The following is a 131611-nucleotide window of genomic DNA, read 5'->3' on the forward strand; positions in this document are numbered from 1 at the left end:
CGAACCCCCGGCCCAAGACTATGCTCGGGGGCAGTCTGCCTGGGATGAAAGGTCATGGAGAGTGGATTCCGGCTGGGCCTCTTTATTGGCTACCGGTACAGACAATGGACTCTCCTTCAAAATCACTTCCACCAGAGAGGTGGGAAGAGACACTTTCACTATTATACATTCTGCTATAATTATATTAGTGTTCTTACTGATTGTGCAAGCCAACCCGAGCTGTGGTACTGTAAAACCAGAAACATTTGCTGTATGACATTTTCGCGAATTGGAGTAGCTGATTGCCTTTTTCTGCATCAGAACTTACGTGACTTGCCACTGGCAATCATGTATTATTTATGCCTTAGGAAAAAACAACAACTTTGGCGTTCAATTTCTCGAATCTTGGCTTCTCGCGAAATTCGTGAAAGTTCCATACACTCAAAAAAAAAAAAAAAAAAAAGATGCACATAATTATTTCGTGTAACAAATTTCAAGCACTAATATGGGAATTGATGGTGATGGAGTAATCGAGCACTTTGGTTACACAATGTATAGTTATAGGTCCCGAACTTTGGAAAGATATCTCCAAGTCTCTTCATCAGATTTCTGCAACCATCGCAAACAAAGTTAAAATCCAAACTTAAAGCTTTACAGACATTTCTAATCTTTGTTCATCTAGTGTTCCACTGTTCTTTGGTATTAGGCCTATAGTCAATAATCATTGTAGGCCTAAATATACATCCGTATAAGTTAAATTATCTTGTGAAGCGCCATGACCGTCGAAAGCTCACTGTGTGGCTTGAATGCTTTTTTGCATCTCTAAAGCTTCCGCTTCCTCAGCACCAGGGAGCCGCCCCGATTTTTGGCATGGAGACCTAACGTGGTTGACAATAAGTTCAAATTGTAGGCCTATATTTCGAGGAATTGTTGAAATCCATCCATACGGAATTTTCTGGTACTGTTACGGAATATAGACCTATCAGCTTTTCTTCCCAATCCTCTTGTCATCACTATAGCCCTGGACTGAAAAAAAAGAGAGAGAAAGCATATAAGTATCATACAAAAAAAGTTAACAATTAACCATCTTGCGCACTATTGTGCATAATTATTGTTCGCCAGGTTATGTACCTGAATGTGAAATATTTCAGATTATGTGATTGGCTAATGCGCGTTTTTGCCTGTTTAGCATTTTCATATCTAAAAATACAATTTTTCGATGATTCTTTTTTAGCTTGTCCTGTTCTCTACACACTAATTCATTACTGCCAAAAATGCAAGGACAGCGAACTTCTGCACTCTCAGTTTAATGTTCTATCAAAGCCCTATTCTATAGAGCGCATATTTCGCGGCATACACGGAACAAGGGTACAAAACAAAGAGACTTGTTCGTCTCCGACGAGATTTCGGCAAAGATATCTTTCTCCTTTGGATTTCGTTCAACTTATTTCGCTGCTTCTCATGAAATCGATACTCACTCATCGGAGTGTACAGCGTCAAGACAGTGTGTGTATTCGACCACCGCCTCTGTTTCAGGACAAAACCGCCTAAACCTAATCCAGTTTTCGACGTTGAGGGCGTCCATATCCTGTGTAGCAAATTACGAGTAGAGGGTCTGGAAGCCAGACTAGTTCGATTGGTAAACAGAATGGTACGGTCGCGGTGCGGAAGCTCAGTGCATACGCGCGGGAGTTACAAATGGCGGCTAAGACTGAAGAGGAGATTCGGCACGAAAAGAGAACTGACGATGGAGAAGGACCAGACTCCAAGTCCCAATTACCTCAAACTGAAGTGAACGAAAACGTGAGCAATGATAAGGATGGAAAGCGTATGATACACCTCAGGGATGCCCTGAGGAAGACCATAAAGAAGTGCATGGATTCTGCCAAGTAAGTTCACGAGTACGAGTAAAAATTTAACCGCACGCACCAGCGACCCTAACTATACACAGCCCAGTCGCTGTACATGGTACGTCGGAGTTTCGCATAGCGTAACAGTGTCTGGTCGGGCTACAGCGACCCCAACCCGTACCTTACATGGCCTGGCAGCGCCCCGCACCGGGGTTAGCGTAGGGTTGGGGGTACCACCTATCGCCTATCGTCACCCTAAGGATCTGTAGCTTGTTTATTCTAAAAATGTAACACAAATTCGCCTAATTCTTACCTCAAATATGCCATAAATACTGCAGTTTTGAATGTCGTGACCGTCTCGTTGATTATAAATCTCCGTTTTAAAATAGCGCAATTTTAGTGCGTGCGTTCCGTTTTCTTCGCGCAGCTGTGAAGGTTACCTTGCGATCGGCACCCCCTCCCCTCCATAGGTATACACGTGAATTTCACAGCATAGGTAATACACGTGAATTTCACCGCATATATTATATAGGTAGGCCTAATACACGTGAATTTCACCGCATATATTATATAGGTAGGCCTAATACACGTGAATTTCACAGCCATGCGTTGTTACTGAGCGGATGTGTAATTTTTAGCTTGGTTTGTTTGAGTTTGATTTTCGTTTCTTCGTTTTTATTGTCTTTATAGCTAATGACACTTAATCCCGCGCGTACCTTTTCGTTCTATACGCAAACAGCCATGATACGCTGGGTGCCGATGGGGCGATGGGAAGGTGCCCTGCCGATAGGTGGTGCCCCAAATGCGAGAAGGCGAGTAAATTTAACGTTAGATCCCTGTAACGTTTGGTCAAGTCACTGTCATTGTAGTGTTTATACTACATGTTAGCTCTGACGTGAGTTTAGCCTTAGGCAAAAAAAAAAAAAAAAAAAATTGTTTGTTTGCCCTTAATTGTTTTGGTTTTTTTTTTGGTTTTTTTTAATAGTTACGATGTAATTATACCCTTTTTACCCATGTAATTTTGTAACTTTGGCAATGCATCTCGTAATAAATTTACACTCATCCCTCTGCTAGTTTCTGGCAGTAAAGTTTACTTCGAGTTCTAGAGGTCTAAAAAGATCTAGTTCAACTTTGTACAGGATGTGGTGCAACTTTAATGCACTCAAAACTCCAAGGGATTCATTCAAATTTACGTCTTGCCAGGGCCCATATAGGCGAGGCAGAAACACTCACTGACAAACACTTAGCGTTCATCTTTGGGTGCATTTATCAACTCTTTTTCTCGGCAGAAACGGGTTTTCCAAACGGCTTTCAAGGAATTTTTTCAAAAGCCGCAAATTTGTGCTTTCAGAAACAGGTTTCTGGTTCTAGAAGTCCTTTGAAGCAAGATAAACACAAAGCTGTTCTGAAACGGCTTTGTACTGCGGTTACAGTATAGGCCTATGACCCCTTTTGTTAAATTTTGCAAACAGCTCCAAAAAAGTACCTTCCTGTGAAAGTCCAATGAAAGTACCTTCCATTTTTTTTTTTTTCGGCCTTATGCCCTTACCTTAGTGAGACCCCGTTTTAACTATTCATGCCATCCATGGCCCATGGTGGAATAACTTCCTGTGGGCCACCATCATTCCGAGACACAAACGTAGCTAGAAAAATAGTCATGCTTTTGAAATCTATGTAGAACTAGAAACCATCTAACTCCTATAGTATAGCCATGATAGCTATCAATAGTATCATGGCTAAAATTTATATTGATTTCTATTAAGCTGGACAAATAAATAGTGAAGTAAAGTTGTAGAGAAAATGCCAATTGCAGATTGTATGAAAAATTTATGATTGTTTTTCTTTGAAATGACCAGTTTAAGTGTAAAAGTACGTCTTTTGTACACGAAACAGTGACAAAAATGTAGAATTTATGCGCAAATCCAGCAAGGAACACCGCTTGATAATCACCACTTATAGAACCTCTAGAATGATGCAAGCTCTATGCGAGAGGAACGAAAGCGTGAGTAATTAGGCCTAAATGCTTTCATTGTACTGCAGCATTTGGTGATTTATCGATTGGTTTGGGCAAGTTTGTGCGTTTGAGCAGAATGCGAAGCTGGCGCACGGCGCCCGTTACGGACTGTAGTCTGTAGAGTGTAGTGACTGTAGTGTTATGTTGCAATGCCTTAATGTTTGTGACAAGACCCCCCCCCCCAAAAAAAAAACATGGAGAAAAAAAGAGAATGAATTGTAAACCATTTAAAGAAAATTAAGCTGTCTATAATTTCAAGAAAAATAGGTTATTTTCAGAGCGCCACTTGCTTGTTAGCAGCCGAAGACCCAGCCAATGAACTACTGCACTGTCTACTAAACACTTATTACTAATTTACATACCATGTAATGATGTATTCTATGTAGTACCCTGATCTGTCAAAGCAATTTTAATCCGAAGTCCCCCAATCAATTGCAACTTTGCTCTTGATCTTCACTCCATCATATCAAACAAATGCGATATTACTATGGAGTGAAAAAATAAATATTGTACTTGCAAGAAAATAACATTGCCTAGAAGTATGAATAAATGAGGTTATTTTCATCGCTTTGCGAGCGAGGTGGTCATAGTGTATTCAATTGGATGGTTACAGTGTATGTGGCTAACAGCACAGTGCTGCGTGTTCCCCAAACAAAGATACGTGACTTGTTTGTATCTCCGTATGTACAAGAGTGTGGCTGTATCCACGAATATGGCTGTATCCAGCGTCTCGGGCTGTGGCTACAAGCACACAAGTGTGGCTGGATGGTAAAGACACACGCATGAGGTAGTAATGTATACACAACAAATTACAAATTACAAATTACAGTGCAGGTTAAAGTTACTACATTTGTAGTTTAGATGGGTACGGTACATTTTCTCGTGCAGCTAAAAAATAACCCATTCCCATCTAGCAGAGTTGAATATCCTGCACCACTTGCTTAAACTGAACTAAAGGCAGTTCAAGGCCTCTTGGGGCAGAGCATTACACATTCTGCGTGGTTGTGTCTGGCACTCGGGGAAGAATGTCCTTTGCCCCAATTGCAAAAATCGCCCACAAATGCAGAAATTTATTGGACAACGCCCACTAGATCTATAATCATATTTGCTAATGTAGAAATCATTTCAAAGTGTCGCCCACAAATGTACGTACAAACTGCAAATTGGTTATTGGCTTTTGTTGATACAGACATATCCAGCGTAACTAAACTAAAGTAATGCTGTGTACAAGTGTATGTGGGGGGGGGGGGGGACGATGGGAATGTGTGTGAGTGATGTGTAATGACCAATGTGTTTAACGTGTTGGTGTGCTGCTAACCGCACCATCGACCCTTGACCGAAAGATGGGTCTGTATCTACATAGTCAGGGATATGTTCCGCGGAGACTGCGTTTGGCTTCATGGAATACGGAGGAGAACCGATAAAGTAAAAAAATGATAAAAAACTAAAAGACTCCTCCGGACAGATGGATTTTTCTGCGTACATCAACCCCAACATGTACATGTGGTCACAGCACCCCAGAGTGGTGTGCTGCCCTACAGCCCTGTCGGTTGTCACTGTACAGCAAGTCTGTTTGTACTGCTAAATACTAGATCTATACTGATTTTTTTTTTCTTTTTTTTTTTCATTTTTCTTCTTCTTTTTTTTTTTTTTTTAACAAAACTCACCGAGGCATTAATACCCTTACAGTGTACAACTGGTGTACAACCCTTACACAACTATTTGCATTTCATGATAAAATATGAACATTTTGTACTGTTGTGATAGCCCTCATTTGTTTTTGCATATTAATACAAAAATATTTTGCAAGTATAATTTTAATTTGCCATGTTGTATGAATATTATTTATTTTATCCTTTTTAATTTGTACAACGTGTGCTCAGTCCATGCAAAGAAGTTGCCTGCAAAACTGGTTACAGGAACAGTGTGATTTATGTACTCTAAGTAGTTACCCTGAGGATGTTACTAATGCTGCTCTGTTATAGGGGAGTAAACAAACCCAAGCTTTACACTGTCAAGAAGTTCTACATATTTTGTACTACTCCAGTACTTGTCTGTCAGCTGTGTACAATCATGTCTTAATCTCACTTTGATGTTCACTTTTTAGATTCAGCATCTTCAGCAAACAGTATGGTAACCACATGCTGGACAGAAAACCTGAAGTCCTAAAGAGGGTCTATCAGCAATTCAAGAAAGAGCTTGAGACATCCATCAAGGTACGTCAATGAGGAAAATCCTTTTCACAGAAACAAAATGTTTGTTGACATCTTGTATGTCATATTTTGGCGTGTGCACAAAAGTGATTGAATGGCAAAACTACCAGAAACTCCTCCAGCTGTATAGGTTCTATCAGATTTAATTCTGCAATGCATTGATCTGCGTTGACCTTTGTACATTTGCAAAAATATGTGATATAATTTCTGTGGTCAGCAGTCAGACCTCTCTCTAGCTCATACTGTAAAAGTGGTTTCTTTCGCGGAGGTTTTATTTTTCGCGCTTTGAGGTTGAACCGCGAATTTAACATCACGCGAAAATGTTTTGTAAAGTCGCGCGAAATTAACCACGCAAGGAGATGTTTTGAACTCGCCGCTTGTTACAACGCTATTGCGCACATGCACACACAAAGATTCCGCGCAATGTAGGTACAAGCATGTTATAAAGTACTCGAGAGATGGGATTTCAAATAAGCTTGCATTTAATTTTAATTTCTATTTGATAGATAAAAGAATAATTGGACTATAGTTTGGGTTTGTATGTGCAAAATAAAACAGTTTTTGCCGACTGAATTCACAGATTTTGCTGACGGCGAATTTAAAGACACACAAAAAAGTCGGCACCGTTGAACCCGCGAAAGTATCTGTACGTGAAAGAAACCACTTTTACAGTACACTGATTTGTTGAAAAAAAAAAAAATCATGTTAGTGTTTTGTGCCCAAGAACATACTTCAAGATGACTTCACTGTAAGAATGAGTACAATTGTAAGTTAATGAAGTGGGAAAAATCAAACAAATTAATAGTACTTAGGTAACTTCAGCTGACCTACAGACGTAAAGTATAAGAATTGTGTATAATAATTGATGTATGTGTCATCTGAAACTGTTGTTTAGTGACCTTGATTATAAGATGTGAAGTTGTAGGGATATCTCCAAAGTATAACCTATGATTTCTGTATGGTTACCCATGATAGACTGAATTGGAGCTTGTGATCAAAGAAGAGAATCTTGTTCCTCTCTCCAATGAGCTGGATAGACTTGCTGAAGTTGCTACTGATGATACAGCTCATGTTGCCTGGTAAGTAACACTTCATTTGATTGCCTCTCAACCAATAAGAGTCAAGAATTTATGTTTTGCTTCCCAGCATTCACGAAGTTATGAATTTCCATCTAAATTTAGTTTGATATTTCATTTGGGGTAATGAAAGATGATTTCACTGTTCATTATCACACTTTGAACAAAGGAACACAGTGATACAGGAATTCTTGAATCAGATTATTTGAAATATTTGTTATGTACCCATATTATGGAGGGAAGGATTCCAAAATTTGACTGTTCATTTAATAACTCCTAATGCATACCCACATACTAGAATGTTTGAAGTCATGAACTTTGTACTTTAGTACACCATACATGCATATGTATTCCAATTGGCTTTATTTTTGCAAATCTTGCAGGTTAACTAATACTCCCATCTCCCATAAGTAACAACACGCTAAAATATTGAACTAATGTGGTCTTAATCTCTAAATAACTAATTAGATGCAGTTCATTGTCTTGAAGTAACTATTTTGTTGCCTCACAAGATTTGCGCAAAAATTTCATTGTCAAAAACTATATCTTAACCTATTCTTCTCGCAATACTAAGAGAGCCTTCATTACCACCAAACAAGATTCTTTTTTGCAAGTCGACAGAGAACACACAGGTTGGTAATCCACCTGTGCGAAAGCAGTCAAGCCGTACATGCATCCCCTTTCCACGGTCAATGTGCCATTGAACAATGAAAATATCGATCGGGCGAAAGGTATGACCAGAGCGTGTGCTGATGTGCTCACAAAGTCTTGTTATACACAAAAGAGACACCTGCATGGGGTGAGCGAAAGCTAAAATCTACTGAGCTCAGCCTTGATTGCTATCTACATTTTCATAAGAGTTTTATTGTGAAACAAGCACAAACCATACAATGGAAAAAAGGCAAATAATCTGCGTATACCAGGTTCCTGTAAAGAATGGGTTGATTAAAAAAAAAAAAAACAGTATTTATACAGTTTCAATGTACATATCTATCATGGGTATCATGTCAGAATGATATTGCTGTGACTTACTGTTGCAAGGAGCAGTAGCGTACTGGAAAAGACTCTAGTTTTAATCCTGTCCTGTGCGTTTTCCGTAGGACATAACGTTTTGACCCTTGTGTATAAGGGGGTTCTAGGGCAATTCTCCCTGGACAATTAGCCCAGACCCTTCCCCTGTCACTAACCCTAATCCTAATCCTAATCCTGAACCTGAACCTAATCCTAACCCTAACCCAAACTCTAACCCTAAACCTAACCCTAACACTAATCTTTACTCTGACCTTATCACTAACCAAGTATTTATATTTACGGGGTAATTGTTGGGGGGGGGGGGAGGGGGTAATTGCCCTGATACGGTTTAAATGGGTACCTGGCAATACTAGGGTAATGATAATTGCAAAGCCCTCTGGTAGAGCGGTTACAGAACTGAAGAGGCCACTTTGGAAATAAAGACCATATTAATTTTTAATACCATGTGCAATGGAACTTGGCACAGGGCTTCTTTAACTACACCGTATTGTTATTTTCCTCACAATATTTTTACACCAAGTCATTAATCAAACTTTTTCATTTGTGCGCAGGCGGCCATCAGGGGAGCCAGAGAAAGACTGCCTCAGCCAGAGAATGAATGCCAAGTTGAAAGAAAAGGAGAGACTCAAACAAATTTTGCGCCAAACAGAGGAGGAAGGACAGCAACTTCTCCTGAACATCAGGAGTCACAAGATGAACCTTGTAAGAACCCAGGACAAGATCAAAGATCATCTTGAAGCATTCAGCCAGGTAAACTCTCATATTGTTAAAGGCAAGAGTCCATGAGAATCTTGTGTTCAGGCGGGATAGATAGAAACTCGGGATGTCATGTTTGCGTGGTACAGTACCCTCCACTTGGTGTTGGGCAGAGCAGTTGTTCTGTGATTGAACGGTGTACCCAATTAACTGAGAGCACGTTTCATTTGCGTCAGAGCTACCGCACACTATTAGATTATACATCTATCTGTATCAAATACACAGCATGGTACAGTGTATGTCACACAACAGCCACAGCTCATCTAAAGTCATGCAACAACCTTTGCAGAACCCCAATTTCTCCCATAATGCCTTTTAAGGAAAACAACTTTCAAACCCAATGAAATTATTCTGTTTGAATACTGTACCCTGTTGATGCCATACTGCAATTTTAATGATAATTGGTAATCCATACCGAGGCCCTATTTGCATGAGGGCAGACTGGTTGTTCACAAATGTACAATGTCCTTCGACATGTCACATCAACATGACATTTTAAGTCACAAGAAATGCAATCAGTTCTGTATGCCACTTGTGTGGAAGCATTATTTTTCAACGAACAGCCTGAAAGTGGAGTTAGCTTATTCATTTTTCTCCAGAGCTGTCTAAGACACATACCATACATTGTATACTGATGATTGTGTGTCACTATGCATGTAGTTTTAAGTAGCGTGTGTGGTGCTGGCACAAGAGTTTGAACGATGTACATGGCATGCATAAATGCGTCTACCTGTAGTGATATGACGAATTGATTGCTCACTGAACAATTAAAGATAATATAAAGTTTTGGTACCTCAAAAGTTTCCCTGAATTTCCTTGTCTTAGTTTGTGTTTCAGGTTAAAGTACCTTTCATATAACTAACACTGTGAGACTTACTCGCCCCAAAGTGCTCTCATGTCTTAGTAATCATGCAATAATGGTTTCGTACCAGAGCCGCCGCCGTATACGGCGGCGAGGTAGTACATGTATTGTACGAAACCATTATTGCATGACAACTGCGACCAGCAGCGTGCAGCCCCATACGCATAGCTAACTGTGACCAGCAGCCCCATACGCATAGCTAAATGGGGCTTCGCATTGTAGCATTCAGCATCATGACAGATTTAGTATCGCGGGTAAATATCAACTTAAAATCCAAACATTTCTTCAATTTGAAGACTTACCAGTTAAGTTGAAGTATTGAAAACAGGCTTCGGGCAACGTTTGGTTTTGCCAACAGTCCCTTTCTGTTCGAATTGATGACTGAATGTGACTCGGTCGAGAGGACCTTGGGAGAGCTACACTGAATTGACGGCCAGCGCATGCGCACACAAACATCTAATCCGTTCATGGATTTGAAATTTGTGCGCATGTGATGTGTGCCAATGCGCCGGCCGTAGTATTCAGTGTATGTAGCTCTCCCAAGGTCCTCTCGACCGAGTCAAATTCAGTCATCAATTCGAACAGAAAGGGACTATTGGCAGAACCAAATGTTGCCCGAAGCCTGTTTTCAATACTTCAACTTAATTGGTAAGTCTTCAAATTGAAGAAATTTTTGGATTTTAAGTTGATATTTACCCGCGATACTAAATCTTTCATGATTCTGAATACTACAATGCGAAGCCCCATTACGCTATGCGTATGGGGCTGCTGGTCGCAGTTAATTGCACGATTGCTAAGACATGAGAGCACTTTGGGGTGAGTAAGTCTCACAGTGTTAGTTATATGAAAGGTACTTTAACCTGAAACACAAACTAAGACAAGGAAATTCAGGGAAACTTTTGAGGTACCAAAACTTTATATTATCTTTAACATGTTAAAATGTAAATCTAAACACTATTTTTCCCTCAGCACCTCAATTTCTTCAGAATTTATGCCACTGTACAGCCACTTTAAAGACTTTCTGCAGAAAATTATAAGAATAGATGATGTTTGTTTGAAAAACTCGTACCTGTTTAACCAATATGGCTAACAATTATACAGTAGATATAAACGCATCAGAAGTGTTTGTCCTGCTTGTATGTCAATAGGCAGAGTATCTGATTAAGTGGTACAGTGCACTCAGGCAGAAAATTCAGGCCAAAAGATTATCTGTTGATACATTTATGTACTTTACTGTTTGGCTGTTACGAAACTTTGATATACCCAAAGAAAACCACCGGTCCCAAAGACTTTATTAATATTTTTGTACACTGTCACAAGAGTGCACTGTACCTGACTTTACAGAGACTAGTGTACAGTATGTCCCCAAAAGAATTACAAACAGATTTTCGAATTGATAACTTTCAATGTGATTAAACTGTCTGAATGCTATTTCAGGGTTGAAAAGTGTAACATCTTACCTATGTTTTGCAGAAAACTTCATTCTATTTTGTTAAATGATCACAGAGAAATGTGGATATTTGTAAAGCATGCCATGGGTCTGTTTCTTCCAAGTTTAGCACTTGGATGCTCTTTGAACTCCACAATGTGGGAATACAATAGACAGAACTTGGAGAGAAGGGATTCCTGACATGTTCTACAAAGATCCTCATTTCTCTTTGACCACTGAAGCAAATCGGATGGGGTTTTCTGTAAGATGTGGGTAATACCTTATAGTTTCATGTTTACAGTTATCATTGCAGAGGGTCCCGTTGTAATTTTTATTGGGACATAGGGTATAGAAATTGTGTGTGATTAATGCATTAAAGCATTTGAAAAAAAAAAAAAAAAAACATGCATAAAAACAATTAATTGTTTGAAAGATGGTTCTTACATTATAGTAAAATGTGTACATGAAACCTAATAATAATTCATTATTTTGCTAAATCATTTTCTTCATGTGTAGGCTTCTGCAGCAGCTGACCAGGTTCCAGTAGCTGAAATTCACAGAGCCCTGAAAGAGCTCAACCCACCAGTCAGTCAGCAGTGATTAAGCACTTTGGTGGACATGTTCATTTCACAGCTTGAAATGTGGCACACCTAGAGAATTTTTAGTTCTCATGAGGAAAAGGTGTGGAAATAAAACACATTCTTCTGTTCACTCTTGTCATCTACAGCACAATACAAAATTTGTTTGTTTAAATATCAAGGGCTGATATGGCACAATCTATTTTTGCTGTAGGGACCGTGTCCAAACATACAGAGTTCATGAGAGGAATAGGAGACAATAGCTGAAAGTGACAAGGCATGTATCACAGTGTTGAAACTGATAGGTCACTACAATTGTAGTTCCATACCATCCCTCTTCCTCTTAAAGTAATAAATAAGCATGCACATTGTAAACATCGACTTCAGAGAGAAACATGTTTGAAATTTCACATTCAGATTCCAGAATACTTCTAGTATAAATGTAATGGGAATTGATTTTGTACCACTGAATACTGCAAATGAAAAACAATAAGTCAGGGCTCAACATTAGCAGTGACCCAATGGGCCACTAAAAGTTGATGTTGGGCTACCAAATTTCCCAAAAGGCTATCATTTAGTGGCCCGATCAGGCACTTAAGATTCAAAATGGAGTGGTGTGTTTCTGTTTATTTGGGGCCACTACATTCTCTTTTGGGCCACCAAAATTTAAACTTAAAAGATTTTAGAAGCCCAAATGGGCCACCAGAGAAAAAAGTTAGTGTCAAGCCCTGAATTAAAGTTAACCTGTTGAAGACGAGTCCCCGAGTATACTCGGGCAAGTGTCTATGGGAAAATGCATGTTGTAGCAAAATCAGCCTGTCCTCAATGGGTTAATGCTACCACCTCATGAATGACTATTCATCCTTTGATTGGGATTTTTACTTATCTATCATTTCATTACAAGTCAGCGTGCTTGGAGGATTCATGTGATGACTTAAGTGTACACATATAAAACGAATTACCAGCATTGTGTGACACTTGATATCTGACTTTGATGAATGAAGTTGCTTTCAGTAATAAATGTAGTCATGAAGTGAGAGTGAGGAAAATACAAATTCAATTGTACACCTGTTGATTTATCTGTCAATATTATGTGACCGTGCATCACAAAAGCAACAAAAAGTAATGCTCCTTGATTTTATATGAGAACTGAAAAATAGGTGAAATGGGTCAATCTAGTCAATATGCAGTTTTTTTATATCTTCTGAAAGAGCAGGAGGTCTACATGAGTCAAAGTTTGGGATGATAAAGTGAATAGGAAATCATGTTTTTGCGGGGTTTCTTAGCCTAGACACCTCTTTACAATTTTGTATGTAGAACATTGTGATTAGATATTGGTTAGAGGCCCCTTTTCATTTCTTGAACACTCTTTGCACACTGCTCACTTTCAACTCTGATAACTTGTAAGGATTGTATGTATAACTGCCTCTAAAGTTGGTAGCAGTCATGAATAAAATGAACTTAGTAGTGTGGGAATTTTCAGCTTAATCAGATAATCCCTTCATTGTGGTTGCTATACAGAATTTTACATCCTGTTTTTGTCCCATTATTGCACAGAGCATGGCAGGGAGTGAGATTAAGCACTTGAATAGACCCGTAACTCCAAAGCCTCTTTTCTCAGTAAATGCTTTTCAAGACTCTTCTTTCTTTCCATTATAATGATAGGTTAGGAAAGTCTACTTGTAATGAGTTAGACATCATTTTAATGCATAGAGTCTGCTCTTTCAGAATCTGTCCTTAGCTAAAAAAATCATGTCTAGCAACTTTTTGGTGGTTTTGTGGTGCAGATTTACATACAGTACAAGTCCTCTATTAAAATTTGATAGTAGGGTTTAGGAGTCTTTTTTTTTCTCCCATTTAAGCAGGTCTTTTTTTTTCCATTAAAAAAATGGAAAGTTTGAGGATTTGTATGCAAGTCTGTGATAATCCTTTAAATTGAAGCAATTTAAACATGGGGTAAATTTGCACTTCAACTGGTGGCCCATACAGTGCACTCCCATTAGAACGAACACAGCTATAACGAAATTCCAGTTACAACGAAATAAAAATTCAGGCTGCGTCACTATCCACTCTGTATTTTCATTGTTTATTTGTACGGTTATAACAAAATTTCGATATAACGAAAGAAATCTGCTGGTCCCGAGGACTTTGTTATAATGGGAGTCCACTGTACATTATTGACCCATGCAAATCTCTCCATTGTCACTGGTCATGGTCATGTGAGTAGAGAAAGACAAGAAATTGCCTAATGATAGACACCCAGGACTATGATGCCATATTATTTTGTAGTTCCATGTTCCACTGCTGAGTGGCATGTTTAGACTGCAAAATTAAATAGTGCTCTTCCACTTGCCATATGTTGTAAATGGCCATTATGGTTATGAAAATCTGAGATGACATTGGTCTGGATCTAGTCATCATCTTGAGACATGAAAAGGGGACAGCAAGTCCCAAATAATGTACATGTATTGTATTATGACCTGATGAAGCACGTTGAAGCCTCGATTATGCATTGATTAATGGAAGTTCTGGCGAAGTGGTTCCATTTTCATTTATGGTCACACCTGTATCTGTGTATATTATATATATTTTTTTTTTTTCCTTCTTCTTCTTCTTCTTCTTTTTTTCCCTCAGTGAAGTTTGTTGGTTTTCCTATCTTGTTTCAAGTACACTGTATGTACCTCCTCTTTGCCTCCTACCCTCTCTGGGCCCATCTCTTCCCTACTCTCTTCTGAACAATACACATGCACATAAGAATATAAATCGAGGTAAAATCATATGGAAAGGCCAATCCAGAAAAAAACATGTAGGCAGCTGTTTCAGAACAGTGACTATTCTGTACACAGTCATGGCAATCGTGTTGAGTGGACTCATTCACACCATGATATCATCATGCCATTGTACACATGCATGTGTGTATTCAGATACAGGTGGTACTGTATAAAATATTTTGTACATAAGGTAGTTTTATAGATATTGTTTCTGATACGTGTATAATAAATGGTAATGTCCAATTACTTATAAAGTGAACTGTTACAGGGTATTTGTTTTTATTACTGTATGACATTTCAGTGTACAATGTACATTTCTGCCACATAATGTACGCTTTAATATTCATTATAGCTGTTCAGATTTAGCCAGGCTAGTCCCAGCCAAGACTAACATGTTACCGCGACCCGATAATTAGGTGTGGTGGGAAAGTCATCAAAGAACTGCAGTCTTCTGGTGGACACTGGCTCTGGTAGACATGGCCTTTATGTACCATAGTAAATGGGTTTGTGCATCAGGTTGAACTTTAAGGACAAGTTGACCTTTTAAATAAATGTGTGGATTGAGTGAATGCAGCAATATTTGCAGAACACAATAGTGAAAGTTCAAGGAAAATCGGACAATCCGTTCAGTAGTTGTGAATTTTTGAAGTTTCAGTGCTGCCATCGCTGGATGAGATTACTACAGAATGAGAATACAATGTATAACATGTACCAGCATGCTAGTACAAGGGTTCTTTCTACAGACTGATCCCAACATGCAAGAGAATAATTTGAGTACAAAGAGGGGTATATGTATATACACGTGTATTTAGAAGTCTTTTTATTTTTCACAAATTTTGTGAGTGACCTGATACATGTATTCACAAAGGTAAGTCGCAACAGCATCATCTCCACTAACACATACTTCCTGTAGGCCTATGTTTTATGTAAGGTGGGACAGCACCAAGCTTTTTTTCTTTTTGGAAAGGGATGTTTATTTCTCATTCTGTCATGGAATCTCGATTCAACTACTGTATTTATGAATTTGTCCTATTCAACTACAGTGGACTCCCATTATAACGAAGTCCTCGGGACCGGCAGTTTTCTTTCGTTATAACGAAATTTCGTTATAACGGAATGAATAAACAATAAAAATACATAGAGTTGATAATGTTGCGGCCCTAAATTTTATTTCGTTGTAACCGGAATTTCGTTATAACCGTGTTCGTTATAACGGGAGTGCACTGTACTTATGAATATGTCTAACAAGTCCAGATCCCCAAAATATCATACTCATTATGGCTTACAACTTATTGTATACACATTACGGGTGTTTTATATAACAGTATTTCTTATGAGAGATCTATCTGTTTGCCTCACTACTCCGCATTTTTTGACACATACATGTTCACCAATATGATAAAACTGAAAAATTCCAGAATTTCATAAAATCGGAGGGATTTTTAAGCTGCAGAGATGGCTGTACTTTAAAATGTTTTCATGGACAAGTGTTTAAATACCTGGCAATAATGACACTTTTATGCCAGAAGTGTCGGTAGTGATATGAAAAGGGGACTGGCAAATCCAATTAGGGTGAGGTTGTCTGAACCACCATATTTTCCTTATAGCTGATTCTTGTGCCTGTACTGTTGAAACATAGTGCAGTACATGTTTCAGAATAAAGGGGAAAAGGGTAGGGAAGTACACTGTACATAAACCTTTACTAAAATAGATTATGATAGCAGGTATCGTTCATAGAGATTGCACAAAAGCTGCATCCCAATGCAAAAAACATGTCAATTCTGTAAGATAAAACCCCATGACTACAGTGTCAGGTTCACCATATACCGGTACTGTATACGCCAAATATTTCAAAAGGTTTTTATTTTTGCGAATTTCGCAAGTCGGGTGGTATTCGCGAAATTAAAGACACGAAAATATCGACTCTGACCACGTTATGAATGTGACATATGCGTGTACATTTCACCATTCAGTACAGGACTCCACGATTGCGAATTTAACCACTATCATGAAATTGTCGGGAAGTTCCAATTCGCGAAAATTTAGACCCGCTAAATATGTGGCGTATACAGTACCTGGAAAATTTGTACATCATTATGTGATAGCCAAGTGCAACACTAGTGAGACTTTCTCACATTGATCACCAATCACCCTATTCCACATAGAGAACAATTCCTGACTGCTGAATTTGATACAGTAGGCAAAGCAGCAAACCTTACATTGTGGGTACTTATTTGACATTGCCCCTCCAACACCACTACCAAACACATACATATGAACTTCATGCAGTATCCAAAATTTGGCAATCAATAACTTGATGTAAGGCAAGCAGCCTTTCACTTTAATGGAAATATGTGCAGGCATAAATGGACATGTACAATGTACAGGGCACTCCCGTCATAACGAACATGGTTAAAACGAAATTCCAGTTACAACAAAGTAAAAGTTCAGGCTGCAACATCATCCACTCTGTTTTTCATTGTTTATATGTTCGGTTATAATGAAATTTTGATATAACAAAAGAAAACTGCCAGTCCCGAGGACTTTGTTATAACGCGAGTCCACTGTACCACTATTAACAGAGTTGCCAATTTCTCAACTAAGTGGGAGTGAGAAATTGCAATTTAACGAAGCAAAAGAAGTTCCCCCCCCCCCCCATTGGTGCACACTTGTCATACAATTTTACTTGCATAATTCTCATCTATTCCTCAGAAGATGATCCTGCGAGACATCATTTGGAGTATTTTCTACCCAAATTTTGCTCAAGGGTGAATGAGTTTATACAGAATGCCTGTATAACTGATATGGCTTAGTATTAGCAGATGGCAGAATTCTATTTTAGAGACCTCTTTAGATCATTTATCTAGAAAGGAAAATGGCTGTCAAATACAGCCTCGTAGGTATCCTCTAACCAACAAAAAGAATAAGGAGGAGGTTTAACTTTTACTCAGTTCAGCATAAAGAGGCTTCTCATCCAACATTTATCATTGATCTAGATGTCTACTTGTAGCATTATTTTCTTTCTGGGAGGCGTGAGAAAATGATAGTTGGGCGGGTGAGTGTTAAATAGGTTGCCAAGAGTGAGACTTGTGCCGTAAGCGGGAGATTTACAGGTCTGCATTAAGAAGAGTGCATTTTACAATGTACATTGTAGGACCACAGGTCTTTTCAGTATACACAAATGCCTACTTTGAGAAACTGACTATTGCGATAAGGGTCTTCTGGTACATCAGGGGCAACACTGAAAATGCTACCATGGGTAAATAAAAGGTTATTGTTGCTGTTGTTTCTGCTGCTGCTGCTGCTGTTGTTGTTACTATTATTACAACCTGCATTAAAAATCAGAAGTCCGTTGCTCTGCTGCTTGCTGTAGCCTTGTTACGTGATTGATCCTATGTTATCAATTACAGTAATATGGCAAGCTTCTCTGATGCATTTACACCAAATCTCCTTCTTTTTGTTTTATTATTTTCTGCACCTTAACTTGTAACAGCAATTTCCTGTATTGCATGCATGGCAAGTAGTGCGACATAATTAGTCACATGTTGCTTTTTTTTTTCTTCTTCTTTTTTTTTAACTGTGCCTGGCCTTTTAATGTTCTACAATCTGAAAGAAAAGATCAGCAGGTCAGTATAAGGCTTCTGCAAGATACATAGCAGACATTTGATACTACACATAAAATAATGACTTTTCTCACACAGTATTTTAGCATCTTGTATTTGTCCCTAAATATGACATGATAAGGGGCTATACTCCAGCAGTCAATTGTCATCTGTTAGTGGCATCACTTTGTAAAGAAGCATTTTGTGATTCTGCAGACTCTTTTGTAACAGGTTCTGTAGCTTTGACCCCGCTTTGTGTGCCCAAGGAGTGAGAATGATGAGATGGTAAGGAGCCGACAGAAGGACCTTGGGGTGGATTCTCCTTCCACTGATGTGTAGGCAAGCGTTGGTGATGCCCCTTAAAATCAGCATCTTCTTCTTCTTCATCAAGATCTGGTGGAACTATATCCTCCAGAGCAGCTGTATGATAATTAGAGAAAAAAAAGCAATGACAATTATTGATCTATATATTGTGGGAGTCACACATTAAAGGCTGCCTAGCTGAGCTACTGCACCCACTATCTTCGACTTCATTGAAAATGCTCACTGGCAAAAATACACTGTGATGCTGAATGGTTCCAGATCTGATGTGTTGTTGGCTCTCTGCCTGACAATCTCTTTTTTTTTTCTGTTATATGAACACAGATAAAATATTTCTAAAAATGATTGGCTGGCTAAGAAAACAATGTAATACATCATGACTCGGGCACATGGGACTAGATTACACATACATTCTTGTATACTGGGAGTCATAAACTACCCACTCCGCATGCTAGAGGCAGGGAGGTGTTACAGAGATGGAGTGGCAACTCTTCGTAATTCATGCAAACACATGTCTGGGTTCAAGGCGTTACAATGGGATGTCTAGCATTCCATTACGCTTTGAAGTCATGCTCGGCACCGCTCTAGTTGCAAGACGAAGTTCGGAGACAAAGAACGCATTTCACCTTTTGTTGAATTACAAGCTTTATTTCACCGCAAAATTTTAAATGAAATACTCGAATTGATTTAGAATAGTTAAGGAAAGAATTCAATATTATTAACATGTATTTCTAGTTTCTTCGTAATTCGCAAATCGAAAGGAAATGAAAATTAGGCCCTCTTAAAAACCTAATTTTTTTTCTATAATGCGCACATTTCCGTATGTTAATTTTCTATCTGTTAATAAGGGGATATTTTGATCTTTCAAATAAAGTACTCCGTTAAAGCGTGTTCCAGCGTGTTTTTAAACTATTTGCTGTTAAAATTGTGAGTTTTACACTGCATTTTGATTCGCTGTTCCAATTCAAGGTACACAAATTCATTGTTGCCATCACATTGAAAGAGAGAGCGAATTGCAGTAGGAGCAAATATTTCTAGATGTGAGAGCGCTAGTCCCGATTATTGATGCTCTCTTTTGTCAAAGCACATGGGTAACACCTGTAGTTGAATGCATAACTTCTCGGCGGTGCCGCGCATAACTTCAAAGGAGAGCTTTAGTTGCATCTCCTTCTCTAGCACCTCCCTGCTAGAGGCTACATTTTTCTATACAGTCTACCTCACCTGAATTGAAGCCCTACAACTTTACAAGTCAAAAATCTACCCGGGTCAAATGATTCACAGAGGTCCAAATACTTCTTTAAACACAAAAGATTGAAAAAGGGAAATAAAACTCAATGTATACAAAAACTCAAATATCTAATAAAAAAAAAATTCATACTTTCCCTTGGCACAAACTGATAGACAGAAAGTACAGTATTGTTTGTACATTTTCATCATCAGAGCTTGACATTAGCAGTGGCCCAGGGCCACTAAAAGTTGATATGGGGCCTCCAAAATTCCAAAAAGGCTATCTTTTGGTGGCCTAATACGGCATCTAAAGTTGAAATTGAATTTTCATACTCCTTTTATTTTGAACCACTACATTCCAGTTTTGGGGCCACTGAAATTTCAAACGCAAAGATCTTGGTGGCCTAAACAGGCCATCAGAGAAAAATGTTAGTGTCGAGCCCTGATCATGCAACAAAATATGAATAAATAAATAAATAAAATACCTACCAACAAATGCTTGAGGGTAATCAGTGGCCAGTTTTCTCTTCAATCCCCTGCAATGGAAAGAAACTGTGGTTCATTGCATTTTATGATACTGACGGTGAGAAATCACCCTATCAAACTACACTGAACTACACTCAAATGAACACAGCGATAGAATTCAAACAGATAGGTTATGTCAAGTGTTCACTAACTTGTTCCTGGTCAACTTCCCATCACATCCAAGTGATTCTCACAATAGTATTCAGTTTACGTCTGTCAAAGTGTTTCTTCAAACATTTTATAGTATGTGTTTTTATCATACACAAGGAACTCTGTTTCAAATGGCTTAGTAAAAATAAGTCTTATATAAATGTAGACAGTCTGCAACACTCAGCTAGATATTACACATACAACATATATGCAGTAAGAGACACTGTATGATTAACAAGTTTTAAAGGTGCATGGTCCCGGCGTTTTAGTCAAATGCGTACGCGGGCGCACGGCGCAAGTTTCCTATAGAGACCTACGCCATCGACTCCTCTTTAGCGCTTACGCTGTGGCCTACTTCCCCGAGTCCGAAGAAGTCTGATTCACTGTAGTCAGTGGTCGGATCACAGTTCGGCTCATGATTCGGCTGAGGGGGATGACAGCTTTAGCAAACTTCTTTTGTGATGTCATAATAACAAGCACATATGCACGCACCCTGGCATTACAACAGACTGCACGATGCGCAGAGAAGACAAGGAAGGCAACGTTACTTAGCAACACCTACGCACTTTATTCCTGATGACAGCTCAACTTCCGTAATCTTCGTATCAATGCTAACAGTGATCGGCAGTATCATCAATAGTGCCCTCTACACTACCGGGACTATGCACCTTTAACAGCTTCCTTGACCCTTCAGCTCAGTTGACCTGTAAAGGTAGGATGACACTACATATAGCACAATTAGTATCTGAAATAAATCCTTCACCTAAAGTGTATGAAATAATGTAAATTATGATTAAAACACACAGTGAAGTTAGCAAATGCTAACACTTTTCTCTACCCACCTTATCCTACGAAAAACTGAGTCCAAGTCTTTCTTCATTTTTAGTAAAGTATCAGTGTGCTCCTTGAACTGCTCCACAGTCTTTTCGTAGCGCTTGGCACTCAAGCGGTTGAAGTTGGAGAGCATTTCATTTGTCTTTTCAAAGCGTACCAGCATCTGGGACTGTGCACTCAGGATTGCCAAAAGATCCTCATGATTGACCATCGACAGCAAGGAGTCAACAAATGCATCGGAGCCAGGAGTGGTTGTAGTTGTGGAAGACATTGTGTGGGATGATGTTGTTCCTACTTACAATGCAGCAGTCTCTACTTTGTTACCTGTTCAAGGAAAATGAATAACAATGAGTAACGAGTAACAAAATGAGTAAATTTACATGAGTAACAATTCATGATTGATTTCTTCATAGCGATCCCAGCATATTGGCTTATTGCATAATAAAGTTTAAAATTTAATTCACAGCAGGCAGCTAGCTGTGACCATCTGAATGAATGTCAACCAGCACGGCCAGCCCATGGCCATCTATGGCATCTGTGATCTACAAAGCATCAAGTTGAAGAGAGTTTATTGTTTCATTGTTTTTAATTCATAAACAGTGTAAATTTACCGAGCCGAGTTAGGTGGCTACAGTAGCTACCCACAATCTATCTGTACGTACCCGTACTTTACTGACCAGATTCTATACTACATAGGCCCTACTCGTAACCCCGGCACGGGGCGCTGTAACCAGTAACGTAACAGCTCGGTACGGGTTGGGGTCGCTGGTGCGGTTAAAGCTTACACAGCCCTGTCGCTGCGCTGTAGACAAAACGGCGTCTGGTCGGGCTAGTAATTTACGTGTGGCCCACACGTACACATAGGCCTACATGGTTTATTGCGTTACCACCTGCAGTATACAGTACAAAACACTCAAACAGGCATACAGCTACAGCCAACACTACACTACAGCCATGCTAAACAAACAAACAAAAACATACTGGCTCAGGTCTAGACATACAATTGTGTATTACCTGAAGCTTCAACTAATTAACGAGGTATATACCAACGGCTTGCATGTCAAATGTCTCTATCAGCTTACACTTGAGCTTGTCAGCTGTCCGCGCAATAACAATCAACGTACAGGTAGGTACGTTACACGCACTGAGAGCGGAGTCGAGAGAGCTGAAGCCATCCAGTGCAGTGATTACTAGTACAGGTTGTACTTCCGGGTGCAATTGGGGGGGGGGGGGGCAGCACAGCAGCAACCCCTCAATGGGGGCGGGTAGCATTGAAGAAGTAATGATCGAGAGATGAACCCATATTCAATTCAATCCAATTCAATTCAGTTTATTGAAAACCAAACCAAACATAGTCCCTAAGAAGCACAGCTTGTGAGTGGGGCCTACTGTAACATGTAACATATATAAACAGTTATAGCATATATAAACAGTTATAACATATAAAAACATTTATAACATTCACAACATTTATAACAGTTATAACATTCAAAACATTCATAACATAATAGAATATACATTTACATACAGATGTACAAGAAAAAGAAAACGCCACTCAAAAATATTTGAAATAATGTGCAAAACTGGATCTGTCTCGCCCGGATGTCCCATTGCATAATGACAAGCTACTATTTTGATGATTGATTTACTTTCGGCGCCATCCCTATACTATAGGAAAAGATGAGGGATCATACAAAATGCAGGGCTCAACACTAACTTTTTCTCCAGTGGCCCAGATTTGAAATTTAGGCGGCCTGAAATAAGCGGAGACATATAACACTCCATTTTGGCCACAAAGTGAAAGAAAAAGAAATATGGTGACCCGAGATCAGAACACAAATCTGACAAAATGATATATCATATAAAGACCTGTATAGGCCTACTTGTACTTGATAAGGGATTATTATCATAACAGTTTAATTTGTTGGAATTAGCCGATATATAATTATAATATAATAACTACATAATTACCCCGCATTTTGTTCATTTGGCTTTATTGTATGAAAAGGAATGCAGAAATAAAATAAAATAAAATGTATGTCGGTTTTCAAGAAGGGTCACTTGCAAACACTTTCATATCATAGGCCCTTAGTTCTAATTTGTACTTTTGCACATTTCTCTTCACGGGATTGATTTTCGTTTTAATGTTGTATCATTAAGTGGTATTCATGTCGTTAAATGTAAAGGCAAACAAAATGTATATAGGCCCACCCGACATTGTTAGAGGTCCAAATGAATCTTCAGATTGCTCAGAAAGATGGCGACATCATCCTCAAGCCGCAGTCATCAAAGGGTATTATCCGTGGAATTCTGTAGTGCATCCCGAGAAAATTGACAGCTGTTTTGAATATAAACTGCCTGTTGGAACTCCAGCTTTTGAACCTAGCTGTATATATTCATTATGGTTACTTGGTTTATTGTAACAACGACGCTTTCCGTCTGATTTTCTTCTACCTGTAATCATATATCTGTATCACCGCATTATAAAGGTGAATAAGAGTGCATGCACGGAACGCGGACATCACGAGTGTTGTAGCCTTCTTTTCATGCGATGTTTGCACATCTTTGTATATGCGATATTCAACCTAGTAAAAAAAAAAAAAACAAAACAAAAAAAAACAAAACAAAACAAAAAAAAAACACCATAGCATTTGCTTGTTATGTAGGCCTGATATTAATAGTATTTTTTGCATTCGTCGCGAATTCAAATATAGCTGTTATTATGATAACTATGTATGTGGGATAAATCCCCCTTTAACCAATAATTATAAATGAAAATCTCAAGGATGGATCATGAAGGAATACATTATATCAAAGGAAAGAAAAAAATCCTTATCATGCGTGAAAGCGAAATATCACACAAAGCGAGAAAAACAAGCAAGATACATGCGGTAATTTCATCACCCCGAATTTTATCGGATTGTTCTTTTATTCCTCAAACTCAGTTGATACCATTCTACTGATATTTTTACATATAAATCCATTATTTTAGGTAAATTCCCCGTTAAAGGAAAGTATGTATACTCTCTCTCACACACACACACATACACATATTAATTGACTCTGATACCAATTTAGATGCAATTTCCACTGATCAGAAGTGATAAGAGGTGTATTTGATTATGAGGATGTAAATTCCATCTTGAATTACACCCGACATGTTTTATGTATAGATACAAGGACATGTTATTAGAAATTTAACTTCGGATCGTGGGTCGTATGGTCTTGATCCGTATAATAACTATACCTCTTCTAGATTTGACACTTGAATCAAAGTGACCCTTATAGCTTCCCATAACACAAAAAGAAACAAATAAATCATGCGACAGCTATAAGAACACAACCTTCAGCATTATTATGGTCACAGTCTATATACTACAAATAGGCCTTACATGAATGTGTTAAAGTGTACCTCTAATTAAAAAAAAATGAAATTGATTTCGAGGGAACTGCGAAGTTGGCATGGCTTGTGCTTGGGCATGGCTTGTGACAATGTGAGCCCTCTACAGACAAGATTAGGGACCGTCTGGCAGGTGTGAAAGGTTGGCTGCTAATCTTATTCCTAAACACATTAAAACTATGATTTTTTTTTAATGATCTTCTCCTGTTAGGTATGCCATCTGTCCTGCACTGATAGTACGCATGCACGAAATTTAAGGCCTCGAGCCACTTCGTCCGAGCTATTGCAAGCACGTGGATCATAACATCAAACAAGCATAATATCGTTGTCTTTGTTAATGATTTTTTCAATGCTATTATGTACATTGGCTACGAAACGTATCGATAGTATAGATACTGTACTATATCATAATTATACTCACATTATGTACGTGTGTTTATTCGATTCCAGTCTTTCAGACGGCTCGACTTCATCGCGCGGCAAACGGTTCCAAACAATGATGGTTTTTTGTTTTTTGTTTTTTTGTTTTGTTTTTTGTTCTTGTTGTTGTTTCGTTCTTTTTTCAGCACGGTTTACTCTGTCAAAGCACTGCAGCCATCAATAATGAAGATGAAAGTGAGATTGGTAAGGCATACATGGCAATTCACATGCCATATAATGTCAAGTAGAAAACTTCAGCGTCGAGGAAACTGAACGAGTCTTTTCCATACACAGAAGATGAACAAACTATACATTGTATAGAAGTTAAATGGCCATTGTTATCTGCACCTCAAGAACCGAAATGAAGATGGAGATTCTTCAATCGAAAGTTTATAATTGCTCCCGAGTGATCGTATGACTGAATTATCGATATGATGATCAATGAACCGAGTACTTTAGCTCCACTCTTCTCTTCGCCTAAGATGTAAGAATTCACTCCATGTTCAACTTGAATACAATTTATGAATGGAGTGAGATCAAACAGTTTGTCCCCCGTCCCTCGTTGACGAGGATGACGTCTTCAATCAATTTCAGTTTGTATAGTCGGGGTCGATAAGTCAAACATGATTGTGCATCATCATGTGTCTTTCTATGGCTGCCGGGAAGCCAATGCGAGATTTGCAAGGATGATCGCAGATGCTGCAGGTCCAGATATCAACATCAGGATCGAGGCATGTGCATCAATAACCTGATCTCCCCCATATAGCTCTAACACAGAGGGTCGGCTTCTTTTAAATGCCTCTGACCCTTTTCAAATCTCTGCTGTTGCCTTCTATTCATGCAAGGCGGTTTATTGTAACATTCTCAAAAGTGTCAAACGATATGGGATTTTTTTTTTTCAGGTTGCTTTAACGGGGATCCTGGTATTGCATTATCTAATCGGTGCACCTCGATCTTGCGATCTCCCTCTCCAAGAGTTCGCAGTAGAGAGCTTGCTTGTTAATTGGTTCATGTATTTTCGAAGAATCCATTACATGCGGAGAACATACAATGACCGGTCCATCTCGAGTAGCTGCTGATTAGTGATCTTGTGGAACCTTTTCATATAACCTATGAAGCTCATAGCTCCCAAATGTCAAGAGTTGAACGGGAAGATAGCTGGGTTGTTTGTCTGTATCATAGGTGAATAATGTCATGCTGTTTCAATATCCGTTTAATTGCACAATCGCCCGTAAGCATGCAGCACTTGCCTTGCTGACTCTGGCATATATTCTTTGTTCATTATATTATTGTTGCATCAGTCCTGATGGGTGAGCCGAGGTAGGTAAAATTGATGCAAGAGATCAGCCCTCGAGTTCTTTGATCAATTCCTGTACAGGCTGACCTGAAATTGGTTGAAACAAAACCCGATCTTTTAGCTGCAGGTTGCAGATTAGATCTATAGGTTTCCTTCGATGACTACAATTTTCAGATTTAAGGTAGCTCTCCGTTAGCTGTACATAGCACAGCTAACGAGGAGGATAAGCTACGCCAGCCCCGTAGGTGGACCATGCGTATGGGGTTGGTTCTCAAAAGAGGGTAGCTGATGAACTGTCGAGTTGAGTCCTCGTCTCGGGTCGCAAAAGATGTAGGACGGAGCTGGAGCTGCATGGTTGATTCTCTCTCGGGTGCGTCAGGCTCGTGCCAACAGCCAGAGATCCCTTCATGACTCTAGCCAGTGAACAGGTGGTATGGTAGGAAGGAGACGTATATTAGTTTTATGTGAAAGAGCCCCAGTGACGAGTGGCGTGGTGACGTCATAAAAAAAAAAGCTGCATTCTCTGCGCGGATCTTAAGCGCGCCGTCGTTGTTGCGTATAGCGCGTGCTGTTTATTGTCGACAGGGGTATACGCACGAACGCAAGCGATGTTCTAGGCCAGGGTCCACTGACGCGAACGAGATCCGTGATGACGTCATGAGAAGCTGCATTCCTGACGTATGACCCAGATTGAGCGCGTTCTTTTAGCAATAAGGCCACTGTTTCATCACAAACACAAAGCAATTGTGACATCACAAAGCAATCGTGGCATTGCGCGCTGCTTCGTATGGACACACTTTGTTTACTGTGTCGCAAAGCAATTGTGACATCACAAAGGAATTCTGATACAGTATAACGCGCACTGCTTCCTGCGGTCAACGTCAAAAAGCGAAGTGTGACATACAGCTGTACTCGCGCCAATGCTGCTCCGCATGGTAGGATCCCTCCACGACATTGCATCTACCACACGACTTAATTCTCACTTCATTTCCACCTTTCTTTTTATACCAGACAAATTATACTCTGCCTAATTTCTGGTTTCTTCTCAAAACTATGAGCCTTGGTGCCTCCAATAGAACTATTCACTTCAGGACTAGCTGTGCAACCCTCCATCCGGCTCAATATTTTTTTTTTCTTCTAAAAGTGTACTTGACTTTTCATTGGAGATTTCGTTTTAAACTGTCAGTGTTAGTTGATACTCAAATGGGAATCCATGCGTGTGTTTGAGTCAAAGGTATAAAACTGATTTCCTGCAGATCTCCTGTTCCTAAACACTATGGTACAACGGACGCATTCCCCTATATAGATGACACTGCCGACGCCTGATAAGTTGATACGGATTTCAATGAAATGAACTTTACTGGCATGAACGTTTTTGTTTTGTTTTTTTCCAAGTCATCATCATTAAAGTGCATGAAGTTGATATGACTGGCTGAATGAAATAATTTGTTCATGAACCACCCCAACCCCCCCCCCAAAAAAAAAACAACCAAAAAACCAAAAACAAAAACAAAACAAAACCCAAGATTGTTTCTTATAGGAAAAGCGTCATCATATAAAGAATATTAAACAGTTTGAGCGTAATAAACAAACATGTTTGGAAGTACTTAAAATTTGTAAGTGGAAAACTAACAATAGCACAGCTCCTATAATTAAGGTTAGTACCATTATAGGCTTAAATGGCTTCCTACAGTACATAGAGACACCACGGTAGTGATATGCGCTATATAAGCATTGTGTTTTATATATATATATATATCTATATATATATATATATATATATATATATATGTCACCTATTCCAATTCATACAGGCCTAAATGACTTCCTAATTTCTACAGTACTTGTCACTTTCTAGTATTCCAATTGAAGTTGATAATTTGTGATGTAGTTCCTCAATTTTAGCATGTCGGTGTAATCGTACAATTATCATATGTACACATTTGACAACGTTTGTTTTTTATTGACTTTTTGAAGTGGCAAAGATTAAGCACATCAACCTCCAATCTGTTTTCTTTTCAAGATATGATACTTCTGTTATTATCATTCAGTGCGCTTGTCTGTGGTAGAGTTCAGCTTTGAGTTTACACCAAGAGCGGATTTACGAGCAATCACCCCCTCAACCCAATATGCGAGAAAAAGAAATGGTGATGCTGAGGAGATCCCTTGTTCACACTGCATGCACTGCTGTGGTTCTTCCGCGCTTGCATTCCGTGATATATCGCAGCTTCGATAAACGTCTACACTACACTGTCGTTGTTCTGACTCATCTCACATGCTGGCGTTTTCTTCGATAGCTTTGTGTACGGATGATACGCAGACAATGACTGACATGATCTCAGTGTTATTCTCTGAAGCCAGTATATTTCTATGTAGTGTGACTTTGCCCGAGTAAGTGGCCGAAATCATCCATCTGCTAGTGGTAAAGTGGAAATACTAATCTCATTCTGACCCATTTTTGAAGGATTTCCAGGCAGAACGGAATGAGTCGAAAGAAGTGACCCGCTGAAGTCATCATGGCGAAGCTTTTTAAGATTTTCGGTAAGAAAAATCCGCCCGCTCGAGGAGAGTATATGGGTAGGTCGGGCCTACAGTACGAATACAGGTACGGATCCGGCTCCTTAAGCGACCTCACATCGGACAATGCACAAATGCAAGCAGCGAGCGGTCTTAGCAGCTTTTCTAATGCAGGAGGGCTCTCATCACATCAACAGTACCACAGAAACACCTCTGGACCAGGCCAAGGCGAGTGTCAGACCTCAGAAAGATACAGACACCATAGTACAGAGGATGATGGAGCTGGACTCACTGATGATTTTGAGTTTCGAGGAGCAGGTGCATTGAATCTTGTAACCAACGCCAATGGAAACCGAAAGATAAGTGATGGAGGGAATGGGGCTGAAGCTGGTGTAAACATCAGGAGGAATGAGATGGGTGAACCACGCAGCCCTGTCTCTAAAAAGGTATTGAACAACTGAAATAAATTCATCAATTTTTCAATTGATTATTATTTATATAACTTTAAATCTACTGTATTAATTAGCTCTTTTATCAGACCTATGTAAATGTTTCATTTCGGTAATCATGTAGAAATGCACACCATGCACACCTACCATTTCCTTCCTTAATTTGTTAATGAAAACTTCTTGTGGCTATCAGAAATGTAAAGATAGACCATATCTGACGGTTTCATGAAATTTCATAGCCAATTACAGAAGAAAAGTAGCTAATTTTGACTCAAAAGTACACCGATCGACGGCTGTGTAGCATACTGCATAGCATGATGGGTGATCGATTATGTGGATGAGCGATAAACGATGATAATCGATCGTTGTAGTCTGTGATACAGCCGCTTGTTTGGTGTTTAACCACAATAATTACGTCGGCTCAACAGTAAAAAGTGGAAGAAAGAAAGTGATCTTGATGCGTCTGTTTTTTATCGTTTTAATTAATTTTCTCCTGCGTGTGACTGTATAACTATAGCTGTCAACATTTTTTGCTGACTAACTGATGGAAGGATATATGTGTACAAAACAAAAGATTTGTGAAAAAAAATGAAAATTATCCATCATGAATATTACACAATAAAATGGACCTTTACTACAAAACAAAAGCAAATACTGGGGTTGCAGTTCTTGCATACATAATTAGAAAAATGAAATGGAAAATAAATACTATCATAAAAACAATTATTTATACTATAAATCAAACTTATAAATTAAAAACATATTACCATGTCAATTTCAATATTCTGTTTCCACAGCGCCATGAGTATCTTTTTAGGTAGAATGAGCACTTTATAAGAATTTCACTATATTACACTTTTTCTAACACTATTCTCATTAATTTATTATTATTAGGCCTACAATGTATGTATGTACAGTAGATTACTAGAAACAAATCCCCTTTGAATTCAACTTCCTTCTCATCTTCTTTTCTCTCTATTTCTCTCTCTCCCTCTCTCTCTCTCCATCAATAGCCTTACCTTTTTCTTCCACTTTTCCTTCAACCTCATTCTACATAGTGTATTCCCTTCAACACTATTCAAATTAAATTATGAACTTTTGTCATGATAAAATCAATACTTGCCACAATTTTTAAAGAAAGGACGTCCAAATGCTGGTATGAATAATCTGTATCAATAATTTGAATAGTGATAATCAAGATTGTGAAGATATTGTAAATGAAAATAATGAGAAAAAAAATACGAAAAAGAAAATAGGGCCTACACATATTGCACAAGTCGTGTTCGATATTGTTTGTAAGTGGCTAATTAGAGACTACCAGAATCGATTATAATCGTTGACATCATTCTCTGCGAAATAGATGCACTACTTACTACGTTGGAGATTATGTTCGCGACCGACATACTTTTCAGCTCTGATTTCTCATTTTTCTTCCCTTTTTGGCTTTCTAATTCCATGTAAATCTCTTATATGGTTCAATTTAGCATCTCCAATAGCTGCACAAAATTTGATTGACAAACGGCGAAGCGAACGGTAGTTGTGCATTTCTACATGATTACCTATGTTTCTATAGATTCTATGTCACATTGTGAACATTAACATGTCTAACATTGAATACACTGGCACAAGTTGCCTGAATCAACTTTTGATACCCCTTTCAACTTTTTAAGCTGTCAATTTAGATATAGTCATCAGTGTTTTTCACCATTAATTATATTTTCTAGCATGTTTAATATGAATTCTAGTCTCTACGAATGACAGGATTGAGTTTGCATTTTGGCAGTTGCTGCCTTTTCAAGCACATCTTAGCCCATTGAGGACGAGTCCCGAATATACTACGGCATGTATAACATCTATGAGAAATACGTGTTGTAGCAAAATCAGCCCGTCGGCAACGGGTTAAGAAATCTACTGTGTGTACAATTGTACATGTACAGACCCTATTCAAAATGTTGAATAGACAAGTCCTTGAATTGTTTTGCATGATATGGCCAAACAAAGTACATCTAAACCCCCAAACCACACTATACTTGCAATGATAGCAATACAAACAGTCATTAGTGCATGAACACCAAAAATACTTACAAATTGTACTCTACATTGTACTTACTTATACTTGGTATACTTGGATATAGAGACAGGAAACAAAGCTTTTTTGTTCCTCGTTACTGTTCTGTCCTGTCTCAGGTAGGGTTCAATAGTAGGGTTTGGATTGTTTCTTAACTATCTTTCTAGGGAAGACTTGAATTGGTTAATGATGGTAGTGTTGACGACTTCCTTAGGTACGGTAAGGCATTCCAGTTTACATGTCTTTAAAAACTGAAAAAGCAGTCTGCCTCAGACTAGAACAGAGACATTGTTTGACAAATTTGAGATCATGACCTCTTGTTGTTGAACTACTGGCCAATTGGAAGAATTTTGAAGGATTTATTCTGTCTTCTGTTTCAGTTCAGGAAGAAGTCTTGTGGCCCTTAGCTGGACTTTTTCTAGCATGTCTTCATCTCCCTTCAGTGTTGGGAACCATACCGAGTTGCAGTATTCTAATGTTGGTTGTACAATTGTTTTATAGAAAGAGAGGAAACCCTTCTTCTGCAAAGTTGAAAAGGATCTTTTTATCATTCCTACTTTGATGTTGGCTCTCACAGCATTTCACAAGATGAAATCATCTCAATTTTTTATCACTCTCACTCTGAAGAATACAGTACAACTACCTTTCTTGATTCTTCTATTTTCTTGTGTGATCTTAATATTAATTCAGTTCAAAGGCCAGTTTATACAGTGTATAGCCCATTTGCATCGACATTGCAGATTTATCATTTCTTCAAGTTTGTCAGAATGTGTTATGATTAGGTTTTACAGTCCCAAAGGTAGTTTAGATACTGTGATTATTACAGTTGTGTGACATTTTTTACATTGTAAGCCATATTGCTAGCACCAACATTTCACTTGAAATAGGGATTTAGATAATTTCAAAGGGCTTTTGAATAGTGAATAAGAAAACACATTACTAATGCAAATGTGCTGTACAGCACTGTAGCTCATTTTTAGCAGACGGCATGATACACATTACAGTTACTGTAAGTACTGTAGTGGACGTAAGTCATTGTTATTTTAGGCCACCCCGCTCATGCCAACTGATTTCAGGCTGTAAATAGTGACATTAGAACCATTACTGGCAATGGAAATTTTGAAGTCACTCGATGCATTTCTAGTCAGAGTAATATTTAAAAGGCATACAGTAGAATACATACACATTGCCTACACATGTTTGTACATATTGTACATGTACAATGTAGTCTGGAAACCAGATGCTAAATTGTACATGTTTGATATGTTCATGCTTTAAGATGGGCAAGATGTACAGTAATGATCATAGTTTCCTTTTCTATTTCTAATAACACCATTACTGATAAATGGATAATAATTAAGGACTAGAGGCACAGCTCACATACATGGCGTACATTGTGCATGTAAATATATATTTCACCTTATACACACACATTGGCATACAACACAAGATATTTGAATTTATTCCAATTTAAGCAGTCTCTACAGGCAAATCATTGCTAGAGTCATGGCTCAAGTGTCAAGGTTACATTGGCTAAATCTGGAATCAAATCGTGTTGTAAAAATCTATGAGACTACCATGACAGTGTTCAATTTTCTGGCAGCTATAGCTTCTGACAGGGAAGAAATGGACTCATAATGCATTCATGTTGTAGAATTTGAACAGAACATTACTTTTAAGTGTTTTGATTTCCCACAGTGTAATATGAACACAAATTTATGAGGTGTGGAGGGATACCAATGATGCTGTAATGCTAACTGCCTTTTCCAATGAACTTATGTACATACCTGTAATGCGTATTCTAAAAAAATTCTGAACATTTCCAGTTAGTCAGTGTTGCATATGTACTTGTAGGCCTACATTGTGTACAGTTGTGCATGGTAAGGTGTGAATCATTTCTCTTTGGGTATTTGTCATCAATGAGAACTCACTATAACAATGTATAAGTTTCTTTGTCACTGTCAAAATGGCCTTGCTGACCAACCTGTGCGTGTTACTGTAAATACTTCAAGACATCCTGTCATTGTTTACATGAATTTGTATGCTTTATTGTCTTCACCTTCTCAGTATAGCCAAAGAGTAAAGATTCAACATTTGTCACAAGCTTTTTTGCAATTACAAGTAGAACTACACGGCTACTGGATATTAGACAATACACGTATACACTGTAAACATACAACGTACCAAAAGTGTAGATCTATGCAATAACTATCAAAAAACAAGTTTGACCCTTATCCATTTTTGCAGAATGGCATTGCTGAACATTATGATCATTATTGTTCATTGCTACAGTAGCATTAGTCTTGGCTTAGATTTCCTTTTATGTGAGATATTATTTTTTCTTCCAATTTGATTGTACTTTGTGCTGTAAGCTAGCTCACATTGTATGTGCAGTGGAAGCAAATTCTTGAAATGTAGTCAGATATTTTGTATCTGATATACTAACCTAATTTTTTTTTTATGCTGTTTACAATACACTATGGTTATCTATTGATCCTGCTTGACTTTGTACTGTAGTGATAAGGACCTTTGCTTTCCAAGTGGACAGAATTCCTTTCACCAATTTAGTTGGGAGTAAAATGATAAAGACACTGTTTTTTTTAAATTTAATCTACATGTGTAATTAGTATTTTTTTTTCTTTAAATTGTATTTCAAAATGAGAATTGCCACAGATTACATTGTATGTCTGTAAAAGCATATCGGAAAAGGGGCCTCAAAAGTAAAGTAATCGCAATGATGTCATGTAGACAAACACTTATCATAAACTGTACAGTTGTATGGCATAGGCAGCACAATAATGAGTGTTATTATGGAGAGGAGTACTGTATGCTACCAAGTTTTGTATGAGTCATCAGGATTTCAACCGGCAGTCGGTCACCAAGGATCCTTGCCCTGCTGCACTTGCATTAACCTTACATCTGTTACTATTCAGTCTAGACATGTGATGTTAGTTTGGTTACTGTTTTTTACCCACCTTCCAGTTGACTAAGTGTTTGTCATAGTGATAGGATATGGACATTGCGCTACAACAGTGTAGGGTATTTATAAATAAACTCTAAACAGACTGTATAAGATATCTTCTTAAATACAAGTGATGGGATGTTATTGTATATATTTCTTTCTGGTAATATTTTTGAAAAATGTTACATTCCTTTAATGATGCATTTGCTTGATATTCTTCAGGCACCTACAGTACAGTTGTGTGTGCCCATGAATTGTGGAGTGACAGTTGTGCAAGATGCTGCTCTTGGTACAGTTTATGGTCAGTTATTACCAGTTTAAACAATCACTGTCAACATGTTCAACCAATGCATTATGAATTTTCAACAGCTGCAAACCCTGCAGTTTGTAATTATTGAACAGGCTAACTCAATGCCAGCATGTACACGTACAATACAGTATTTCCACAGTGTGCATAGTATTAGTAAGGGCTAGATCATACATTACAGTGTACAACTTAGTAGAATCTCCTCTCCTTGCATTGCTTTCCTGCTTTTATCCATCCAAGTGCAGTAAATACACGTACATTGTAGTGCTACTGACAGTATGGCTACCTGGTAAGGGGGGGGGGGGGTCTACTTAAAAGTTAAGATCAACTTCACATTGTGGTATCATGCTGTGTTTTTTTAACTTTCTAATGAAAATGAAAACTTCAGAGACTTTTTCTTGTAGTCATATGAGTGACAAAGGAAGTTTATTATTGATAACAATGTGATTGTGAAGTGGATTCTTAAAGGCTCATAAAACTATGCAGGGAAACAAGTGGCATGTATAATTTTGTAGATTATATCATAATCTTGATTTGATCTGAAAACTCTTAAGATCAACTTCAATTCTAATCAAAATACCCTGTGGTCTAAAAAGGGGTAGTATGGTGTATGTACTGTACAACTGTACAGTACATACACTTTACAACTGTAGTATGTGTGGTGGGTGATTCAAATCTGTTGATCTGTTACAAGTTGTAGCCTTAGACTCAGAAATAGTCTGTGACCACTAAAACATTTGGGTCATTTAAAGTCACAAACCTGAAGTATATATCCTAAATGTACAATGTACTAACAATGCATCAGGCATACAGTGTACATGAATTATTATGTATTTTGATTTTGAAGTAAAGCATTCAATGTACGTCAAAGGTCAAGGAAAGATCTGGCAGCAAAATGCTTTTTCTTACATTGTACAATTGTACATGTGGTAGTTGTCTTTGATACAATGTACATTTAGGCCTACATTGTAGTTTTTCTCCCTTCCTATTCCATCATAAGTGCAGTGATTACACCTGTGCAACCCTCACATATTAACTGGAAAAGCAGTACTAAGTACCATGCATACGTTGTACATGTAGTACTTTCTCACTGTGCACTTAAAATCCCAAACAATAAAATGAAGCATTATTCATAGCTTGAATACCCCTGTCAGTGGTGCAAACAGAACTCTACTTGAAGATGCCACTTGGTAACAAAATACTAGATTGCTATAGTATTCATGTGGGTTACACTTGGCAGATAGTATTACAGTGAAGGGTGCTACAAATCTACCGGTACTCGCCAACTTGTCTTTGGCATCTGACTTACAAAGTGTAAATGGCTACTTACAAAATGTACAAATGTACCTGTTCAGAGTTTGGTGCCCTTGCTTAATATGCGAATGCTCATCATTCGGGCTAGTTGGGGAGACACATGGTTCTGTAGTTTTGTACCTTCTGCGTATTTTGTAATGCCCTGGAATGCATGATAGCATTACAAAGCTGTATCTTGCTATTGTACTGTTAGTCTGCTCATTTTATGATATGATACATTGTACATTATCGATCAGTCTCTATGGCCTGAATTCACGAAGGTGGTACAATTGAAACCATGGTTTAAACCATGGACAAAGACCGTAGTTTTTAATGGGGCTTCAAGTGTTGCATGGCCTATTTCGTTACGAAATCAGTCATTTCATCAACGAAATAACTGATTTCATAACAAAATAGGCCATCGCTATTAAATGCAATGTACAATATACCTTATTGGGTAGATACAGTATACAGGAAGTACACAATCAGTCCAAGAAAGTGAAACATGCATATTTGTATTCTTTGTAGCTACAATTCTGCCATAATACAGGTTTTTATGTTGTATTAAATTCAGTATTCAGTGCTCTGCATGTGTAGCAGCTTCCAAGTATTGACTACGAAGATTGTATTCATGCTGAATCAAATTGCATTTCAGTCATTGGATGTTAATTATTTTTACAGGACCAATGTATTAAGTACTATAAGTACCTTGTGGAAATCATGAATTTTTTAACTTGTGAAGCCTGGCTGCAAATGAATTGAAAGCTGATACTGTTTAGAACATTATACTGTGCAGAACATTATACTGTGCAAAATGCAGGTGCATGCCACAATACATTTGTTCACTGCACTGGAAAGTACTTTATGTAGAGTATCATTTACTTAAGTACCCTGTATACTGTATCATTGCAGTTTGATTTCTCAGAAATGATAATTTTCTGATGTACAATTGTAATTTGAGGATTGTTTGGGGGTGGGGGAGCATAAAACATTAAAAAGCTACAATGTACACTCTATACATTATGTAGAAGTTTGAGTGGAATCAGACAGATTGAGAAAGTTACAGTGGTTATGAAGCTTCATGTGTTTTCAGGGAAGTAGTGATATTGGTCACAGCCACATGCAAATGAGAAGTGATGATGTCAGTACCTCACTTGGTCTCCTGTGATCCTACACCAATCTGTACACAGAATTTCCTTTATTACATACTGGTTACGCTGTCAGTATGGTCAAGCGATGTGTAGGGTCTTCACCATCTTAGCCACACCAATGAACTGACAACAAACCTCCAGGTCAAGCTGTGCATTACCATAAGTTTTTTATCCATTTCATCATCATTGTACATATTGTAGTGTTGTTATCATCTACATACATGTAGTAATGATGAATTTTCTACATTTTGTGGACAGAGGATAAGAGTTATAAGGTGAAGGCAACATTGTTTTGTGTGTGCGTGTGTGTGTGTGTGTGTGTGTGTTATAAATTTGTTAGAAGAGTTCCGAGTTACTATAATGACACATTTTGTCTTTTTTTTTACGTGCACCCTTGGATGATACACTCCTGCATGTAGGCCTTGCATTTTTTCCTGTTTTGTGAAATTCAAAACATGGAAACTTACAGATCTTACTATTACTAGTATCATACTTGTACCCTGCTGTTTTAAACATGGAGTATATTGAATATCAACTGTATGATCTGATGAATTTGATCATACAGACAAATGTGCCTAAAGTTCTACAAGTTTAAGTGAGATATCAGTACCCATACATGTAGTTGGTTGCAGATTAATGTTTCCCCCAGTATGTGTCCCAGAGGATACGCTACAATGTACCAATATACTTTGCAGTGTTACCCCACCACCTCCGCCATGTAACATTTGTGTTTGCGATAGATGCTGACCAAATTTCTGAACAGAGTTTATTCAGATTTGTTCAGTCTAGGTATATCATCAAAAATCTAGCTGCCTACAACTTTTGGTAGTACTTAGTGCCCTTGCTTGTGCCTTTTCATACACAAAAAGAATTTGATTTTTGAGAGTCTACTTGTGTGCCCTCTTCTAACCACACCTCCAGACAGATTTTGTTCAAGTTTGCTACTGAGGTTTGTGGTTCATAATTTTTGGTGATGCTGCACCCAGTGTTCCACTTTTTAGAGAGTCTAAAGGTGCGATCACACATCGCCGGTTTAGATGGCGGTTCATGGCGGTTCAGCAATTCGCCGTAGTCCGCCAAAGACCGTGTTTACACCGTACACAAACTGTGGTCATCCGTCACTCATCCGCCATGAACCCCGAGAACCGCGGGGAACCGCCAGAAAAATCAAACATGTTTAATTTTTCGTGGCGGTCTTGGCGGTTTGAACTGGACCGTGTTCACATCGCCGTTCACCGTGTAAAGAACGGCATCCTCCGTGTTTGCACCGCAAGATCCGTAATAATACCGTGTTAACACCGCCATAATTTTCAAGCGAAAAGAAACAATGAACTTAAAAGAGAATAATGCCTCCGGCGACACTTCGTGGCGGAGCAATAAAAAATGGAGAAAAAAAGCAAAGATGAACCCATAATACAAGATTGGGTAAATATACTGAATGCTATAGTTTCCTTATTTTTTTTAACACATAATACAGTAAGAAGAAAGTTTAATGTTCAAAAAGTTGTTTGGGGGCCTAGGTATGTTGAATAGTACATCATTTACATTAAAAGGTAAGTTCATAATTTTATTAAAGGTTAACAGCTTTTAAGATGGCCAGCAACGTGAACTTGATAAGTTATACACAGAAGACTTATGTAAATGTGGTGGGTTCTCCTTTTGTGATTATGTATCCCTTTTTGTAAGACTGCATGTTGATGCAGATATGTTGAAACTTAAGAGAGTAGAGGGAAAAGTGATGTTGAAACTTGAAAAAAAAAAAAAAAAACACCATTATTATGTTACGTGAACCTGTAAATAAAGAGGAAACTAAGCTCATGTAATGTATTCTTCTTTGATGATGTATAATGTACGTATGTCTTTTTTATTGACTGTTGTTACAGATACTATTATTACAGTTGTATATACATGTATTATTATCATTACCGTTCTTATAATATAGCGCATAATACCTTTGGCAAGGTCTCTATGCACTTTAGAGGGGGAACAAAAAGATACAGGAAAAGGTAATTCCAAAAACAGTAACATGCTGCTTAAATCATCATCTACACTCACTATGTTACTATTTTAACAGATAAGTTTTTAAAACATTTTGGACTTATTGATGGAACTTGCATGTTTTATATCACTTGGGATGCTGTTACACAGTTCTGGAGCGTCATAAACTACATTTGCCATAGTAGTTTGTTGTAATGGAGGGTATCACATACAGATTCCCCTGACGATATAAGAACTCTCATAGGCTCATATTTCACAAGGAGCTCTGAAAGGTAAGAAGGAGAAATATTGTGAAAACATGGATAAACAATCAATAAGATCATAAATTCAATACGCGAAATATGTGAAAACTTAATTTAGAAAGAGTAAAAAAAAAAGATGTTGAAACAAGCAAGTACTTGTACATCACTTGATAAATAAACCTGCAAATGAACAGGAAACTTTGTAAACTATGTTGGATTCTGCTCTGATATGTATGTCTTTTTAATGGCAGTTAATACAGATATTCTAAAAATTAAAAGAGAGGGAGAAAAAAAAAGCATGTTGAAACTTGAAGATAATTGCTTGTTGCATCACTTATGTCAATCTGTAAATACACAGGGGGTTACAACGTTTCATAATTTCTTTTAAGTTGTGTTTACCTAACAAAGCAAAACGCTCCTTGTTGTAGCCCACTGAAAACAAGTGAAAGGGCTCTGATTGCATCCAAATACATGGGCTTGGTATGGACTGCTCCACCTTCCGGGGAGATCCGTGTTACTACCGCGTCAATCCGCATTTGCTCCGTGTTCAAAATGTGTTGAGAACGTAGTCGCTTTGCGTTTAAAGGACAAGTTCACCTTCATTATACCCCCGCCAAACGAAGTTTGAAGGGGGTATATAGGAATCAGCGGACGGTCGGGCGGTCGGGCGGTCGGTCGGGCGGTCGGGCGGTCGGGCGGTCGGGCGGTCGGTCCGTTGCAAATCTTGCGTCGCGAACTACTTCCTCAGTTTTCAACCGATTCCCATAAAACTTGGCACAGATGTGTGCCTTGGGTTGTAGATGTGCAAGACGTATTTTTTGACAGTACCCAAAAGTACGTTGCCATGGTAACGGCATATTATGGGCAAAAATGGGTACAAATCTTGCGTCGCGAACTCCTCCCGCAGTTTTTGATCAATTTTTATGAAATTAGGTACAGATGTTCATCTGAATATGTTAATGTGCAAGCCTACATATTTCCGCAGTGGCAAAAAGTACATTGCCATGGTAACGGCATGTTATTGGTAAAATATAGGGCAAAATGCTTCATGGCAAAACTGCTTCATCAGTGTACTTCCAATTCTTATGGAATTCATATTGAATGTTTGTCTTAGGATATAGGTCAGCATGACACATTTCTTGACAGTGACAAAAAGTATGTTGCCATGGTAACAGCTCACATATTATGAGCCAAAATGATGGAAAATTTTGTGTTGCAAACTACTTCCTCAGTTTTTGCCCAATTTCCATGAAACTTGGTACAGATGTGTGCCTTTGGTTGTAGATGTGCAAGACGCATTTTTTGACAGTACCCGAAAGTACGTTGCCATGGTAACGGCATATTAATGGTGGAAGATCAAGGAAAGATCTTGCGGATTTAACTACTTCCTCAGTTTTTTGACCAAAGCTTATGAAATGTGGCACACACCTTGATCTTGGTGGGAAGATGTGGAAGACATATTTTTTGGACGTGTCGGAAGCTGCGTTGCCATGGTAACGGCATTTAAATGGCAGAAGATCAAGGAAAGATCTTGCAGATTGAACTACTTCCTCTGTATTCGACTGAAGCTCATGAAATGTGGCACACACATTGGTCTTGGTGGGAAGATGTGCAAGACATATTTTTTGGACGTGTCGGAAGCTGTGTTGCCATGGTAACGGCATATTAATGGTGGAAGATCAAGGAAAGATCTTGTGGATTGAACTACTTCCTCAGTTTTTGACAAAAGCTTATGAAATGTGGCACACACAATAGTCTTGGTGGGAAGATGTGCAAGACGTATTTTTCGGACGTGTCAGAAGCTGCCTTGCCATGGTAACGGCATTTAAATGGCAGAAGATCAAGGAAAGATCATTCCTTGGGTAAGACTGTCGTCACGGGGCGGGGGTATTAATCACCTTAAGTGATATTTCTAGTTAACATAAGGATTGAGAGAATGTAGCAATATTAGTAGAACACAGCATTGAAAGTTTGAGGAAAATCGGACAATCCGTTCAAAAGTTATGAATTTTTGAAGATTTTGTGCAGTCACCGCTGGATGAGAAGACTTCTGCAGTGTATGATGTCACATGCGTACAACAATATAAGGAAAATATAAAGAGAATTTCACAAAATTTCATCTTTTGAAAAAAGTTCACATTCCCTCGACTCGTTAGTGACATATGTTATGGGTAATATTATTCCTATTGCCTTTAGAAAGAGGCACGTCAAGTGCTCCTTTATTATGTGAAAAAAAGTGAAAATATGTTGAATTTTCTTTACGTTTTCTTTATACTGTTGTACTCATATGACATCACGAGCCTTAGTAGTCTCCTCATCCAGCGGTTCCAACACAAAAATTTTAAAAATTCATAACTTTTGCATCGATTGTCCAATTTTCCTCAAACTTTCACTGATGTGTTCTACTAATATTGCTGCATTCTCTCAATCCTTATGTTTATGAAGGTGAACTTGTCCTTTAAGTGCTTTCCACCATCGTTGGGACACGGTTCACGGCGGTTTGAGAACCGCCATGAACCGCCATCTAAACCGGCGATGTGTGATAGCACCTTAAAGGGAAGATAAACCCCAAGAACAATGTGGATTGAGTGAAAGCAGCAACATTAGTAGAACACATCAGTGAAAGTTTGAAGAAAATCGGACAATCAATGCAAAAGTTATGAATTTTTAAAGTTTTGGTGTTGGAACCGCTGGATGAGGAGACTACATGTACTAGAGGTTATGACGTATGAGTGGACTACAATATCAAGAAAATACTACAAAAATCCATTTTTCATGAAAATTACAAATTCCATCAACTTGATATTGACATGTTAAGGGTAGCAATTATTCCCCCTGCTTTCTGAAAGTGGTTGGTCCACTGCTCTTTCATAATTCTAGAAAAGTGAATTTTTGTTGAATATCCTTTATATTTTCTATGTATTGTTGTCCACTCATACGTCATATCCTCTAGTAGTCTCCTCATCCAGCGGTTCCAACACCAAAACTTTAAAAATTCATAACTTTTGCATCGATTGTCCGATTTTTCTCAAACTTTCACTGATGTGTTCTACTAATGTTGCTGCTTTCACTCAATCCACATTGCTCTTTGGGTTTACCTTCCCTTTAAGGCAGCCACCATGTTATATTTCTTGTGTGCGCTCTAGCGTTAAAATTTCTGGATAAATTTTCTTCGAAGCTCGCATGGAGGTACCTCAATATGAAACTTGGACCCCTTATTGTTTTTAGGGATGCCTCTCCCTTTCTGATGTTCTTTATTTAACCAAAGACCATATTTTGCTTTGTGCCTTGTGTGCAGCCCTCTTGATGGATATTTTCCACATTTGATATAAAAGTGTATTATTTACAAATCTAGCTGTCTGTACATGTAACTCTTGGAATTAGTGTCCTTGCTTGTTCCATCTTTACACACAAAATGGTTGATTTTTGAGGGTCTTCTTGTCTGCACTTTACTGGCCACAGTTCTTAACTGATTTCATTCAAGTTTTGTACAAAGGTAGATTTATAGATATTTATATATCATTGTCAAATCTTGACCTGTACACTTGTACTAGTTTTGGTCATGCTACCCCAATATTCAGCCTTTTATTACATATGAGGTCAAATGTCGCCACCATGTTTTCTAAGGTGTGCTCTGCAGGTATGAGAAGACTATATGAGAAAGAAATAATGGAACTATGTGGAATATTATGATATGATCAAATTGAAGCTCTACAGTCAATCGTCACATGAAACAAAAATTGCAATCTACTGTATTATGTGATAACCATTTGAAGTGAACAATCAAGCTTTTATCACTTAAAGGTAGTTATTAAGAGCAGCATACAAGTTTATTTATTTCAGAGTAAAATGCTTCACTGAAATGAAATTGTTTTGCTGTATTGCTGTATGATTTGATAACTTTGTGTGCACTTCAATATGCATTGGGGCATTTCCATCCAGTAAAAGGGTATATTTCAGGGATGCTACTTTATTTTCTGTTTCCAGTGGCATTACCCCCAATACAATATGATATTTTAGAACAGTTTAATGAGATACAACTTGGCCCCAAAATTGCTTCAAAGAAGCAATCTGTTAGAATTTTTGCCAGAATGAAAAATTTTGGGGTAACATCTGTAAAACTAGAGAGACATCTAGTTTGTACAATGTACATGTAGGCTTACACGTACACCTGTACTGTTAAACATAGTAAGGTCAAGTAATGAATGCTCCTTGAAAATTTGGTTTTCGACTGAGTGACCTAATATTGATTAGAAAAGATATTAACGGCTCTAAAATTCTATTTAACATGGTGTTTTTATGCCATTTCTAAACTTAGTGGTGAACATAGTACCATGTACAGTGTAAATAACATGGACAGACAAAACTATTACATTTTTGTCTGTCCATGTGAGGTACGTTCACCACTTTTAAATTCTAGAAATGGTATAAATACAGTGTTCAACAGAATTTTAGGGCTGTTACTATCATTCCTAATCAATATTATATCATTCAGTTAGAAAAAATCAATGAGTATTCATTATTTGACCTTCATATGATACTTAAGTCCCAGTGAGTGTTCACATTATTGTTTTTGAGTCCTCATAATGCGGGGACCAATGTGAATGCAGGGTATAGCAGCCTCGAAGAGACCTGGCTGCAGTATAAATGCTTTACACTTTGAGAAGCAGCTTTTCACTGACCTTGAATGTCATCATCCACTAAAGTATGCGACTGACCATGACTGAACCATGGACCTACAGTGAAGAAAAGTCACATTTCTGCATAAATGTGGTATTCAAAAGTGCATGCCGTTTATTGGAGGGAAACTTGGTTACATGTACATTACCTAAATACCACATGAGAACATTAGCCAGTCAGGATCTGCTTCACTGAAATATTAAAAGCAAGACATAGTTCTGGTACGCCTGCAAAATTGTCAAATTTTGCTTCAAAATGAACATGTATTTGCCTAAGAAATGTGTGGAATAATGCTGTAAGGTATTCGTTGGGTAACGACGAAAAATGTGAAATATTAAGCAAAAATGTTTGCATGATCTCAGAACTTATCCGATCGGGGTCAGGCTAACTTGGACTCGGGACAACTCAGCCTCACTTTGATGGTGGGGCCGAGTTGTCCCTCTGGATTGTTCAGTGTTATTCTATGGGAACGCTTTGCGTTCTGGCTGGTCGCAGTTATGGGCTGAGTTGATACAATGTGTGCATCACAGAACCTCTTTGGCGCGCCTACAAAATGAACGTGCGCCTATGTATAGAATAATGGCGTTCACTAACTGCGTATAAAGTGTCTGAAATAGGGCCGAGTTGTCCCTGAGACCGAGTTAACCTGGCTCCTTCTGGAATAAAAGTCGGTATACTGACTTTTAATTTTGATCTCAAAATACTCCGAAACAACTCATCATCCCGGCGAATCATGTCAGCCAGGTAAGTTTCTTGGTAGACTCTTCCGATATATTGCAAGCAAATATGAAATGGTGCAAGACGGGTTCTCAAACCCTTACCAAACTATGTTTTCACTTTGACAGGCATCCCAAGTAGTATGTAAGCAGACGAGTGATCAGTTCCTCAAAAAACATTTTCAAAATGGTTCGAAGAGGCTCCAGAAATTGGCTGCCATATAAAAGGGGTATAAGTTTGATTAATTCAAGTTGCTTATTGGCACATTGCATACATGATTACATGTAGGCCTACATACAGTGTACATTGAAGCATAGTCCTCATACAGGTGGGTTGGAAAGACCATGTTTTGGTTGTGATGGCGTACTTGTGGAGGCCACATCTTATGTTTCTGCTGTATTTCTGTTAAAAATAGTGGGGCCTTATTGCTGGTGAGCACTTACTGTACACTGTAGGCAGTAGTCAGTTTAGCATGACCTATTAGACTCTTACTGTGTATCATGTTTAGGAGGGTGGGTACAACCTCAAAAGTGGGATGGGAAAACCATGCTTTGTTGTGCTCAAGTCCAGCATGGACCTGATGAAAACATGTCACATCTGTGATCCATCACTTCAGTGTGAATATATTAGTGCCATTTCAAGCTTGGGAGCCCAAGCAATATGGAGCAAGGTTCTCAAGTTAACTGCAATTCCAGACCTTTGAAGGTATATATTTTAGGATGCAAAGTTTTTTTTTTTTTTTCTCTCTCTCTCTCTCTCTCTCGGTCATACAATTGGCCTTTTTAGCAGAAATTGTAATTTTTATACAAGTAATATGTCTGCCCAATTTTCCTACTCTACAAAAAGGAAAGAGGGAGGGGAAAAAAAAGCCCAAAGATGTATATGACCCCCATATGTAGTTGTTTGCACTTGAGAGACAAAATGCGTATCTACTTTTGTGCGATATTTTTTGTTAGGTTTTTTTTTTTTTTAGGATTATAGGATTAGGATTAGGATTGTAGGATTATAATTTCACATTTAAGCAGTGTACTGTAAAATCACATGAGAAAGAACAATGTCTCTCTAAGAATGGCAATGCAGTACTTACACCTATAGCGTGCCCTAATAGCCATGATTAACATGCCATCCCAGTGAAGAAATAAAGATGATAATAATGGCCATGCAGGAAATGACCCTCAACTGTATTTCTTTTCACAATAAAGCTACCGAGTACATGCTTGGATGATTTTATGCTGACAAGCTATTTCTGAAGGCTTGAGTTTCCTTGTTTTCCTGGAAAAAAAAAATGTATCTCTGATTATGAATGTATACATCTAAGTTGCCGTCTCTGGGCCTATGTCAGAAGGCTATAAATTGTTTCGCACACACTTTGTAAATGCAGTGTACATCTACCTGCCAAAGGCCATCATATGAACCATGTGAATACATTTTATAGAATCCTGTGAAAATGTGAACACTCTCTTCCCTGAAGGAGATATCACACTCAGTTTTGCCATCGAATGCTCTTATTTGTCCATAAAAGATCACCTTTGACATATATTCAGATCTGTTGAATGTTGCATGCCATGCATGTACCTGTACATGAAATGGCTTGTGTGCTTGAATTTCAATAGGAACTTTTGGGGGATCATGAGTCAAAGGTCCTGGGTCAGAGGTCAAGGTGGATCCTCAAAATTTCACTCCCTTATGCAATGCCTTAAGGTATTTTCTTGAAACTTAGTGTACCCATGTATATGTATTTCTAGATCTCTGAGAAAGTTTTTGGCCATAGGGTTAAGGTCAAAAGGTCAGAGATCAAGTGAGAATGCTAGATTTCCCTTTTTCCTCCATTTCTCAGAAATGGCTTAAGGTATCATGAAACTTGATACATTTGCATGAACTGCTTGACAGGGATTCTCTTGGCAATTTCAGGGTCATGGGTCAAAGGTCGAGGGTCAAAGTTCATTATATGAGTTCCTTATGAATATTCAAATCAGCAAGTTGATGATGTCATGCTCTCACATTTTCTTATTCATTTCATATTCAGAAATTTAAAAAAAATCTCATAGTCCAGCTGTATGAATATAAAACTTGTCTGAAAACCACCCCAAATAAAAAAGAACAAAGTCTGTTAACTGTGATATCCTTACCGTACCAAGATATGTTACCATATCTTGGTATGGTAACATGCTTTAACTTGTAATAGCTAAAGGTAACAATTTTTCAGAATTTCATAGGTGATATACTGTACATGAAAAATTGAGAGGGTATAATGTCATCAACTCACTCATTTGAATATTCATAAGGACTTGTCAAGAATTGTTTTTTTTAACAAAGGTTCCATTTCAAAATGTCATATCTTATTTTTATCAAATTTTTGCCATTTTTGTATCATTCTGTAGAGAATATTTTTCTTTTTCTTTTGAAGTTCATTTTGTTTTTAGGGTGGATTTCTTCGTAAGCTGGGTCTGATCCTGAGACACCAGTGCAGACTACTGTCTCACCTCAGTTGTGGCCTAAATCCAAGGACCAGCATGAATACTGGATTGAAAACTAAAACTAAGGGCAGAACTATTCCCCATTAATTATGCAAAATGACACAATCCCACAGAATTGAACGAATGTGTAATAATCAACTTATCACAGTGTGGCATAAATGCCACTCAATGACTGATGATACAGACAAGTTGGATTGCTCTCTGGGCTATGATTAGAACAGTGCATTATAGTTTATTGGCATCCAAGGCCAGCTAGGGAGTGCATTATAAATTAACCAAATTTATGTACAAATGTATTGATACTGTCCTTTTACTACACCGTAGTGTCAGTGTTTTTTGCCTTGAAATGGGTTATATTGGCTTGAAGATGCCTGAAAGTTTTGATGAATGTACTGTGTTGGGTTTGTGTCGAACTGCTTGGTGATGTTCAATGTGATAAAGCATGTTGCTACATTCTACTGAGCATGTTTAAAAACTCCCTTCCAGATTTGCTTTCAAAGAAAGAAAGAACAAAAAACAACAAATATAAATCTGAACTTTCATCCTTAGATTGAGACTACTTGCAGATAGCCTACATGCATAGCGTGTCTGTAGTAATGTAATAAAATTCTACATACCCAAAGGGATTGCTAAGCTGCTTGTCGCCTGTATTGAATTACATTGTACATGTTCACATATTATACCTTTCAAAGCCAAATGAGAATTATACCCCTTTCATAAACTCAATAATGCGGATAATATCCGCAACATTTGGTCGTAAAATCGGAGCGGGGAAAGAATAATGCGCATTATTTCGACCCTTCTATTATCCGCATAATAGCAGCATCGGGACCAGATTTTGAGTTTATGAACGCAAACCCAAATAATGCGGATAACTGCCGGGGTGCGGTCAAACGTCACCTGTCTTTCCCGTAGGAGGGACGTGTGCAGTCACCATGACAATTATCCGCCTTTTTCAGGACGGGCGCTCGTAAAAATAATGCGGATTATTTTCAGAGTTTGTGAACGCATTTTTTATTGAATTGTCCGCATTATTCTTATGCGGATAATAGAAGGATGAGTTTATGAAAGGGGTATTAGTGTTACTTGCAATCATATAAAATGGGCATCAGTTATATGAAGTCTATTCCACATCAGAGTTTTAAGTTTGATAGATGACTCCAAATCACAGTAAACTTGTATTTGTTGTCAGTTGTTGAACCATCTTCAGCATTTTACAATTACTTGACAGAAGAAAACTTAGTCATAGCATACTCTAAGTAATTGCATGTGCAGGCAAAGGTGAAAGATTTCATAGTGTGACCTTCTATATTAATTGACTAGATTATGTTTGATTTGAAAATTTCAGTGCTTGAATCATGCTGTATGTAAAGGGATGGTACAGTATTGGTGGAGATGAGAATTGGGCTTTTAACTTTCAACGAGATACCAAGAAAACACTTATGATATACACTGTAGTACAGAGCATACCATTTTAAGAGGAATTGAAAGTTTATTTGATGAAAATCGGGTTTGGAATGGCTGAAACATCCAAAAACAAAGTAAAACAAAGCGATCGTAATAAAGTGTGGGTCCCACACTTTACTAGAATCGCCCTTTTCTGGATATCTCAGCCCTTTCAAAACCAATTTTCATCATATAAACGTTGAATTCCTCATAGAATTACATGCTCTTTCATATTTCATAAGAGGTTTCTCATTATCTCACCAAAAAATGTTAGAAACCTGAAATTAGGTCTCAACCAAAACTGTACAATCCCTTTAATAAACACAGAAATCAGATCTCATCAAAACCATTTGAGAGCTTAGAAGTTTGTTCAAAGGATTCCAACTTTCCAACTTCATGATATCATGTTCACTTCATCCTTTCACCGAGTACAAATGGTAAATGCTGTATTGTACATTATTTGTGCTAATTAAACATTCAATATGCAGTGTGTTAAAAGAAAACAAAGGAGGCTAGAGATCCATCTTTGCTGTGCTACATGTACTTCAGCAGTGCTACATAGATTCTGCTATTGTCTTGTTTTTGTCATTGTTGACATTTGAGGACAGAACACAGTCTTGATTTCATGTACATGTATTTGTACTTTAAACATTGTGTTTGATTGTCCAGTTTGCACATGGCCTTTTTTACGATCAGTGGTGTAACTTTTGTACTCAGAGGGTCAAAATTTCAAACAAAATATTTTTTCATTATTCTGTTTGATTCCTGTTGGAAAGTATTCAAATTTTTGAAAAAATAACATTTCAGACCTTAAAGCTGAAGAGTTATTGATGTAATTTAAGGAAAACCCTGGCACCTGAAGTAAATTTAAGCAAAATTTTGTTTTCATGAATTGCACCATAATGACAAAACTCTGTAGTCAAACTTCACCATGCAAAGTTTATATGGTTAACAACAATACATAGTTTGTGAATCAAAACTATTTGGGGGTTGAATATAAAGTGAATTAAAAAAAAATACATGAGATTTACAAATTTTTGGTAAAAATACCAATTGACATGCAATTTTTAAGATTTTAACTATTTATTGGAGGGCAAGCCAGGTCAAACTCTATACTATAACAAGTCTTTAAGAAAGGCTACCTTCCTATGTAGGTTAAATGAAATTCCAATCATTTCTTTAAATCTTGGATTTTTCACACATGGATGTTTTGGAGGTGACAGTTAACATAATAGAATGTTTCGGAGGTGACATTAATATTAACACTCAGTTTTTTTGAGAATAAGTGACAATAACACAAAACTTCTTCTTTTTATCAATGTTTTTGATAATTATAACTCGAGAACAAGAAATTAACTCCTGTTTCAAGCAGATAAACCACACAGAACAAGTGTTTTTTTACACTTCATTAATTAGCATGGGCACCGGTAGTTTGCCTTCCATTTGGACGAAGGTTGTAAGCTAAATATTGTAATCTGAAGAAACACGGCATTCCATTTTCTACCTTAAATTGAGATGAGGGTGTGAGATCATTTTAGTATAAATGTTTATTTGCTCTCAGAACATTTTATTCCACAACACCAGGGAAGAATCACTTCGTTTCGGAGGTGACATTCAATGTTATCATTGTGTTGAAATATTCATTTACAGTAAGAATACGACGGACATATTTAAAGCTAGATATTGTAACCTGAAGAAACATGGCATTCCATTTTCTACCTTAAATTGAAATGAGTGTGTAAGATCATTTTAGTAATGTTTCTTTGCTCTCAGAACATTTTATTCCACAACACCAGGGAAGAATAACTTTGTTTCGGAGGTGACATTCAATGTTAACATTGTGTTCAAGTATTCATATAGTATGTCCCCCCCCCCCCCCAAAAAAAAAAAAAAAAAAAAAAATTACAATTAGACTTTTGCATTGATAGCACCCAATATGATTAAATCAGCTAAAATCTACTTTGGGGTCTTAAATTATAACATCTTAGCTCTATTTTGCAGAAAGCCCCAGTCAATTTGGTTAAATGGTCTCAAAGAAATGTGGATTGTTGTAAAGGATGTCAAGAGTCTGATTCTTCCAAGTTTAGCACTTGGATGCTCTTGGAACTGCATATTAATGTGTAAACACAATATACAGAACTTGGAGGAAAGGGATTCCTGACATGCTCTACAAAAATCCTCATTTGTCTTTGACCTCTGAAGCAAATTGAATGGGGTTTTCTGTATTAAAGGTGTGGGCAATGAGTTATAGTTTCAATCCCTCAAATTGTATTTTAGATTGATTCACTATCTTTAAAGTTATCGTTGCGGAGGGTACCATTGTAATTTTTTGGTGGGGACATAGGTTATGAATGCCAAAAGCAAAAATTCTTATTTGACTTGTATTATGTTTTTGTTTGCACATAGTATTATAAATAGATTAATTCAAGGATGTTCATGAATTCTTCATCATTCTTGATAGCCACCATACAAATGTAATGATACTGGTGAAAGGTGTTTGGTTCATCTGGGATAAATTTTCTATATACCAGATTCATTTAAACTGTTGACATTACTAAAATATATTTTATGTATATTTCTGAATTGCTTGAAAATTAACAGCAAATCATATATATTAGTCACTTTTGAGAGCAAAAAGTATAAGATAAGAAAAAATCATTTTATTGTTTTGGAGGTGACACAACACAGAGACAACCCAACTTCTCAGGTGTTAGCTAATACAATTGTGAACATTCATGTCTTTCCTCATGGCTTTAATTTTCAAATATAAGCTCTTTCTTTCAGTTCTTACTTGTTATTTTGTTTAGTTATTCTCTTTCATGATAGTGGATACCAGCTCATATTTTGTTTTAGATTGTAATTCATACTAATCTTTAGCAAATTTTTACAGTTTGGTTAAGACAACAGTTTGTGTTTCCCAGCTGAAGAGAGCAGCATAATGCGTTTGTGTGAACTTATGGGGAAATTTTTTTTTAGTTCAGTAATTTTACCCATCAACTTCACAGAAGGTCCCGGACACAAACTGGTCTCAAATAACCCTATAAGGGACCGAAAAAGGACAAGTTCACCTCAATAGACACGAGAGTTGAGTAAATACAGCAATATGAGTAAAACACATCAGTGAGAGTTTGAGGAAAATAAGGCAATCCGTTCCAGAGTTATGAATTTTTGAAGTTTCTGCTCAGTCAAAGCTGAATGAGAAGACTTCTATAGCTTGTGATGTCACACGTGTACAAGGAACAAGGATATAGAGAAAGTATCAAGAAAATTCAACATATTTTCACTTTTCTTGCATAACAAAAGAACACTTGACTTCTCCCTTTTGGAAGGCAGGGTGAATAATATTGCCCTAACATACAACAGTAGCAAGTTGAAGAAATGTGCACTTTTTCAAAAAGTAAAGTTTTGTGAAATTCACTTATATTTTCTTTTTATCGTTGTATGCATGTGACATCATACATTGTCGTAGTTGTCTCATCCAGCAGTGATTGCATCGATATTTAAAAAAGACCATAACTTTTGAATGGATTGTCCAATTTCCCAAACTTTCAATGATGTGTTCTACTAATGTTGTTGCATTCACTCAATCCACATGTATATGAAGGTGGACTTGTCCTTTAAGAAACCATTTTCTTTTCCTTGAAATTTCAGTACATAAAGCCAAATTCTAAGATAAAACATAATAACAAAACAAGGTAAACACGTCATCAAAATTATATTGAGATAGAACTACAAATCTTGTTTTTGGATCTTTCCCTTTCCAGTCCTGGGGACTTGTTCCTCTGTTCACTTTAGTTGTCAGATAACTTTAATAATATTTAAAAATACAATATCATAAACAGTTGGTTCAACTTGGAAAATGTAATAATTATTGTCATATTTAAAAAAAAAAAAGTCACATAATTTTGTTTATGATTACCACGTTGTACATGGAAAAACAACAACTAAGAATTCAAGAACAAGTTGTGCACCAGCTATAGGCATGTGGCCTTTTTGTGGAGTTTGATTATTTTATGATTTTTTTTAAGATTGTGGACTAGGGCATGCATGAACTGCCACATGTATCACTTTGGTATCAAGGGAATTCTGGTGAGCTAGGTATACAAAAGTCACTTCTACTGTGATGATTTTGTAGATATTAAATGTATTTGAAAATGTTAATAGATAGTGAAAAGGAACTGAAGTCTTGCCTTTCACTATCACATAACAGTATGGTGTTAACAAACAATGTCACCTCCGAAACACAAGAAAAAGCAACCTACATGGAAAGCTGTAATTGGTAAATCTTCACAACTAAATTGCTTAAATTGGAAATCAAGTTTCTAAGATGAAAGCATCTATATGTTTACTTAACTAAAGCAGGAGAATTGATCTTGATTACAATATTATATATACAATAGATGGGTGTATTTTGTGCATTCTCTTTGTTAAAAAAATGAAAAAATGTAAATTTGCACTAAAACGTACAGTATAGTAATAAAAATAAGAGTGAGAGTGTGTTAGTTGATTTCTCCACTTTGAGACTTATGTTACTAAAATAAATGAAACCATTGGTGTACATGATATGGTTTCTCTTCAATAGAAATGAGCAAAAACTCTTGTTAACAGTGTTTTGTCACCTCCGAAACAGTAATTCTTAGTTTTTATCAGATCTTTTATTAATCTCTAGAAAATTCTCACTTCCTGTTGCCATATTACTATTTTCATCCAAAAGAGATTCCTGTCAATTGGACAGAATCAAACAAAATTGCTTTGTCTTCGAGAAATTATCAAATATAATACGCTTGTTGTTTCGGAGGTGACGATTGTTTCGGAGGTGACAAGTGTTAACGGAAAATTGTAAATTGCTCCGAAATGAAAACAACAGGCTATATTTCTACTACCTTCCTTCTGAGATAATGTGAGGGGATATGTTACATTTTTGTAAATGTTATGTATAACTGATGTCAAGAATAAAAAAATCAAATACATAAATTTGTTGTCTCGGAGGTGACAGAAAAGTTAACGGAAAAGTTGCATAAATTTATAAACACTCACCAAAAAATGATAAGCTATTTGAATCAAATAATCTTTGGATCGAAGTTAAGTCAGACTGATTACTATTCTGTTTTGATGGAAATTAGCAAAGTTGAATTTTATAATTGTGAGCAAGAGCTAACTCAAAAGAGGGGTTAACTGTTAACGGAAAATGTCACCTCCGAAACATAAAGTTTGGACAATTTCAGTCTTTAAAGAAGACAAAGCAGAACCTGGTAAACATAATAGTTCTTAAGTTTGGATACCTGTCTATCACCACAACAACAAAAATAATGAAAAGGAATAAACAATTTAATATGCTAGGTCTGACAAAAAAACCATGTCAGAGTGCATACACCAAAAGTGTTGGATTTCAAGCATGTAAATGCATGCCACATCTGAAAGAAAAAGAGAGGAAAGTTCATTAAGGTACCCAAGGTAGACACTGTGGGTGGTAAGTTTATGAGAAAAAATAATGCATATCTGTCTGTGTATAAGAAAGTTATACACCAATTAGTGCCAAAACCGTGTTTTACACCACTGATTGTAAAAATGGCCACATACATGTAGGGACAGCCCGAACCCTTGATACGCTTTGATGTGTTCTGCTCCAGTGCTTTGCAAACTGGTAAACTAACCGGTGTCGTGAGTATGGCTCATGTCACTGGTCAGTCATTCATCAGAACAAGTTGTCATGCCATGACCTTACATTGTACATTGTACCTCAACTGACAGGACTTTTGAGTAGCGTTGCTCATCTCATATTACAATGTGTACTGTGTTGTCATGAGCAAGTGAATAATGAATGTATACAGCTGTAGCTTACTTACATAGCACATGCAGTTGTGCATCCCATGAAGGAAATCCCTGTGTGCTTTCAGGAAGACTGAAAGTAGAAGAGGTGTCAGAAGCACTCAATCTCCTTGGACTGTCAATTAGCATTAAAAAATGCAGTGCTCACCCAGTAACTGGGAATCATTTTGGTGGGAATCATGCCTAAATGCAGACAATTTTAAGTTTTATTTTTTACCACGTAATCAGAACTACAGCCCAGAGTGTTATCATTTGTGGGCTGAAATACTGTCACTGGCTCACATTAAAGTCTTCAAATGATGACGTAACCATTCTTGACTGAGAGGGGACCACTGTAGTTGGCACTTTGCCTGGGCATTACTTGTAAGGTACTTGATGAGACTTTATGAAAGTCAGCACAGTAATGATCCATTTATGAAATGATGTACGTGTATCGGTAGGTACGTATTTCTTTCAGAATATCATGTTTGTATGAGTAGAAAAACTATAGAAGAGATCCTTTAATAGATTTGGCTTAATTCTCAATCAATTTTTGCTTTCTTATGCTTGTCTGCATTGTTGCTACATAAAAAGCTAGTTCTATGCTAAATATATGATTTATACTGTAGCACTCCTTCAAATTGTCCTAAATAGTATCTTTGATTAACTTTTATTGAAACAGCACTCAAACACTCATCTAGAGTTTTAGCAAACTGGTACCCTCTTCATCCCATGGTAATTCTTGGCAGTTTCTCATTGAATCAATTGAAGTTCATGAGAGTAACAGTATTTGACAAGCGAAGTTGACTTGGAATGGGTATCAGGCTGTCATAGATCACTTTCTAATACATTGATGAAAACTTTTGTGAGAGAGACCAGTGAAATCACATCATATTGCACCAGAGAATAAACCAGTTCGTAATTAGCTCATGTGCACAGTGATGCAATTGACCTTTCTTTTTTTTTTTTTTTGTTAGGTGATTTCGGCCTCTTTTAGTGTCTTGAAAAGTTTGAATAGATCAGGTGGAAACTTCACATTGAAAGTGGAAAGTGCAGTGCACAGGGGTGCAATGGGTCTCGAGACATGGCCAGCAAGGCAGGGGGCGGGGAATAGTTGGGTAACACCTACTGTCTGAAGCTGCATAGTCTCAAAGCTGAAGTACACTTTTTTATGTTTAATTATTTATCTTTATTACAATGTACATAATTGATCATCATTATTTTAATGCAATAATGGCTAATTATTCAAAAAAAAAATATTGCCACAGTGTTCAGTTTTGTTTTGCAGTCAACTATATAAACAAATTATTGACTGTACTACACTAAAGTGAGTAGTAAGACGGTGTTTGACAATTTTTTTTTTTCCTGAGGATTATCTTATCAGTATGGCAGTATTTTAGGATGTCATTTACGGAATCTAAATTGCTTGTATTTATGACATTAGTCAAATCATATTTTTATCTTAAGTAGCTTTAAGTGCACTCTGTTCAAACCAACATTTGGTTCGGTATTTCCTTTATGAAATTTGAAATTATATGAAAATGTGTGAAGTGGAGGTTGTAATTGTCACATATTATTGTTCATGAAATGAAAAGTACTAATACTAAATATTGGGAAAAAGGTTATATTGCCTGAAAGCTCAAGAAGTTTTATGTACACTGTAGGCCTCCAGCAATTGTATTTCAGAATCATTTTTTTTTTTTTTTTTTTTTTTGTAGAGTTGGGTGTGTGGTTAAGTGTGCTGGTAACATGTAGAAATAATACAATTGCATTACAGGAGGGCATCATTCTTGAAATATTAGGGTGCCCTTACTCAAACTATTACATGTACGTAAGGTGAAAAGTTTACAATGCTATCAGCTTATCAGCTTTAGAATGATGTATAAAAATGTGTATTAATGGCGACGATAACAACCAGGATCAACAAACTCATGACTGCAAGATTGCAAAATGCCCTGACACTCCAGCTTGGCCTAGATAACACAAATTGGGATGAAAGAAAAGAAAAAAAAAAGAAGAAAAAAAGAGGAAGCCTTTCTTTTGTGCTGAGGAATGATTGTGCTGTATTGCGAGCTCTAGAAACATCCCAATGCCTACCATCATCTTATGATGCTGTTTTTATTCTCAGTGCTGCTACAAGGAGAGGTCCTACTTACCTGTTGATCAGAATGCAAAATTACTTTGTTCCCTAAAGGAGACAATTCTCTGATCCTGGCAACTTCCAAATGATCAGTCTGACGTCATGCATGGCAAACCTCTTCCATCAAATCTTCGCAGATGGGACAATTGATAGTCTGCAGCAAAATGGCCTTGAAGATCAAAAAGAGCGCACACAGAAAGCGATCCTCTGACAGGTCTGTGGCTGCGTAAATCACTCTGCCTCCAAGATGATCATTGCCTGTGCTTGCAGGGTTAAACAGATTGTAGGCGTGCATACAATATACGTAGCATATCCCTTGATGTTGTAGATGCTTTTGGTTTGATCAGAGCCGAAGATGATCAAAAAGTAAAAAAAAAAAAAAAGAGAGTTTGTATAAGAGATATTAATCCTACCAAGCAGTGTCACAAACTTTAATAAACTGAACAGTAATTTATGCAGATATACTCAGAAATATGTTTGGCATTCGCACAGAGCAGAGAATGTTATATGAAAAAACAATTACATTGAAAAGAATATGTGAATTTTTTACAGTTTTACATGTTTTAAAGTCATAGTGTCATTGCCTCACAAGTCTTCCATATACCCACAAACAACATCCTCTTGAAACAAAACAGAATAGCATCTTTTGCAACAAATTATTGTAGAGTTGAAGGACTTTGCGGGAGAGGATGTTGCATTTGCTATGAAATCAGCCGTAAAATAGCTTGCTTTCTGTGTTCGGGACTTTTTATTGTCATAATTGAGAACCGGTAAATCATTACCTCTTCTACTTTGTGTAATTTGCATAATTGTAGTTGTGACCAATTTCTCTGTTAGGTGTTAAACATGTCAAAATCCCAAATGTCCATATACTGTACATTTTTATTTCATGTATTTTTATGGTTCTAATAAAATTTGTACTCTATTTTGTTCATTCATGAAAGTTAACTTGCAGATGGAGATGTGTTTAGGATTGCGCAAGTGTGGATTGGTCTGGCAGATTACCCCAGCAGATATTAGGGAGGAGTGCTAGAGGGGAGTTGGAAGGGGGAGGGGGAGTACTAAATGGCATACGTAGTACTATGAAGGGACATATGGCCGTGTTTGATACTAGATTTCCTGTTTCCAGAAAGGTTGATCCAACTCTTGCTAAAAATAGGATTGCTGGTACGCTCTATTTCAGGATGGGTTTGTCAATGAAATGTTTTTTAGTTCAAACATTTCTGTGTTTATCATGTACATGTGTTGTACTGTTACAGTTGTTGTTGAAGCCACTAAAATGAGGTCAAATGATGTGATGAAATGTGATCAATTAAGAAGAAAGGGTAACGTCATGTGCATTGGGTGATGGCAGTAAGCCTGATTCACTATGAAATTTATATGCCAAGTCTAGTCTAGCTATCAGAGTATCACACTTAGTCTGATTTCCTGTCAGTTTTATTTTTGACTTAGGCCACCCAGTAAAGGTTTGAATCCAGGATGTTTAGTCTTGATTCTAGTGATTCCATGCAAAGTGGCGTCACTCCAGAATATAATCTACTAAATATCATTTAAAAAAAAAAAATCAGCGTACATTTTGGGGGTCATAATAAACTAACGATGCATGTTGCAATGTATGTTTCATGTTGACTGAAAACGATGTCTTTTAATTGGGTACTCGAAATGATGACTTAAAATTGTCTCTTCAAGCAATCTTATGCTTTTCTTATGACAGTGTAAGATATTCTTTTGTATTTTTTTCCAAAAGAAAATTCTTGTAATTTTTAAGAATAGTAACTGGAGTTCCAAATAGAATAGCGAATCACCTGACCTTAAGTTCTTAGCTGTTTTTGTTCTGTTTGTAATTGATTGATCCTTCTCCCCAGCCCCCCCCCCCACCAATGTTTTGAATGCATCCCAATTGGGTTGTTGTACACACATATTAATTAGGGATGGATGAAAGTGCCATTGGTCATTCACACATTGGACAGGAACAATGTGAGTAGCTGTGCCCAAGTTTGTAGCCTTGGGGAGCCAGTTTCCTCTCTGTTCCGGTCAGGGGTTTATGCGTGCCAACATGCACATGATGCAGAGAGAAAGCAGGGCAGGAGCAGCAAAATTTTCATGCTAATATCCTGGCCTCGTGCGACTCACAGACAAGCGGTATGCGATACAGTTGTGCCCAGAAATAATGCAGATATATTTATCAGCATTGCCCTCAGTGGTTAGTTGCTGATTTACGTCCGTGGAAAGAAGCAAAAAGTCAATGAACCATGTGCGCATAGAAGATCAAGGGGAAATATGATTGGCTCTAGTATCTTTTTTTTATGGAATGAACTTGGAACACATCCTGCTTAGGAAACATACATGTATGGCATGAAAACTATCTGACTGCAGTGTGAAAAGTTTTCCTCTTTGACTGACTTAGATTGTGGCATTTAACGTGGTAGAGTCAGTTACATTAGACCTTCTTTTCTGGTGATTGACAGTTTCCCTTATGAGAGTTTCCTTCATTGAAGCCTCATACAGGGGGTGAAGAAGTAGGAGCTAGGCATTACCCTTCGGAGGCAGAATCATACATTCACATGTCTTGGCAGAGGCCCGAGCACGATCACTTCTTCCAGTGCAACGAGGACATTCAAGAACATACAGAGTATACCGCCAAGTGTTGGCTACAGCTTTCTTCAACTCTGACATATTTCAAGCACCTCACAAGAAAGTTGACAAGTGGAATATTTTAAAAGCTGTGTACCACCTGGAGTGAAGATCTTCATGGATTAAAAATTATTTTTGGATCATCTGTGATATTCACATGTGTCTGTCTTCCTTCACTGGCAGTGTTGGGCCATTCCCATTATGGACAGTGATAGTTGCCTCCGTGACAACTTTTAGCCTATCACAGATGTTGGGTTGAGTTGTGAAGGTTTGAGTATTGAATGGATTTGATCCGCTTCCAGATTCAGCTACCGTCTTCAAACAAAACAGATAGGAATATGATGCAGCGTCAGTGCAGAATGGCGGTACGATACCGCAATAGGTACGATGCACAGTGGAAATTTGGAAAGGTATGTTTACAGGTGATATTACTGGAAAATCTTCTCGTTTTTTTTTTTGTTGTTGTTTTTTGTGTGTATGTATTGTGTCTTAATCTTCATATTTCATGAAATGACAATGACATTACTAACCTGTGAAAATGACAGTTTGTGGAAAGTACACATAGTAGGGCATCTTCAGTTGACCCCCCTCCCGATGATTTTGTTGTTGTTGTGGTATTCATGAGGTTTTGTATATTTGTTTTACTTTCAGACATGATATATGCATGAATGAGTTAAAAGAAAATCTCTGCAGTATTTGTCACATCTTGTTTGTGCGAAATCAATTCTTCACAAATATTCAGATTTCATAATCTTTCTTTCCTTCAGTGAAATGATGAATCTAGTCATTTATGGCCCAGATTATGATTCTGTCATGAGTATTTACTGGTGAAAGGGGATACCACTTGTTGGATTCGGCGCATACAGAAATATGAGTAGAGCACATTAAGTGTGAGGACATTCCGACCATGTATTCAAAAGTTCCAAGTATTTGAAGTCTGGTTTATATATTATTGTAAAGTGGATATTTTCGTGCGACTAATTTTTTGCGCTTGGTCGGGTTGGATGAGTTTCGCATGTTTTTAATTCTGTGGAATCAAGACATCAACTACTTGAACACATGGCAAGCAAAAATATTTTGTGTGCTTTTATTTTCGCGCTAGTTTCTGGTTGTGAAACGTGAAAATTTCAACACCGTGAAAATTTACAGTAATTTACCATCATTGATGGAAAAGAAGGTGACCACAGTTTGTAATGTCACATTAGATGAACAACATGACAAAATATATATATATAAAGAGAATACCTCCTTCAGGAGGCAGTAGAAATGTTGTAACCCTTAGCATGCTCGTAACAAGTGATGGGAATGTCTACTTTTCATGAAGAAAACTAAAGTTTGTAGATTTCTCTTGATATTTACATTACTTCATCGTATCAGGTATCATCATTGTATTGTTCTTGCCTTCCATTCCAGTGATGGTGGTGCATGGATTTTAATCAAAATAATTGAAATATGTTACATTTGAACAGCTTTTCAATATTTCCTCAAAAGTCACTTAAATGTGTTTTGGTAATTTTCCTGCATTCAGTAGCTTCACATATCATATCTTATAATGTTATTATGTTAAAATCCCTGTTCGTGGAGTCTGCCATGCAGTTAATTCTGATGCTTCTGTGGGAGGAGGGGGCTCGTGAGCTTGTTTGTGTAAACCACATGTGAGCCTCTCGTGTTGAGTATTCATGACCACAGGATGCTTGGCTATAAAGTACAGTGGCCAGCAATAATGTCCACTGCATTACAAATGTACATGCACATGGAATGTAATTCGCAAAGTGCCATGGTAAGCCGGCATGATTGTTCACCACATACAGTATGTCCATTTTTTTTTTTCATCATGAATTTGTCTGAATCATTAGAGGGCCTCTTGGAAAAAGTTGGTACTCATGGTATGCTTTCTGTAGAAAGTGAAATGGATGTTTTCATATTTAATTAACAGGACATGTCATGTCATCTCATGGCAAATAGTATCTCTGTAATGTGATTAGATTATGTGATTGGTTGAATCAGCATCACATACCACTATTAGTTGCACTTACTTTATTGTTGAAAATAGCAAAGAGTCAAAGATTGTACTAAGTGTATGTCAAATGCATTTGTCCTTGTGCAATTCTGTTTGGCGAAAGCCAAAGGCAGATGATATGAAGTGAAACTAGACTTGGGTGTGTTATGCATTTGTCAAGAGTATCGCCTAGTGAAGGGCATATGGATATGAATCACATAAGGGTGTAAATACATGTAAGTGTTTGCTAGCCAATGTCATGAGATATTTCATATGCAGAAATGGAGACTTGAATTAGATGTAAGAGAATGCTCTTTCAGTTTTGGAATTCAGTGAAGTGTCTTATGGCAAATTGACATGTACATAGTTTGAATTTGGAGTGACTTTGTTTTGATTTCAGTATTTTTTGAGTTTGTGGGTATGTTGGTTGCAGTGGTGTTTTTTTACTCCCAGGTTTGAATCCAGTCAGGAAGCCGAAATAGAAGGTGCAACCCTGTTGCTTCCTGGAGAGAGGATGTATGCAAGGATATGGGTAGCCTGGTTCATTAGCCACGCTTCTCCACAATTTCTTTGGCCCCGTCTACCCTTTGCAATGTCAGTGGTACATGTATGATCAGATTAATGCATACTTGAGTCCATCATCTAGTCATTTCGTCTTTGAATGAAGACTACAGTTTATGTCATCTTATAACCCTGTCCAAATGTGAAATACAATCCAAGTCTTGTGGGATAGATACTCTGATTCTCATGAGAGGTGACTAAAATGGTGGGTCTGAAACCAACTCTAGCTCCAGAGTTCCCCCTTTGATTCATTTGTTGAGTTCTCTGGATTGTTCCCTCCTCATCATCAGATTGAGCGTTCATGACATGTGTCATATTTAGAGAGAAAACAAGACACAAGAGAATCTAATAGCAATGATTTGTTTGGCCACAATGGACTGCAGGAAGATATCACTATGATTCAGTGTCAAATTAAAGATAATAAAAAGTTTTGGTACCTCAAAAGTTTCCCTGAATTTCCGTGTTTCAGGTTAAAGTATCTATCATATAACTAACACTGTGAGTGTTACTGCGAGTGTTTACTCGCCCCAAAGTGCTCTCATTTCTTAGTAATCATGCAATTAACTGCGACCAGCAGCCCCATACGCATAGCGTAATGGGGCTTCACATTGTAGCATTCAGGACCATGACAGATTTAGTATCGCTGGTAAATATCAACTTAAAATCCACAAAATTCTTCAATTTGAAGACTTACCAATTAAGTTGAAGTCTTGAAAACAGGCTTCGAGCAACGTTTGGTTCTGCCAATAGTCCCTTTCTGTTCGAATTGATGACTGAATGTGACTCTGTCGAGAGGACCTTGGGAGAGCTACATACACTGATTACTACGGCCAGCGCATACGCACACATCACATGCGAACAAATTTCAAATCCATGAACGGATAAGATGTTTGTGTGCGCAGGCGCTGGCCGTCAATTCAGTGTAGCTCTCCTAAGGTCCTCTCGACCGAGTCACATTCAGTCATCAATTCGAACAGAAAGGGACTATTCGCAAAACCAAACGTTGCCCAAAGCCTGTTTTCAATACTTCAACTTAACTGGTAAGTCTTCAAATTGAAGAAATTTTTGGATTTTAAGTTGATATTTACCCGCGATACTAAATCTGTCATGATCCTGAAAGCTACAATGCGAAGCCCCATTTAGCTATGCGTATGGGGCTGCTGGTCGCAGTTAGCTACACAGTATGCGTATGGGGCTGCACGCTGCTGGTCGCAGTTATCATGCAATAATGGTTTCGCACAATACGTGTACTACCTCGCCGCCGCCGTACGGCGGCGGCTCTGGTACGAAACCATTATTGCATGATTACTAAGACATGAGAGCACTTTGGGGCGAGTAAGTCTCACAGTGTTAGTTATATGAAAGGTACTTTAACCTGAAACACAAACTAAGACAAGGAAATTCAGGGAAACTTTTGAGGTAATACCAAAACTTTATATTATCTTTAAGGGCCATTATATTCATGAATGTCTGTATTAAAAGTCCTGTTTACCTTTGGGAGCAGTGATTATAAAAATGTTCAAGATATCACATTTCATGCATATGTGTGGGTCTGTGGTCCACAAAACATCCTACCACATACAATTTTTGCAATAAAGCCTAAAATATAAGTAGATATCAGTATCTTTATCAACAAACCGTAACTGTAGACGGTTTAGTCTGGAAACATCTTTATTACAACTATTGCTCACATTTTGTATTTTTACCTCCACCAAGGGAGGAGGTTAAGTTTTCGTTACCGTTGGTTTGTGTGTTCGTTTGTTTGTTTGTTTGTCCGTGTGCAAAATAACTCAAAAATAGTGAACGGATTGGGCTGAAACTTGCAGGAAAGGTTGAGAATGACACAAGTAACAAACGATTAACTTTTGGTGGTGATCCGAGAATTTTGGGGGAATTTATGCAGGATTTTTGATATTTTGGCAGGTAGGGTCAATGAACTTGGGAGTTCAGGCTGCGCGTATTTGTGGTTTGCATGCGCGCACTAAAATGCGTGCTCTAGTTTCTGCTAGGGCGAGGCGCGCCGTTGCAGCTGAGGGTTTATGACGTAACAAAGGCTTCTATATTGGGAAATCGGGGGACTTTCAGCACACAATGCTATAAGTACGCATGGGTGGAAATCAAATATCTCTATGGAAGAACAAGATCAGTGGTGAAAATCATTTGCATGCTTGTCTGCGCTCTCAGAGTGTTTCTCAGTTAACAATACTTGACATCGATTTTACTGATTCAAATTGTAACAGTTTTTGTTTCTATCCCAAACTCACATTTTAGAACTATTTTATAGCACTACAACACTGGGTTTTTGTATCATCTGCAAATGGTAAATTATGCCTTTAATCAGTGCTGAGCTGCCATTGATTCCAGAGGTAGTGAATTTTACCACAGTAATCATCTACAACTGTATTATGCATACAGCTGCCTGCAAAAGTCAAGCTGGTTGTTTTTGTAAGACATATTGGTGAGTGCTTGCGGTAACTTTGTGTATGCACTGTATGTATGTCAGTTTATCACAAGTTTATGGTTTGAATGATAAACGATGGAGTGTACAGAGCAAACAGCCAGTGTGTTGATACAATGCATTTTCCCCATCAAAACTGAGAAATTTGTTTTCCATTCAAAAACAAGTTTTATTCCATTTTTAGCATGCGTAGTGTGAGCATTGGCCCATTTCAAATTCAAAAAGATTTTTCAAAGATATTTTAATTAGCTTACTCATTCCTTGTTTTCCATAACAACACTTTGCAAAACCTATCAAGGATATTGTAACAGATGCCAAAGATATGTTTAAAGGTGAATCTCAGACCAGTTAAAAGTTAGCCTTATTGGCCCGAATTCACAAAGGTGGTACAAATGAAACCATGGTTTAAACCATGGAAAAAATCATGGAGCACCAAGTGTCGCATGGAATATTTCGTTACAAAATCATTCATTTCGTCGATGAAATGATTATTTTGTAACGAAATAACAAGATTTCGTAACTAAATGAACATTTCGTCTACGAAATGATAATTTCGTTAACGAAACAGTCATTTTGACGACGAAATGACCAATTTCGTAACGAAATATTCCATGCAACACTTGGCGCTCCATGGTTTTTGTCCATGGTTTAAACCATGGTTTCATTTGTACCACCATCGTGAATTCGGGCCATTGAGAAGAAAGAGTAGAACATGACAAGCACAAAGTGAAAATTTGATCAAAATCAGATTAAAAATAAAAGGAAGTTATGAAATTCTACAGATTTGCTAAGTTTTGCTCATCAGTGTTTGAACAGTTGATATTAATTCTGAAGCGAGATAATCTTTGCTCGGGCTATTAATTAAAGTCATTTTATGCAGCCATTCTCGACCACCCAAGTTACAGTGTGCGAGATCAGACCCATTGCCCACCTCACATCAGCCTGGTGTGCTTCCCATGAGCGTGAAAATTCAGGGGCAGTATGCACGCTTTACTTATGAATACGTATTCAGTTCTGTTGTTATACATTGTACGTTACATGAATGCAAAATACAGCCAGTCAGCAGCATAATATACCATATGGCACCGTATGTACTGCGCGGGTCTATACTTTCCACAATTTAATCATGTCATTTGACATGTTCCAAGAGTTCGAGAGTTATACGGTGAGCAGTGACAGCATAAAATGGTGACTGTACGTGTACATGTGATACATAATACACCGTGCGCCGGTGGCAACAGTACAACAGTAGTACGTATTGTACAGGTTGTACATGTTAAGAACCCGGAAGCGCCATACACGTGTACACGCTTTCTGGTCATGGGACAGTGAATTTAGCCCGAATTGAAATGGAGATACCTTTTATACTGACATTAACTCGGACCTGCAGCAGACCTGATCTACCTCCCAAGAGCGGACCAACTTTAGCTCAGGCTAAATATTTTTCGACCTTTCGTACCAGGGGGGTTAGCTTGCTTCAGGACCAAGCCTGAAGCTAGCTAACTTGCAGTATAAAAGGGGTATAGGATGCCATGCAAACTATGAAAGTAAGCAGTAACCACATTGCAATCAGCATACAGGTTACGATGTGTGCGTTTCATACAGTCGTGGCCAAATTTAGAACTTTCACTGTGACAGATGTAAGTGAATAGCGTCATCTCCAGTGCTAGCTGGACAATTCTTTGTTCTATTTTTTCAAGTGACAATGCATTAAATGCAAGTGTAGGTAGAGTTGTACTTCCTTGTGCAGTAGTAGATGAAGAATAGATGCTCTACCTTTTAGACCACGAACCAACTTCTGTTGTTGAATATGTTGCGGGTAAGAAATTGTATATTTCCTTGAATTTGTATCTTGTGATAACACAAAGGAGTCTTGAATGCTTCGCTTGCGGTGTTGGTACATGACTTTCAATGCTAGAATTATAGGAAATAATAGACAATGAAAGCCTGTTTTCTTTCTCCAGTTTGTAGAATTGTCATTATAGTATTGTGGGTGTGACTGGGAATATGATGTACACTGCGCTACACGTTTTGTAGTACACTGTAACTGCAGATAATGTTAGAGATGATCTTTGTTTATGTGATGGTACCATCAAACTTTCACCTACATTATCCAAGTGTAAGTGTAGTCATGAATCCGAAGACAAGTGAGATGCAATTAATATTCTATATGACTGAGTGCCTGGTGAGACCATGTATCTATAATCTTGTGTTGGCTTGCATGACGTGCCTGCTCATTATTTAAATCCTTGAAGAAAAGTATCATACACAGACCAGTGTCTGCTTGTTTGCACCACACTAAATTGTGTAACTCACAGTCAAGACAGCATTAGACGGCATAAACATTCATCGCTGTGTGCAATAAATCATCGGCATTTATTGTGTTATAGACATGAAGCTGTTTTGTCATGTGATGTGCAGTGACAATAGTGAAGATATAGCTTCATGTACGCACAATTCTTGTATGGTACCATGGTGCTCGCGATGCTGGAGTCTAATGTGAGACTAATGTTCTGTATCGAACGCTCATATAAATCACATTCCCAGTGAGCTCACTGAATCTAGCATGAATCTCAAACCAACTATGGATTACCGCATTCAAATTGAAGCCAATAGATACTACCTAGAAGCTAGTGTGGGAATGTTTCCACCTCGCTGGTGTAGAGTCCAGCACTAATAATACAATGACACCAAAACAACAACATTTTTTTGTGGTCTCTGTGAAGGGAAGTGCTGTGGAGAGAAACATAACATGTTTGTAATTATTGCTGAGGCTACTGGTGAGGACAACCCATCTTGTTTGCTTTGTTGATGTCATTACTCCTTGTTTTGAATTAAATTTCCTCACTTTATTCAACTTCAGTGGATGCCGCACTGTGGCAAAAGTGTCTAAAGACTGCTGTTCAAGCAACTTAAAATTACATGTTTAATGTAAAAGAAAGCGTAGGATACGGCCTTTTTTTTTTATTAGAGAGAAAAAAGCAGAAGAGGAAGGATTCCTGGTTTTGATATCCATGATTTTGATAATGAAGGTATCAAATATTCCCCGATCAGTGTTTGATTTTTGTCAGTTGATCAATCGAAATGAATATAATGAGATTCATATGACAGGTGCTATATGGGGGGGGGGGGGGTAAAGGGGCAGAGGGGAAGGGGAATATGCACATTATGTGATCACTAGATAGATAACAAATTGACAAATAAAATTAAACAATCTGGTTTAGATATTATTACTAAATGATAATTGATTCCATTTTCTTCCCCTCATTCACTTTTTTTTTTTAAATTTTTTACATGATATAAACCTGATTGCAGCATTGGCACTCTGAGCTATATATCACTACATGATTGCACTGCATGCAACATTAGGGACTAATGTTGGTAGACCTCTCTAAACTTGAGAGACTTGTCATTATCTTATAGGCTATTTTTTTTGAAAGGCAAATGTGGTATTCTTTCTTAATACAGTGACATTGGTCACAATTACAATTAGACTGGAATTAGATAATGTTGTCATTCCACTGTGTCACGGATCTATATAGTATGCACATAAGTTTTCACTTCATTTCTTTGTGTGTGGTTTTTAATGATTTGATAGGGAAGTAATTACATTGTATATCCTTAGAGTTGTAATGATGTGGTTTAGTGACCAAAATATTTAACTGTTGTACCATCATGTGACTGTGTGCAAACTGGTTTTCCATGATATTTAAATATCATTTTACCAATGCCACTGTTTCATGTGACTGGGACTCAAAACTTTTTTTACAACAATTTCTGTCATCTAGTTTAGATTAAACTTGAAACCTGAGTGGAATTTTTTCTTGTTGTTGTTAAATCAAAGATGATTCAAAAGTTTACTGTCACATCAAAATATTAACTTGGTTGCTGGCTAGACTTATATCCTTAATCTGCACTTGTATCCATTCATAATGATGAACATTGTATTGTTATACACTGTAGGTGTCCTGGGGGGCGTTTCATGAAGGAACTTGTCGCTCTGTTGTCGGATAAAATATCTGACAAGTCAATTATATCCGACAAGTTTTGAGAAATTCTTTAGTCTGATTGGCTGATTTCTCTGAACTTGTCGGATATAATTGACTTGTCGGACATTTTATCCGACAAGTTCCTTCATGAAACGCCCCCTCAGATCCCTTTTGTTTTGTAGTATTTAACATTGAGGAGGTATCTTTAATAGTACTTTGGATCCTTTGGTTGAGTGTAAAAGGGGGATGGAGGAGGATAGAAGTCAGGTCATTCAAATGTAAAATACAAAAATAAAATATTCACACCCTGTTGAGCACACTGATTCTGTGTAAACATTTCCTGCAAATCAAGCATAAGATGTGCTCCATCAAGACCAAACTGATAATAGCACTGTTTGAAATATTGATTGTTCGCTTTTTTCCCCTTCAGTAAAGCAATTAAATAAAGGACAGTGCATTTTATTTCTTGTGCAGTATTAGATATCAAAATGTTCAATGTAGTTTCATATCAGGAGATGAAAAAGTAAGATGTCTCTTTATACTATAGTAGCTGCCATGTGGGAGAAGCCAGAGAAAGATGTATTGATTTCCATGGTAATGGCTCCAAGTGAATAAGAATGGTGACCTTGTGCTCTATGTACAGATCTATGAGTAATTCTTCTATTATGTACAATCTGGAATCTCTGTTTGATACAAATATTATTTGTTGCTTGTCAGGTAAATTGTTTACTGGTATTTTCCATTGGAATTGAGGATATTCAAGTTAATGTACAAGATCGATTTGCAGAGAAGAATCATGGGGCCTTTAGTGTGCATAGAGCAGTCAACCTAGACAGCCATTTTTGTTTTAATTGTCTAACCCCTTTAAATGGCATCCTGTCTTTCACAGTATGATTTAAAAGTGCATTTGGTAGGCACTAGATATGCAGTGCTGAATTACAATGTATGTTGTATGTTATAAACTATAAACTTTACCATCCTCTTCTTCACTCCCCTTCCTTCAACCTCTTCTTATTCCCTGCAACAATATTCAAATTATCATTATCATCACACATATTTTCATCATATCTATAAAACTACCATTTACACTATATTACAAAACAACAATCAATATTACATTCATCAAAAATATATTATGATTACACAAAACACTGGGTTTTTATTAGTAGAATTGTTCGAATATATCAAATGCAAAAAAATACAAAACTTCATATTTCACATGACTCAGGACATAGGATGTGAACATGATATTCATGGCAATCAAACTAAGATCAGAAAAGTTTGCTTAAGACTAAAAAAAAAAAAAAAAAGAGGAAAAAGTTGCAAATATACCAGTAATTAATGCCCCTTTTTCATTTTCAACATTATGCACCACAGGAGACTCTCATAGTTTTGGCATTGTTTGAAAACTTCAGATACAAAGAATTTCAATTTGTGCATTGAATTGACCATTGTCATTCAAATTTCTGTTCCATTGTTTAACACATACTGAGCTTGAATGTATTTTGGTTATAGCACATCAGCTACTCTACTCATCAAGTTCGAATCAGGCTAGCACATAACCATAACCGAGAGTAATGCTGCACCCTTGTATAGCACAATATCATTAATCGATTCTGTATGGAAGTAAAGCGAGGAATCTTAATGAAATACAAAGAATGAAAGAAATGGAGCAATCTATATCAAAGGCATACATGTAGCTGAGATTGCTAATGTGCATGAAGTACCGTTCTATCCACTAGTGCTGTGAGAGAACAGTTACACCCTTGGTACATTGTGCTACAGTAATTGTAGCTTGGGATAAGGTGTCAGAAGAGTGTGTTAGAAGAATGTTGGGCAAAAGCCAGGAAATATCAGTGTTATAAGCAGGTCCATTGTTTAGTTTTACAAGAATAATAATGACAAAGAAACTGTTGATTCCAATCCAGCAGATTGTCCACATGTGCAGGGTTTCACTTTTTGTTTTGATTTTTGTTGCCCTTTGTGTTGCTCACTTATATGAAACCTACAATCTTCTGTATTAATTGTTTCTTATGCTTAATTTGATACAATCTAACGAAGAGAAGTTTTTCTTTGTGCATACCTGATACTCATGATAATATTACATGTGTATCTATGTTTTTGCAATACACGTACTAGATCAGGCAATATCAAAAATTTAAATAACATAGACACATGGTGTATGTACATCACATTGTACCTGGTAATGATGTTATCAGTGTTCATTCGTGAAGTGCCATGATTCTCTATGGTATGCATTGAATGTGTATTGCACTCAAAAAGAAACAAATAGACAGATCTATGCCACTAATGTCACAATGATCATGTAGCATCCACTTAGGGTCTCGGCTTCTGATATTAAAGTGGAATGTCTCTTGGCATGCCACATTGGTCTACAAGTGTATAGTGCATATTGTGTTGTGCACTTTGTGCAAATAAAGGAAGAGTGAAACTAAACTTTGATTACTTTAAAGATGGGGTTTTCCTGAACCAGACACACATTGTCCAGGTGAACCGTTGATTGTTGTGTCCAAAGGTTGAATTATCAAGGGAAGCCATGACAGGCAGGACTATTGTTACCATGAATCAAAACATGGCAGTATGGCTTGAACGTCAGGGTGATGGGGTTGATGATCATTCATGTACATATTTTCACTTGATGTTCATAATTATTATGTACACCTTGTACGTCGTAAGGATAACATTGTAAATATACACTAATTAGAAAGATGAAAAAAGTTTTGATTTTCATCTTGGAAGAATAGTAATGGTACTTGTTTTCATATCGCTTATAGAATCTGTTGCTATTCCGCCATGTCCAAGATTATCAATCAACAGTTGTTCACAGTTTATAGGAACATAAGCATGCCAAAATGATGATCAGAAATTATTTCATTGCAACTGCTTTTTTCAACTGTATGCAATCCAGCATTAGATATAACATCAGTGATTTTTGTTAGATGCATGTTACCTTTTATTCCAGCTGTATGCGAAAATAACAGCATATACAGTATTTCCAAGTGAATGAAGACTAAGTGCATGGGCAGAAGCCACATTCTCGGTGCTTTTAATGTTCTTCCAATATTCTTTTGTGGTTACATCTGATTCAGCTTTACGGGAAAATGAAGTATATGTATGACGTCCTCCTACATAGCTGAAGCTGGGGCCTTGTTAGAAATGTATGTACAGTGTACCAGTATGTCTTCATCATTTCATATTCAAGACATCTGCAGCATTTTGCACAAATAATTTCAAATTTCAAAATCATGCTCCCAAGAAGCTTGGGGTTATAACAACTCTTAAGCTAAACAATCAGCTGGCAAACCATATCAAATGAATTTTAAAAGTAGATATGAGTTATTTCCAATAAGATTTGAAGATTCGAATAAACATGTCAATCTTCATTCATGTAATGAATACGTGCAGGGTCTCCAAACCGAAATCTTTTTTTTTTCCCCCTCAAAGATTTGAAGGGAAATCGACAAAATGAATGAGTCAGCACTCAGTATAATCAAGAAGGGTTTCCCCAGACATGATTTCTTTCACACAGTTCAGTCATTTCATGTGGCAGACAGAGAAAATGACGAAAACATCATCTGTGATAAAAGTTTTGTCCCCCCCCTGTTCTCCAACCAAGGTCAAGGGGTCAACCAGTGTCACAGCCAAGGCAGCGTACACTGTATCTGGCCATCTGTTTCTGTGAAGTGCACAGGAAATGGCGTTGTGCATTTCTTTCACCAACTGCCTTTGTTCCTTGGGGTTGGGGAAGGAGAGAGTCTCTGGCACAGGGAAGAAGAGTATGGCCATGTTGGAGTACAATGATATCCAACTTCTAGTAATACAACAAAGGAAATTAATACCAGCTATGTAAACCAGGCAGCCAGGGCAGTTTTTAGTTTCTATTGCGCTTTATATTCATAGTTTTTTATTTTTATGACAACGTGTGTCACATTTTCAATTTCTTAAAGGAGATAGAGTCACGTATCAGACAGAGTAGTATACTCTCAGGAGATTCTGTACAGCAGTCAGTACAGGAAGAAGAAGAAGAGTGGCCAGTTGAGTGCCAGTTATATCTTATGTATTCAGAATAGAGAGTACTTCCAATATATACAGTATGATGTGCATGTAATGTGGTATTTGGTGACCTGGGGTATCAAATCGAAATCTTCACTTTGTTGAATTATCTTCTTATCTTCTTATTTAAGCACTGTACCCTGGTTTTAAAAAAGTAAAAGTAATTTTGAGTGCTTAATGCAAGAAGATTTTGTTGTGTTAGTGAGCTTGTACCACAACAATAAGTGACTGCTCTTACATCAAATTTAGATCCTGTTTAATACATGTCATTTTTTTTTCTCTCTCAGTGATTACCAAACAGTATAATGCTAATGCCCTGCCATAGTGGCAGTACATTTGTTTAGGCAGTGGCATGTTGTACATTGTATATGTGCAGCTCTGCAGTAGTGCTCAGCAGCAGCGGCACCAGTCTTATGGCTCTATCTATATATGCACTGTCATTGTGCAGACAAAATTAAGTTTTGGATAATCACGGGCTGGGTCTGTGGATTGCAATGAATAACTGTCCGAAATAATAGCATTTTCAAAATGGATTATAAGAAATTCACCCCCTTTTTTGAGTGTGACTACTGTAAAACACAATATCTTCATGGCATGAAATTTTCGCAAATTGGAGCTGACGGCCTTTTTCTCGGCATTAGATTTTCAGCACGAATTGCCTTTTACATTCAATGCGTATAGTGTAGACAAGAACTTCCACGTGCATTTTAATTTTGCGAATCTTGGCTCTTGTGAAATTCGCAAAATTAAAATGCACACGAACATTCCTTGTTTTACAGTAAATTAACCATGTCATAATGGGACAAGTCGTGACATGAAATAACTTCAGTCATCTAGGAGGCTACAACTTGTACTTTATGTTTATTGCCCTGTATTTTCATTTTTTTCTCTCTTTTCAGGTATCAGCAAGTAAAAGTCCCTGCTCTGTGCAAATGAGGAAAATCTCATTGATACTTTTAATTTCATTTTTAAATCTCAGGGAGTAAAATTTCCAATCCTTTTTATGTATCCTCTCTGTGATATTTTTACCACTTAAAATGTCCCTTTCCTGTAACTGCCTAAGTGTAGATGGAGAAAAAAAAACTACATGTGGAGACATAAAATTCCTGATTGTGTAACCCTCCATAGTTTAATTGTTACCAGCGGTTTTGTAACAGTGTCCTGTTTTTCAGTTGCTATTGCAAGTCAACAAGAGTCAAATAGCATCTGAATCATGATTTACAGAATTTTTAGTGCAGAGATGCACTGGAGCTGACTTTTTATTTTTTCCAACATGTCCGAACCAAAAAAATCAGTGCCAGCATATCTCTGCGAATCCCTATGAAGAGCTGATAAATCCAAGGAATGTCAAACATGTCATCAGCTACATGTATTTCACTATTAGCAACAGATTTTTGAATGTATCTTTGAATTTTTTTTTAATTCATTGGGTATTCATTGGCTCAATATGCTGTTGTGTGACAGGACCTGCTTAATAATCAGTGGTTTCTCTCTCTGTACTACTACATGCCAAACGTAAGGCTTGTGTTAATACAGTAAAAATTGAAAGAATCTAATCATGTGGTCAATTATTTTGCTTTTCTCATTTCCTACAGCCAATCGTAATAGATGACTACAGCGATCCCAAAGATGTCCTCAAAGCAGTACAAGAGAGTGGAATGGTCATTCCACCAGAGAAACCAGAAGTAGGCCATCCTTACCCGCCAGAGGATGACTATTCGGTGCCCTATGAAGCCCAGAAGATGATCAGAAGTAAGTCAGTCATTGTGTGGAATATCCTGTCAACTTGCAATTATTCCAACTCAAGTATTTTCATGGTCACAAAATAATGAAATGTAGATATGAAATAGTTACAATGTCTTTATCTTTGCAGCTCATTCTTCTAGCAAACACACAAGGAAGATAGAAATATTCTTGCAGTTCAGTATGTCACACAGCTTTGTGACATAGCTGTCTATGTCATAGAAGACAACCACCCCCCACCAATAAAAAAACCCAATAAACAATGAAGGTATTACTTACATCATTTTTCAGAGTTTGACAGAATAAAGCTATGTCTAGTTCAATAGTCACTATTATCTATGTATTCAGATATTGCCATATATTCAAATAAGTCTTCTTCATTTTGTCTGAATACAATATACTTTTCAAAAATCTTGCCTTGATAGATGATACTAATGTAGTCAAATGTCTATGATTTGTCATATCATCAAGCAGAACTTGTGATAACGTTTTTATTGTAATGAAATTCTTGTTGTCTTATGAGGTGTGTGTGTGTTAGAGAAAGATGAAGGGTGAGAAAGAGGGAAGGGGGGGGGGGGATAGAAAGGGGGAGTGATGGAGGTCTTCAGGAGCAGATCAAGCCGGATAAACATTGAGCATAAATTTAGCTCCATACTCTTACTGCAAGTACATTGTATATGCACTAGCAACAGATAATGATCTAGAGATGTGCACATGGAAATTGGTCGGGAGTTGTGTTCCCATGCTGACTATCTACAGTTATGTTACCACAGGGATTGATGTCAAGGTGTTCATCATGCTTGGATTGAACCCATCTTTACCCACCATGAACACTTACACAATTTGAAGTTGTAGGGCTTATGTCTCATTTTCAAAACTGTGCGGAATTATGTCTTGTCATGTTGGTAATTCCATGTTTTTGGACTAGCATCAATAGTCTGTGTGTTTAATTTATAAGTGGTAGGTTCTCGTGAACACAAATGTAATCACAGTGCACAAATCTGTACCTCTGCACTATGTTGGTGGCGAATACTGATATAAAATGTAACCCTTCATGCTCGCACGCAAAGAAGGATGATAACATTTTCAAGCCCCCAAAATGCTAATTCCCAATATTAGGTGGCTCTGTGCAAGTTTCCTCTCAGCACAATTAGTATAGCAGTGTACGCCCTCACCTATTGGCAGCATTTAATATGCGGATTGACAAGGTTTGGATGGGAAAGCTTTCCAGAACAGTCTTCCATAGAAATGCCATTGAACATTGAACATTATGGAGAGCAGTCTTTGTATCACACTCACATTTATATATATAGTGCATTTGAAAGTGACTTTGAATAGGCAATTGTTACACTTTCAGGATTACTGACATGATATTGATACGTTTGGACTTAACAGTGTTAATTTCTTACTCAGTGAATTGACACATGTTAATGTTTTGTGTTTATGCCAATTTTAAAATAAAGAGGTGTTGTTTGCAACTGATTGACAAACTGCCCTTCTACAGATCATTCAGTGTTTTAAAGAGTAGCCATGATAAAAATCAGGGGCCGTCAATACTTGGATCAGATATGAACCCCCCTCTTCATTGCTAGACAGGCATCATATCCAACAAACTACTGTTTTCACTTCATAGCCAGTGATGGTTGTAATCCCTTATAGCAGCATATACTGCATATTCATTAAAATTTTAGAATGATTCTTGTGTCAAGTTGTTTTTATTGCAACTGATTGATAAATTACCCTTCATCGATGTGAATAAACATCACTTATTCATTGTTTAGTTCCCACCCAAGTATGTATGGTCCATGATATTTATCATGGTTATGATTCAAAACACTGAGTTATCAGTGCTTATTTATGTCGATGAAGGGCACTGTGCTGATCAGTTATAAAAAAACAAACAAACAAAGAACAACAACAATTTGGTGTAAGAATGATCAATATATAAAAAAAAAGGTGTTTGTTCGTGGCATTAGAGGTAAAAACAACGACCAGAAGCATAATAGTTCACATCTCACAGGAGTTACTGGTTTTTGCATAGTGATGGAAAAATAATTGGTTGTTGTTGTTGGGGTTTTTTTTTTTGCTGTCATTCACACATGAAAAAAACAAAATTTCTCTGCTGCAAGATGTAGGGCTTTGAATCTCCAGACTGTACATGCCTAAACAATGACGAAAGTGTGACCCTGGTAACCCAGGTGTGCAGACCTAGTGTGGCGAGTTGCATTATGGGATTTAAAAACAGCAACAGCAACAAACTTGATGGTTTCTTTGAATGCCATTCACACACACACCATGCAACAAGATATTGTGATCATTAAAAAAGAAAATCAAGCTGGACCAATTTTTGCAACATGATGCATATTGCGAGATTTAAGGTTTATATGTGTGTCCAGGTGCACGTACAAGAATTATCGTTTTTTTGCACCCTGTTGCTAAGATCACTTTTCAAAAAGTGTTAATTTCTGGTGTGTGTGAACAAGACCATACACTGTAGTTTCCCCATTCTAGATGTGATGAAGGTTAGAGCCATGCAGGTGTAATTTCTGTGGTGGATCCGTCTGATCTGTCCTGGCAGGTTACCCTTTAGCTGGCATTCCTCCTCATAGGAATGTGCAGGGAGGATTGGAGGAGATTTGTCATGCTCTCCTCACCTTGTTGGCAATCAGTGATCATGAGTGCATCAGTCATGTTTACTCAGGGGTTAAGCTGGCATAGATAAACTGTCATATTTAGTCATGTCCACGAGATTCATGCCAGATGTCTTGATCAAAATATTGCAGCAAACAAGGTGACAAGTTTTGAATCAGTGAAACTAATGGAAGTAAACACCTTTGCTAAAATGGTCTTAAGGGAGAAAAGTGAACATGTTAAAAAGTGTACAGGTATTCTAATAGTGAGCATTTTAATACCAGCATATGAATATCATTATATACATCTGGATGCATATTTAAAGCCAGGTATTGCAATGTGTGTGTGTGTTTGTGAACAAAGAAGTTGAAAAAAAAAATGAAAAAGAAAGGAAAAATGACAAACTTTGCATGTTATGTAGGTCAATACGTGTACAGTATTTCTCCATAGTTTTGTTGTGCTGAAATGTGCCTAGTTCTGTTTGTTGTAGGATGTCAGCAAGGCTGTTCAGAATGTCAAAGCAGGCTGTTTGTTTTTGCACCATTTATTTCAAAGGGGTTTTATTGCATGCCAAGTGATACTCATGAAATTAGCAACATGCCAAAATATTGCTTCCTGATGAACAGAAATGCAAAGTATATACACACAACCAAAATGGGGAATTACAGTATAAGAATTCAGCTTCTTGAAGAGGCTGGAGACCTAGATTTCTCATTCCATCACTGTGCTTTTGGATGACAAACCCACAAATGTAACGACTCGCATATTTGTTCAGTCCTGATTTGCAAAGTGATTTGTGTACACAGTGTATGTGTTTGCTATAGTCGGAAATAGGTATTACAAGGTTTGCTGATCAGTGACAGTAAGATGAGCAGGGGAAACTTTAGTAAGGTACAAAAGGGTGAACAGAGATCAGGATAAGTAGGTCATTACATTGTTGGGGTCCTCTAGGATCACAGGAGTTGACAATGGGGACTAAGTACAGTATCGCTCTATCATCTGTTAGGTTGGGAGTTAACAAAAGCTGGTAAGTACACACATAGTCCAGCAAGTATTCAGGATGCAAATGTGGCAGTGAACAGGCTCAATGCCAGGACTATGTAGTCTGGATCATAGTGGTGCTTTTAATTTCATTTGTGAGAAGTCCTGCATCTTAATAGCTAAAACAATTTCAGGATACCACGTTAATCATTACTGAACATACAATTTAAACATAGTTGATCTACTGGACAGATATTTGCACTGGGTCTATATAAGTAGTGTGCAATATTCTCTATACAAAGTTCTACATTGGGAACCTGTGATTGTTTTCAGAGCTGTAGCTCCTTCTTGCTGATCTTGTTTGGTTATTACCGTCAGCTGACTGTTCATGCTATACAATTTGTTGCCTTGATGAAGTTTGACAAACCAACCCTAGTAGCATCTTTGGCCAATTTACCTCAGCCTTGATGGGGTCAGATTTGGATTTTATCCACATGTGCCAGCTTGTTAACCTGTTTTAAAGAGAGAGGAAAACAGAATGTGTGAAATAGCTGGCTTCATTCACCCACATTCTATGTATTTTTATTTCATTTTTTTTTTTCTTGCCATGCATCATACTGTAAAAGCTGTTATTTTTGCATACAGATATTTTTGCAAATGAGGAGGTAAAGACATTTTGGCAAGATGTTCTTTTTGTGCTTTTTGGTGCCAAGGCTATCGAAGAGCACTAATGCCTGCAATATTTTAACATGCTAAATTTATGCCAAACAGTAGTTCTTGAAATTTGCAAGAATTACACCCTCATGAAAATAATAGCTTTTACAGTACAGTGTATCATACAGCTTCTTTGCTGGGGGAAGGGCAGGGGGAACTGTCGCAGGACACCAATGGTTTACAAAGGGGCTTCCTATTTTGTAATGAGTGACAAATTTGACTCTACATGTTTTCTCCTAATATCTGTAACATCATCTATTAAAAGCAAGTATGAGAGTGAGAAACACCCAGATTTCTGGCTGCTACTGTGCAGGACATGAAGATGTAGTAGTATACTTCAAGCATTATTTGCTCTCACAATGTATACTTTTGTTTTCCTAATTTTGATTATGTAATGTTGTGTGTGTACAGGTTCTGACATTGTCCCGAGGCATGTTTACTTTTGCCAGTATTGATGAGAAATGGCTTTAATCCTTCTGGCTACTTACATTTGATTACATTCCTCTAATAAATAAATAGATATGCTGTAGAAATAAACATGTTTGGGGAATGGGGATTTGTACATGGCCAATCTCAGTAAACTGTGCTTTTGTTTCAAAGATGGGAATATTTGTACACAAAATACATTATCTTACATAATAGTTGTGTGACACTGCTTTTGCAGTTTTTTAGACAAGCATTAGATTTGCCAAAATTTCTGCCCTGGAAAATATTTCATGTTTGTGGTAGGATAATGTAGCATAGACCCCGTTTACAGTGCGGGGCTGGGCCAAGCCGCGGCCGAGCCCAGCCTCAATTGCGGGGCTCGGCCCCGCAATTTTGTCCATTTGCACTGCCGGGCTCGGCCGCGCTTTTAATTCATACCTTTCAATATTTTGTCGTAATGGCGCTCTGCTTGTAAACAGACCCTTTGCCAACTGGATTCCGTGGCGACGAAGTCGCTGTTCAGGCAAAGGCCTTTGCCGAAGGAAAAATCCTTTGCAGGACAAAACCACCTTAAACTATACTAGTTTTCGACGTTGAGGGGGTTAATATCCTGAATAGCGAAATAGTACGGGCAGAGGGTTTGGAAGCCAGACTAAAATTGGCAGCGCATTTGGCCCAGTTTGCGTTTACACTGAGAAAAGGCCAGGCTCGGCCACGGCTGAGCCGCGGCCGAGACCACCTCCAGAGCGTTGCCAAATGCGCGGCCAATTTTGGCCCCGCATTTGGCCTTTTGCGCGTTTACACTGAAATGAAGGCGGGCTCGGCCGTGGCTCGGCACTGTAAATAGGGTCAAAGAAGCCACTAATTCCTAACATGCTGTTCAGACCATGTGGCTCATGGGTTGTGCAATCACAGTTGGCTTGTCTTTGAGATGTGACGTTGTCTGCAAGATGCTATATCCAAGATGTGTTAATGTCAGGATTATGTGAAAATACAATGACACATTTGAGCACCTACAGTGCAAATTCTAGGGCTGTAAGGAAACTACCTTATTTTGAACCTTGCACATAGAAATAATATGAGAAATGTTACAGACAGTACTTTGAGTTAAATTGTAAGATTATCAGTTGGAAGTTCTGAATCTTCATCTTCAGTGAACAGTAGGTGGTGAAATTGGCACTGTCTTTTATCAAGAAGTGCATAAATTATAAAAGAAAAAGCTCGTTTCAAGATATCGTCTATCATTAAGACAGTTCAAATAATGTTTTATGTAATACTGTATACGCTATATATTTCGCGTGGGTTTTATTTTCGCGAATTTCGCGAGTCGGGAGCTATTCACGAAATTAACAACACGCGAAAATATTACCTTCCAAAATGAATCCCTTGCCTTGACGATACGAACATTTTACGGCTTACCGAACAGACCATACTGGCTAAGCTTGTTTACGTACATATAGCATGTCCACGTTTCTCTACTAGTAATAAGAAGTATACACAGCCCAGTCGCTGTGGTAGCATTCGTTGCTAGTAAGTTGAAAATTCACACTTTCTTTGCCATTTTATATTTTCTCTGGTCCCCCAATCGCGAATTTAACCACTCGCGAAAATGTGTGACATCAGCAATTCGCGAAAATTTATGTACGCGAAAATTATAGCGTATACAGTATCAAGTTGACTGCTGTTCATCATGTGGTCAGTGTTACTCTTTGATAGTTTAAACATGTACATGTGTAGTTAAACCTACAAAATAATTCATCATGTGGTCAGTGTTACTCTTTGATAGTTTAAACATGTACATGTGTAGTTAAACCTACAAAATAATTCAGTATTACCAATAAATCATTTTGTATGTTACCTGAGCAAACTATTCACCTACAATTGTACAGTGCATTTATAAATTGAGCTCATTATGAATGTGACATTTCCCAATAATGCCATTTTGCAAAATATACTAATTATGAATACGTAATGTAGAGAACATGAACAAGGAAGGAAAGGTTTGAGTGTCCCAGCAAGATATACATACTGTACTTCTGCCATATGTTTCTCTTCTTCTTTAATTTTGATGCATGTCGTGGACCCTAGTAGTGTGTCATGAGAGCGTATTCAGTATCTGGTTTCAGCATGACGTCATGGGAGAAAATTTAGGATGAGTTATCGGAAATCATTACCATATCTTGACGCTGCTGGTGTTTTTTGTTTCTTGTTGCTTCTTTCTATTCTCAAGAACTCGTTTTCTTGTGCCTCAGGGAACATTGATGTATGATGTATAAATCTTCCCTCGTACAGATTTTGGATTGGTTGTATCACAGTGACCAAGGCAATTCAAGCTGCTAAGGTCTATCCAGTGTAAATTCTAAAAAAAAAAAATCTTAGTCAAAAGTTGTTGTTGTTGTTGTTGTTGTTGTTGTTGTGTGTGTGTGTGTGTGTGTGTGAAAGTATGACCCTCAGTGCCTTTGATATCTGAACAAATTTATCATTGCTGCTGTAAGATTTCATGATTAATTATCATTTTGATGGAGTAATGGCCATGTTATTTCATCAAGAGTTCAGGGATCATTTTGTTGTTTCCCATTGAGATGGCACTTTGTCCACACTGTACATAGCTACACATATATCTTTCCTACAAGCAGCATGGTCAGTAATACACCCTTCCATGTCTAAAAGTTATTCTGTTGCTCCGGTATTCATAATTATGCTGGTTTAATATTAAAAGCCTTGAACAGCCACTGGTAGAGAACTCGTAACCCATTACGTGGAGATCGAACCGATTTTGCTTTTACGTACTTGACAGACATTTCCCATAGACACCTGCCTGAGTATACTCAGGATTATTTTCAAGGAGCTAAGAAGAAGATCAAAGTTTGTTATGAAAGATTCCTTTAATAGAAGCGTGCTGAAAATAAAAATATTTGTTGGGTTTTGTGTGTGCGTTTTTGTTTTTGTTTTTCGGGGGGGGGGGGGTAGTTAGTATTTTGAGCCATGTTGTGATACACAATGTGTTCTCATGTGCATTGGAAAAGTTGTTACATGTAAATACAGCACACACAAATTGTATCCTTGAATGTCTGTGGTTGCTATAAAGATGAAGTCAGTTTCTACGATTAATATCAACATCAATAAATGCACACTCACAACGACTGTGTAGATTGTTGCCCTGCTACATTGGTCTATTTTGGGATTTAACTGTTTTTCTTACAATTTGTAAATCCTCATGTATTGTTGATACTGTAAATTTTGCTTGCTTAAACAGCAGTAGTATCAGGTGTATGATAGCTTTGTGCAATGAGGAAGTATGCAGTGTATCTGTTATTCATTCAATTGATAGTACTGTGTTTGTGAACATCTTGACTGTTATTGAATACTATCTCATTCTCACAAGCAAGTTGATGCATGTTATTGTTTGAGCAACACTGACATAGAAATCTGCAGATGGAAGCAAATATTGTAATCCATGTGATGAGTGGTATGCATTGCCTCAAAGTAAGATAACATTCATTCAGTTACTGGATAACATTCATTCAGTTACTGATTAACATTAAGAACACTGAATAAAGTGCTGTATGATAGGCCCTACAGCTTTTTTTTTTCTTTTTGGCCTCATATGGAGAAATAAATTTTGTAAGATGAACACTTGCTCTCAAGAGTTACATGTAACAATGATTCATTATGTTAATATGTTGTTATATGGACTCAAAGCAATGTTCTGTGTTGCCTTGCTCCTTATAAAGTGTTTGGCACTTTAAATGAAAAAAAAAGAAAGAATAAAAATCCAGGTCAATGTGGAAATAGCAGCTATAATCTGTGATGTGAAATAGATTGTCATAAGTGTTGAGAGAAAACTGTTACCTGGCCTGTTGGGCAATCTGTGGCCAAACTGAGGCAAACTTCAATTTTATACATAATGTATAGTTGTCAATTAAATCAAGGCAGCTGTATAGTTTGATGTGCTGCAGAAGTACTGTAGTCATGACTTTCATAGTGGACTGTGTGTAAGGTAGATTGAAGTACACAAGAGCAAGATTCACAGAGAATATTGGTTATCACAAGTCATGGCAAACATTCATCTCAAAGGACTGCTGGAAAAAGGGAACAAATCAGATCTTATTTCAGGTAGCGTCAGTCAAGCGAGAATTGTAGGCATTACCTCATATTGCCCAGTCATTTATGAGAGACTCAATGCCAGACCCTCCTGGTAAACCACCAAATGTGAATCCCAGTTCATGCTCAAATTCAGACAATAATTTGACAGTACAATCTTGTGGTGTCCTGTATTGAAAAAAAAAATTAACAGAAGCCTTGGAAAACTGCTACCAAAGTGATTTAGAAATACTTAACTCTGTGAGTGTACGTGTGTGTTTGTGGGATATCATTGCACTGACTATAATAGCATAGGTGCAAAGATTGACTTTGACAGGTTTGAATGTTAGTGCATGGCAGCCTTGCAGGCATCCTGCCTGTGGTAATGTAGAATATTACTCCAAGTTCAAGGTATCCCTCTGTGTCATGCTAGTACCACAGCCTGGATGATTTGCCAGTCGTACTTTCCAAGGCCCTATTGATCAGGGGGTTTAATGCATACTGCCATGTCCTGGGCATATTTCAGCAGAAGTACTAGTAGTACATCTTCCAAAACATGACATAGAAAATTGGAAGAGATGTGCCTGCATATGCTTCATACTGAGAAAAGTGTCTGGTTCTAGTTTTCTTGTACATTGCAGGTCACTGCCCTTTCGCACATCTTCTGAATTTCTAACCATTGCAGATATATCCTTCTCCAGCACTACCTGGGGCCCGTTGCATAAAAGTTACAATTATGGTAACTTTGCCATTCAGTGGTAACTACCATGGCAACACTACTCAACAGCCAATCAAAATCAAGAATTCCATGGCAGTTACCATTGGATGGCAAAGTTACCATAATTGTAACTTTTATGCAACGGGCCCCAGGATGTAATTTTGCAGCAAATAATGATACGTATACTGTAGCATTTGTTCCTCTGTCTTTTACTACTAATATACCTTCCTAACATCACTCAATGTGATTTGTTTAACAAAGCAAGAACATATTAGTCACCATGAAAGAGTGATCACTGTTCACTGACTGGAAATACATTTGTATCTGTAACAGTTGTGAGTATACTATCACCAGGAAATAACGCATGCTCCAAAGTCCAGTATTACAAATGTGTTACAGCTCATATGAAAGTGCTTGATTTTCTAGAAATGAATGCAGCATGATATGTGTAAGAGCCCGTTTCACCGACTTTTGGGCCGGCCTAAAAGTCGGTGTAAACGCATGCTGGCCCAAATGCGGTACCAAATTTGGACCCGCATTTGGACAAGCTCCGGAGGTTGTCTCGGGCTGGCCCTGGGCCGACCTATTCTCGGTGTAAACGCACGCTGGCCCAAATGCGAGTCCCGCTTCCTTTCCGCAGCGATCGTGACGTAATTGCGTAATGTTATGAGTGCTTATATCGTGCATGCTGTCTTGTCTTGTCTTGAAGGAGCGGAGAATTCTGTCCTGCAATGTCTCACAATGTTTTTCCTCACTCCAGAAAATTTGTGCATAGGTAAGGATGGTGAGAAACTGTGAAGTTGATTTTTGTTGGGTAGTGGCAGTGATGTGACATTATTTGTGATTTGAATTATCCCAAAATCCATGCTCTGTGTCGCACAAAATAGTCATTACAGCCCCAGGTATTCAGTTCACAGAATTGCATACGTACACAATACACATTTCCCGCGGGCGCGCTCCAATTAAATCATTGTTCACATGCAGAGCGCCGCTACTGTCAGAATATTTATATATAGGCCGGCCCAAATTCTCGGTGTAAACGCACACCGAGTACCGCAATTTGGGCCGGCCTAAAAGTGGTCAGGCGGTGTAAACGGGGTCTTAGTAGTAGTGCAGCATGTACCACAAGAGCCAGAGAGATATAAGAGATGGGGACAGGTCTATAGACACATAAATAGATCATATAGTGAAAGGAAGAGGAGGGAAGGTTTCAGAAATTTTATGCTGGTCTTTGGTCACTGTAAAACCAGAAACATTTGCGGCTTGTAACTTTCACAAATTAGAGCTAAAGACTTTTTTCACAACATGAAATCTTTCACAAATTGCCACTGGCATTGAATGGATTATGTAGACAAAAACTTTTGTGTGCGTTTTACTTTTGTGAATCTTGGCCTCTCGTGATATTCATGAAACATTCGTGCGTGTGAAAATTTGTGGTTTTGCAATACTTGTCTTTTCAAATAATTTAATATGTGTAGTTTTTTTATGTATGGATTATTTTAGTGCTGCATGCACTTTCACATTCATGATGGTTCATTACTTATTGATACCTTAGGTCTGCTACCTGTGTATATAATTTTCTGAAATTTTTGAAGCAATCCATGTCTTTATTGTTTATCTACAAGTAGAATGCATTGCATCTACAGAAGATAAAAAGTTGATTGGATGATTGTATTAGAAATGTTAAGATAATTGTGTATGAAATATGTGCTTTGAATGGTGCATGTATTTCTGTCATTCTAACAGTCCTACTGACAACATTAGTTGTATCAAGTGATTTAAAGGGATGGTACAGTATTGGTGGAGATGAGAATTGGGCTTTTAACTTTTTGCGAGATACCAAGAAAACACTTATGTAGAGTACAGAGCATACCATTTTAAGAGGAATTCTAAGTTTATTTGATGAAAATCAGGTTTGAAATGACTGAAACATCCAAAAACAAAGGAAAACAAAGCGATTGTGATAAAATGTGGGTCGCACACTTTATTAGAATCGCTCTTTTTTGGATATCTCAGCCATTTCAAAAACAATTTTCATCAAATAAATGTTGAATTCCTCATAGAATTACATGCTCTTTCATATTTCATAAGAGGTTTCTCATTATCTCACCAAAAAATATTAGAAACCTGAAATTAGGTCTCAACCAAAACTGTGTGATCCCTTTAAAGCTTTCTGCTTTTAGGCAGTTCCAAAGAAGACACAAATAGGGTTCAAGTGTGTAAAGGAAGCTGTGAAATCCATTTATCATCCCAGGCATGCTTGATATTTGACTACAGAGCTATAAGATATCCATAGGTTGATATAATGGGCGGTTTGCTGTTGATGGCACAGCTATCCTTTAATGCCGGCCACATGTCTGCCTCAGTTTAACAACAGATGAGTCATGCTCGGCTGATGATGTTTGGCCTGAGAAATGCTGTGGATGCAAGTCATACACATTGGGAATTGCTGGTTGACAAGTTTGATGGTGTGCAAGTTGTGGCGAAACCTGAGAGGGAGACTTGTAACCTGAGGATGGACAGAGGAATAAAGGGGAAACAAAAATATGGAGATGGAAATGAAGAACAAATATTCTATGCGTTTACTTCCATCAAGAAACATGAATGTGTGGTAGGTGAAGATGGTGTGAACAGATTGGGCAGACTTTTTGTTTTTCCATCGAGCGGAAGGACTTGGTATTGCTAATAATTACTTAAATGAGTTGTCTGTGTCATGAACTTTGGGTAAACAGCATTTCTTGGACAAACTTCAGAAAGTGATGGATATACAATTTGTAGGAGAAAGGATTGCATGAATGCAAATAGAGATACAAAAAAAAAAAGAAATATGATACTGTACATTTGTAGATAGAGAGGAGGAAGGAATATGTGTTTAATAGCGAGCTATTGTATGAAACAAGTAGAGATATAGAGGTATTATGAATGGTGTTTGTATAAAGTAGGAAGGATGGACTGCTTCACAGTATTAGCTGTCTGACATTTTTGGCAATCACCGAAATGAGAACACACTGATATCATTCTTGTCCAGAGAACAGTGGGGATACAATCAGCAGGAATAGTATTAAATGTGACCAGCTTGCCAAGTGGGATTTGATGAACTACATTGAACCTGAAGCTATTCTCTTCCTCAGGCTCATTGACAGCTTTGCCTCTGCTCTAAATATGTGGTTATTGTTGTTTTGTTGTCGTTGTTGCTATTTTCTCAGGGGGGAGGGGAACATATATTACCAGATGCCTTAACATGATCATGGAGTTTTAGTATTTGATATTAATTATTATCATATTGCATATCTAGAATAGATATTAAATGCACTTTTTTCTAGTTACTAAGAATTGCAGCCATTTCAGAGAATTGGCTCTCTATGCAAGGACATATTTGAGTATCAATTGTACTAGTTAAATTGAAATGTGTAGAATATATTTTATAATGACCACAGATGTGCTTTGCCGGTCCTGCTATCTTCTTCCCATTAAAACTGTATTGTACATATATAGATGGTGATATAAATGATGAAAACAAAGGATTCAATTTAACTACTGTTCTTAAATAGGTCATTCAAAGTATATATGACATGAGCAAGATGGTTTGAATAAACATAGGATACAAGTAATTCAGCTTCTCCTCATACTGCACTGCCCATGGAAAGACACAAACATTTATGAAATTTTCGGTGACAAATATGGGCTTTGTAAAATGCTAGATGATGTGGACTGAAGAAAATGCAAATAACAGCCTTGAGAAAAGGTTAGCTTGGCTTAGTGGCTGACGCCACTCAGCATGGAGAGCAGTGCATGTGTCTGGTCTGATGATAATCACCAACGGCCATCTTATGTGGCCTGATGCACGCACTCAAATGATCTGCCATCCCTGTTATCTGTATTCACATGAGCAAAGAATCTCTATCTCTTCAGAGAGAGAGAAAGGGGGAGGGGAGGGCAAGGACAGAAAGGGAGATAAGGAAAGAATGAAGAGAGTAATACTATATATGCCATATATTTAGCGAGTTTAATTTTTCACGAATCAGGACTTCCCAATAATTTTACGAGTGGTTAAATTTGTGATCATGGAGTATAGTACTGAATGGAGCTATTGTGTGCATGTCACATTCATGTCTTGGTCCGAGTTGATATTTTCGCATGTTGTTAAATTCGTGAATAGCACCCATCTTGCAAAATTTGCAAAAATAAAAACTTTGTGAAATATGTCCCATTTACAGTATAGAAAGAATGCACAGAATCCACAATTGAAATTAAGAGTCTTTTGATATTATTGGAAATATGCAAAAAGGGCTGAAATAATTACTTGCTTGTAATACTGGTGTGTTCATAGTCTCGCTTTTTCTTCAATCATATCACTTCTTTATATTCAAATTTTTTTCTGCTTATACCACTGCCTCTTGGGCAGCAAGAAGTATCTCTTTTTTTTTTCTTTTTTGTTAATTGGCCACCTGTTTGTCCATTCCTCCATTCTTATGACCAGTGTTTAAATGATTTCTGGAAAAAAAAAACCCTCCAAACTCCAAATGCAATACTAGTATCATATGCTGCTGTTATAATCTGTGAACTTCCATCTCCTCAGACAAATGCTGTTGCTTGCCAGGTTTTTGCAAATGCATAACAATGCATACATGCATAGCAAGACATTCAAACCAGGTATAGAAGCATTATAGAATAAAATGGTACAGGACTGGTGGATCTGAAATAACATCTTTAATCATAATTTGAGGTAAAAATTGCATTAAATTTTGTACAGGATGCATGTATTCTTTATGTTTTCATATTTTGTTTTCAGGTATAAAGGTATAAAGATTTGTCAATTACTCAGATTTTTTTTTTCAGTAAAGGGAATCTACAAGACACAATAAACATTGAATGCCTTTGCTTTGATGTAATGTTATTTTGCAACTGACAAAGACCCCGTTTACAGAAGGCCGGGCTTGGCCATGGCCGAGCCCAGCCTTCATATCAAAGTAAACGTGCAAAAGGCCAAATGCGGGGCTAAAATCGCATTTGGCCACGCTCTGGAAGTGGCCGTGGCCACGCCCAAGCCCGGCTTTTTTTCAGTGTAAACGCAAACTGGGCCAATTGCAGTACCAAATTTAGTCTGGCTTCCAGACCCTCTGCCTGTACTATTTCGCTATTCAGGATATTAATGCCCTCAACGTCGAAAACTAAGGTGGTTTTGTCCTGCAGAGGATTTTTCCTTCGGCAAAGGCGGCGACTTCGTCCCCGCCGCGGAGTCCAGTTGGCAAAGGGTCTGGAAACCAGACTGTACCAAATTGCATTTGTTTACAAGCAGAGTGCCACTACGACAAAATATTGAAAGGTTTGAATTAAAAGCCTGGGCCGAGCCCGGCAGTGTAAACGGACAAAATTGCAGGGCTCGGCCCCGCAATTGAGGCTGGGCTCGGCAGTGGCTCGGCCGTGGCTCGGCCCAGCCCCGCATTGTAAATGGGGTCATAGGTACGTACATAGGATAGTTTTACAGTGCATAAATTAAAGATAATTTTTGTACTGTCGATCAGGAGGTCAGGTCAATACCGTGATAAGTATTGGTATCAATCTTTGCTTAAGGTTCACCTTTGCATTTAAGATTGTAAAACACACACACACACATACACACACACACACACACACACACACTAGTTTAATTCTTTTCATCTGCCATGAGTGTGTTGTTGTATTCCAACCTTTTAAATTGCTCCTTCTACGTATACAGTAGTGCAATGATTTATTATAACCCAAGGAAATGAACACTGAAACCAGTTTTCTACTGTAGAGTACTGTATGTACTTTCACTCCCAGACAAGAGTAAACATATGTGAGTGTTATTCATGTCTATTGTACAGGTGTAGTAATATCAGTCTTGTTCATCACTTCATTGGCAGTCTATGCTTGTTCGTGATGGCTTGTTCTTCTCCTCTGCTGTATTTGACATTGTCAGATATCATCAGACATTCAAATAGAGTTACAAGGTCATGGAGATATAGATGATATTCAAGGCAGGGAAAGTGCAGGTGACATTATAAATGTGCAAGATCATATTGTCCAGAATAGTCAGTAACAATGTCCAATCAGCTCATCCCTCATTCCTTGAATTTTGAAAGCATTTTTTTTTAAAGAGCCTTTTTTTTCTTTTAGTTTATACCCCTTCTCTTGTATTTCTCTGCCACCTTTGAATCTTGAAAATCCTTATTTTTGCCACATCCATTTTAATATATATGTACCTCTCTGATTTCATATGGCTTCCTTCATGTGCAGTGTTTGTAACAAGCATTCTTTAAAGTGAGGTCAGCAATTTTGTCTGAGATGACTAGATAGCTGATATCTTGTGTGTATGAATGTTATCACAAAACAGTCTACACATTCCTATACGTATTCTCTTTCATCTAATTGCCGACGTCAGACATTTTTTTTTTCTGTGAGAATGAATGCATGTTGCCCATTGCTAAGGTACAGTCACACCTTGCTTGTTGTGACAATGTATGCCTTTCTGCTCATCATTGATGGTTATTATGATTTAGAATGTTCATGGAGTTGATCAAATTTCAGGGATTTATGAAATTTTCTTTTAAAGTTTCAGAAAAGAAGGATGTGTGTGCACTGTGCTGCTTTCCAATTATGTTGAGTAATGCAACCTGCATAGTGAAGGCACAATCACTGCCCCCTGGCTGAGAGAGGCACACCGATTTCTCTGTTGTATGGGATTCATGTTGCATGTTCAGGTGTCTAAGAGTAGAAAAGGAGGGTGCTTTAGGGCCATTCTCACTTGATGGTTCTGCAAGGATATAATTTGCCAATATTTACCCTTCCGTTCACACTCAATCATAGTAATGCAGTTATTCAGCACTGCTCAAAATCTCACAGTATTGATCACCATGGGCATTTATTGCACACTAGCTCACCCATATGACTCAGTGTGTCCATTCTCAGCTTTCTGCTCTAGTGTGCTGGAATGTGTTAGCAGGACACAGCTACTGTATAAACAAAGTGATGGCTCTCATGTGTCTTTAGATACAGATTATAAACAAGTGGTTAATACTGAAAAATAAAGAAAATCATGAGTTAAACCCTGAGACAGCAACCCCCTCCCCTTTAAATGATGCCACTGCTCTGTTATGACAACTCTGCAGTGATTGGCTACAATGTAACTAGTGTATTTGTGTTTATTGTCATTTTGAAAAAAGAAGTTTAGTGAAGATTTGATGTGCAGGCAAGTGGAAGACTTGGGAGAGATGACATCCTCATTTGCATAAATGTTATTGCAGTCAATTGAATTTAGTCCGCAAAAACTTATTAAAAGTTATTCCATCATTTTGTTGTTTTCGGGGGAAATTTCAATGAAACTTATTCTTATCAGTTTGATATTGCTTACACAATAATTATTGTTAAATGTGGAACAGCATCTTGCTTTAAATGTTCAAGTTTTGAGAAAACAATGAAGCACCAAAGAACTTATGAAATGCCTCTCACCAGAAATCATACAGTTTTATGGCTTCCATGATTAAGTTGTTAAGCAAAGGCAAAAAAAAAAAAAAAAAGGAAAAGGGGAGAGTTTAAGTACTTACATGCTAATTTCACTGCTGTAAACAATTCAAACCTGGTGTTCAGATTTATAAGTGTTACTATTAGCCCTGGATTTTAGTACACAGTCTGCATTTGACCACCCAGCACTCCAGCCATTAAACTGGTCCATCAAAACTGATTATCAGCTCTGGGTAGACGTTCTTGGATGCAAATTACTTTTTTAATGACTCTACCCCAAGTCGTATGCATGATATGTGAGTATTGCATACGGGTAATTCCATGAAGTTGGGGCAGTGTCCATGTAGCATCGTGATATTTGAAAAATACATTTTAGCATAACTCAATATTAATTATGCTATACATTTATTGTTTGTAAGCTTTACATTTGCATTGAGGCCACACATTTTCCTGGAAATTTTGTGCCATTCAGACTCAATTTTGATGAAGTTATTAAACAATATGTAACGGTGTCCTGTAGCATCGTGACGTGTCCATGTAGCATCGTGAAATTTTAACATTTGGTCCTAAGAGACAAATTATGGCAATTAGCTTGACCAAAATTTGATGTAATATGCATATTTACTAGATTAGTCAGATAGCTAAATATCTCAAATTTCCTGTACACAGTTTTAATTTTAAAAGAAAATTACAAAATGTATCACGATGCTACGCAGTGTCCTTTTTTGTTACATTTGGTGGACACCGTGTAGCATAGTGACACATTGTGTAATTTTCTTGTAAAAGTAAAACTGTGGAAAACAGAGTTAAGATATTTAGCTATCTGACTAATCTAGTAATTATGCATATTATATCAAATTTTGGTCAAGCTAATTGCATTAATTTGTCTTTTAGGACCAGATTTTAACTATCACGATGCTACATGGACACGTCACGATGCTACAGGACACCGTTACATTTTTTAAAAATAACTTCATCAAAATTGAGTCTGAATGGCACAAAATTTCCAGGAAAATGTATGGTCTCAATACAAATGTAAAGCCTATAAAGAATATATGTATAGCATAATTAGTATTGAGTTATGCTAAAATGTAACACTTTGTGCCCCAACTTCACGGAATTACCCATACAGGAAGAAAATAATATAAAGCATGCAAAGAAATGCCTTGCTTTAATATTTTGTACATTGGTTAAGTCCGCATAATATGGGTATACAAGTGCTTGATGCCTGGTATATAATGTACTTGAATATAGACAGCAGTAGTGGTGACCCAGCCAGACCTTTAAGGAGCTATCATGCCAGGGAGGACATGAAGTCATCCATATTCCCAGGAGGGAAGCTAAAAGAGAAAATTAACCTTTTCATTTTTTTTTTTTCAAAATGATTTTCAGAATTTGAACCCATTGAGGATGGATTGATTTTGCCACAACACACATTTCCTATAAACACTTGCCCGAGTATATTCAGGACTCGTCCTCAACGGGTTAAGCAGACATGGCAGGATTTTTTTTTTTTGGGGGGGGGGGTGGTAGAGAATGCTGGGATAGTAGAAAAGTACATGTTCTCCTCCAGTGCCCTCATCTTGCAAGATTTTCTTGTTAAAATTGTTAAATCTGCTCAGGATGTGGAAGATATGCACAGACTATAAGAAGATAGAATGAGTTCAATTTCTGCATGAGCGCTGAAGTGAAAACACTTTTGCTTCATCATTTTTGTGAACATTAGAGGTGCTGTGCAAAAGACTTCCACTATCATTGAGAATACTGTCAAAGCGGTTATTTCTGTTCAAGTGTTTTTGCACTGAGCCAAATAAGATGAATTTCATATGTTTTTAATTCTGCGGAATCAAGACATCTAATAATGGTACATGTAGCAAACATGTAACAAACGTGCTAGTCTCTGGTCATGCATTTCGGAAATTTCCACTATCACAGTATTTGGGATTTCCCTCAATTTCCAGTTACTCATTGTGTAAATTTCTTTGTAATTATGCAATATCAATGTTAAGTGATGATGAAACACTATCATACTCCGATTGCATTGGCAATACCTGTTGCTTCATTCATCCATGAAATGTTTCTTGTTTGTTTTTCTGTCAGTAGATAATAATTACTCCTTTCAGTAACTCATCTGGCTTGGGCCAGGCCCGAACTAAGTCGTAAAATTTTGAGTTTATGAATGGGTCAGGCCAAAGTGGCCTGCGCCAAGAGCGGGCTATTTTGGCTCTGCTGAAGCTAGCACCAGGCACGGACCAGGTTCGGGCCTAGTACCGATCGAAGAGTTTATGAATGATAGCAGCGCCAGGCTCGGGCCAAAATTGCTTGCATGGTCAAAGGTCACAATTACCCGGCCGTGCCCTCCACCGGAGCGCGTTCAGTTACCATGGTAGTTATCCCTTACATGGCCGAGTTCGTGAATGGGTCATCGTAAAAGTAGCGCAGCTCTGCTATAGTTACTGAACGCAATTTTTACTGCTTGGTGTGGGCCAAATTAGCTTGGGCCAGGAGCTGGCCAAAAATGCATGAGTTACTGAAAGGGGTAAATGACAATCAGTGGGATATAGGATTTGAGACTGGTGCATTTCAACAGAAGTATAAATACAAAAACTGGAATTTTTAAAGAGTTTATTTTCAAACTATATGGCAAGTTGGGAGGTGATGATATCATCAACTCACTATTTGCATATTCATATTGATTTTTCAAGAACTCTTTGTGAAAATTTGTGAAATTTTTCAAATTCATAACTTCCTTCTGGATGTCATCTAATTCAGATCAAATTTTCATCATTGTGCATATAAAATGTTACTATCTCTTTTCAGACTAAGGTACAGACTTCCCCTTTAAAGAACACTTGCTTGAATCAGGCTTGTTTGCTGCAGTAAGAGAACATGAAACGGGAGAGAGTAGCAGGTCATGTTTTTGCCTTGTGTTACATCATATCAATGTATCCAAAGGTCTGTACCAGCAGGTTGCTATCATGGCCATCCCCATTTTGTAAACAGTTTGTTTTGGCCCTCATTCAAATGACTCATATGCAATTGATAATGCAGAAATGGGTTTTGATGATGTTGACACTGAGATAAAGAGTTGATAGAAAAAACTTTGCCATCAGTGGAACAGATTCAGGTTAAAATCCAGTCCACGGTAAAGTTGACTTTACCAAATACTGTAAAATTAAACAAACAGAGCTGGGGGAAAAAAGATTTAATTGCAGTCAAGCATATTACTGGAAAGCTAAAGCTATGTAATTTCAAGTCTTACATGATTTCTCATAACAGATGTATCAGGCACAACCATATGCAAATCAGATTCACAAGGTAAAGATGTGATGGCCATATAACTCTTCCATTCATTTACACGTAGATGAGTAGAAAGTTTCCCCTATCAACATGAATCGGAACAAATTTTACTGATTATGTTTTGCAAAACATGCTAAGTTTCAGTTTCCATAACTTTTCTTTTTAATTTGTGTGGTTTAATTTTAAATGTGAAATTGTTACTCCATTCTCAATTCAATTCAATTCAATTCTGTTTATATTAGTAGAATAATTTAGTTAAAGTTTGAGGAAGATCAAACAATCGGTTCAAAAGTTACAAATATTTAAAGTTTCAGTACTGCCATCATTGGATGAGAAGACTATTACAGTTTGTGATGTCACATGTGTTGAATGATCAAGAAAATATAAAGAGAGTTCCACAAAATTTCATTTTTTTAAAGGACATATTCCCTCAACTTGTATACTGACATATGTTTGTGTAATATTATTCCCCCTGTTCTCAGAAAGAGGCAAGTCAAGTGCTCTTTTCTCATGTGAGAGAAGTGAAAATATCTTGAATTTTCTTTATATTTCCTTTATATTGTTCTACTCATACGGATATCACAAGCTGTAGTAGTCGTCTCATCCACTGAGTGGCTGCACTGAAACTTCAAAAATGCATTACTTTCAAACAGATTGTCTGATTTTCCTCAAACTTTCACTGATATGTTCTACTAGTATTGCTGCTTTCACTCAAAGGTGAACTTTTGAAGATGATGCAAACACGTATGCTGTGAGTTCCCCCCCCCCCCCCCCCATGCACAGCTATGTGTATGAAAGGCAGTCGACATTGTGGGCACAGCATGTACAACATAGCTAGAAAAAGTATAATATCACAAGTATGCTTATCTGTGATAATGTTTTCATGGAATTTTTCAGGAGGGATGGGGATATATTGTAATTGCCTCTCAAAATAAAAGAAAAATTGTCAAGAGAGATAAAGAAAGAGAGATATGATGTTTTGTATACATTATGGTTATAGGTATGTCTGTAAGCATGCAATTTGATATCAATTTGAGCACAATGATCTCTATCTAGCCCATAAGACTGTAACATAAGTATATTTCTTTAAGAAGTAGTTTCATGTATATTATCTACAGAGACCTACAATATGACTTTGTTTTACATGGTACAGTATTGTACAAAATGTATGTGTATATTGAATACGCTTTACAGTCTGACCTCAGTTATCCAGTCATTTACCTGGATCTCTTTAAAGATTATGTGGGCATCAGCTGGCATACAATTTTCATCACGGTTTCATTCATTTTCATTGCCAAATCTCTTATAATCCTCGAGGACTTTATTTTCCTGTGAATGATGTATCAGTGAAACTTTAGAAAATCTGTAAAATTTGAGCACACAATTTAAAGTTCAGTTGTATTGTTTACTAAGAATAATAGAGATAATGTTATTTGATGCCATGCTAGTATACTGGCAGTGCACTGCAGTGGTGCCATACAGCAGCAATATTCCACTGGTCATAATCTGTCTCATACCTAGTCAATATCAATATTTAGAAATGCACATACTGTTTTATCAAGGATATTTTCCTCACATTTTATTTTATTTCTGTATTTTCGGAATTATAAAACATGACAGTACCATGAAAATAGTCATAGTATTTGCGAATTGATAATAATGTGTATGTCCCCAGCAGAATACTCAGTATGCTGGACAATGCCATATTTGAGCATAATTATCCTTTCTTATTCAGTCAAATCAAAATCTGAATGCCCACCGGCCTGATGTCGCTGATGAACTGAGGTCAGGCGGTTTTATGTGTGCACATGCTTTTACTGCATTCTTTCTTTTGGGATGTGTGATATAATAGGATATCTTTTCACACTTTATTAAAATCATGAGGGAGAGATTCTTAAATTTATGAAAAGATGTGAAATCAGTGCCACTTTACACATAGAGCACACAGTGAAAAGCTGCATACAGGCACATTTCCTTGTCAATCTGTGTCACACACTGCAGCTACACTGTAGGGTAACATGCATCAGGGTACTAAGTAATTATGATAGAAATGTACAGCCCTCTGGCTACCATTACTTGATGGAGTCTATGGCTAGGAGCAGAATTCCACTGATTCTGTTTAGGCATATAAGGTCAGTGCACAGGTAATTATTTTAGTCTTGTCTCCTATGAACGTGATGTATTTCTCTCGTGTAGCATCAATTTGAAATCAGGAAGGTATCAATTTTGTAGACTTCTGATTATTAAGCAACTATTCCAGGCTGTATTTCATATGGCACTAAAAAAAAAAATGCCATTGCTACAACTGACAGCAGCCAATCCTCGTGAGCTTGCAAGGATTTGCTGTAAGTTCAATAATTGATGTAAACAATGAATGCAAACATAAATAATAAACACAAACTATCCCCTTATGGTAGTGTAAACATGTATGTAATTTGTTGTGAATGTTGTATGTGATAAAAGATAGATATTACATGTGTAACTTCAACTCCTCCAAAAAGAGGGCAAACTATTCATGGACAATTTAGGTTAATTTTGCTTATGTTACAGTATAGTGGTATTATATAGAGGAGAGTATTTTGGTGGCCAACAGGAAGGTTTAAAGCAATGGTATGGTTTTGGTTGAAACCTAACTTCAGGCTTCTGACCTTTTTTTGGTAAGATAATGAGAAACTTCTTCATGAAATGTGAAAGATGATGTACTTCCAAGTGGAATTCAACATTTATTTGATGAAAATTGGCTTTGAAATGGCTGAGATATCCAAAACAGAGCAATCCTGATAAAAGGTGGGACCCACTAGGCATCCTTCAGTGTGATCGCTTTGTTTTAGTTTTTTTCTTAATGTCTCAGTCATTCCAAAATCAGTTTTCATCAAATAAACTTCAAATTCCTCTTAGAAATAGTATGCCCTGTACTATTTCATAAGTTGTTTCTTGATATCTCGCAAAAAGTTAAAAGCCAAGTCCTCATCTCCACCAGTACCATACAATCCCTTTAAATAATCAAAGCTCAAGGCATCTCAGTACATGCTGTGACAGAATGTTGTGTGCAAGAGGATGGGCAGATCATGTGATACTGTGCATTGTACAATGACACTCTGCAGCCATCTGTTCAGTTTGGTGGAAACTGCCAGTATGCCGCTGTGGTCAAACTATCATGACAGAGAAAAAAGGAGAGATAGAGAGAGAGAAAGAAGAAGAAAAAAAAAGAAATGGGGGGGGGGGGAGGGGGGAGAAAGAGAGAGTGAGGGATGAGTACTGGGTAGAAGAATGATGGAAAGAAATAACGAAGGGGGGGGGGGCGGAGAACAGAGACAGAGCTAAGGATTAACATAATCAGGGAATATCACTATGTAAGAATAAAGAATGTGTGACTGCTGTTAAATGCAAATATTTTCGCGAGAGTAATTTTTTGCACTCTGCCAAGTAAGATGATTTTTGTGTGTTTTAATTTCATAGAATCAAGACATTACAAAGTGTAATAGACAAATGCAAGCAAAAATATTTGTGTGCTTTTATTTCCACACTATTTTCTGGCTGTGTAAAATACATGAAAATTTCCGCACTGCGAAAATTTCGACTTTAACAGTATATGGGAAATACTGTTGTTAGGTCTACAACGTGAATGCCTCTATATACACGTATGTAGCTGTGAGTGATGAAAACTCTAACTCTCCTTTCAGGAAATCTTCTGCTAAAAGGTGATTCTTTTCCTTTTTTTTTTCTTTTTTTTTTGGAACAGATCTCCTATTCTCCAGTTTGAGTATGAATTTCTCCTGCTCTTGCAATATAAAAATGTGTTTTCCACAACTTGAAATTAGGTTTTCAATGAAAAGAAAAACACCCTAAAGCAGTGAACAGCAGTGCTACGGTATAATTGCATGCATCCCATTAAAAACACTGATGACGACCGTACAGTATGCTACCCTACACTTCGTGCTGCATGGTGCCGTGCACTTCCCACGCATGTAATTTTGCAATCATTTTGTAATTTTCCAATTTGGAAGGTGGTCCAGATAGGAGAATCTCCAGTTTTAGTATAATAGGGTTGGATTCTCTGGGGTGATAATCAGATTATATGAGGTAAGATACCTTTTGATATATAAAGCAAGACAGAAATGTAAATTCCTTTAAGAAATAATTGTGTGTTTTTTTCCAAGGTATGTAGCACAGGTAAAAATCTTAAAATCTAGGAAATGCTAATAGTAGTTGAATGTGTGTAGCTTTTATTACCACGTCATTTCTAAAGCCACACTGACTAATAGTAATATCACTTATCAGATATTCAACGAAAGAATTTCATGAATTTGAATATCAGATATGTAGCAAATTAATATTCTTTTGATCGTACAGATTACACAGCCTCCCCCTTAAAACAAACAAACAACAACAACAACAACAAAGTAATAGAATTGACACTTTCTAGATCCGCACTTCTCTACCTTTTTTTTTTTTTTTTTAACGTGATGCCCACTTCTGCTACTATAAAGTCTTTTGAGAGCCAGTTACATGTGTGGATCAAATACAAAGCTTTTTAGTTTTTATTTCGAGAAGAAAAGACATCGCGCCCCACCTGCGAGAGCTTCAGGACCCACTGGTTGAGAAGCACCGGTCGAGACAGCCATCTGCACTTTATGCCTCTAGCACCCATAAAAACTCATGAAGACAACAGGTTTTCATCGTGTACTACATTGTATCTCCAGTAGCTGTATTACGAGTATCGTACAGGGAATGCTGAATCTTGGAACAAACTTCGGCATCGTGGGAATGGCCTTTCTTTCAAGACTGCAATTTATGAGCCCCATACATGAATATTTGTTGTTTCGTGATTATAAGAATACATTGATCAACATGGCATCTTTGTCACCAGCCATAGTGAAATGTTTGCTAGATGTATGCACATCCATTTGAAATGAAAGAAGAGTGCTCAGAAGTTACATCATGTGTAGTCTTTGTGTGTCTTTTCATTGCACTGAACAATTATATAAGGCTATATGGCACTACGACATAACTTCATTACTTAACTTTGCTTACATCACATGAATATTCATGATAGGGTATTCATGCAACACATGTTGAATACTTATTTAATTGTGTTTGTTCTTTCTTCATTCTTTTCCATGCAGTGATGAGGCAATCAGAGGATCAGAAGAAAGGGGAGGGCAAACACAGAGATGACGGGAAAGTTTCACGGTACTCTGATGACCACGAGTCATGGACCGTCCCCAAACCCCAGGAGCGCTTCAAGCACCATACGTATGAGGAGCCACCTAACGTATCACCACCCATCCGACGGCCGGACAGCCCGGAGAGTTATGTTGGCGAGTCGAGTGATGAGATTAATGGACATTCACCACCGCTGAGCACATCACCCTCGCCTCATCGGCAGCCGTATGGCAGGGACCACCACTCCTCGTCACCAATGTCTTCGGAAAGTGCCGAAGACTACCCACCAACGCATTCCACACAGAACCATCGGCAGCAGACGCCGCAACATGACCGCCGGCCCACTGCTGAGTATGATAACCCGTGGGAATGGAGCACTAGTAATTTGAAGATGGCCAAGATAGGACCAGGTCCTGATGGACTCTTGGACAGCCCACGAGCTCGAAGTCGCTCAGAGCTGCCAACAACTAGCCGCCTGATGCGCACAAGCCCAGAGTCAGACACACGACCTGGTGATGAATATGACCAGCCGTGGGAATGGGCACCACCCTTGAATAGGAAATTTTCCCAGGCGATCACAGGTTGGTCAAGTATTTTTTTGTTTGTAAGGCAGTGCATTGTATTTCGTAAGTCTCGACATCGAGACTACGCATTACTGCGTATGAGAATATAGGAGATCCTGCGCACGTGCACGTGTTCAATTCGTGCGCAGCCGTGTTCTGGAAAGGAGCAGTTACGATCCTGCTCCAGCGTGATCGGGAATTTCTACCCCTTTTTGCCGTTTCTCCGAGATTTCTGTTCCGAATTGCTTAAGAATTGTTACGGAAAATACAAGAATTTAGAAGTCTGTGTGTGATGATAAATATGTTATTGATGTTAATTCTTGTATGAGCTATACTTGTATCATAATCTAAAAGGTAACTGTGGAGCAAGGAAAATACAACTTATATTTTATGCTGTTCAAGGATTTAGAAGTTACATAGCATTTTAAACCTACCTGCTTTACACATTGCGAAGGAATTTTCATCAGTTTCTACTGTGTCTTTTGAACAGCAATGTTATCTTTTTAACTCATGGAAAACTTCTAAAATATCATCAAAGTGTTGATGTGGTGTTGAGAAGAAACTCAGTACCAGCATGTGAAGTGTCTTTGTTGGTGCATGTGAGGTGAGTGCTACATGTAGATGAAAGAGTGCATCTTCATCCTTGGTTTTTGAAGCAGACTGCTGCCATGAAAGGTCAGCTCATCACTTTAGAACAGGTGTTCCATGTAGTACCAGTGCCCTTACTGGCCAGAATAAGGTAGCACAAATTATGTGGAAATACCTGGAGAAGTTTCCTTCATATTGAAAGTTGTCAAGAAAGACTACAAGATATGATATTTTTTATGCCTCCGCCATGAAGTGGTGCCGAAGGCTTTATGTTTTTGGGTTGTCTGTCCTTCCGTCCTTCCGTCCGTCCTTCCGTCCGTCCGTCCGTCCGTCCATCTGTCTGTAATCAACTTTCTGGACAGCATAGCTAAAAAGCCGTTTAAGGTATTATAATGAAACTTGGCGTGTATGAGGGGGTTAAAGGGAAGATAAACCCCAAGAGCAATGTGGATTGAGTGAAAGCAGCAACATTAGTAGAACACATCAGTGAAAGTTTGAAGAAAATCGGACAATCGATGCAAAAGTTATGAATTTTCAAAGTTTTGGTGTTGGAACTGCTGGACGAGGAGACTACTAGAGGTTATGACGTATGAGTGGACAACAATACCAAGAAAATATAAAGAAAATTCTACAAAAATCCATTTTTCATGAAAATTACAAATTCCATCAACTTGATATTGACATATGTTAGGGGTAGCAATTATTCCCCCTGCTATCTGAAAGAGGTTGGTCCATTGCTCTTTCATAATTCTAGAAAAGTGAATTTTTATCGAATTTCCTTTATATTTTCTTTGTATTGTTGTCCACTCATACGTCATATCCTCTCGTAGTCTCCTCATCCAGCGGTTTCAACACCAAAACTTTAAAAATTCATAACTTTTGCATCGATTGTCCGATTTTCCTCAAACTTTCACTGATGTGTTCTAATAATGTTGCTGCTTTCACTCAATCCACATTGCTTTTTGGGTTTACCTTCCCTTTAAGTTGTGCCTATCAACATTTGGGTGCAGATGCTGAAGGTCAGAGGTCAAGGACAAATGCTCAAAATTTAACTATTTCCCCCATATCTGTGCAATACCTGAAAGTATTTTCTTGGAAATTAGTGTATGCATGTACTACCCTACAAAGATTCTTTGGTGATAGTTTGGGGTCATGAGGTCAAAGGTCAAGTGAAAATGTTAAGATTTCACTTTTTTCCTTTATATCTTGGAAATGGTTCAAGGTATACATATCGTCATGGAACACAATACATATGCTATGCATGTACTGACTGACAGTGACTATCTAGGGAATTTTGGGGTCAAAGGTCAAGTTAAAAGGTCATAACTCCGAAATTTCACTTTTTCCCTCATATTTATGCAATGCGTGCAGGATTTTTGTTGAAACTTGGTGTATGCATGTACATTGTATTACCCAATAGATATTCTCTGGGAATGTTTTTGCCAAAAAGGTCAAAAGGTCAAAGATCAAGTGAATGTACTGAATTTCACTTTTTCCATATCTTAGAAGTGGCTCAAGGTATCTTGAAACTTTAAAACAGTGTACATACAGTACCGACAGCGAATTATCTCCACATATTCGCAAATGTTTGCGCATTTTTGTGCATTGCACGCCTATGCATGCATATTCGCGCATCGTAAATTCGCCCTATGCAATGCCCTATGCAATGCCCTATGTAATGCCCTATGTACTATATTTCACTTCTGATATCAAGCGCCAACTATTTCCGAATATTCCCAAATATTCACGAATGTGCGATTTGCGACTATTCGGAAATATTCCCGAATGTTCACGTGGAAAATAATTCGCTGTCGGTACTGTGTATGCATTTATGCATGTTCTGCTTGACAGTGATTCTCTTGGGAATTTAGGGTCAGAAGGTCAAAGGTCAAGGGTAAAGGCTAGGTTAAATATGTTAGCAATTTACTATTTAGTACAGAAATTGCACTTTTTCTCCAAACCTTGAAAATTACTAAATGCATAAACTTATAGAAGGGTCAAAAGTCAAGTAAAAGTCCTCAAATCCCCATGTTTGCTCTCTTAGCATATATAGCCTTTTATCCCATTAAACCTAGTTCAAGGAAAGTGAACATTCAACACATTTGTGATGAGCATGTCATTTTGGTATTTTGCCAATTATGTGAAACTGTCATCACACTTTATCAAGATGACCTATAGACTTAGGAGAATCATGCATTATGGCAGAGGCATACCAGTCGCCATAGCGACATTTCTAGTTTTAATGATGACATTTCACGTGATACCAGAATGTGTGAAAGGTGTGGATATCATAAACCACCAGACAGTGTAAGAATTTGTTGGCATTCATGAAACTTGCATGAGAGAGGTACAATGTATTCCAGAACTTTTGTAGGACTTTTAGAGACAACTTGCAGCTTTTGAAATAAAGTGTCTTAGGTCTTTGATACAGCATTAAGAAAAAAAAAAATAGTGAGAGCAAAAATGCATTTAAGCAAAGATGTAATTGCTGTCATTTTTTTTTTCAGACAAAGAGAAGCACCATGCAGGGCGTGTTTCACCCCTCCCGGATACCCCATCAAAAGGGAACAAGAAGAATATGAAACTGGATATAAAGACAAGACCTCTGGAAACACACGGGGAGTTTGTAGATGCCACCATCCAGCTAAAATCGCAATCGTAAGTATGAAGATTCCAAGAAATTGGAGGGGTTTTAAGCTGACGTAGATATCTCGTAAAGATGTTTTCATTGACAAGTGTTTGACTAATGATGACTTGTGTAGCCATAAGTGTTACTAATGATGATATGGAACTGGGAATCCCACTTTTGCAGGAAGTCAGTACATCTTATGTTTTGATTCTCAAAAGACAAAGTATCACAAAGTGATACAAAGTATCACTTTGTATCACTATCAGTCTCAAAAGACAAAGTATCACTTTGTCAAAAGTGATACAAAGTATCACTTTTGATATATTTGCAGAACACTTTTGAAAGTGGAATTCTTCTGGACTCTGAACAAAATATTTGTTTTCATTTCAGGGTTGACCATATACATCTTGGCATTAGCAAAATTTGTATGAAAATATAATTCAATTTTATGTTATAGATTTTCAAATTTCTTACAGTATATTTCTTTAGTAATTTGAATTTTATAAAAGCTAGTTAAAAACATGACGTTTTGCAAATAATTCTGGATCTCCACTCCCATGTGCAGTGCAAAGCAAATAGCTGCCATTTATCACTCTTTTCTTCACTACTAAGAATTTGCCTCCAAATGGACTGTACAATGCTAGTAGCATATGCTGACCCCAGCTATAATATTTGTTTGTCACAAAAAAAAAAATAATAAATAGAATTCTGAGATGTAATTGATAATCATGTAAATTTGAAATGACAGTTTCCTGCCATCATTTTGTAGATGTACAGTACTCTACATCCTTTGGATCTAGCATGTCCATTAGGAGCACTGTAGTAGAGAAAACAAAAAGACAAACCAAAGTGAAACATTGAAGACTTTGAAACCATAGCAGAAACCAAAATTAGTAACATGTGTTTTCCTCCTACAGTGTTCAGTTATGACGTACGACAAACTCTCTGTAATCTACATTATATCGTATGTGCCTCATGTCTGTGTATTCCCTCTCAAATTAAAAAACCCATCTCCGGACTCAGTACACTTACTTCTTAGTAAGCAAGAAGGAAAAAATTTCACTGGTTTGCCATGGACAAACTCTAGTGTATATGGTGCTATTTTTCTTTTCCTTGAAACCAAACTGAAGATGTTCTTCTTTTGCTTGCTGCAATAAAACTGCATTTGACCCATGCTCTTATTTTGACAGCAGTGTAAGCTTTGGCACACTCATAGCTAAACTGTAACGGAATGGTGATAACAGTTTTGATTATTCCTGTCTGCTGCACATCTTGCCGACAGGGGGGAGTTTGTTGAGGATATGACTTTAGGGCAGATTTACATGTATTTGTGCTCTGTTGCCAAGCATTCAAAAGACCACAATCCACAGCTTGGCTGTGATGACGCATGTGTAGATTACAGACAGATAAAGTAGTTGCAAGCAAAGTGCTGCTCTTGAATGACTTTGATACTATTTCCACTAACTTAAAACAAAGGTGATTTGTAATGAGACTATTCATTGTATTCGTTATCATGGCATGTATAAGAATGCTGAACATTTGAGATTTAATTGGTTGCATTACAGTTTATGTGTTACATGCCTAATTCAGACATGCCTAGTGGTCATGGAAATTGTCTGTTTGTTTGTCCTGGATACAATGTACATGATGGCCTCCATTTCTTTTTTTCCTTCTTTTCCATATTTGAATGTTCAGATAATGCAGCGTACAAAATGAACACCTGGTGAAGTCATTACATATTTTTTTCTTTTCTATTGTGATGATTCTCCACACTTTAAACCTCTCATTAATGTGTACTGTGCTCTACTTCATTTTGAGCAACTGTGTGAAAAAGAAAAACACGAAAAGAAAAAACAACAGATGGTTCCAGGAAATCAATGTATTTAGAAAAAAAAAGTCTCAAAAATTCAATGCTGTCAAGCTTATTGGAAATCAAGGTCATACACTCTGAAAGAACAAATAGATTTTGTTTGAAGGAATCTAAAACTAGCAGTTTGTCCTCGTGAAGAATATTTAGACAATGTCAATCAACATATATGGTTATGAGTAGATGTACACAGTACATCAATTAGCCTTCCTTTTATTGTCACTCTAATTTACTCGTTTTACATTGAATGTCAGATACCACTGCTTCATTGACAGTGGGTGCCAGGTATTGCATTACCAGATTGTCTGTCCATCGTTCATACTGTACCCAGATCTTGTCATGGCTTCATGTTCAGTAGACTTTCTTCTCAGTTTGTGGCCCAGATGACCTTTTTGAGGTGTAGATGCACAGATTACATCAGTTTTGGCAAAACACCTTAAACTTAGAGGTTAAAGGTCAATGAACTATAGTTAAAAATGGCATTTTCAGCAGTTACTTCAGTCTTCAGTTAGCAGTGTTGTAAAATATTATGGTCGGAGAAGGAAAAAAAAAGGCAATTATTTACATAAAATGATACTGCTTAAAGGGCAAGCTCAGAGGTTATATGTTGAAAAAAAGCATAAAAGAAGTAATATAGCTCGGAAGTCCTGTAATAATGTGGTTTAGTAGATAAGGAGACAATTATGTACATGAATATGATAGTGGTGATAGGTCAAAGGCCAAGGCCGATGGTCACTGTACTTTGATTTAAACTACATTTTCTAGCCATAACTTTAGAAATAATGTCCAATAATGGAATATGGCACCAGACCGTAGATATTTCCCGTATTTCGTAAGAACAAGCAGGGGGTAACGATTTTATCTTTTAGTGTAAGTGCTAACCTTCTTCTCGCTGATTTCCCCTTGTGAATGATGTTGAAATCGCCGGCTGTCAGCCATAGGCCTACGTCTCGCGAGCTGATTACTGTATGCGCGCATACACGCCATAAGATACTGCAGTAGCCAGATACGTAAGTTGCTGTTGTCGCGTCGTTTATCAAGCATCTGGTGGTCTCAGGTTATGTGCGTAATACGCTTGAGGACTGCGCGCTGTCCATTTGTTTTGTACAGGATTAGCGCGCACTTTCCTAATTGTCTTTGGTACACGCCCAGCTGGCTGTGTAATATCATGACGTCATATCACGGAATACGGAAATAAGTGGTGGATTTAGCGCATGCGCACAATATGACCTTATCACGTAATACGGGATATATTCAGTGGTTGATTGACCAATGAGATTACAGAATTCACCATCACTAAAAGATAATATTCCTTTTTACCATAATTTGCTTGAAATGAGTGCATAAAAATGACTGAAAGCAAGGTCCAAGGGCTTGAAATTTGCTGAAGAAGGTTGCAGGTCAATCCCAAGGTCAGTAGACACGATTAAGAAATTTGTACGTTAATGGAGATTAAGGGCTACACTTTTGGCAGAATACTAGTATAGTATTTGTGTAAGAAGGCAGAGGCATCCCATTTGAATACATGTGGCACTCAGATTGCTCCAATTTCAGTTTATAGGTTTATTGCTCTATATATCAGGGTAATGTAAATTGTGCAGTGAGGGATCATAAATAGGCCTAAGTCAAGTTTTGTGCATTAGTCATGAGAGTGTGTTTACAAGTATTGTTTCCATGCTTTTTGGGACTGTGAAAAAAATTTTCAGCAATCAAAAGGCAAAGATATTGATACTATGAGTGTACAGGTGCAATATGAAATGATATATATATATATTATAGAAGCTGGGTAAGATGAATGGGGCATAAAGTACTGGCATATATGCATACACATGTAATCATGCAATGGCAGTCAATGAATTTGTCCTGAATATATAGCAGTCACATTACTTCCTTGCATAGAAGCAACCATGACTGACAACTCACTTGCAGGCTGTGCTAATCCATACTTAACTGTGTCCTGTCCTGATTCACAGTTACACATAGACAGGTACAGGTAGAAATTTTGGGAATGAATTACATACCTTGGCTTCACCAAAAAAAAAAAAAAAAAAGGAGAGAGAGAGATAAATGTAATGATGACTATAAACAGATGTAGAACAAGTGCTATTAGATTAGAGTCATCAGTCATACAGTTATCAATCATACAGATTCTGATGTACACTTGTTCATCAGTGGTTCAAAGAGAAATGATGCATAGAGTGAGATTTGACATTTTCATTTCATGCATGCCTGACCATGATCACCTCATTTACAACTAGAGCAATATATGCATGGGTTTAAAGATTAGTACATTATTGGAGTCCTCATTATGTGTGAGGTGCAAATGAATGCTCTGCAGTTACACTCAGTACGAGAAGCAGCTCAGGAGTATGTACAGGACATTGACATATATTATGTTTTTAAACTCAATTCCGCAGTAGGCAGACCATCCTTGCAGGGGGCCCCTGTAGAGTGGGGCACGGTTTGTGATATTGTTTCAGCTCACATGCCTGCAGTGCATGCCACCTTCATGCTGAACATTTACATTCACATTCACGTACCTAATAGTGCCCTGCCTACAAGCTGGCGTATGGAGTTGAGCTAGCCACCTATTGATCATCGAATAATGATAGCAAAGATCTGGAATGGGATGAGGGGTTGTTTTGTGTGTCATTAATTTGCGAGTGTTTAGTGAGTCATGTAGGCCTAGATGGGTGATCTAAACCTGCATGTAAATGGTAGCTATTGAAACTCTGCAGTCTCATGTAAAAGAAAAAAAAAATAGAAAAAGAATACTGGCAGTGCAAGATGGTGTTTATGGCATTCTATGAAAGTGTATACATTTAGAGGAACCTTCTATTCCCTTCATAATCTCAGATACCTTCTGGTATTTGTGTGCCTGTGGTTTGATATAAAACAAGCATTCTTACGATGACTTGGCTTAAAAAAAACCCAACGACAACAACAACACACATATATATGTGGGTCAGAATTTTGAATGGTGTACAATTGAGCCAAAACAACGCAAAATTCAAAAAGTAGGAAATTCTCCAAATCATTTATCTTACCGGAAAGAGTATAACTCAAGCTTTAATTTGAACCCAATTATACTAGGATTTTCCCAGAGGAACAAGTTTTTATTCACTGCAGAAGTTTACCATGTCCAGAGCAGCGAACGTCCATGAGGAGTAGTACTGAACATACATTTGAATACCATTTAACATAGCTTGCAACGATCTGATTCAGTTCAAAATCGTAACGAAATATCTTAAGGGACATGTGTATGTGTTGGCAGAATATTAAGCTTATAGTCGTAACCTGTACGTAATGGTAGACAACTGATGATTTAACCAAATTCGTCATTTCTGTTGAAATATTACTCTTCTGCTAAACACTTTCTCCAATTTTCGCGCATTTTACAGAAACTCAATATTTCGACCTCTTATCAAAGGGATGGTACAGTATTGGTGGAGATGAAAAGTGGGCTTTTAACTTTTTGTGAGATACCAAGAAAACACTAATTTGATGAAAATCGGGTTTGGAATGACTGAAACATCCAAAAACAAAGTAAAATAAAGCGATCGTAATAAAGGGTGGGTCCCACACTCTATTAGAATCGCTCTTTTATGGACATCTCAGCCATTTCAAAACCAATTTTCATCAAATAAGCATTGAATTCCTCATAGAATTACATGCTCTTTCTTATTTCATAAGAGGTTTCTCATTATCTCACCAAAAAAATGTTAGAAACCTGAATTTAGGTCTCAACCAAAACTATACAATCCCTTTAAACTATTCCATACTTTAATCCTTACTCCTAAATAATAAGATACTTTTTAAAGATGTATCTGATCTAGGCAGCCTATTTAACCCAACAAACATAGCATAGTTTTCATCACGGAGGTTCGCATATAGTTCATGGACGTTCGGAACAAACAAGATATTGAACAATGCAGTTCTCTTGAGTTGGAAATGCATTCTATTCACAATAAACAGCGATTTCATGTCGAGAACAAACTCCTCTGCAAAATCCTGTCTCAATTATAAAAGCTTGTTTATCTTCCCATGCTGAGGAATCAAAGAAAACAATTTTCCATCACTCGTAAATGAACGTACAAACGTACGTGTAATCTCAGTGACGTAGTCCATCCTTGAGAACAAATATATTTATCTAAATTTCGTAATCACGAAGTAAAGATTCAGGTCCTAAATTTGTTATCTAAAGTCTACAATGCAAAATTTGCTTATAACGAACATGGTCACAGCTAAAATGTGCTCCATTATCGGAATACAAAGTTTAGCTGGGGAGGGCAAATGAATACGTTTCAATGTGTAAAGGAAGAAATCCCTCTGCGTTTGCTCCTTGTGTTACACACTGTTACCGAGGAGACTTTGTATTATTATATTAGTCAGAAATGATATTAGGTTGATACTCCGAAGTTTCGTCATAACAAGACACAGTAAGTCCATATAACTTGGATGGATGTTTGTTACGTCGATATTATACAATATGGTTCGTTATAACCAACATTTTGTAGTGCGTCATTTCGGAGGCTCGTTATTCATACGGTTTGTCAATCCGAAAATTGATAAAGGTTCGTATAATCATGAAGCTTTTTTATTCGGTAAATGATAGGAATCTCCGAAGGTTAATCGAAAGGTTTGTTAATTGGAACATGAAAAATCAGGTTCAGTGATTTGGTAATATTTTCAAGTAACATTAACTTAATGTACAGTGATATATATCTGTAATTATCAGAAATTTCCTTTCTCGCACCGAACGTCCATGAGCAAAACTTTCAGAACCTATAACAGTGCAAATTGTCTCCAAAACCTCAACAGAAAGAAATTTGAATGCACAGAAATTCCATTTTCTTATAACTTGGTTTTCAGTGTTTAGCTGTTTTTATATAATTAGAGGGGAAACAAGCGCAAAATTGCGAGTAAATTTTGAGCTGTTTGTTCATCATGATCACATACCGCCTGAAACTACTGCTCTAAACTCATTGTTTACTTTGTAAAACTTTATTTGTCGCTATTGGAGCTTAAAGTTTTAAAGAATAAAGGACACTTTCGAGACAAGTTATCCCTATCGGTCGGATTGCATACGTCACGGACGTTTGCTGAAATTGTCACGGACGTTCGTTCTACTACTAGGGTCATGTTCCAGGACGGGTAACTAATCGACAGAGAGTACGTAACCTTCCTAACTCTTCCAAAAATTTGAAAAGGTATTGTCAATGCATATTATATGAAATTTGACATCCTTTCAACATATATATTACTCAAAGGGGGATTAAGAGGTGAATTTTCAGAGAAAATGTTGATTATTTGCTTGGTTTTCGGTGAATCGTATGGTCCAATAACTGCGAACGAGCCCCAGTCCGCTCCAAACATGACATGCAGCTCCTCGGCTAGAGAGCCAAATGTAAAATGTACCTTCGCCATCAAAGCAAGATGGTGCCCCACTCGATAATGTTTTAATCATCACAGACGTTCTTTTTTTTCTCGGAGGTTCGTCTAAAAATGTAATTTCGGTTACCATTTAACAAGGGATGGACAGAAACTCAAAACATACATATTACCATGTGGCTAGATATCAGTTGATTACGACTCAGAACAATATCGCCAATAACGTTTCATTGGCTACGATCTTTATTAGTAAATAGGGGACGCACATCCGTGACAAAAACTGAATGTAATCTTGCATAAAAGAATGTTACGTCCCATGTACAGCCAGCAGATGTACAATTTTTTTCAGGATATGTACATTAGGTGGAATACCAAATTTTCGTATACATTACAGTTGGGACAACAAAGCAGAATTTGCAACAGCGATAGACATAGAAGCATCACGGACGTTCGTCTGTTTAGGACTTTGATATTTCAATTGTTCTCTGTAATTTTATACGTGCTCATAGAGTTCTTATAATTTTGTGGTACATTACCATGATATGTCAGATCCAGAACATGGTCAGATAATAGATGTCACATGTACCTTAAAAAGGCACATCATTGGTTTGAAAAACAGAAATTATTGTGAAAATTGTGTTTTTACCGTATTTTTACGCTTTAAGTCCTTGTCAAATGTAAAACATCAGTCAAAAGTAAACCAACCCATACATTTTTTGAAAGGAAATTTACCGGGCTTTGAGATGACATGAAAGAAACTGGTTTCTGAGATCATCCTGGTGTGTTCTAAGGGAGAGAGTGTCAAAAGGTGCGAAATTTGGCAATTGTACATCGTTCAAAATTCTCACCCATATATATATAAAACATCTGAATATTTTATTATGAATATTAGACATCTTTACTCTGTTAAAGGTAATCATAACAGTAGTTACATCACTCAGCCAGCTAGATTTAATTTCGTTCCCACAAATTTACAGAATTGTCAGTATAAGAACAATGTGTTCATAACAAATTGAAGGTAATCATTGTCCATGATGTGAAAGTTCTCTAAAAATGTCAAAAACCTCTTTAATGCATGATTCAGTTTCAACCCGTGTTTATCATGGATAGTATGTTCCAAATTATACTACTGATGGGCTTACGCAATGTAATATACATGTGATTATCATTTTTCTCCCCCCCCCCCCCACCTTAAAATAGAGATATTACATATTTTTGGTAACAAGAATGGGATGTCATGTAATTTTAGGCTTAAACTACCGGTCATGTTGATCACAAACAGCTTTGACAATGCACAAATAATCCTCATATTTCTAATGAATGTCCATACAATCTATGTGAAATATCGAATTTTTATGCCTCTTCCCCAAAAGGGGTTGTTTACTTCCCTTGGCATTATGACTAATTCTGTATGCCACATTTTCCAGGATAATCTAAGTCCAGGACAAACAGATTTTGAAATATTCTTTCCATAAACCAGATACTGGCTCAAGATCCAGGAAGTTGTAATGGCCTTGATCCTTTGTCAAGTCACTTTATTCTCTTTACTTCCTCCTTTGCTTTTCTCTGTTGCTTCATCTCTCTTGCTCTCCTTTCCTGGTTCTCCTGTCTGGTTTCATTCTCAAGGAAAGTTGTTTTCTTCCTTCCTGGTTTTCTTTGCCAGCATGTGCGCCAACAGCACTTCATGACTGACATAGAATTCATATGTTTCTTGTTTGCCGCTGACAAGTTGATACTGCAAGTTTCATAGCAGCAGTACATGGAGCAAAAGTTACATACACATGTACAGCTGTATGATTAATGATGCTCTGTAAATATAGAACACAATGAGAGAAGAAGTTAGTGTGCAGTGACACTCCAGTCTTTCCTGACAAGCATTTAATTAATTCTGTAGTTGCATGTTCTAATTCACAGTGATTCAAGCTATGTGTGTAATAAGCAGAAACTCTTCTTCGAGGCAGGATGTGAATTGATGCATGACATCTGATACAGGTGTTCTTATTTCTCTGTAGTTGCAGTATGACATTCAAAGCCACTCAGACTCCAAACAGAGAAGACTTGTGCATGCTTGCAATAGAAACTCATCATTAACAATAACATCTGTCATTCCATACATGAAGCAGATCTTAGTCTTCCTCAAGGAGAATTAAGACAATTTTTCTCTCATATGAGGCTAAAATAATTGGATCACTTCCAATCTCGATTCATTCAGCTTGAATCCTCAATCCATTTTGATACTGTGCAGTGCGAGTGGAGAACAATTCATCGTGGGAATGGGTCAAAACTCTTGATTATCTAATTGTTAAGGATTAATCACTGAAAATGCAATGTCTTCAGTTGGAAAGAGGAGTGTAAGGAATGTTAATCTTGAGTATACTCAGCTGGTAGTAATGATTAATGGATGTATACATGTACATGCATCTTGAGATCCTATGAACGATGGTGTTGGAGATCAATTAAACACATTATTTAGTAGAGATGTACAGCTGCCAGCACTAGTATCAACTTGAAATCACTCACTGCAGGTCTTTTATGTCTCTCATGTACAAAAGGAGAATATTGACTTTTGCAGGTACGTAGGCCTCAAATATATTCCATATCTATCTAGTGACTGACAAGAGACTAATGAATGCTTTTTATTAGAGATATAAAAGCTTTAATTACATTACTACTGGCATAGATATCACATGAGAAATCCAGGTTGCAATCTTTTTCAGGTTTCCTGAAACCCCTTTATTGAGAGATCTCATTGAATGTATGTATTTCTTTTGAAAAGCAAGGACCATCCATTCCCACATATTATACCCATTTCCAAAGCACAGTTAGCTACACTGTTCATTTTCTCGAGTATTTCAAGAACAACAACAAAAATAATGATAATAATTAGAAAAATATGATTAAAAATAAGATATGCATCAAAGTTCAATGCCATGTGAACTGTGACTATGAGAATCCAAGCATAGGAAATGTTTGTTGTAAGGACAGCTCTTTTTGTTTATCAATAGAAAAAAAAATTCAAAACTTTGTATTCACAGTCTTAGTAGATATAACACTATGTGAAATCTATTTATTCATACTTAAACTACTACAAGGTAATGCAGACATTTTGTCTTTACACAACTGGGATGTGCCTGATCAGTTGACTAAAAGACAGGAAATTCTAGGATAGTGATAAGCCTTTGCCTCTCCCCATGAATTTGTCAACTTATTCCAATATGTAATTTCATTTCATTTCATTTCATTTTATTGTTTCTGTATGGTACAATATAACAACTATGATCACTTTCAGAAATAAACACATGGTTCATAATAATTCATGGCTGATTTCGCACATGAAAGGTAAGCAAATCATTGTGACAAAGAACAGAGACATAATAATAATTTAAAAAAAGTCAAGGTACCATACAGGAGGATCCCCAGTCAACTGAGCTTAATATTGGGGCCTCATGCACAGAGAAATAGATATTCAACCAACTATCAACTTACTTAACTACAAGAAAAACAAACTATTTCACACAATTAAATAATGGCAAATAGCAGATTAACTTTAATAGACTTATCAATGGCTTTCGAGGACTCGTTTTGCAAACAGGAGTCTTTTAAAGTATTTCACTTTCATTTCTTCGAGAATAATCAAGAATGCGAGCTTTTCACAAGACATATGCCGTTGTAGTGTTAGAAGTTTGTAATTTCTTTATCATATTATGGATTGTGATATGATATGATATTTCATATACATAACATGCACACATGCATTTTTAAATTGTGCAGCAGTGCCTGCTGTATGGTTGTAGTGTATTTGCAAGTTTCTCCTCATTGCATCTCATTTGCTTTGCATTATTTCTTCTCCAATGACTACTCACCAGATGGTACCATGGGAAGCTGTCAAGATCAGACGCAGAGAAGAAGCTGAAGTCATGTAGAGAAGGCAGCTATCTGGTTCGCCAGAGTGAGAGTGCAGCCAGGGACTACTCACTCTCATTAAAGTAAGTACCATGAGGTGGCCAAGCAGCCCCTCCCCTCCCCCCCCCCCCTCCATCTTAAGACACATTCCTACTCAAGCTGCTCTACAAACCACACAGTCAGTGTAGTTGTACATGGCTGTTAATTTTGACCTGTTAATAGTGACACATTGGCATTAATCAACCTGCCAGTCCCATTAACCCGTTGACGACGAGTCCTGAGTATACTCGGGCAGGTGTCTATGGGAAATGCGTGTTGTAGCAAAATTAAACCGTCCTCAATGGGTTAAGGTATTCTTATCAGATTTTTTTTTTCTCCTGGGAAGGCTATCTAAAATTTTGTTAAGAGAGGGAGACACAAAAATAAAATCCAATTGAGCACATTTTGAATTCTTTCATTTTTTTATAAGGAGTCATTTACTAATAGATACCATTTCAAAAATAACAGATGTATGTAAACTGTACTCTGTGGGCAAACAGGTCTGATCAGATGAATGCATAATTAAGTTGCATATTTGTCCCATTTGTTGCCCATGCAGGAGTGCTAAGGGCTTTATGCACATGAAGATCGTCTACAAAGAAGAGGGCTTCATCTTGGGCGAGTTCAGCAAACCATTTCCCAGCATCATGGACATGATTGGCTACTACACCCATCACAAGCTGAACATCAGGGGGGCGGAGCACATGGCGCTTCTCTACCCAGTGAAGGACCAGTTACTATAGGAGGCCCTTTGGCCTTTCTCTCACCCTCCTGCTGATACCGGCCACTCTACATCTCCTCCTTCATTCCTCTCCCCACCATCCCTTACTGGAGCTGTGCTATGGACTAGAGAGTAGATAATGTATTTAATACACAAGTCGTCATTGGAATGCGGGATACAGCTTTGAACTTGCCTCGGGTATAGAGCTCAAGATTTCCGTGCAAGAAGCGTATGCAAATACCCCTTTCCACGAGCTTCTCGTGACAATGAAGTATAGAGGAAGAAGAAAGCTTTCTTAACCCTATCCTAACTGGGGGGGGGGTCAAATTGACCCCCCCCTTGACGTTTCGCGCCATGCTTCCGCAACGCGCAAAGATTTTGCCGCGTCGTTTCATGACTTTTTTCATTCGAGTCTCCCGCATATTTTGAGACCAAATTTGCGACGTCCGAGTACACCGTTCTGAAGTTATGCAATGTTTTGCATATGCATGTCAACCCGAAAAACGCTCAAATTCATGATTTCGTGTGCAAATCCAAGGCAAACTGTGTTTTTTTGTTTAATTGATATAAATTAGATTATTTCAACGTTTAACCATTGAAATAAATCAATTCTAATGTAGATAAGCTTGAAAAAGTGCCTCCAACAAATTTTGGCAAAAAAAACAACAGAAAACAAAAGATCAAAAAACAATGAAATACATAAGAAATTAACAAAACAATAAAAAACAAAAGAAAATGATTTTGATTGCGCTACTTTTTTTACTGGAAAATTGTTTGATGTGTCTTGAGGAACTCTGACACAAAAATTTAATAATCCTTCAGTCTTTTTGATGGAGTTATAGGTGAAAATATGATTTCATGCGTTAATTTGCATAATTAATTTATTAAAAAATATGAAATCAAAATTTTTCTATTGTATGACCATGTAATCTTGTAGTTGACATCCGGCTCTATGTTCAGGCAAAATTTTGCGGCGATCGCGCGATCGGCGGCCGAGATCTGAAGGGGGGGTCAAATTGACCCCCCCCCAGTAAAAACTTGGTCTCAAATAGCCCAGTTAGAATAGGGTTAATGATGTGGAGATTTTCTTCTCTGGATCTCACCATCCATCTTGTGATTAATGGAGCGGGTAGAGATAGGAAGAATTTCAAGGAGAGAGGTAGTTCTGGCATCATGGTTATTGCAAGTGAAGAATATCATGCTGTTCCTCACTATCCATCATTCTGCTTTCTTAAAGGACAGGGTGCACATGATTATAGTACATGAAGGACTGAATGCTGTTGAGTTGTTTTCTCTGAGTGTGACAGGCCCTCATGTCAGTATCCTCACATAGATGTGAAAGCATAATTCAATATCAGCATAGAGACTGTAGACAGAACCAACTTCAAATTTGTGGTGGAAACAGTGAAATGCAATCGTGCAATTTGTGTGCGGGAGACCGGCTTCTCATTTTCCGACAAATGATCGCACACGTACTCACATATTCTCACTCACTCCCCTTCTTTTTTTTTCTGTTTGTTTTGTGGGTTGTTGTTGTTTTTTTTGTGTGTGTGCATCTATTGTTGTTGTTTTTGGTTTTTTTCTCTCTCGTGAAACCACATTTTCTTTGTATATTCATGCCGTGAATGCAATTTTCCCCACTAGTTTGAGTTTCTAAATAGCTGGAGTGGAAGAAGTGCTGCGGATGCTTTGAAAAAGAAAGAAAAGAGAAAAACATTGCCAAGCAGTGGGAGAAACGTTGTGGTGCTGGCCGTAGCTATATTGTAGTAAAGCCCAAATGCAAGCTTCCCTTCCTTTCACTCCAGTTTGGTTTGATGATGGCTTATGATAATGAGTAGAATATAATTAGCAACAATGGAGAACAGGTTTGCATTGAAATGTATGGGCACTTCCTGCATTTTCTTTACTTTCCTCTGGTTAACTAGGTGTCTACTTGTCTTGTTGATGAGGAATAGGGGCCATATTTGGTATATCCTGTTAAGCATATTTAAGTCAGAAAATTTAAATAATCATTTTCTATCAGAGTTAGGGCAAATTACCTAATTGTTGTATAACATCCAACACATCCATACATATATGTTTACAATGTCCTTGCACCCAAACATGCATATGCTCTCAACACAAAAGATTGCTTGTCACATGCATTTATTAAACAGGCCTACACACTTTCTTTTTCACAATGGCATTTGTGTATGCAAGTGTGTTAGGATGCAAACACATACACACAGTATTTCAGATAAAAGCTGGTGTCAGCTCTTGTCTGATTTAGACTAGGTGATTCTCATATTATATATAATGCTATATAGATGAAAAACACATATGAATTTTCCCAACTTAGTATGTTTATAAATGTGTTCATAAATTTTGGTAACATTTTCACTTATGATTTGATTTTTAAAAAAATTGTCATATTTTTAATTGTGATTTTTACTGTCAGCATTAAAAGCCTTTTTTCGTAAGGAAATGTTGTGTGTCAGAAAATTGGCACTTTTCATTTTTTAGCTAACAACTTGTACACATTCTCTCTGCTCTTGCATTATTTTTAGTAAACTTGCAGAACATGCTAGAAACAACAGGTATGATTTTTAAGTACACAGGAATTAAGCTGTATTAAGTTTTAGGATTTGTTAATCAACTGTTGCCTCTTTTATTTGATTGGGACTGGCCTTTTGCTGAGAGCTGAATCTCGAGCCTACCAATTTCAGGCTTGAACATAACCTCTTCTGATGTCAAATTATCCCTCCCCTGTTTCATACTTTGTGTCCCTCTGAGCATTGGACCATCCAACCTCAGTCTCAGGAGAGTCTCATGGTGTTTTTCCCTTTCTTTCTCTGCTTCTCCTAGTAACCCCCCCCCCCCCATCTCCACTGCAGGACAAGTGACACCACTTCTTCCCATCTAAGGGTTGACACTGCTGTACCTTACACATTGCTGAACAATGATGCTTCAAACGAAAGTGAAATTGAAGATGTCAGAATCAGATACATAGCAAAAACTTCATTTGGAATACTCCATGTTGATTGTGACTTTGTAATTCGATAAAACATACATCCTCTCTCAGAAAGGAATATGGTCTCATATAGAATGTTACTGACAGAAAATTGCATCATTCATCAGAGTGTTCATAATGTACCTTATCACATGAATTATCTGTATGGCATAGTTTACATGAGTGGAAATACACACTGTTGTGAAATGTACAAACACAGCAATCAGTGCAGAATTTTGTCCAAATTTGCTTCATGAGTACAACGTGATAAGAACATAGTAAATGCATTCCAAGTTGCAACATCATACAATATGATATCTATAAAATTACTATTTGTATATCTTTGTTCTTTTAGTCAAGTGATACATTAATGTCACACAGATGATTAAGAAACTATCCTAAAGCTGCTTATGTGGTAAAATATATAGTAGTTTCCATTTTACTGATTGATATAGAAAAATTGAAAACAAAATGAAATACAAGTAGGGCATTAAACCATTTGCAAAGTAAATAATATGGGCAGTTGTGATGTAACAGTAGTTCTTAGTCGTAAGTCCCAGTGATTATGATTGCTGTATTAAAGTTAAGTGAGAAAGCTATTTCACTATATATGCTATAACCCATGGCATGAATCACTGGCATGCATACCAACTTGGCTTCTCAATGATGCCATTAGTTTCCCATGATATTCTCTTTCTTGCTATTTCTTTGACCCGTAAGGCCTCATGTGGATGACTGTTGGCTGCACCACATGGAAACATGTATTACACTGAAACAAATGCTGTGATAAAGTTATTCTTTCTGATAAGTCACAGCATAAATCCATGCAACAATGGCTTCCTGTACCATCTTTTAGTTTAGTTCTTTTTCTTCTATTTTTTTTTTAAATCTAACTCTAGCTTAGAAATACCTGCCATCTTTCTTAAAACCCTCAATAAAGATAACTTTTCCCTTTTTGAGAGATTAAAAAATTTGTTTTAATCCTGGAGATGCTATGATTGCATTGAGCACTCATCCTGCTGCTGCATTATTGTCCTTTTGACATGCAAAGTTCCATGAAAAGAAAGAGAGAAAAAACAACAACAGTGGAATGTTGGAAATTTCTACTCTTGGTCTTGAGAACACTTTTTTTTATTTCTTATTTTCTTTTAAATACAAGGAATGCCTAATCACAAGACAGTCTTAAACTGTTTTGGAGTTGCTGTAGGAGTTAACTGAATATGGCCCCATGTTAATCTGCTGTAACCTTGGATCAAATGTTTGGATGTTTTGATACACAGGCTGTCTTTATTTGTTAGGATTATCCCATAGGTGTTCAGACTCCTCTGATGTTCAGCAATAAGGTTGACTACTGTTAAGGCACAAACTCAGATTGGACATCCATTGATATAGCAATGCGATTTTTGGTCGATGTCTTAAAATCCTAATCATTGTGCCTCAGGTTTTAAAATGCATACGCCTATCTGTGCAGCACATCCAGGGGTGTGTGGAGCAATCATTGTTTCTGCTTGCTCTTACAGTGCACATACCGTGTTGGAAATTGTCTCCATTATGAATTTGTTATTGCAAGATATTGAAACAAAATTAGCTTCATAAGATTCCACTGCAATGTGAAAAAAAAAAATCAAGGAATGTGTTGAGCAAAAGTCTATGTTCATTTAGAGGTGATATTTGATTTGTCATGCATTTTAAAACATCAATTAACAGACAGTCAGCTAATCATGGTATCCAGACAGGCCATGTGGAAATACTATTTCCCTCCATGCAATGATTTAATTAATCTCTCAGCTTGTTGGACAAAGAAAATGAGTGAAAGCAGGAATGAACAGCTACGATGTATTAAAGCTGTCAGTACTGCTTAAGTCACCAGGCAGCTTTGCATGCAGAGAATCTTGCTCTTGGCACGGCTTCTTTCTTATTTTTGTTTTTCACTATGTTGTGCTATAGATTGGCATAATTTCTGCTGGTCAGTGCCCTATGTCGAGGAATTCTGTGTGCGACTGCGGGGCTGCAGTTTGCAGACAGTCGTCATGACAAGTGATAGCTTACTACTTCAGTCTTCACAATCGCTCAGGCTGTGAACTCAGCCCCACTTTAGAGTAAAACCTGCCATTCTGCAGACTACTCTTAATGAATTCTATGCAGCCGACATGGATAATTTGTAATGTAGATGCCAGGGAAGTATGTCTTCGGCGCACTTCAGCTTCAGAGATTGACAATTTTTTTTTCTGTCTCCACTGTAGCTCTTCATCGTTTTCTCTATTCCTTCCCCCCCCCCCACCTTCTCCCGAATGATCCCTGTTACATACTAACTGCATAAATCCCTGTCTCAAATCATCACCATCTCAAAATGTGAGGGGAGTGTGTTCTGTCGTGAATTGTATCAGTTTTTACATGGGATACATAGAGAAGGTTGAGATGAAAGTCTTGATTTGATTGTGTGCATTGGTGAGGAATACTTTTTAGTATATGTATATATTTGCTCTTGGTGTGTGTGTTTCTGTGTGTGTGTGTCTGTGTGTGTCTGTGCAAATGGATTATGGCCACTGTCACAATCTTTTGCTTTTAAAGATGGCAAACTAGGGTAGTGGGTAAGGGAAATGAAAAGCAAATATGAGTGCAACAAATGACATATTTGAATGCATATACCATTTTAGAATGAGCACATGATTTTTTAAAGAGAAAAACACAGCAGAACCACAGGCTAAGTAGGAGAACACGGCAATCAACAGAGCAAAGAAAAAAAAAAGCAGTAGTGCACTGCACTGTAAACGTAAGTATAGCCGTGTATGTTCACATGGTTTGGTCAATACTCCTAGCAATAGGTATATACAACTTCACATAAACTTATTAGCGATCATATATATGTAGTGTTTACATTGGCCTAGAAGCCAGAAGAGTGAGTGAATAGAGATTCAGGCTTGTCCATTATGTACACCTTACATAGATTACACAGAGCATGAGATGTGCTAGAGAGGACTTTTATTGTTTGTTGATTTTTTTTTTCTTGTCATTTTCTTTTTTTTTCATAGAGTGAAAGCAATGCATAGAACCTTCAGTTCACATGTTATAGTTTCATAGTAGAACCAAGAAGACATTATTGATGCTGACAAAAGTCAGACTTTCTTTGTCTTTCCAGTCAGATGGATTTGACATTGGTGCAAGTTAGCCCGTTATCTTTAATACTCTTGTGCAATGTACTGGAAATCAACCCAGTCATAAACATCACGTTATGTGTCATGGTGCATGGTTAAGCATTTCATTAAGTGGATTTGCCTGTGTTGATGTCTGTGTTAGGTTTTTGTTTGTGTGAAGATCAGGTGGGCTGATCTGTATTTGTTTCAGTCTCTTAGTTTTATTTATTTGTTTTGTATACATTGTCATGCTTTACCATGTCAGAGAGCCATGATGTGGTGTGTTTGTACTGTTCTTAATTTGCTTTTATCACACACAAAAAATGTTCAGCATTTTTTAGAGTGATCTGTGTTTACTTCAACATGATTTATTTGGAGTTTCATCAAGTTGTGCAGTAATTTGTACCATACAAATGCTCTACAGATCTAATTTTTGTAATGCTCTTTCAGTTTATGGATGTACATAGACCTTCATCAATGTTATTTCCCTGTTATTTTTTTTTTTTCTGTGATGCTCCATGTTTGCATTCATTGAATTCTTGTTCACTTCTTGTAAGAGAAGCGACAGCTCTTACTTTAAATTTCTTGTGATGCATTGCATTTTGAATGATTTACAGCCATATACTTTTGAGTTAAGTGTTTCAGGGAATATCTTTGCATCTTGGCAGGTAGTTACACATGGGAAAAAAAATTCTGTTGTAGCTAATTCTTGCAATATTATTGCATTCTGGATATTTCATTTCCCATGAAATTTCACAGCCCTATATTTCCTTAATACTAAAGGTATCGATACCGATAGTGTAAGAGACTTTGACCAGTTTATATATCTCCCTTTACTTCAGACACTGTCGGCCAGTGGTTGCAAGATTTTAAAAATATCTGTATTAGGAGTATACTCATCCATTATGAGTTTTAACAAATTAGTTTTGATATTAATGCTAGACTTCTACATGCAGAAATTAGATATGAGTGTAGGTTGTGAATTCTCCCATTAGGCAATGGTGCTGATGAGTGTGGATGCTAGCTGGTATTTTGATTCAACAGAATTGAGAACACTTGTGTTTGCCTTTCATCAAAGATAGTGTTGTTTCTTTTTGATGGAGATTGTTTGATACAGTGTTGGCGGTGTTGATAGCCACATCCCATAATTACATACAGTTGAACCTCTCGTATCCGGACAAGTCGGGACCGGGGCTCGTCCGGATAAGGGATTTGGCCGGATACGGGAGACTCAATGCTTTATACATGTAGAGTCTACATATACATACACATGTACACTGTACTGATGTAGCCCATTGTAGTACCACATGTAGTCATGTGTATACTGCAACCTTTTCATTGTTACACACAGTAACAGACCCCAAAATAGAGGTTCGTGTTTGCAAGAATGAAATCATTTTCTTTTATAAATTCTTGGGATGATTTACCTAAATAATTATTAAGAAATGTATCCGTTGGGAATCCCCCTTTCCTCCCGTAATTATTAAAAAAAGATTAAAAAATCACGGCGAGATTGCGTCCGGATAATAGAGAGATCCGGATAAAGGGAGGCCGGATAATAGAGGTTCAACTGTATAAGAAAGACTTTATTATGTTCTAGGGAGTCACATCTTCCCTTCTTGGGTTAGGTCTGCTGGTTGCAAAATCTGCTTAATATGAATCATTTTCATGGCTGAATGCACACCATTTTATAAAAATATTGCAACACATGTACTTCATCTTTTCTATTCTGCCTGATATCTGATCATGAAATCAAAAGATGAAAAGAAAATGGTCTAAGGTGTTAATGAAATATTATTATTATTATTTTTTTTTTTTTTTTTTTTTTTTTTGAGGCTCATTTTGAGGCTCATTGGGTGCACGGCTTCAATTTAGAAACCTGCCACAGACACATTATTAAATTAATTTCAGTTCAGTTGAGTCAGAAGCTTTCGCTCAGTAGAGAAGTATTGACTGGTGCAGTATCAAAACCAACTGTCCTTGCGTCGAAACTGGAACTAATTGGACGTACAGTATTTGTAGCTGTGTATCTTGGCACACACAAATACTGTATAGCATGATGACTGTAGAGGTGAGCTGATGTAGAGCCTAAAGTCAGTGTCCATGAGTTGGATTCCTAGATTCACAGGGAAGATAAAATTTCTTCAGAGAGCCATGCATGCGACCAGTTCTACTGAAATGCCAGGCCTATCATCAATGCTGTCAAAACCATGTCATATTTTGGATTGCTCTTCTGTATGTAGGAAGGCCTGCCCCAATTTAGGCACATGCATATTGACTTTTGGTGGTCATTATGTACCAAGAATATATTTATATATTTTCCCCTTTTCGGTTAGCCTGTTGGTAGTCACCCTTTGTTTAGCTCTAATTTCTCACTGCTGAATATTCCTCACATATAGTGTTTAGGCTGTAAGCTCTTCTTGGCATAGCCAAAGTCAGTTCGACCTTTGGATCGTAATTTACTATGATGGTTTGATCAAATTTAGGACAAGCATTTATGTCTTTTGAGGAGATATTTTGGATGCATATTATATCAGGGAATACTGGTAGGTTGCTGTCACAATTGTTAAAAAAAAAATAAACAAAAATCCATACTGACATTTGCATATATGTGAAATCTTTACCCAATTACAAAGTTTTACCGTTTGCCATGTTTCCTGTGTTGTTTCTTTGTCGGTCAGTCATCAGTGGGTTGCTATATTATGTTCTTTATTATAGTTGGGCCCATAGGTTGGTAGCAGATGCTACCAGAGTATCATTTTATCAGAGCACGGTATGAAGAAAGGAATTGGCCCAAATTAGTTATGAGATTTGATAGGTTCACTTCTTTACCTCACTGAGCGATACTTGCAAATCTTGTAGAGATAATTGCTTGTCGGATATTCTATTTGTTTTGTCTTTTGTATGATCTGGTGCTCTTTTAAATTTGTCAGATTTATGATACCAAAAAGAAAATCATGGACATGTAAAATTACTGTCTTGAGTTAAATGCCTTATGTTTACTCCTGTTTGATTATCAGTTGTATTTAAAGTGGACTTTTGTTCTGTGCTTTGTGGTACATATTGCAGTAGGCTAAATAACACAACTTGTAGAGTAATTCGTTATTGATGAACAAATCCTGCATGTACACTGTAGCTGTGGCCATGTGGGTAAACACAGAATAAATTTAGTGGTGTAATGTTGATTTTTTAGGGCTTCTGGATAAGCTCACATCTTATGTTTGCAATGATCTAATGCACAGTACATGCCTTTATGATGTAATGTTGGGAGAGGGGGCTGTAATGTATGGTTGCAAAACTGTGTTGTGGATTCCACTAGATGTTTGTTTCTCATTCAGTATTACTCAATATTACTGTTGTGTGTTTTTTGGTATTTTTCAATTGTGATCTTGTAAACAATTCATGTAGCATTTTATTCAAGACATTGTTCTAGATGCATCACTGACTGTAAATTATCATGTTCCAAGTTCTGTGAAGTGGTGATATTGAAAAAACAAACAGCAGATGGCAAGGGAAAATATCAAGAAACAGCCACCAACATAAGCATCAAAACAATTTGAGCTGTTAATGCTGTGATGTACAGAGGGTAACGATGAAGCCTGAATGTGGCAAATATTTCACATTCTGGATATTTCTTTCAAATTGATACAGCCAGTCCTCTTTAAATCTGGTATATTTCAACATAAATGATGATGTATGTGTGATTTTGGACTAGCAGTGATCACTATTGCCATCATTTCTATGCTGTTTTCCTTTCCAAAACCTGGTTGTATGAAACTCCTGTAGGACCGTGTGTAATTTCAGTAAACATATACCATACAGACAATAGATATTTTCTCCATAAATCTTTAACTGTTGAGTTGGAAGTACTTTATATCCATACTGAATATGAAGTTTCAACGAAAAAAAAAAACAAACAAACAGTGTTACTTCTTTCTTGAACAGATTGGTTAAACTGTTCATATGGCAGCAGGCATAACCAATAAAGCTGTATATAGTTTGAACAGATGTGTCAGGAAGGGGAAAAAAGTTTGACATTGCTGTTGTTATATGTAGAGCACATTTGCAATAAGTGGGCATGCTAATAATGTTGGTGAGTTATTCAGAGTGAACCAGTCATATTATGAACACAAAATTTTGTATATGTAAAGATGTATGACTTACTAAGCTGAAAAAAATTGACCTTCATCTCTGTATCTTGAATGTGAAATTTTGTTCGCTCACATCGTTTTTTTGTTATAAATTCATCCAAGCATATGAGATATTGTCATGAAAAGGAAAAAAAAACCTACACACAATGTGTATTTTTGTGTAATACAGTTACCAGAATATATATCAAATGACATCTGTAAAAAAAGTTCTAAACTATATATAGAAAAAAATATGAGATATTGTGTGGTGTTCTGTCTATTAATAACTATGTTATGACTTGTTGACAGCCAAGACTTGGTGGATTTCTCTCTCTTTCTTTTTTTCTTTTTTGTTACGTCAACAATTAAACAACTCTGCTGTGAGAAAACAAGCTGTTTGACAATGCTGGTTGCATGTTTGTTATGTTCTAAGATCATGTAACACACCAAGAACAAACAGCAAGATAAAAATAGTGAGATATCATGGGAAATGAGCCTGGGGAGAAAGAGTTTAGACGCAAGAAACCGAGCAGATAGTCGAAAGGAAGGCATGGAAGAGAAAAGAGAAAGATGTGGAGATAGAAGAAGGAATGGAAAGTGGAGACATATGGAGAAAAGACAGAAAAAAAAAACAAGAGACAAATAGAAAAGGGAGAGATGTGGGAAAAAAAAAAAAAAAAAACCTCTTAGGCCCGAATTCACGAAGGTGGTACAATTGAAACCATGGTTTAAACTATGGACAATTTGTATGGAGGGCCAAGTGTCGCATGGCCTATTTGGTTATGAAATCAGTAATTTCGTCGACGAAATGTCATTCCGTCAACGAAAGACCGATTTTGTTATGAAATAGGCCATGTGACACTTGGCGCTCCATACAAATTGTCCATAGTTTAAACCATGGTTTCAATTGTACCACATTCGTGAATTCGGGCCAAAGGAGCAGACAGGATGAGAAAAGACAAGGAAAAAGTTACAGATGGATGGTGGAGAGGGAGAGACTCGCATACAAAATTATACTGTAATGTATACGCTGTTATTTTCGCGTATAGATATTTTCACCACCGAGGACATCGTGGACATTTCCGCATGTTTTCGCAAATTGACACAGAAGCCATCATATGTGCACTATTACTCTAGCACATGGTGACATTTTCGTGCATTGTTAAATTCACAGTCCAACAGAAATTTGTGAAATTCACAAAAATAACAGCTTATACAGTGGTGTATATTGGATGGTAGTGAATGGGGTCTCGGGGAATATTGCATGAATCGAAGATGAGGGTACTATTACCTGGTATTCCATGAAATAAAGCATCCAGTGTAATCATTATTATCTATAACCAGCTAGAGAAGGTATAAGCTGTAAAGAGTACCATACTTCTACTACACTTTGAAGTTGACTCTGCACTGTAAAAAGGAGTGACTTGCACTTGTAGCAAGAGATTGCATGCTTGTTATGAGAGTTTGCGCACCTGGCACCATGAAGCAAGCATTCTTGCAATGGACGAGACAAAATACGGTGCATTTTTGCATGGCCACTGATAATGGTGACCTATCAGGACTTGTGATATTTAATACCTGATAATGCGTTTCATTGAATACACTTGATATTGCGTATGAAGATCGAGCCAACAAGGATGCTTACATTTTTAATGTCCAGCTAAGATGTCCTATATATAGATAATAACGACAGATTAAAAGGATGGTATAGTTTTGGTTGAGATGGGGATTCAGGTTTTACATTTTTGTGAGATAATTAGAAACAACTTCAATTAAATATTAACAAAGAGCATACAATTCTGAGATGAATTTAAAGTTTATTTGAAGAAAATTGGTTTTGAAATGGCAGAGTATTCCGAAAACAAAGCAAAATAATAAAGTGATCCTAATGAAAGGTGTGGGACCCACCTTTTATTAGATCACTATGATCACTTTGTTTTTGGAATCTTGGCCATTTCAAAACTGATTTTCTTCAAATAAACTATAAATCCTCTTAGAATTGTATACTCTTTAATATTTCAAAGAAGTGGTTTCTAATTATCTCACAAAAAGTTAAAAATCTGTATCCCCATCTCAACCAAAACTTTACCATCCCTTTAAAATGTAGGAAGGGGGATAGCAGAATGAGCCCGGCCCTGCCATCCCCTTCTATCTTCATTTAATGCTATGTTTAATATGGTGCAGCTTTTATCAAACAGGATAGAAGAGAAGCCTACTACAAATGTACCAGCAGGATTTATATTACACCTACATAGATTCAAGCTATCTGATTGCTCATCAGGTAGCATGCAGTTAAAAGCATCATTGCATGCTGTCGCTGCTTAGCCATGCAATTTTTGTCGAGCAAAAATGCATATTGCAAAGCTGACATCACCAATGCACATTGACTCCCGTGATTGACTTGTCGCTGCTTAGCCATGCAATTTTTGTCGAGCAAAAATGCATATTGCAAAGCTGACATCACCAATGCACATTGACTCCCGTGATTGACTTGTCGCTGTTTGCACCATTACACACCTCTGACATCACAATAAACATACCTTTGCCACATGCCCTCAATCAGATACAAGCCCGCACTGAGTCACTCATTTTACCGTCAATAACTTCAACTGATACCTTTCACGTACGACTAACTTTACTTTATCACCAACTTGCTTTTCATAAAAGAATGGAGTACACCATTTCAGTTCTAAATTCAAGAATTAGTGAGGAACACATCTGTTGATGTCCGAGGTATTGTATTAAACAAAACTGACTCAATACATTCTGCCCCCAAATGATTTTGCCACTGTCAAAATGAAAGATAATACACATGCCCTATTAATACTGTGACTTGCAGAGCCACGTGTTCAAGAAGGCATTTTAGACATACAGGGTCATGCATGGTTCATAGAGGAGTAATTCAGGTGCAAGTATCCCATGAAAAATAATACTGTTGAATGAATGGGGGAGTATATTATTCATGGAACTGATATATTGTACATTGAACTTTCGTTTTAATAAGTAAGGGTTCTGATAATATGGGTGTGGTCTGATGTATGCTCTTGCCTTCCCTTTGCTAAGTTAAGATTAGTTCCATAATTGGTGTTACTATGTTGCACTTATGTTATGTTACACCTACATGGTATATGTTGAAAGAAATACCCCTGGGAAATAGAAAAAGACAAAAAAAAAAACAAACCCAAATACTATCTCTAGTTTTCAAAGCAAAAAGATGGGTGATCCGAATCTATGGGGAAAGCAAGAAAAAAAAATGATGTTGCCTACCCTGACTTCATAGTCCGCCAATTTCTGTCAATATTTCTTTGTGGCCACAAATACACAGTAAGTAGAGAACACAATATAAAGCATGAACATACATTTACGATCAAACGATAAAAAATTTATTCATGAACTGACCTTTTTCTTCTGCATAACACTTGATCATACTTTTTTGTTTCTAAAAACATGGATTATGAAGAATGACAATCATACTGATTATCCAGGGGAAAAAACAATAACTAAAACAATGGCTAGAATTATCATGTGATAGTTTTTAAATGCTGCAATGTGATATCACAACCCTTCGCAGGCAAGTGATTTCACATACACACAAAGAAATAATAATGCAACAATCAACGATTAACAAGTGATCAGCTGCTCATTCAATACGAAATATCGACGAAATATCTGACAAAACGCTTCATGAAATGCCCCCCAGGACTACCTCTTACAATGGACCATGCTCTTACTAAAGAGCTGGAGACTGAATACACAATGAAAGCCAACATTGTCAAGCATTTTTCAAATTCTACATTTCAAAGCATTATAAGCAATGACACATTTGACAGTCTCATGAAAATTATTCAGGAAATTTTTTTGGCAATTCAAAGTAAAAACACTAACCCACTCGTAAATGCCTACACTAATTATCGCCTCAATTGCATCTATTATCGTTCCTCATATCAGCAATTTCTTCTTTCCCCTAATATATACGTACATCTTAATCGGCAAAGAATTGACTTTTATGTCACTTCAGATAAATGCTGACCTAAACCAACGCTTAACACTGGAGCTGGTCCAATGGTCCCAAACCGGCAAAAATCACTGTCGGGCCAGTAATTGCCAAATTAGCGGTCTGACATAACTGGTAAAAAAGAAAAAAGGAGAAAACATTGTCGGGGAATTCAAAAAAGAAAAGAGAAAGGTAGGTATCTACTGGTATGACAGGGATAGGTTGGACCAGTAGGATAAATTGGTTAGTGTGAAGCCCTGCCTACATCCACATGTAATTCCTCACTGCACATCAATAAAACAGCAATTGACTATGAGGCTAGAATGACATAGATTGCAACATACCATGCATCTCTGTCAAGACATTCCTTAATACTGAAATGATTAGAACATGATTATCTTCAATAGCTGCATTCTCAACCATTCATACTTCTCTTTTTAACTGTGCAACTATGACCCCGTTTACAGTGCGGGGCTGGTGCAGGACAAAACCACCTTAAACTATACTAGTTTTCCACGTTGAGGGGGTTAATATCGTGAATAGCGAAATAGTACGGGCAGAGGGTCTGGAAGCCAGACTAAAATTGGCCGCGCATTTGGCCCAGTTTGCGTTTACACCAAGAAGAGGCCGGGCTCGGCCGCGGCTCGGCCGCGGCCGAGACCACCTCCAGAGCGAGGCCAAATGCGAGGCCAAGTTTGGTCTCGCATTTGGCCTTTTGCGCGTTTACACTGAAGCGGGGCTGGGCTCGGCCGCGGCCGAGCCTCGCACTGTAAACGGGGTCTATGTCAACTGGTATAATATACTGAGCACAATAAATCAGTCTAAAACAGTACTTCAGATTTTGGGAAGTCAAGAAACACAATTTGAGATGTCAGAAAATCAGGTTCTTCCTTTTTTAACCCGTTGAGGATGAGTCCCGAGTATACTTGGGCAAACATCTATGGGAAATGCATGCTGACGCAAAATCACACCTTCAATGGGTTAACATGTGCCTTTTAGGATGATAAATGCCTACAAGAATGACATAGAGTTAGAAGTAAGACATTGACTAGAGGATGGCCCATACAACAAACTTCCTGGCATGATCTACCGGCTCACAGACAAACATATATAGATTTTCACAAAGTTCTGTATGTTACAAATCTTCTTACGTTCTATGGCTTACACAATGAAGAGCTCATAGCCCAAGTCTAAAATGCAAGACTAACACTGTACACATCCATGCTGGAAGTCACCAATGTACACATGTTATTCTTGGGAAGCAGATGACTTAATCATGTATACAACAGTTTATTTTTCTCATATTAATGTGATATCCATGATTATTTCCAAAAGGAAGTCTTATGTTGAAAGAAGCAACATCAATATCTTTCTCTTATGCCTCAACACTTGCTTCAAAGAGCTTTATCAAACACATGAGTGATATGTAAAAACAAATACCAGGTAGAGCTTGCACATTTCCAAAATATACAGATATTACACTACAATCTACCTCTGAATGCTCATGATCCATCAACAAATGTAGTGATATCACATTTCAAACTGATGATCTACATAAGGAGATGCAGCATACTGTAACAGAAAGGAGAAAAAGCAAAAAAAAAAAAAAAAAAACACCCCGATATAAATACCTTGGAGACTTCAAAGCGAAGAGCTCCTCTTGAAGTTTGCATCCACCGTTTACAGTACTGGACTGAGTCAAACTGGAGTACTTTAAAAGTCGTTACACAATAAATCATATGTCCATACATACAGTGTATGGTAGAAACACAATTTATATCGCCAATGTTGACAGCCTTTGGCAGAAGTTGATACACAAAACACGTTTGTGACTGGCTTGTAGTGTCAAAGGGCTGTCTCTCAACACACATGCTTGCAAAGCAAACATCCCTTTACACGAACAAGCATTTTAGTTACTAGTAATCCCACTGTATGTGGGACAAATGCCTAGCTACAAAATGGGGAACCCCCAGAAAACCCTCGGAAGCTGTGTTTCACGTAAGAACTCTACTTTAGATTACAGCACATCGTACCATGAGACTTGGATGTTACTACCAATCCAAACAAAACATAATGGACAAATTAAAACCAAAAAATTTTCTTTGGCTTT

At 37.4% G+C, this 131611-nt stretch overlaps 3 protein-coding genes across 3 annotated transcripts; 2 read left to right on the top strand and 1 right to left on the bottom strand.

Moving 5' to 3' along the window:
• The first annotated feature begins 1663 nt into the window (after positions 1-1663).
• LOC140230935 (polyamine-modulated factor 1-like) lies at positions 1664-14819 on the top strand. The gene is made up of 5 exons (XM_072311075.1): positions 1664-1868; positions 5951-6059; positions 7032-7135; positions 8716-8914; positions 11728-14819. The coding sequence occupies exons 1-5, from the start codon at positions 1678-1680 to the stop codon at positions 11809-11811; spliced, it is 687 nt and encodes a 228-aa protein (XP_072167176.1). The 5' UTR covers positions 1664-1677; the 3' UTR covers positions 11812-14819.
• A 403-nt stretch (positions 14820-15222) lies between these two features.
• LOC140230936 (kxDL motif-containing protein 1-like) lies at positions 15223-22264 on the bottom strand. The gene is made up of 4 exons (XM_072311076.1): positions 22234-22264; positions 21228-21543; positions 20200-20246; positions 15223-18582 (listed from the first exon to the last, which is right to left on the bottom strand). The coding sequence occupies exons 2-4, from the start codon at positions 21488-21490 to the stop codon at positions 18329-18331; spliced, it is 564 nt and encodes a 187-aa protein (XP_072167177.1). The 5' UTR covers positions 21491-21543; positions 22234-22264; the 3' UTR covers positions 15223-18328.
• A 6507-nt stretch (positions 22265-28771) lies between these two features.
• LOC140230435 (uncharacterized) lies at positions 28772-115792 on the top strand. The gene is made up of 6 exons (XM_072310589.1): positions 28772-29299; positions 73902-74058; positions 99514-100134; positions 103212-103362; positions 114458-114577; positions 115093-115792. Exons 1-6 carry the CDS (start codon positions 28853-28855, stop codon positions 115274-115276), a joined length of 1680 nt encoding a protein of 559 aa, XP_072166690.1. The 5' UTR covers positions 28772-28852; the 3' UTR covers positions 115277-115792.
• The last annotated feature ends 15819 nt before the right edge of the window (positions 115793-131611 follow it).

This window comes from Diadema setosum, chromosome 7 (assembly GCF_964275005.1).
Source record: "Diadema setosum chromosome 7, eeDiaSeto1, whole genome shotgun sequence".
NCBI classification, from domain to species: Eukaryota; Metazoa; Echinodermata; class Echinoidea; order Diadematoida; family Diadematidae; genus Diadema; species Diadema setosum.

What these genes read in the sequence shown, in the direction of transcription:
- LOC140230935 (XM_072311075.1), top strand. Translation starts at nt 1,678, where the DNA reads ATGGCGGCTAAGACTGAAGAGGAGATTCGGCACGAAAAGAGAACTGAC. An exon ending in AGCTTGAGACATCCATCAAG is followed by an intron (nt 6,060 to 7,031) that starts GTACGTCAATGA and finishes TACCCATGATAG; the next exon opens with ACTGAATTGGAGCTTGTGAT. An exon ending in GATACAGCTCATGTTGCCTG is followed by an intron (nt 7,136 to 8,715) that starts GTAAGTAACACT and finishes ATTTGTGCGCAG; the next exon opens with GCGGCCATCAGGGGAGCCAG.
- LOC140230936 (XM_072311076.1), bottom strand. Translation starts at nt 21,490, where the DNA reads ATGTCTTCCACAACTACAACCACTCCTGGCTCCGATGCATTTGTTGAC. An exon ending in TCAGTTTTTCGTAGGATAAG is followed by an intron (nt 20,247 to 21,227) that starts GTGGGTAGAGAA and finishes TTTCCATTGCAG; the next exon opens with GGGATTGAAGAGAAAACTGG. An exon ending in TTACCCTCAAGCATTTGTTG is followed by an intron (nt 18,583 to 20,199) that starts GTAGGTATTTTA and finishes ATTATCATACAG; the next exon opens with CTGCTCTGGAGGATATAGTT.
- LOC140230435 (XM_072310589.1), top strand. Translation starts at nt 28,853, where the DNA reads ATGGCGAAGCTTTTTAAGATTTTCGGTAAGAAAAATCCGCCCGCTCGA. An exon ending in ATCCAGCTAAAATCGCAATC is followed by an intron (nt 103,363 to 114,457) that starts GTAAGTATGAAG and finishes ACTACTCACCAG; the next exon opens with ATGGTACCATGGGAAGCTGT. An exon ending in GACTACTCACTCTCATTAAA is followed by an intron (nt 114,578 to 115,092) that starts GTAAGTACCATG and finishes TTGCCCATGCAG; the next exon opens with GAGTGCTAAGGGCTTTATGC.